This window comes from Bombina bombina, chromosome 9, assembly GCF_027579735.1.
Source record: "Bombina bombina isolate aBomBom1 chromosome 9, aBomBom1.pri, whole genome shotgun sequence".
In the NCBI taxonomy this organism is placed as follows: Eukaryota; Metazoa; Chordata; class Amphibia; order Anura; family Bombinatoridae; genus Bombina; species Bombina bombina.
In genome coordinates, this window is record NC_069507.1 from 284535652 (window position 1) to 284650271 (window position 114620).

At 43.7% G+C, this 114620-nt stretch overlaps 1 protein-coding gene across 1 annotated transcript; it reads right to left on the reverse strand.

Annotated features, from left to right (window-relative positions):
• Positions 1-55074: 55074 nt before the first annotated feature.
• LOC128640346 (prolyl 3-hydroxylase 3) lies at positions 55075-111852 on the reverse strand. Its single transcript, XM_053692843.1, has 8 exons — positions 111676-111852; positions 111424-111590; positions 101964-102053; positions 100813-100865; positions 100349-100380; positions 100027-100151; positions 58974-59063; positions 55075-55311 (listed from the first exon to the last, which is right to left on the reverse strand). The coding sequence occupies exons 3-8, from the start codon at positions 101994-101996 to the stop codon at positions 55090-55092; spliced, it is 555 nt and encodes a 184-aa protein (XP_053548818.1). The 5' UTR covers positions 101997-102053; positions 111424-111590; positions 111676-111852; the 3' UTR covers positions 55075-55089.
• Positions 111853-114620: the final 2768 nt, after the last annotated feature.

Genomic DNA, 114620 nt, shown 5'->3' on the forward strand with positions numbered 1-114620 from the left:
TGATACCAGTCGCTTTTACTGCATTTAAGGCTATACCAACATTACAGTGTTATCACCAATGTACGTTAAAAAATGATTAAACATGCCAGCAAACGTTTTAAAACACATTTTTATAAGAGTATGTATCTCTATTAATAAGCCTGATACCAGTCGCTATCGCTGCATTTAAGGCTTTACTTACATTACTTCGGTATCAGCAGTATTTTCTTAGTCAATTCCATTCCTAGAAAAATATTTTACTGCACATACCTTATCTGCAGGAAAACCTGCACGCCATTCCCCCTCTGAAGTACCTCACTCCTCAGAATGTGTGAGAACAGCAAATGGATCTTAGTTACGTCTGCTAAGATCATAGAAAAACGCAGGCAGATTCTTCTTCCAAATACTGCCTGAGATAAACAGCACACTCCGGTGCCATTTAAAAATAACAAACTTTTGATTGAAGAATAAACTAAGTATAAAACACCACAGACTCTCACGACCTCCTATCTATGTTGAGGCTTGCAAGAGAATGACTGAATATGGCAGTTAGGGGAGGAGCTATATAGCAGCTTTGCTGTGGGTGGACTCTTGCAACTTCCTGTTGGGAAGGAGAATATATTCCATAAGTAATGGATGATCCGGGGACTGGATACACTTAACAAGAGAAATGATTAGCATGTTGAAGCAAACAAACAATGCTAGACAAATCAGGATCTGTTTCCTGTTGCGCTAGGCTATCCAACCAAAAGGTTGATGCAGCCGCAACATCAGCCATAGAAATGGCAGGCCTGAGAAGATAGCCAGAATATAAATAAGCTTTCCTTAGATAAGATTCAAGTTTCTTATCTAAAGGATCTTTAAAAGAAGTACTGTCTTCCATAGGAATAGTAGTACGTTTGGCAAGAGTAGAAATAGCCCCATCAACTTTGGAGACTTTTTCCCAAAACTCTAATCTAGCCGATGGCAAAGGTTACAACCTTTTAAACCTAGAAGAAGAAATGAAAGAAGTACCAGGCTTAATCCATTCCTTAGCAATCACATCAGAAATAGCATCAGGAACTGGAAAAACCTCAGAGGTAACCACAGGAGGTTTATAAACATAATTTAAACATTTACTAGTTTTGATATCAAGAGGACTAGACTCCTCAATATCCAAAGTAACCAACACTTCTTTTAACAAGGAACGAATATACTCAATCTTGAAAAGATAAGTAGATTTGTCAGTGTCAATGTCTGAGGTAGGATCTTCTGAATCAGAGAGACCCTCATCAGAGGACGATATTTCAGTATATTGTCGGTCATTACAAATTTCATCAGTAGTATGAGAAGTTTTAAAAGACCTTTTACGTTTATTAGAAGACGGAATAGCAGACAAAGCCTTCTGTATCGCATCAGCAATATCATTGTTCATATCAACAGGGATATCATGTACATTAGATGTTGAAGGAACAACAGAAACTGTACTAGTACTGATGGAAACATTTTCTGCGTGCAAAAGCTTATCATGACAACTGTTACATACTACAGCTGGAGATATAATCTCAGCTAACTTACAACAGATACATTTAGCTTTGGTAGAACTGATCAGGCAGCAGGGTTCCAACAGTTGCTTCTGAGACAGGATCAGATTGAGACATCTTGCAAAATGTAAAAGACAAAACTACATTAAAGCAAATTTGACAATTTCCTTATATGGCAGTTTCACGAATGGGAAAAATGCAAACAGCATAGCCCTCTGAGCATATAAAAGGCAAGAGGCATATAGGAAGTGGGGTGAAAAATAAACTAAATTTTTTGGCACCAAGAATGACGCACAACGCAAAAGGAAGTTACAAATGTATTTTCCGCCAACAACATCTGGAAATGACGCAACTCGCGTCATAACAGACCCAACCTTGTTCAAGGAAACCGAGCGTCGACTAAGACGCCGGAAATGATGAACTTGCGTCAAAGAAAAACAGCCCCAAAGCATGATGTTGCCAACCCCATGCTTCACAGTAGGTATGGTGTTCTTTGGTTGCAACTCAGCATTCTATCTCCTCCAAACACGACAAGTTGTGTTTCTACCAAACAGTTCTACTTTGGTTTCATCTGACCATATGACATTCTCCCAATCCGCTTCTGGATCATCCAAATGCTCTCTAGCATACTTCAGACGGGCCCGGACATGTACTGGTTTAAAGCAGGGGGACACGTCTGGCACTGCAGGATCTGAGTCCCTGGCGGCGTAGTGTGTTACTGATGGTAGCCTTTGTTACGTTGGTCCCAGCTCTCTGCAGATCATTCACTAGGTCCCCCCGTGTGGTTCTGGGATGTTTGCTCACCGTTCTTGTGATCATTTAGACCCCACGGGGTGAGATCTTGAATGGAGCCCCAGATCGAGGGAGATTATCAGTGGTCTTGTATGCTCCCACAGTTAATTTCTTTACACCAAGCTGCTTGCCTATTGCAGATTCAGTCTTCCCAGTCTGGTGCAGGTCTACAATTTTGTTTCTGGTGTCCTTCGACAGCTCTTTGGTCTTCACCATAGTGGAGTTTGGAGTGTGACTGTTTGAGGTTGTGGACAGGTGTCTTTTATACTGATAACAAGTTCAAACAGGTGCAATTAATACAGGTAATGAGTGGAGGACAGAGGAGCCCCTTAAAGAAGAAGATACAGGTCTGTGAGAGTCAGAAATCTTGCTTGTTTGTAGGTGACCAAATACTTATTTTCCACCATAATTTGCAAATAAATTCTTTCCAAATCAGACAATGTGATTGTCTGGATTTGTTTCCACATTTTGTCTCTCATAGTTGAGGTATAACTATGATGAAAATGACAGGCCTCTCTCATCTTCTTAAGTGGGAGAACGTGCACAATTGGTGGCTGACTAAATAAATTTTTCCCCACTGTATAGCAGACAGCCAAACCAGTACTGAAAAAGTATCAGCAGAGGTAATGGTATAAGAGTATATCGTCGATCTGAAAAAGGAAATTTATGCTTACCTGATAAATTTATTTATTTTACGATATATCGAGTCCACGAGTTTCATTCTTTACTTGTGGCATATATTCCTCCTGCTAACAGGAAGTGGCAAAGAGCACCACAGCAGAGCTGCTATATAGCTCCTCCCCTAACTCCTCCTCCCCCAGTCATTCGACCGAAGGTATAGGAAGAGAAAGAACTAACAAGGTGCAGAGGTGACTGAAGTTTATAAAAAAATAAATCCTGTCCCAAAATGACAGGGCGGGCCGTGGACTCGGTATATCATAAAATAAATTAATTTATCAGGTAAGCATAAATTTCCTTTTCTATTACAAGATATACTGAGTCCATGGGTTTCATCCTTTACTTGTGGGATACCAATACCAAAGCTTTAGGACACGGATGAAAGGGAGGGACAAGACAGGAACCTAAATGGAAGGCATCACTGCTTGAAGCACCTTTCTCCCAAAGATAGCCTCAGAAGAAGCAAAAGTATCAAACTTGTAAAATTTGGAAAAAGTATGAAGGGAGGACCAAGTCGCAGCCTTACAAATCTGTTCAACAGAAGCATCGTTCTTAAAAGCCCAAGTGGAAGCCACAGCTCTAGTGGAATGAGCCGTAATCCTTTCAGGGGGCTGCTGTCCAGCAGTCTCATATGCCAAGCGGATGATGCTTCTCAGCCAAAAAGAGAGAGAGAGGTAGCCGTAGCTTTTTGACCCCTACGCTTCCCAGAATAAACAACAAACAGTGTTTCTGTTTTACCCATTGGTGTTTATGTGTGTGTGTGTGTGTGTGTGTGTGTGTATGTATGTACAGGGAGTGCAGAATTATTAGGCAAGTTGTATTTTTGAGGATTAATTTTATTATTGAACAACAACCATGTTCTCAATGAACCCAAAAAACTCATTTATATCAAAGCTGAATAGTTTTGGAAGTAGTTTTTAGTTTGTTTTTAGTTATAGCTATTTTAGGGGGATATCTGTGTGTGCAGGTGACTATTACTGTGCATAATTATTAGGCAACTTAACAAAAAACAAATATATACTGTACCCATTTCAATTATTTATTTTTACCAGTGAAACCAATATAAAATCTCAACATTCACAAATATACATTTCTGACAAAACAAAAACAAATCAGTGACCAATATAGCCACCTTTCTTTGCAAGGACACTCAAAAGCCTGCCATCCATGGATTCTGTCAGTGTTTTGATCTGTTCACCATCAACATTGCATGCAGCAGCAACCACAGCCTCCCAGACACTGTTCAGAGAGGTGTACTGTTTTCCCTCCTTGTAAATCTCACATTTGATGATGGACCACAGGTTCTCAATGGGGTTCAGATCAGGTGAACAAGGAGGCCATGTCATTAGATTTTCTTCTTTTATACCCTTTCTTGCCAGCCACGCTGTGGAGTACTTGGACGCGTGTGATGGAGCATTGTCCTGCATGAAAATCATGTTTTTCTTAAAGGATGCAGACTTCTTCCTGTACCACTGCTTGAAGAAGGTGTCTTCCAGAAACTGGCAGTAGGACTGGGAGTTGAGCTTGACTCCATCCTCAACCCGAAAAAGGCCCCACAAGCTCATCTTTGATGATACCAGCCCAAACCAGTACTCCACCTCCATCTTGCTGGCGTCTGAGTCGGACTGGAGCTCTCTGCCCTTTACCAATCCAGCCACGGGCCCATCATCTTGAGATATTTCTTGGCCCAGTCTTGATGTTTCAGCTTGTGTGTCTTGTTCAGTGGTGGTCGTCTTTCAGCCTTTCTTACCTTGGCCATGTCTCTGAGTATTGCACACCTTGTGCTTTTGGGCACTCCAGTGATGTTGCAGCTCTGAAATATGGCCAAACTGGTGGCAAGTGGCATCTTGGCAGCTGCATGCTTGACTTTTCTCAGTTCATGGGCAGTTATTTTGCGCCTTGGTTTTTCCACACGCTTCTTGCGACCCTGTTGACTATTTTGAATGAAATGCTTGATTGTTCGATGATCACGCTTCAGAAGCTTTTCAATTTTAAGAGTGCTGCATCCCTCTGCAAGATATCTCACTATTTTTGACTTTTCTGAGCCTGTCAATTCCTTCTGACCCATTTTGCCAAAGGAAAGGAAGTTGCCTAATAATTATGCACACCTGATATAGGGTGTTGATGTCATTAGACCACACCCCTTCTCATTACAGAGATGCACATCACCTAATATGCTTAATTGGTAGTAGGCTTTCGAGCCTATACAGCTTGGAGTAAGACAACATGCATAAAGAGGATGATGTGGTCAAAATACTAATTTGCCTAATAATTCTGCACTCCCTATATGTATGTATGTATGTATGTATGTATGTGTGTGTGTGTGTGTGTATATGTGTATGTATGTATCTGTGTGTGAATGTTTGTGGAACCAGCAAATTACAGACCTTGTTATTACAGCATGGGGGGTCAGGGGGTAAACAGTGTCAGTCTATACAGTACGGGGGGCTGGACCATGTCACAGACTACTGTGGTCACTTTATAAAGTACTGGGGCGGGTAGGGTCAGGCCAGCCATCTCACCGACAGATTACAGACTGTGTCACTGACTCACTATATACAGTACTGGTGGGTTACACAGTGTCACTATATACAGTAATAGGGGTCAGACCATCTCACAGACTGTGGGCACAGAGTACCTCCTTTTGCAGACATGTAATCTGATTCACATTTTTTTCTGTGTTAAAAGTAAAAAAATAAAAAATATGTATCAAATTCACTTTTTTTTGGGTGGAGGGGGGCCCTTCTTAGATTCTTGCACCTGGGCCCTGTGGTTTCTAGTTACGCCTCTGCCTTCAAGGAACTAGTTGATAATCCCTTTTCCAATCCTTCTTGGAGAAAAGACAAAATCCTAGGAATCCTAATCTTACTCCATGAGTAACCCTTGGATTCGCACCAAGAAAGATATTTACGCCATATCTTATGGTAAATTTTTCTAGTGACCAGCTTGCGAGCCTGAATCAAGGTACCAATGACCGGCTCAGAGAAACCCCGCTTAGATAAAATCAAGCGTTCAATCTCCAAGCAGTCAGCTGCAGAGAAGTGAGATTTGGATGCTGGAAAGGACCTTGAATGAGAAGGTCCTTTCTCAATGGCAGTCTCCACGGTGGCAGAGACGAAATATCCACTAGATCTGCATACCAGGCGCTATTAGAATTACTGAAGCCCTCTCCTGTTTGATTCTGGCAATCACACGAGGAAGGAGAGGAAACGGTGGAAACACATAAGCCAGGTTGAACGACCAAGGTACTGCTAGAGCATCTATTAGTACAGCCTGGGGATCCCTTGACCTGGACCCGTAGCGTGGAAGTTTGGCATTCTGTTGAGATGCCATCAGATCCAATTCCGGTGTGCCCCATTGATGAGTCAAGGCTGCAAACACCTCCGGATGGAGTTCCCACTCCCCCGGATGAAAAGTCTGATGACTTAGAAAATCCGCTTCCCAGTATTCTACTCCTGGGATATAGATCGCAGACAGATGGCAAGAGTGAGCCTCCGCCCATCGAATTATCTTTGATACTTCTATCATCGCTAGAGAACTCCTTGTTCCCCCCTGATGATTGATATATGCCACAGTCGTGATATTGTCCGACTGGAATCTTATGAATTTGGCCAAAGCCAACTGAGGCCACGCTAGCAGCGTGTTGGATATCGCTCTCATTTCCAGAATATTGATTGGCAATTGAGACTCCGCCTGAGTCCACACACCCTGAGCCTTCAGGGAATTCCAGACTGCACCCCAGCCCAGAAGACTGGCGTCCGTCGTTACTATTACCCAAGATGGCCTGCGGAAGCACATCCCTTGGGACAGATTGTCCTGCGACAACCACCACCGAAGAGAGTCTCTGGTCTCTTGGTCCAGATTTATCTGAGGAGATAAATTTTTGCATAATCCCCATTCCACTGACTGAGCATGCACAGTTGTAGTGGTCTGAGATGAAAGCGAGCAAACGGGATGATATCCATTGCTGCTACCATTAGTCCGATTACTTCCATACACTGAGCCACTGATGGCCGATGAACGGACTGCAGAGCCCGGCAAGTATTTATAATCTTTGATTTTCTGACTTCTGTCAGAAATATTTTTATGTCTACCGAGTCGATCAGAGTTCCCAGGAATGGAACTCTTGTCTGTGGAACTAGTGAACTCTTTCCTACATTCACTTTCCAACCGTGAGTTCTCAGAAATGACAACACGATGTCCGTGTGAGATTTGGACAGATGATAGGCTGACGCCTGGATCAAGATATCATCCAGATAGGGCGCCAGCGCTATGCCTCGCGGCCTGAGAACTGCTAGAAGAGACCCTAGAACCTTCGTGAAGATCCTGGGAGCCGTGGCCAACCCGAAGGGAAGGGCCACAAACTGATAATGTTTGTCCTGAAATGCAAATCGCAGGAACGGATGATGATCCTTGTGGATAGGAAAGTGAAGGTACGCATCCTTCAGGTCCACCGTGGTCATGTATTGACCCTCCTGGATCATTGGCAAAATTGTACGAATAGTCTCCATCTTGAACGATGGGACTCTGAGAAACTTGTTTAGACATTTGAGATCTAAAATCAGTCTGAAGGTTCCCTCTTTTTTGGGAACCACGAATAGATTTGAATAGAACCCCTGCTCCTGTTCCCGATCTGGAACTGGGCAAATTACACCCATGGTGTAGAGGTCTTTTACACAGGGTAAGAACGCCTCTCTTTTTGTCTGGTCTACAGACAATCGTGAAAGATGAAATCTTCCCCTTGGGGGGAAGTCCTTGAATTCCAACTGATACCCCTGGGTCACAATTTCCAATGCCCAGGGATCCTGTACATCCCTTGCCCAAGCCTGAGCAAAGAAAGAGAGTCTGCCCCCTACTAGATCCGGTCCCGGGTCGGGGGCTGCCCCTTCATGCTGTCTTGGTAGCAGCAGCGGTCCTTTTGACTTGTTTTCCTTTATTCCGGGCCTGGTTAGGTCTCCGGACCGCCTTGGATTGAGCAATGTTCCCTTCCTGCTTAGTGGAGGAAGAGGAAGCAGAGGATGTTCCTTTAAAATTTCGAAAGGAACGAAAATTATTTTGTTTACTCCTCATCTTGAGGGGCTTGTCCTGAGGTAGGGTGTGACCCTTACCCCAGTAATGTCAGAGATTATTTCCTTCAACTCCGGCCTGAATAGGGTCTTACCTTTGAAGGAAATAGATAAAAGCTGAGATTTAGATGATACATCAGCCGACCATGACTTTAGCCATAACGCTCTACGCGCTACAATGGCAAAGCCTGCGTTTTTCGCTGCTAATTTTGCAAGTTGAAAAGCAGCATCAGTCATAAAAGAATTTGCTAGTTTAAGAGCCTTAATTCTTTTTTTTTATATCCTTTATTTATATGTCCAACAACAGACACAAACGCATACATTTTCACCTTTGTGCACCACGCAGGGTCAGGTGTAAATAAACAAGAAACAGTAACATAAGGTTTATAAAGATCTCTTCTTATATACATCATTTTATGGGGCAAGAAAAAAATAACAAGATCTTCTCATATAATCCGTTTGTACATGTTGTTGGGATTTTCAGACGTAATAACCAATTAACCCAATCATACTACCTTGCAAACATAGAAAAAGAGGGGAAAAAAAAAAAAAGTAAAAGTAAAAAGGGGGCTCACCTACAATATTCTCACGGAGCCTGATTCTTTCGTTCTTTCTTTTAGTCACTTCCCCTCTCGTATTTTAACTGCTTTGACTTTCTTATCTGAATACTTTACTTTTCCTCTCATCCTCTCTTAACACTAATTATCTTTGTCCCTCCTTAAACTACTCTATAACCAGTTATCCATGCATGTGGGAAAAGATCCAGAGCTACTAAATCCATGAAGGAGTTTGAGGAGAGAAATGGTGCCAGAATGGCTTTTTGTATAGCTACAGGATAAGATTGAATAATTGGTAGCCAACTGACTAAGAAGGATTTTATTCTTCCTTCAGAGGCACTTTTTAAATGAAATGATTCAAAAATAATTTGATTTTGGATCTGTTGCAATATCTGGGATAATCCCAGAGCTGCATTAGATTGCCAATGTTTAACAATCTGCTGTCTAACAGCTAGAATAATAGTATTTAAAATGTTTGCTTGAAAGCCCTTATTACTAGGGACTTCTAACCAAATTATCTCCTTGGGTGAGAAAATGACAGTTGTCTTATATAATACATTAAACCAGTATTCTAACTTCCGCCATAATTGAATAATCTTTGGACAGTACCAAAACATGTGTAAGGTGTCTTGCAGCGGGGACAAACCCCTTCATTAGTCGGATATAATTTCGCCATTCTTGCAGGGGATAAATAATAGTTATTAATAAGCTTTAAATGGGATTCTCTCCAACTCCGTGGAATTTCACATTTCTTTAAGTTAATCATACTTTGTTTAATTTTCCCAGAGTCTAGTGCCGGAAAAAAGGGGGTCCAAATTGATATTAACTTATCTTGAAGGATTAATGTTTGTTTGGAGAGCATAATATCATACATAAGAGATATGGAGGAATTACCAATCAAAAATTTTTGAAAACATACATTGAGATCCGACCATGCACCAAATCCACTCCTGTCCCATTTTCGAGTATGAATAAGATGGCGCAGCTGAAGATATGCAAAAAAATTAGATCTGGCTAGATGAAAATGTTGGGAGAGCATTTCAAAAGAAATTATTTGCCCTTCTTGTGAAAGAATCTGACAAACATATTTAAGGTCTTTCCCGGCCCACTCTCTAAATACTGCCTGCTTAATACCCGGTGAAAATTGTGGATTCCCCATGATCGGCATGAATGTTGAAAATGTGAAATCCACTTTAAGTAATGTACAACACTTCTGCCAGGCCGTGACTACGTTTCTAATAGACATGAGTGCAGTTATATTATTTGGTAAAGATTGTAGGGGACAATGCAAGATTGCTTTTAAAGAAAGAGGAGAGACTATGTGATTCTCAATCTCTAAGGATGAAACCAGCTCCTTTTCTAAAATCCAGTCCACAGCTGTTTTACTTAGACAGACCCAATTGTATAGCTTAAGATTGGGGAGAGCAAGACCAGCTGCTTCAAATTTCTGCATGAATCTCTCCAAAGATATACACGGTTTCCTGCCGCACCAAATAAATTTGGAGAAGCAGGAATACAATTTACGTAAATCCTTACTAAGGATGAACAAGGGAAGATTCTGAAGAGGGTAAAGTAATCGCGGGAAAATAATTGTCTTGATTAAATTAATACGGGCTGTAATAGAAAGTTGAAATACCTTCCACAGATCCAGATCAGCTTTAACCTTCTGAAACAGTGGTAAAAGATTAAGACGATACCAATTCCTCGGATTTTTATGTAATATTATGCCTAGATATGTAATTGCTTCAACCTCTTTAAATGGGTGTTCTTTCAGACTATTTCTTAATTTAATAATCCACATAAGTTCGCTTTTGTTGAAATTGATTTTATATCCCGCAAAAGAGCTGAACTCTTCTAGACATTGCAAAGCGGTTGGTATTGAGAAAGATGACTTCTTTAAAAATAATACTAGATCATCGGCATATAAAAGGGTCCTGAGAGAATAGGAACCCATATTGATTGCTTCTAACATACTTCGTAACCGAATAGCTAAAGGTTCTAGGGCCAGGTTAAACAAGAGGGGCGATAACGGGCACCCCTGTCTCGTTCCCCTTCCCAAGATGATCTTTTGCGAGAGAACACCATTTACAATAAGGTACGAAATTGGATTTCTATATATTTTCCGGATAAATTGGAAGAATTGATTCTTGAAGCCAAATTCCTCTAGAACTTTAAAAAGGTGGTCCCAATCTATAGCATCGAACGCCTTTTCGGCATCTAACGAGAGAATAGCAAAATCCTCAATAAAGTTATTTTTTTCCCTTTCTTTTAAGTAATTAAAATAGTCAAGGCAAGTCACTATCCTGTGAATATTTTTCATGGAAGTCCTAGATTTCATAAAGCCCACTTGATCTGTGTGGATGATATTACCCAGAAATGAAGAGAGTCTATCTGCTAGGATCGCCATCAGTATTTTATAATCTGTGTTCAAAACAGATATAGGTCTATAAGAGGCCGGATCCTCCGGTTTTTTACCTTTCTTGAGAATTAGCGTGATGTTTGCAGCAGAGAAGTAAGGAGAGATGGAATTATCTGAGCCGTAATAACTATTAAATAGCTTTTCCAGGGTAGGAATAATTTCCGGTGCAAGTAGTCTATAGAATTCTGCTGGGAGACAATCTGGGCCGGGAGCCTTATTCAACCGCATCTTGTCTATCATTACCCCAATTTCCTCTGCTCTAATTGGAGCATTAAGGGAAGATAAGTCATCTTCTTGTATTCGCGGGAGCTTTATATTAGACCAAAATCTGCCTTGCTTATAAGTATTGCTAGCCTGCCTAGAGTATAACTTTTGGTAGAATGAAAACAGCACTCTACTAATCTCCCTGGAGTCTGTATATGAGTTATCGTTTTCTTTAATAACCGGGATATAGTTCTTCCTGTTTCTATTTTTGATTAATTTTGCCAAATGTTTCGTGGAGTCCCCGTAAAGACCTCTAAATTGAACATTAATTTTAATCTCTTCCTTTTGGGCTCTCTGTTCTAAGAAAACATCTCTCTCTCTTCTAGCCTCCTGGTACTTTTTCCAATTAATCGAGGAACGATCCTCAGCAAATCTTCGATAGGCGTTTCTAACTCTATTGGATAATTGTATTTCTAGGGCCCGCAATTTCTTTTTGCTACTTATTAAGTAACTCTTTATATCGCCTCTTAGGACAGCCTTGGCTGCTTCCCAAAAGGTCTCAATTCTGTTAAAGTAAGAAATATTATATGTACAATAATCCCTCCATCTTTGCCTAAGCCAATTAGCAAATCTAGGGTTATTCAATAAGTATCGTGGAAAAAAGAGAGATTGGCTTTTATCTGTATGATTAATTACTGGGGGCAGAGTAAGATATAATAGTGCATGATCAGATATCAGTATGTCTTCAATTCCAGTATCCACTTGTACAATTGACAAGGATTCGGATAATAAAAAGAGATCAATCCTGGAGAAGGTTCTGTGAGCTTTAGATTCACAAGTAAAAGTTAGAGCGTCGGGATTTTTGATTCTCCAGACATCTACCAATTTAAGCTGTGAACAGAAGATTCTAAAATATTTCGCGGTTTGTTTATGTTCTTTTGCATTTGTATTATTAAATCTGTCTAATTCTGGCACTAATGTCATATTAAAATCACCCGCTAAGATGAGATTCTCACCTATAAAGGGGAAAAACATAATTTATGTAAGAACTTACCTGATAAATTCATTTCTTTCATATTAGCAAGAGTCCATGAGCTAGTGACGTATGGGATATACATTCCTACCAGGAGGGGCAAAGTTTCCCAAACCTTAAAATGCCTATAAATACACCCCTCACCACACCCACAATTCAGTTTAACGAATAGCCAAGAAGTGGGGTGATAAGAAAAAAGTGCGAAAGCATAAAAAAATAAGGAATTGGAATAATTGTGCTTTATACAAAAAAATCATAACCACCACAAAAAAGGGCGGGCCTCATGGACTCTTGCTAATATGAAAGAAATGAATTTATCAGGTAAGTTCTTACATAAATTATGTTTTCTTTCATGTAATTAGCAAGAGTCCATGAGCTAGTGACGTATGGGATAATGACTACCCAAGATGTGGATCTTTCCACACAAGAGTCACTAGAGAGGGAGGGATAAAATAAAGACAGCCAATTCCACACCCAAAATAAAGTTTAATGAAAAACATAAGCAGAAGATTCAAACTGAAACCGCTGCCTGAAGTACTTTTCTACCAAAAACTGCTTCAGAAGAAGAAAATACATCAAAATGGTAGAATTTGGTAAAAGTATGCAAAGAGGACCAAGTTGCCGCTTTGCAAATCTGATCAACCGAAGCTTCATTCCTAAACGCCCAGGAAGTAGAAACTGACCTAGTAGAATGAGCTGTAATCCTCTGAGGCGGAGTTTTACCCGACTCAACATAGGCAAGATGAATTAAAGATTTCAACCAAGATGCCAAAGAAATGGCAGAAGTTTTCTGGCCTTTCTAGAACCGGAAAAGATAACAAATAAACTAGAAGTCTTTCGGAAAGACTTAGTAGCTTCAACATAATATTTCAAAGCTCTAACAATATCCAAAGAATGCAACGATTTCTCCTTAGAATTCTTAGGATTAGGACATAATGAAGGAACCACAATGTCTCTACTAATGTTGTTGGAATTCACAACTTAGGTAAAAATTCAAAAGAAGTTCGCAACACCGCCTTATCCTGATGAAAAATCAGAAAAGGAGACTCACAAGAAAGAGCAGATAATTCAGAAACTCTTCTGGCAGAAGAGATGGCCAAAAGGAACAAAACTTTCCAAGAAAGTAATTTAATGTCCAATGAATGCATAGGTTCAAATGGAGGAGCTTGAAGAGCCCCCAGAACCAAATTCAAACTCCAAGGAGGAGAAATTGACTTAATGACAGGCTTCATATGAACCAAAGCTTGTACAAAACAATGAATATCAGGAAGAATAGCAATCTTTCTGTGAAAAAGAACAGAAAGAGCAGAGATTTGTCCTTTCAAGGAACTTGCGGAAAAACCCTTATCTAAACCATCCTGCAGAAACTGTAATATTCTCGGTATTCTAAAAGAATGCCAAGAAAAATGATGAGAAAGACACCAAGAAATATAAGTCTTCCAGACTCTATAATATATCTCTCTGGATACAGATTTACGAGCCTGAAACATAGTATTAATCACAGAGTCAGAGAAACCTCTTTGACCAAGAATCAAGCGTTCAATCTCCATACCTTTAAATTTAAGGATTTCAGATCCTGATGGAAAAAAGGACCTTGAGACAGAAGGTCTGGTCTTAACGGAAGAGTCCACGGTTGGCAAGAGGCCATCCGGACAAGATCCGCATACCAAAACCTGTGAGGCCATGCCGGAGCTACCAGCAGAACAAACGAGCATTCCTTCAGAATCTTGGAGATTACTCTTGGAAGAAGAACTAGAGGCGGAAAGATATAGGCAGGATGATACTTCCAAGGAAGTGATAATGCATCCACTGCCTCCGCCTGAGGATCCCGGGATCTGGACAGATACCTGGGAAGTTTCTTGTTTAGATGAGAAGCCATCAGATCTATTTCTGGAAGTTCCCACATTTGAATAATCTGAAGAAATACCTCTGGGTGAAGAGACCATTCGCCCGGATGCAACGTTTGGCGACTGAGATAATCCGCTTTCCAATTGTCCATACCTGGGATATGAACCGCAGAGATTAGACAGGAGCTGGATTCCGCCCAAACCAAAATTCGAGATACTTCTTTCATAGCCAGAGGACTGTGAGTCCCTCCTTGATGATTGATGTATGCCACAGTTGTGACATTGTCTATCTGAAAACAAATGAACAACTCTCTCTTCAGAAGAGGCCAAGACTGAAGAGCTCTGAAAATTGCACGGAGTTCCAAAATATTGATCGTAAATCTCACCTCCTGAGATTCCATAACCCCTTGTGCCGTCAGATACCCCCACACAGCTCCCCAACCTGTAAGACTTGCATCTGTTGAGATTATAGTCCAGGTCGGAAGAACAAGAAGCCCCCTGAACTAAACGATGGTGATCTGTCCACCATGTCAGAGAGTGTCGTAAAATCGGTTTAAAGATATTAATTGAGATATCTTTGAGTAATCCCTGCACCATTGGTTCAGCATACAGAGCTGAAGAGGTCGCATGTGAAAACGAGCAAAGGAGATCGCATCTGATGCGGCAGTCCTAAGACCCAACATTTCCATGCATAAGGCTACCAAAGGGAATGATTGTGACTGAAGGTTTTGACAAGCTGATATCAATGTTAAACTTCTCTTGTCTGACAAGGACAGAGTCATAGACACTGAATCTATCTAGAAACCTAAAAAGGTTACCCTTGTCTGAGGAATCAATAAATTGATTGGTAAATTGATCCTCCAACCATGAACTTGAAGAAACAACACAAGTCGATTCGTATGAGATTCTTCGAAAATGAGAAGACTGAGCAAGTACCAAGATATCGTCCAAATAAGGAAATACCAAAACCCTGTTCTCTGACTACAGAAAGAAGGGCACCGAGAACCTTTGAAAAAAATTCTTGGAACTGAGGCTAGGCCAAACGGTAGAGCCAAAAAACTGGTAATGCTTGTCTAAAAAGAGAATCTCAGACACTAAAAGTGATCTGGATGAATCGGAATATGCAGATACACATCCTGTAAATCTATTGTAGACATATAATGCCCTTGCTAAACAAAAAGGCAGGATAGTCCTACAGTAACCATCTTGAATGTTGGTATCCTAACATAACGATTCAATAATGATAGATCCGGAACTGGTCTGAAGGAATTGACCTTCTTTGGTACAATGAAGAGATAAAATAAAACCCCAGCCCCTGTTCCAGAACTGGAACTGGCATAAATACTCCAGCCAACTCTAGATCTGAAACACATTTCAGAAATGCTGAGCCTTTGCTGTGTTAACTGGGACACGGGAAAGAAAAAAATCTCTTAGCAGGAGGCCTTAACTTGAAGCCAATTCTGTACCTTTCTGAAACAATGTTCTGAAACCAGAGATTGAGAACGGAATTGATCCAAATTTCTTTGAAGAAAACGTAATCTGCCCCATACCAGCTGAGCTGGAATAAGGGCCGCACATTCATAGGTACTTAGGAGCTGGCTATAGGTTTCTATAAGGCTTGGATATATTCCAAACTGGAAATAGTTACCAAACTGATACCGCTCCTGAGGATGAAGGATCAGGCTTTTGTTCCTTGTTGTGAGGAAAGGAACGAAAATGATTATTTACCCTGGAAAGAAAGGGAAAGCAAAGTTGACTTAGAAGACATATCAGCATTCCAAGTTTAATCCATAAAGCTTTTCTAGCTAAAATAGCTAGAGACATATACCTGACATCAACTCTAATGATATCAAAAGATGGTATCACCAATAAAATTATTAGCATGTTATAGAATAATAATAATGCTATAAAATTATGATCTGTTACTTGTTGCGCTAAAGCTTCTAACCAAAAAGTTGAAGCTGCAGCAACATCCGCTAAAAATATAGCAGGTCTAAGAAGATTACCTGAACATAAGTAAGCTTTTCTTAGAAAGGATTCAATTTTCCTATCTAAAGGATCCTTAAATGAAGTACTATCTGCCGTAGGAATAGTAGTACATTAGCAGGAGTAGAGACAGCCCCATAACCTTAGGGATTTTTGTCCCAAAAAACTCTAATCTGTCAGATGGCACAGGATATAATTGCTTAAACGTCTAGAAGGAGTAAATAAATTACCCAAATTATTCCATTCCCTGGAAATTACTTCAGAAATAGCATCAGGGAGATAAAACACTTCTGGAATAACTACAGGAGATTTAAAAACCTTATTTAAACGTTTACATTTAGTATCAAGAGGACCAGAATCCTCTATTTCTAATGCAAATAATACTTCTTTAAGTAAAGAACGAATAAATTCCATCTTGAACAAATACAAAGATTTATCAGCATCAACCTCTGAGACAGAAACCTCTGAACCAGAAGAACCATTATCAGTATCAGAATGATGATGTTCATTTAAAAATTCATCTGAAAAAAGAGAAGTTTTAAAAGACTTTTATGTATACTAGAAGGAGAAATAACAGACATAGCCTTCTTAATGGATTTAAAAAATAAAATCTCTTATGTTATCAGGAACACTCTGAAAATTAGATGTTGACGGAACAGCAACAGGTAATGTAACAGTACTAAAGGAAATTTTATCTGCATTAATAAGTTTGACATGACATGCAATACAAACAACAGCTGGAGAAACAGATACCAAAAGTTTATAGCAGATACACTTAGCTTGGTAGCTCCAGCACTGGGCAGTGATTTTCCTGAAGTATCTTCTGACTCAGTTGCAACGTGAGACATCTTGCAATATGTAAAAGAAAAAAACAACATATAAAGCAAAATTGATCAAATTCCTTAAATGACAGTTTCAGGAATGGGAAAAAAATGCCAGTGAACAAGCTTCTAGCAACCAGAAGCAATAAATAATGAGACTTAAATAATGTGGAGACAAAAGTGACGCCCATATTTTTTAGCGCCAAAAAAGACGCCCACATTATTTGGCGCCTAAATGCTTTTGGCGCCAAAAATGACGCCACATCCGGAACGCCGACATTTTTGACGCAAAAAAACGTCAAAAAATGACGCAACTTCCGGCGACACGTATGACGCCGGAAACAGAAAAAAATGTTTGCGCCAAAAAAGTCCGCGCCAAGAATGACGCAATAAAATGAAGCATTTTCTGCCCCCGCGAGTCTAACAGCCCACAGGGAAAAAGTCAAATTTTTTAAGGTAAGAAAAAATGATTGAAACAAATGCATTTATCCCAAATATGAAACTGACTGTCTGAAAAATAAGGAATGTTGAACATTCTGAGTCAAGGCAAATAAATGTTTGAATACATATATTTAGAACTTTATAAATAAAGTGCCCAACCATAGCTTAGAGTGTCACAGAAAATAAGATTTACTTACCCCAGGACACTCATCTACATGTTTGTAGAAAGCCAAACCAGTACTGAAACGAGAATCAGCAGAGGTAATGGTATATATAAGAGTATATCGTCGATCTGAAAAGGGAGGTAAGAGATGAATCTCTACGACCGATAACAGAGAACCTATGAAATAGACCCCGTAGAAGGAGATCACTGCATTCAAATAGGCAATACTCTCCTCACATCCCTCTGACATTCACTGCACGCTGAGAGGAAAACCGGGCTCCAACTTGCTGCGGAGCGCATATCAACGTAGAATCTAGCACAAACTTACTTCACCACCTCCATCGGAGGCAAAGTTTGTAAAACTGAATTGTGGGTGTGGTGAGGGGTGTATTTATAGGCATTTTAAGGTTTGGGAAACTTTGCCCCTCCTGGTAGGAATGTATATCCCATACGTCACTAGCTCATGGACTCTTGCTAATTACATGAAAGAAATCTTACTTTTAATGTTTTCCCAGAAGTCTCTGCTATTTTTATTTGGACCATATACATTACAAAGCACATAAACAACCTGGTTAATCTGGATCTGAAGTATGATATATCTGGCCTGTGGATCTTTATCAATATACAAAATTTTATAATCTAGGTCTTTATGGAGTAAAATCGCCACTCCACATTTCCTATTTGTACTTGAAGAGGCTACTACTTCGCCCACCCATTTAATTTTAAGTTTAGCTACTTCTAATTCATTGAGATGGGTTTCTTGAATGTATGCAATATCTGGCCTTTTTTTTGCAAGAGTTTTAATTATGAGTTTTCTCTTCATGGGAGAGGTTATTCCTCCAACATTCCACGATAATATATTTACTCCAGCCATTTAGTGAAGAGACATGCCTTAAAATTAAAGATTTGCTCGATTACACCTCTCCCCCTTTCTTGTCCTCTATCCATAATATAGCAAAAAGAATCTGTTAGTAATTCTAAGAAAAAAAAAAAAAACTATAATTAAAATAAGACCACACACATACCACATTCATCCACGTCTGAGCTGGAGACCTAACAATCATTAACCTCAAAAACATGAGAAAGAGAACAGGATAAAAATAAAATTATAATTTCTCAAACTTCAATTTGCCAATTTTGATTTGACATATTCTTTTATATCTGGGATTTCCTGGAATGTAAGTACTGAGCCCCTATCCTCCACTATAACTTTAGCCGGGTAGACCATTCGGGCTTTAACTCCATTATTTATCAGCTGTGAACAGTATGGGGCCATTAACTTTCTCTTCGTGGATGTCTCAGTAGAGAAATCCTGAAAGAGGAGGATTTTGTTATTACCTAGCATTATCGGACCATTCTTCCTAAAAAGTTTCATTATTTCGATTTTGTCCTGGAATTTAAGAACTTTAAATATACACATTCTGCTCTTAGCTACCTTATCTGCTAGGGATCTCTTTGGCCCTACTCTGTGTGCTCTCTCTATAATCAGGGGCAAATATTATGCTGCCATTCCTAACGCTTGGGGAAGGCCTAGTGAAGTAAATTTCATCAGGTCTTCATATTCTGCTGTCTCAGGGAGGCCCACAATACGTATGTTATTGCGCCTGGAGCGGTCCTCCATGTCCTCCAGGCGCAATTGCATGTTTTGAATTATGGTGTCTTGTTTCTGGATGGTCACTTCTTGTGCATTTACCCGGTCCTCCAAGTCCGAGATTCTCTCCTCAGCTTCACCAATTCGGGCAGAAAACTGCCTGAATTCGGCGGAGAGAGTAGATAGTTCGGAGGCCATACCAGAAATTTCTTTTTTAAGCATTTCAAAGTGAGGTGCGAATACGGCAGACAGTTGTACTGTCAGGGCCTGTATATCAAAAGAAGGAATAGGTAAATCACTTAATGTAGTGGCAAGGCTGGTATCACTTAATTTAGATTTTTTATCCTTAGGTTTGGCAGGCATTATAGGTGAATTTTTCTTCGCCTGTGTGACGAATTTTTCCATTAATTAAAAGTGAGAAAAAGAAAAAAAAAGACTAAGTGTAAAAAAAACGTGGGCAAAATTACTGGGGCCGCGTCAGGGCGGGGCCTGGTTAGTGAGGAGAGAGAATAATTATGTGAATAGTTTTTTTTTTTTTTTTAATGAAGATATTGTGTCTAAATTATATATATATGTGTATAGGTGATGGTGTAAATAAATAAAAAACAAGGAAGTGAAGTGGACCCTATACCTAGGGTAAGAGCAAAAAGGTGAAAATAGGCCTGTCAAATTAAGGAGTTTGATCTGAAGTAAAAAAAAAATAAATAAAAAAGAAAAGTTCCCTCTTTTCAGTTTCTTTTCCCTTTTCCTTTTTTTTTCCCCTTTCTTTTTTTCTTTCCTTTCCCTCTAGATATTTAACAGTAAATGGCAGAATATAATCAGACAACACAAGAAAATTCTATAGTAGTATGATTATCTGATTTACATAGACACAACCATGGCTCTTTAGAGAAGTAGTAACTGGTAATTCAAAACTAAGAAATCAGCTATATTCTTACTCCCTGAGTAGAGGGGTACCGGGAAAGCATACTCCAGTTATATAATTGTTTAAAATTCCGCTAGAGATTAATTAGCAGATCCTGTTGGTACAGAGCAAGCCGGGCTGCTGAATATTATCAATAAGAGCCAGACAGCTAAACCCTTCTGTAATTTGGCTAAACAATCAGCCTAGATGGGATAATGAAGATTTATAAGGGTGGCCATTAACAAATGAATATTTCTATCATAAACATGTTAATCACTGCAGATTTTTTTTTCAATGCACCCCTAGAATTAGCTTCCTTAAGGGGTTTAGATTCAGGATATAATGCTTACTTAATAGACAGAAAGAAGGCACCTAGTATAGCTAAATATACACATACAATTTACTGCCTCAGGGAGAAAAAGCCCCTGGAGTCCTTTACATTACAAGCAGGTAAATTAAAGGAAATATCAGCGGCTCTCCTCTGTTTCTTCCTAACAGGAATATCCTTCTGCTGGACAACTGCAAATGTCACAATCAGGCAAACAAAAAACTTAGGGCAAGGTTTTATCTCCAAACGCTTTGTTCAGATGTATAAAGTTCAAGGACCACATACAAATTTTACAGTTATTAGGAACAGATGTGGTATATTCTCTTTTGCAGGAATAGATCTTGCTATGTCCCTTCTTAGTAAATAAGCAAATAAGCCAAGCGTCTCACCTATTTAGGCTTTTCAAGCTCACTCCCCCTAAGTAACCACATAAAACACCAAGAGGCGAAAAAGCAGGAACAGCAGGGGAAATAAGTAAGAAGGCTTGTACTTGCAGTTGGAACTGTTTTCTTCGGGTCCGGCAAAGCGGCGATGTAAGGGATCTTTACCGCAAGGAGGGCACTTCACCCCTGGTAACGGGCTGCAAAAGGCTGGTTCTTAGCTTGAGAAAGCTGTATCGGGCTGTCCAGGGGCCCTCCGCACAACAGCGACTCCAGCTCACCGGTGATAGCGTTACGCCGGCTTCCTGTCACATGTTCCCGGAAGCTGGCCCTGGTACGCCTGGTCTCCTCCTCCGTATGGGAAACCTCTCCTATTGTAGCGGTACCGGAGACACTGGAACTTGATGGCCGCACAGGAGGTAGATGTTACTATCCCTTGGGGATAATATTTGCAGGCTCTCTTTAATTGTCAGGTACTCCAAAACAGACCTCCACTCCAGAAAAAGGGTAGACTTCCAGCCGGCAGCCTGGTAATAAGGCTGGGTGCACCATCACACACAACACCCGTTTGCGAACCCCGGGTTGGATGGTGAAACGGCTTGGGTAGGTTTTCCAGCGGTGCTCAGTCACCGCACACAGGGAGCATGCTTGTTTAGGCTCCACCCCAAACGGAAGTCCCAGTTCACCAAGAGCCTTAATTCTGTCTGAAATGTCCTCTAAAGGTGTCTCAACCTTCAGAGACTCTTCCAGGGCGTCAAACCAAAAGGCAGCTGCAGTAGTTACTGGAACCATGCAAGATATAGGCTGTAAGAGGAAACCCTGGTGAACAAATATTTTCTTTAGAAGACCCTCTAATTTTTTATCCATAGGGTCTTTAAAAGCACAACTTTCCTCAATGGGTATAGTTGTACGTTTAGCTAAAGTAGATATAGCTCCCTCCACCTTGGGAATCAATTGCCAGAAGTCCTGCATGGTGTCAGATATGGGAAACATTTTCTTAAAACTAGGAGGGGGAGAAAACGGTATACCTGGTCTATCCCATTCCTTCTTAACAATTTCCGAAATTCTCTTAGGAACCAGAAAAACATCCGTGTAAGTAGGTACTTCCAAATATTTGTCCATTTTAGACAATTTTTCTGGGGGAATCGTGATCGGGTCACAATCATCCAGCGTTGCCAGAACCTCCCTGAGCAATAAGCGGAGGTGTTCTAATTTGAATTTAAAGAACACAAAGTCTGAATCTGTCTGAGGTAATAAATTTCCTGTCCTATGGCGTTTACCCTGCAAACCTGTCAGTTTAGATAATACCTCTGTAAGGGTAGTAGACATAAGTGCAGCCATATCTTGCAAAGGAAAAGAAGTAGACGCACTAGAAGTACTTGGCGTCGCTTGTGTGGGCGTTAAAAGTTGTGACACTTGGGGAGAATTAGATGGCATATCCTGATTCTCTGCAGACTGAGAACCATCCTGAGGCCCACTTTCTTTATTTAAAATGTGATCCTTACAGTGTAAGGCCCTTTCAGTACAAGAAGGGCACAATGTAAGAGGGGGGTTCCACCATGGCTTCTAAACACATAAAACACTGAGTTCCCATGTCAGACATGTTATACAGACTAGTAATAACAGCACAAGTCGTTCCCAATCTTTATTATATGTGAAAAAAACAATTCAGTGCAAAAACGGTTACTGCGCCTTTAAGTATAAAAAGTGTACACTGTTTTGCAAAGTCGTTAAAACGATATTCAAAATGAATAATTTTGTTGATATGAGAGCCTAATGTGCTATCGGATATTGCACCACAAGTAATAGGCAAAAAAAAGATCTGCAGACAATTTTCACTTAATGGATTTTGCACCTCGCCACAGTTCCGCTGTGGCGCCTACCTGCCCCCAAGACCTGTCAAAACGATCCGGTCCCACTCCAAAATACAGCCTCACAGTCTGGTCCCAACAGGAGCTAATGGCTGCTACCTCTCCAGAAACTAACTGCGCACTGAAGCACAAAATTAGGCCCCGTCCATCAAGTCTGATGAACCGACAACTTGAGAAAACCGCATGGGAAGCGTTTCAACAATAAAAATATGCACACACTGCTTTTTTGTAATGAACATGCCATGTGAACCCCACAGAAAAATTAAACTCAGCCTCAATAAACCCCATAATCGTAACATTAGGTGTTTCCTAGGCTGCCCCAGTGTCTAAAACCAGCCCTTAAGTATCCCATGTTATCTTGAATGGGATAATAATACACAGGTTACTACAGTACCACCCTTTGTTTTATATAAGGAATACTGCTTACCCTTTCCCCGCATGGGAAATATGTCAGCCAAATTCTGATATATCAGGTCTCCTCAGAATGTAAATGACTGCACATACCTTGATACTGCTTGCAGCAAGAAAACGTTCCCCCATACTGAAGATTTCTCCTGTACTTCCTCAGTAAAACTTGAGAGAACGAACATGGATCTTAGTTACTACTGTTAAGATCATCAGACTCAAGGCATGATTCTTCTTCTATGTCATGCCAGAGTAAAAACAGTACTCACCGGTACCATTTAAAATAAAAAATTCCTGATTGAAGAAAAAACATAATTTATGCTTACCTGATAAATTCCTTTCTCCTGTAGTGTAGTCAGTCCACGGGTCATCATTACTTATGGGATATTAACTCCTCCCCAACAGGAAGTGCAAGAGGATCACCCAAGCAGAGCTGCTATATAGCTCCTCCCCTCTACGTCACACCCAGTCATTCGACCAGGAACCAAACGAGAAAGGAGAAACTATAGGGTGCAGTGGTGACTGGAGTATAATTAAAAAATTTAGACCTGCCTTAAAAAACAGGGCGGGCCGTGGACTGACTACACTACAGGAGAAAGGAATTTATCAGGTAAGCATAAATTATGTTTTCTCCTGTTAAGTGTAGTCAGTCCACGGGTCATCATTACTTATGGGATACCAATACCAAAGCTAAGTACACGGATGACGGGAGGGACAGGCAGGATCTCTATACGGAAGGAACCACTGCCTGAAGAACCTTTCTCCCAAAAACAGCCTCCGAAGAAGCAAAAGTGTCAAATTTGTAAAATTTGGAAAAAGTATGAAGAGAAGACCAAGTTGCAGCCTTGCAAATCTGTTCAACAGAGGCCTCGTTCTTAAAGGCCCAAGTGGAAGCCACAGCTCTAGTAGAATGAGCTGTAATCCTTTCAGGAGGTTGCTGTCCAGCAGTCTCATAGGCTAAACGTATTATGCTAAGAAGCCAAAAGGATAGAGAGGTAGTAGATGCTTTTTGACCTCTCCTCTGTCCAGAATAAACGACAAACAGGGAAGAAGTTTGTCGAAAATCTTCAGTTGCCTGTAAATAAAATTTCAGGGCACGGACTACATCTAGATTGTGCAGAAGTCGTTCCTTCTTTGAGGAAGGGTTAGGACACAATGATGGAACAACAATCTCTTGATTGATATTCTTGTTAGTGACTACCTTAGGTAAGAACCCAGGTTTAGTACGCAGAACTACCTTATCTGAATGAAAAATCAGATACAGAGAATCACAATGTAAGGCTGATAATTCAGAGACTCTACGAGCCGAGGAAATAGCCATTAAAAACAGAACTTTCCAAGATAACAGCTTGATATCAATGGAGTGAAGGGGTTCAAACGGAACACCCTGTAAAACGTTAAGAACTAAGTTTAAGCTCCACGGCGGAGCAACAGATTTAAACACAGGCTTAATCCTGGCCAAAGCCTGACAAAAAGCCTGAACGTCTGGAACTTCTGACGGATGGACAGAGCTGAGATCTGTCCCTTTAACGAACTAGCAGATAAACCCTTTTCTAAACCTTCTTGTAGAAAAGACAATATCCTAGGAATCCTAACCTTACTCCATGAGTAACCCTTGGATTCGCACCAGTGTAAGTATTTACGCCATATCTTATGGTAAATTTTCCTGGTAACAGGTTTCCTAGCCTGTATTAAGGTATCAATTACTGGCTCTGAAAATCCACGCTTTGATAAAATTAAGCGTTCAATTTCCATGCAGTCAGCTTCAGAGAAATTAGGTTTTGATGTTTGAAAGGACCCTGAATTAGAAGGTCCTGTCTCAGAGGCAGAGACCAAGGTGGACAGGATGACATGTCCACTAGATCTGCATACCAGGTCCTGCGTGGCCATGCAGGCGCTATTAGAATCACTGATGCTTTCTCCTGTTTGATCCTTGCAATCAAACGAGGAAGCATCGGGAATGGTGGAAACACATAAGCCATCCTGAAGGTCCAAGGTGCTGTCAAGGCATCTATCAGGACCGCTCCCGGGTCCCTGGACCTGGACCCGTAACGAGGAAGCTTGGCGTTCTGGCGAGACGCCATGAGATCCATATCTGGTTTGCCCCAACGTCGAAGTATTTGGGCAAAGACCTCCGGATGAAGTTCCCACTCCCCCGGATGAAAAGTCTGGCGATTTAGGAAATCCGCCTCCCAGTTGTCCACTCCTGGGATGTGGATCGCTGACAGGTGGCAAGAGTGAGACTCTGCCCAGCGAATTATCTTTGATACTTCCATCATCGCTAGGGAACTTCTTGTCCCTCCCTGATGGTTGATGTAAGCCACAGTCGTGATGTTGTCCGACTGAAACCTGATAAACCTCAGAGTTGCTAACTGAGACCAAGCCAGTAGGGCATTGAGAACTGCTCTCAATTCCAGAATGTTTATTGGAAGGAGACTCTCCTCTTGAGTCCATGATCCCTGAGCCTTCAGGGAATTCCAGACAGCGCCCCAACCTAGAAGGCTGGCGTCTGTAGTTACAATTGTCCAGTCTGGTCTGCTGAAGGGCATCCCCCTGGACAGATGCGGCCGAGAAAGCCACCATAGAAGAGAATCTCTGGTCTCCTGATCCAGATTCAGCGTAGGGGACAAATCTGAGTAATCCCCATTCCACTGACTTAGCATGCACAATTGCAGCGGTCTGAGGTGTAGGCGTGCAAAAGGAACTATGTCCATTGCCGCTACCATTAAGCCGATTACCTCCATGCATTGAGCCACTGACGGGTGTTGAATGGAATGAAGGACACGGCAAGCATTTAGAAGCTTTGTTAACCTGTCCACTGTCAGGTAAATTTTCATTTCTACAGAATCTATAAGAGTCCCCAAGAAGGGAACTCTTGTGAGTGGTAAGAGAGAACTCTTCTCCTCGTTCACTTTCCACCCATGCGACCTTAGAAAAGCCAGTACTAACTCTGTATGAGACTTGGCAGTTTGAAAGCTTGACGCTTGTATCAGAATGTCGTCTAGGTACGGAGCTACCGAAATTCCTCGCGGTCTTAGTACCGCCAGAAGAGAGCCCAGAACCTTTGTAAAGATTCTTGGAGCCGTAGCCAACCCGAAGGGAAGAGCTACAAACTGGTAATGCCTGTCTAGGAAGGCAAACCTTAGATACCGGTAATGTTCTCTGTGAATCGGTATGTGAAGGTAAGCATCCTTTAAATCCACTGTGGTCATGTACTGACCTCTTTGGATCATGGGTAAGATTGTCCGAATAGTTTCCATCTTGAACGATGGAACTCTTAGGAATTTGTTTTGGATCTTTAAATCCAATATTGGTCTGAAGGTTCCCTCTTTTTTGGGAACCACAAACAGATTTGAGTAAAACCCTTGTCCGTGTTCCGACCGCGGAACTGGGTGGATCACTCCCATTAGTAAAAGGTCTTGTACACAGCGTAGCAACGCCTCTTTCTTTATCTGGTTTGTTGACAACCTTGAAAGGTGAAATCTCCCTTGTGGAGGAGAAGCTTTGAAGTCCAGAAGATATCCCTGAGATATGATCTCCAACGCCCAGGGATCCTGGACATCTCTTGCCCAAGCCTGGGCGAAGAGAGAGAGTCTGCCCCCCACTAGATCCGCTTCCGGATCGGGGGCCCTCACTTCATGCTGTCTTAGGGGCAGCAGCAGGTTTTCTGGCCTGCTTGCCCTTGTTCCAGGTCTGATTAGGTTTCCAGCCTTGTCTGTAGCGAGCAACAGCTCCTTCCTGTTTTGGAGCAGAGGAAGTTGATGCTGCTCCTGCCTTGAAGTTACGAAAGGCACGAAAATTAGACTGTCTAGCCCTAGGTTTGGCTCTGTCTTGAGGCAGGGCATGGCCTTTACTTCCCGTAATATCAGCGATAATTTCTTTCAAACCGGGCCCGAATAAAGTCTGCCCCTTGAAAGGTATGTTAAGTAATTTCGATTTAGAAGTTACATCAGCTGACCAGGATTTTAGCCACAGCGCTCTGCGTGCCTGAATGGCGAATCCGGAATTCTTAGCCGTAAGATTAATTAAATGTACTACGGCATCAGAAATAAATGAATTAGCTAGCTTAAGGGTTTTAAGCTTAAGTGAAATCTCATCTAATGTCGCTGAGTCAAGGGTGTCTTCCAGAGACTCAAACCAAAATGCAGCCGCAGCCGTGACAGGCGCAATGCATGCAAGGGGTTGTAATATAAAACCTTGTTGAACAAACATTTTCTTAAGGTAACCCTCTAACTTTTTATCCATTGGATCTGAAAAAGCACAGCTATCCTCCACCGGGATAGTGGTACGCTTAGCTAAAGTAGAAACTGCTCCCTCCACCTTAGGGACCGTTTGCCATAAGTCCCGTGTGGTGGCGTCTATTGGAAACATTTTTCTGAATATAGGAGGGGGTGAGAAAGGCACACCGGGTCTGTCCCACTCCTTAGTAATAATTTCAGTAAGTCTCTTAGGTATAGGAAAAACGTCAGTACTCGTCGGTACCGCAAAATATTTATCCAACCTACACATTTTCTCTGGGATTGCAACTGTGTTACAATCATTCAGAGCCGCTAACACCTCCCCTAGCAAAACACGGAGGTTTTCCAGCTTAAACTTAAAATTTGAAATGTCTGAATCCAATTTATTTGGATCAGATCCGTCACCCGCAGAATGAAGCTCTCCGTCCTCATGCTCTGCATATTGTGACGCAGTATCAGACATGGCCCTAGCATTATCAGTATACTCTGTTCTCATCCCAGAGTGATCTCGTTTACCTCTAAGTTCTGGCAATTTAGACAAAACTTCAGTCATAACATTAGCCATGTCTTGTAAAGTGATTTGTAATGGCCGTCCTGATGTACTTGGCGTTACAATATCACGCACCTCCTGAGCGGGAGATGCAGGTACTGACACGTGAGGCAAGTTAGTCGGCATAACTTCCCTCTCGTTGTCTGGTGAATGTTGCTTAACATGTACAGATTGACTTTTATTTAAAGTAGCATCAATGCAATTAGTACATAAATTTCTATTGGGCTCCACCTCGGCTTTTGAACATATTGCACAAAGAGTTTCCTCTGTGTCAGACATGTTTAAACAAACTAGCAATTAGACTAGCAAGCTTGGAAATACTTTTCAACTAAATTTACAAGCAATATGTAAAAACGTTACTGTGCCTTTAAGAAGCACACAAAAACTGTCACAGTTGAATAACAATGAACCGGATTAGTTATATAAGCAAAAATTAGCAAAGGATTGCACACATTAGCAATGGATGATTAACCCTTAATATCAGAAAAAAACGTATAACAATTGACAATATAAACGTTTTTATCACAGTCAAGCACAGTCTCACAGGTCTGCTGTGAGTGATTACCTCCCTCAAAACTAGTTTTGAAGACCCCTGAGCTCTGTGGAGACGTCCTGGATCATGCAGGGAGAAAAAGACAGACTGTGACTGAATTTCTGATGCGTAGTAAAAGCGCCAAAATAGGCCCCTCCCACTCACACTACAACAGTGAGGGGAGCTCAGTAAACTGTTTTAATTTAAAACAACAACAGCCATGTGGAAAATAAAGCCCAAAACAATTTTCACCAAGTACCTCAGATAATTAAACGATTTAACATGCCAGCAAACGTTTAAAATCTAATATATGAAATGTCTTTAAAAAGCCTGCTGCTAGTCGCTCCCACTGCAAGTTAGGCTAAAAGATATATGCATACAGTATTTTCCCAGTGAAGTGCCATTCCCCAGAAATACTTAAGTGTTAACATATATACATGTCAGCCTGATACCAGTTGCTACTACTGCATTTAAGGCTGTACTTACATTATATCGGTATTAGCAGTATTTTCAAAGTCAATTCCATTCCTTAGAAAATAATATACTGCAACATACCTCTTTGCAGGTGAACCTGCCCGCTGTCCCCTGATCTGAAGTTACCTTACTCCTCAGAATGGCCGAGAACAGCAAACGGATCTTAGTTACGTCCGCTAAGATCATATACAAAAACTCAGGTAGATTCTTCTTCAAATTCTGCCTGAGAAGGAAACAACACACTCCGGTGCCGTTTAAAATAACAAACTTTTGATTGAAGATATAAAAAACTAAGTTTAATCACCACAGTCCTCTCACACATCCTATCTATTAGTTGGGTGCAAGAGAATGACTGGGTGTGACGTAGAGGGGAGGAGCTATATAGCAGCTCTGCTTGGGTGATCCTCTTGCACTTCCTGTTGGGGAGGAGTTAATATCCCATAAGTAATGATGACCCGTGGACTGACTACACTTAACAGGAGAAACTAAACTATCTTTTTATCACCACATAAACTTTACCCTTCCTATTGCTAGCATAGGCAAAGAGAATGACTGGGGGGAGGAGTTAGGGGAGGAGCTATATAGCAGCTCTGCTGTGGTGCTCTTTGCCACTTCCTGTTAGCAGGAGGAATATATCCCACAAGTAAAGGATGAAACCCGTGGACTCAGTATATCTTGTAAAAGAAATTTCCCTTGAGGAAAATCATAGAATCAATAGGCGATACTCTCTTCACATCCCTCTGACAAACACTGTACTCTGAGAGGAATTGTGCTTCAGAATGCTTAGAAGCGCTTATCATAGATCATAGAAATCAAGCACAAACTTACTTCACCACCTCCATAGGAGGCAAAGTTTGTAAAACCGAATTGTGGGTGTGGTGAGGGGTGTATTTATAGGCATTTTGAGGTTTGGGAAACTTTTCCCCTCCTGGTAGGATTGTATATCCTATACGTCACTAGCTCATGGACTCTTGCCAATTACATGAAAGAAAGAGAATTTAGATTTGATGACAAAATAAAAAAGCTAGTTGTAAACATTTTAATACCCTTCAACAGGTTAATTACATCACGTACACACACACAGTGATACCCACACGCACACAAACCTACACAGTGATACCCACGCACACACAGTGATACACACACATACAGTGATACCCACGCACACACACAGTGATACCCACGCACACACACACAGTGATAGCCACACACACACAGTGATACCCACGCACACAGTGATACACACACACACACACACACAGTGATACCCACACGCACACAAACCTACACAGTGATACCCACGCAAACACAGTGATACCCACGCAAACACAGTGATACACACACTGTGGCAAACCTAGCCACTTCTGGACTATAACGTAAGAAAGGTTGTCTATAGGCTGTATATTGTGCTATGTAGATGTGACAGACCCTTCTGTCAGCACTGAAAGAGTTAACTGTGTTCAGCTTTAGCCTCAGCTATTGTGCACTGTCATTAATGTTATTGATACACAGTCCATTGTTTAATCAACCTCAGAGAGCAGACCCTAGATGATAAGGAAAGCCAAGTGTGTGTCTGTGTTTAAATTGTTATCAGCTTGAGCAAGGTATTCTATTGTATCATGTAAAAGGGCGTGTTCCCTCCATCTAATGTACAACATTCTTTCAACCCCCCTTCTGGGGGGGGTCAGACCTGCATAAATACTGAGCCTTAATAAAACTCATTCTGTTTAAACCTGAAAACTGGCTGGGTTGTGAATTGCTGATTCCCTATGCAGGACATTGTTCCCTGGTGTCTTCCCTTGGTATACTGTTGGTACCGTTACAATTGGTGGCAAGCGACGGAATGAACCTTATCGCCCAGAAGAGCAACTACACAAGCCAGTAACCTCAGGAAGAGGGGGATTACTACAATACTGACTAAGATGGAAGGAGTACCAGGGACCGAAGTGAATGGAGATGGATTATTCTAAACTAAAGAGACAAACGTAAAAGGAACTGCTAGAAGCCAGGGGAAAGATAGGCAGCAGCAAACCCAAGGCTATATTAATTGCTGAGCTGATGGAGGGAGACAGAGCTCGCAGCGCTACGCCTCCAGCAGCCATGGAGGAGACCCTATACCAGAGGGAAATGAGGACCAGGCTGGAATTTTTACCCCAACCTGTACCACGGGATATGCTATCCGTGGTAATGGCAGATGTGCAGGAGTACGTGATGGCACACAGTCCGCGGAATGCATCCTCCCGAGCAGAATCCATTTTGGACGCACTCAGCAACCCAGTAAGACCCAAAATCCCATACCATGCATTTAAAATGTTTTGTGAGGAGAAGGATGAGATTGATGGGTATTTACAGGATTTTGAGAGACTGTGCGAGTTACATGATTTGGAGCAGTCCGTATGGGTGCCGGTGCTAGCAGGCAAGCTAGCCGGTAGGGCAGTGGAAGCGTATCGCGCTGTACCCAGGGAGGACAGCAAGGATTACGCTAAAGTGAAGAGAGCGATCTTGGAAAGATATGCCATTACCTCAGAGGCATACCGGCGCAAGTTTAGAGGCCTGCGCAAGCCAGAAAGAGATTCCCATGCAGAGTGGGCCCACAAGCTGGATCAAGCATCTCAGGGGTGGATACAGGCCAGCCAAGCTACCACCATGGAAGAATTGCGACAACTGATGCTGTTGGAGCAATTCTTTAACGGCTTGTCCCCAGAAGCCCAAGAATGGGTGAGAGATCGAAAACCCCTCACCTTAACCGAAGCAGCCAGATTAGCAGACCAGCATTTTGATGCCAGGAGGCACCATGGACTACAGCCTAACAACGGACGGGCTAATATACAATGCCACACCTGCAAGCAGTGGGGACATATGGCACGTGAGTGCACCCAAAATCGGAGCAGACAAGCTTGGAACCAGGTCAGACAGAACCTGGCCCCAAGGGCGGCTGCTCACCATTACCAAACGGAGCCAGCCGCTCATGAGGTGTTGAGCACCCAAGCTGAGGAACCCCTGGGAATTCTGCATGAGGTGATGTCGGTCCAGGGACTTCGGGATTCGGGAGCTACTTTAACCCTGATAGCTCCCCATTTGGTGCCGGATACAGCACCCACTGGCGGATCCGTGGCAGTACGAGGGGCAGGGGGAGCAGTATACCGATTGCCCACTGCTAGAGTGGAGTACAGACCCCCAGTCACCCCAGCAGCGGCCAGTTACCAACCCCCGGCGCACCGCTATACCACACGGCCTCCGGCCACGAACTACCCTCAGAGAGCCCGGTTCAATTCGCGGGGCTACTCACAACCTATTCGGTGCTTTGGATGTAAGCAACTAGGGCACAAAAGACCAGAGTGTCCCCTAAACGCAGCGAATCAAGCACAGTCCTGGAGAAGACCCGCTGGCGGAATCCCACATAATCCTCAGCCTGTGGCCCGCTACGTAGAGGCGCCAGAATGCTGGGGCAGCCTACATGAAGCAGACCCCGTGCAAGCTGCCCACCGGAATAACCGGCAACGGGTTAAAGTGAATGGGAAGGAGGTCAGTTGTCTACGGGATACTGGTGCTACCATGACCTTGCTTCAAGAGAACTTGGTGCCTGAGAAACAGCACACTGGAGACACTGTGGCTGTGAGGGTAGCAGGGGGCACTGTGTTCCGCCTACCTGTTGCCAGGGTACATTTGGATTGGGGAGTGGGCGCTAGACTTGTGAATGTGGGGGTCAAGAAGGACTTACCTGCTGATGTTCTCCTTGGAAATGACTTGGCCCCCCTTGTTTCTGCCTATGCTCCCATGGATCCCGCTGATGTTAACCCTGTGACTACCCAAGCCCAGTCCCTCCGGAAGAGACGCTTCCATGTTTGGGGTGGGGGCAGTACTGAGCCAAGTTGGAGCAGATGGCGGAGAACACCCCGTAGCTTACTTGAGCCGAAAGTTGTTGCCCCGGACATCCCCAAGCCGATCCGTTGGGATCAGACTGTGTATGCCGGCTTGGTTCTGGGGGAGCATTGTGGCAAACCTAGCCACTTCTGGACTATAACGTAAGAAAGGTTGTCTATAGGCTGTATATTGTGCTATGTAGATGTGACAGACCCTTCTGTCAGCACTGAAAGAGTTAACTGTGTTCAGCTTTAGCCTCAGCTATTGTGCACTGTCATTAATGTTATTGATACACAGTCCATTGTTTAATCAACCTCAGAGAGCAGACCCTAGATGATAAGGAAAGCCAAGTGTGTGTCTGTGTTTAAATTGTTATCAGCTTGAGCAAGGTATTCTATTCTATCATGTAAAAGGGCGTGTTCCCTCCATCTAATGTACAACATTCTTTCAACCCCCCTTCTGGGGGGGGTCAGACCTGCATAAATACTGGGCATATGAGCCTTAATAAAACTCATTCTGTTTAAACCTGAAAACTGGCTGGGTTGTGAATTGCTGATTCCCTATGCAGGACATTGTTCCCTGGTGTCTTCCCTTGGTATACTGTTGGTACCGTTACACACACATACAGTGATACCCGCGCACACACACAGTGACACCCACGCACACACACAGTGATACCCACACACAGTGATACCCACACACAGTGATACCCACACACACAGTGATACCCACACACAGTGATACCCACACACACAGTGATACCCACACACAGTGATACCCACACACACAGTGATACCCACACACACAGTGATACCCACACACACACACAGTGATACCCACACACACACACAGTGATACCCACGCACACACAGTAATACACACACATACACAGTGATACCCACGCACACACAGTAATACACACACACAGTATTTTAATACCCTTCAACAGGTTAATTACATCACGTACACACTCACACACAGTGATACCCACACACACACACAGTGATACCCACGCACACACACAGTGATACCCACACACACACAGTGATACCCACACACACACACACAGTGATACCCACGCACACACACAGTGATACCCACGCACACACACATTGATACCCACACACACAGTGATACCCACACACACAGTGATACCCACACACACAGAAACCTACACAGTGATACACATACATACAGTGATACCCACACACACAGAAACCTACACAGTGATACCCACACACACACACAGTGATACCCACACACACAGAAACCTACACAGTGATACACATACATACAGTGATACCCACGCTCACACAGTAATACACACACACACACAGAAACCTACACAGTGATACACATACATACAGTGATACCCACACACACAGAAACCTACACAGTGATACCCACACACACACACAGTGATACCCACACACACAGAAACCTACACAGTGATACACATACATACAGTGATACCCACGCTCACACAGTAATACACACACACACACAGTGATACCCACACACACAGAAACCTACACAGTGATACACATACATACAGTGATACCCACGCACACACAGTAATACACACACATACAGTGATACCCACGCACACAGTGATACCCACGCACAGACATACACAATGATACCCACGCACAGTGATACCCACGCATAGTAATACCCTCGCACACACCGTGATACCCACACACACAGTGATACCCACACACAGTGATACCCCCACACACAGTGATACCCACACAATGATACCCACGCACAGTGAAACCCACAAACACACATACACACAGTGATACACAAACACACACAGTGATACCCACACTGATACACACACACTGATACACAGTGATGCACACACACCGTGATACCCATGCACACACATACAGTGATACACACACACACACACAGACAGTCACAATGATACCCACGCACAGACATACACGATACCCACGCACACACAGTGATACACACACACAGTGATACCCACACACACATAGATACCCACACACACATAGATACCCCTCCCCACACACATAGATACCCCTCCCCACACACAGTGATACCCACGCACACACAGTGATACCCACGCACACACAGTGATACCCACGCACAAGCATACACAATGATACCCACGCACACACACATACACAGTGATACCCTCACACACACAGTGATACCCGCACAGTAATACACAGTCACACAGTGATATACACACACACACACATACAGTGATACCCACGCACAGACATACACAGATACCCTCACACACACTGTGATACCCACGCACACACTGTGATACCCACGCACACACTGTGATACCCACGCAAACACTGTGATACCCACGCACACACTGTGATACCCACGCACACACTGTGATACCCACGCGCACACACGGATACCCACGCGCACACACGGATACCCACGCGCACACACAGTGATACCCACGCGCACACACAGTGATACCCACGCGCACACACAGTGATACCCACGCGCGCACACACAGTGATACCCACGCGCGCACACACAGTGATACCCACGCGCGCACACACAGTGATACCCACGCGCGCACACACAGTGATACCCACGCGCGCACACACAGTGATACCCACGCGCGCACACACAGTGATACCCACGCGCGCACACACAGTGATACCCACGCGCGCACACACAGTGATACCCACGCGCGCACACACAGTGATACCCACGCGCGCACACAGTGATACCCACGCGCGCACACAGTGATACCCACGCGCGCACACAGTGATACCCACGCGCGCACACAGTGATACCCACGCGCGCACACAGTGATACCCACGCGCGCACACAGTGATACCCACGCGCGCACACAGTGATACCCACGCGCGCACACAGTGATACCCACGCGCGCACACAGTGATACCCACGCGCGCACACAGTGATACCCACGCGCGCACACAGTGATACCCACGCGCGCACACAGTGATACCCACGCGCGCACACAGTGATACCCACGCGCGCACACGGATACCCACGCACACACACGGATACCCACGCACACACATGGATACCCACGCACACACATGGATACCCACGCACACACAATGATACCCACGCACACACACAGTGATACCCACGCGCACACAGTGATACCCACACGCACACACAGCAAACATTAACTCTTTATATGAAAGATGCACTTGCAACTTCTAAATGTAAACTGGCACTTTATTTACTGCATGACATAGCAAGGTGCTCCTGTAGATTTGCACACAGTAATATGGATATTTACACATATATAGTCCTTTATAATGAATGGCTGCTGCACTCCTTATATTAGCAGTCCTGTACACTGTGTATGCAGCACTATAGTAATCCAGGGTAACTGATAACTGTATAACTGTTAACTGTATAACTGCAATATAACTTATAATGTGTAACTGACAGTTCTTACTCTTCCTGACTGGCTGATGCTGTATCCTCTGCAGTGATCTGTAGCTGACATTACATTTATTAGTATCAGCAATTGTCAAAGCTCAGGTTTAATCCTTGTACTTTATAACTGCATCACAAACTGTCACAAGATGGCTTCTCTGAACTGTACTGATTCTAAGCACAGCCCACTTGATGACATCATCTTTGTATGGAAGCCTCAATGTGCCCTTTGACCAAACCAGGAAGTAAGCACAACACTACATCTCCTTTCCTACTTATTATTTTTTTTTTTAAATAAACTTAACTGCACAACAACAACCGTAAGATAAATCAGTCTTCTCCAGCATCCTCTTGTATTGTGGACGTGAAAGCTGCTTCTTGTTTCTTACGTTGACAAAAGTTTCTCTGATATGTTGCATGTTGTCTCCGGCGAGTGTCTCTGAGATTAACTTCAGGAGACCAACGAACAACAGATGTTCGTTGCCTGGGAGTATGAGCACGACTATTGTGGTCCTGGATAGAATTTCTTGACTCATCATTACAAGGTTCTTCTACTGAGGCTGGTATTTCTGAGTCATCTTCTGTAGTTGAGTCGGAGCCTGTGTTTGGATCATGCCAAACACCACGCCAGATATCAAAGTCATTGTCTGATTGCATTTTATGTTATGGTCCTCACCAGCCTGTTCTCTCCTCTCTAGCCGTGGTAGTAGTTGGTTCACATGGCAGCGACACACACCTGATGGAGTGGTTATAACATACATCTTTGGGCCCTCAACCTGGGCAACAACACCTGGTGCCCATTTTTCCTCTGTATGGTACACCCTATACCAAACCAAGTCTCCTTCTGTATAGGTCCGTGAAGGTTTTCCCACTCTCATTTTATCTTGCATGATGCGGACTGTTTCTGCTACATCTGGTGTGATTAAATCCAGCTTTGTACGGATCTGCCAAATAATAGTTGAGCTGGGGCAACTCCCGTGGTGGGGTGTTGAGTAACCCTATATTGTTGCAAAAATTGTAAAATGTTTTTAGTATCAACCTGCTTCTCTGCTTTTGCGCTTTCAGTGCCCTTTTAAAGGTTTGGACAAATCTCTCTGCTTGCCCGTTGGTGGCTGGGTGATATGGTGCCGTCCGATGATGGTGAATTCCATTCGTATGTAAAAAAATTCTGGAAGTCTTGTGACACAAACTGGGGACCATTGTCTGTGACCAGTTTTCTTGGCAACCCAAATACTGAAAACAGTCTTTCTAATGCTGATATGACTTCAGTAGTTGTAGTCCTTGTCATTGGAATTACTTCTGGCCACTTAGAGTGTGCATCAATTATGATTAAGTATGAGATTCCATCAATAGGACCGGCAAAGTCCAAATGTAGTCTCTCCCAAGGAGTAGTAGGCCAGTCCCATGGTTGTACAGCTCCTCGTGGAAGCTGTCCTTGAGCTTGAACACACCCTTTGCATGCCATAACATAGTTCTCAATGTCCTTATCAATGGCCGGCCACCAAACATGACCCCTAGCCTTCTGTTTCATTCTGACAATGCCTGGGTTTCCTTCATAAAGGAGTTTGAACGTAGCTTGCTGTAGCCCATTAGGAACCAGAACTCTCTCACCCCATAAAATACATCCATTTCTGAGTGTGAGTTCTTTCGCTCGTAGTATGTATGTTCACTGCACATCACAGACAGTTCTTGGCCAGCCATCTCTCAAATACTTTGCCAGAAGTTGTAATTCAGTATCACAAGCTGTCTCCTTTGCAATTTGTTTGGCATGTACTATACCCGTAAAACACACACTTGGAAGGCTTTCTTGAACAACTGGTAAGGAATTCATTAGTGGAAGCCTGGACATGGCATCAGCATTGCCATGGAAATTATGGGCCCGGTATTTGATGCAGTAATGATATGCCCCCAAAGTTAGAGCATACCTTTGCAATCTAGCCGCTGTAGTGGTTGAAATTCCTTTCCTTGGATTAAAGATGGTCAGCAGTGGTTTATGGTCAGTTAAAAGAGTAAATTGTCTCCCATAAATATAGTTATGGAACTTCTTAACAGCCCATACAATGGCCAATGATTCCTTGACTAATTGGGAATAGTTCTTCTCTGCCGTCGTTAGAGAACGGGAAGCAAAGGCTACCGGTCGGTCTGTCCCATCTGGCATTGTGTGTGACAATACAGCCCCTAAACCATAAGGCGAAGCATCACATGCTATCATGAGTGGTTTCTGAAGATCATAGTGCATTAACATGCGGGAACACAGGAGTAGGTTCTTGGATTCCTGGAAGGCTTTATTGCATTCACTGCTCCACAACCAGGATCGATTTGTCTCAAGAAGCTGATGTAGTGGGTGTAACTTATGGGCTAGCTGGGGAAGAAAACGGTGGTAATAGTTAAGGAGACCAAGGTATGATCGTAGTTGTGATGCATTCTGTGGTATAGGAGCTTCTTGCAAGGCCTTGACTTTGTCATCAGCAGTGTGTAGACCATGACAATCTATAACATGGCCACAAAATTCTAATTTGTCACGCATGAAAGCACACTTCTCCAAGTTGACCTTCAACCCGTAGGTCATTAGCCGCTGCAGTACCCTCTCTACATTGTGTCGATGTTCTTCCTCTGTCCTGCCCGTGATTAACATGTCATCTAAAAGGCATTGGACATAGGGTAGTCCATTTAACAGTTCTTCCATGGTGCGTTGCCAGATGGCTGGTGCAGGAGCAATGCTAAAGACCATACGATTATATTGAAATAAACCAGGGTGAGTATTGATGGTGAGTAACCTGCGAGAATCTGGATGTACTTCAAGTTGAAGGTAAGCATTTTTTAAATCAATCTTTGTGAAATGTTGTCCCCCAGCTAAGTTAGCAAAAATATCTTCTGTTCTGGGTAATGGATACTTATCCACTGCTAACTGTTCATTCAACACCATCCTAAAGTCTCCACATATTCGGATCTGTCCATCTTTCTTTCTTACCGGTACAATAGGAGAAGCCCACTCACTACGATGCACTGGGGTTATAATCTTTAACTCTTCTAACCTCCTCAGTTCAGCATCAACTCCTGCCCTTAAAGCGAATGGCACAGTTCGTGCTTTGAAAAACTTTGGCCTTGCTCCAGGTTTTAACTGTAACCGTACCCTTTTGTTCTTAACTTTTCCCAGAACACTTTCAAACACCGGGGCATATTTGGTCTTAATGTTCTGAATCCACTGGGCACGATCAACTCCAATATGATGAACTTCACTGTTTTTGAGGCTCTCAGGCATGCCAAGGGCCCGTATCCAGTCCCTTCCATAAAGAGGTGGGCCACCTGATTTTAGTATATATAGTGTAAGATTGGCAGTTTTACTGTTTGTACACACAGATACAGATGCACACCCCAGTGGCGTCAAGACTTCTCTGGAGTATGTTTGTAGCTTCAAGGTAGTGGGCTGCAGCAATACTGAAATTTTCAGCTGTTTCCAATCTTTAATTGTCATAACTGAAACTGCAGCCCCAGTATCTAAGTCCATGGTCAAATCTTTTCCTTCAATATTAACATGAACGGTCAAAGGCTCAGACCCTGCTGTCATGGTGTATACAGTCAAACTCTGAACAGTTATTTCTTCTTCTGAATCTGATGTGGCTCCCTTATAAGCCATGTGGTAATTTCCCTTCTTATGAGTTTTGCTTGAGACACTCTGCTGAGATCCTCTGCAAGCCTTCTTTAAGTGTCCTATTTTACCACAGCCATGACAACGAGCATTTTTAAATCTGCATTCAGAAGCTACATGATTCTGTGCTCCACATCTGTAACAGTTAATAGGCGATGCTGCTTTTGCTGAATATTTACTGGCTGGTTTAGTCTGTTGCTTCACATTAGAGAAAAATACCTGTTCTTCCTTAGTGTGAGAATGCGTCTGCAGTAAACTAGTGTCTCGTGTGGCCTGTTCCAAAACAGAAGCAATCTCTAGTGCTTTATGGAAGGTCAGGCTCTGCTCTGTCAAAAGTCGCCTTTGAATAGATTCTGTACTGATACCCATAACAAACTGATCTCTAAGGGCAATATTCAGATACTCCCCAAAAGCACAGGTGCTAGCCAATTTCTTTAAACTGATTGCAAATGTAGATACAGTCTGTTACAGAAGCATTAGTTATTTTGTTGTGAAGAGCTTATTTCCCAGCAGCAATGCCTGAACCAGCAAGCCAGCGCCTAAGAAGGGCTCCAAGAAAACCGTAACAAGTATCATTTCATAAAGAGTTAACTCTTTTTTTTCAGCTTTTAGAAACTATTGCCAAAATACACATTTTTGCAGGCCTTAGCTCTAAGTTTAGGGATAACCAATCCCATTGTCTAATCACCTCTGGAGCCAGACTGCTAATTGATAAGATGAACTTGTAAACTTGTTATCTTAAGTACTGTAATCCTATTGTGGCCTGTCAAAGGACAGTGCTCTCTATCTAAATGTGTGATGGGGGATTTTGTGCTTCCCCCCCCTCTCCCCCTGGGAGTGCCCTGTGTGCATGTAACCTTAATAAAAAGCAGGCTGGGCATCCCAGTGCTGAGTTCTTGTTTGACCCTCAATCGCAGCGTTGACTCGTTTTTGTGGGCAGAAGGGTATCCTAGCTGTACTACAGCTAAGGGAGATTATTCTATATTTGCGAGACTCATATAGAATACTATGGAAAGCAGCTTCTCCCCTCTTTAGCAATAGGGATCCAGGCTACTAAGCGGTCCATCTCTCAGCGAGACTAAGGGTAACCGTAACATTTGGCGGCAGCGGCTGGATTTTCCTGGATTTCCTAGGAGAGGTACAGAACGGATGGAGAGCGCTTACGAAAAATTGAAGCGTACAACCCTAAAGGATTTACTTGAAAGCAGAGGGGGGTACGCCAGCAACCGGCCGTGGAGAGAGCTGATCGCAGAATTGAACGAACTGGATCAGAGCTTCACAATGGCGGAAACACCGACCACGATTAGTGACGAAAAAACCAGGATTGTTCGGGAAAGGCTCTCATTATACGGGCCGAACCCCTCAATGGAATTGGTACAGCAGTTGATGGCGGAGGCGGACGAGGATATACGAGAGACTCGAGCCCACAAACTCAACCTAGCGAACGCACACCGCAATGCTGTAGCCCCGCAGGTAATCATCCCTGTCGAAAATGCTGGGAGGCCCAAGATACCCTATACGGCATTTCGACCCTTTCTAGAGAGCGAGACAGGGATTGATGAATATTTGGCGGACTTCGAAAGGCAATGTGCCCTGCACCAGATTCCCAACAGAGAGTGGCCCACGATATTGTCTGGGAAACTATCCGGGCGAGCCCTGGAAGCCTTTCGTACTCTGGGTGCTAAGGAAGTGACACAGTATGAGCTAGTTAAGGAGACACTGTTGCGACGGTACGCTGTAACTCCGGACACGTATCGCCGACAGTTTCGGGGCACGGAAAAGAAGCCTAACGATACCCATATGGAATGGGCGCACCGAATGCGGAGAGCGGCAAATCACTGGCTGAGCGGAAGTAAAGCGGTGACTGGGGAGGAAATTTTACAATTGTTTCTCTTAGAACATTTTTATAATGGCATGGAACAGCAAGGGAAGGAATGGCTGCGAGACAGGCGGCCTTCTACCTTAGAAGAAGCAGCCAAATTGGCCGATGAACATTATGACTCCCGTCTTCACGAACCCATGAACTACCGAGCTCCAGCACGGGTCGAACCCAGAGAGGTTTACCGTGCACCCCCTCGTGCTGAATTCCGAGCCCCGGTGCCCACAGGGCCCGTCCGACACTCAGGACCACCCAATAACAGCTCTGAGCGTCACAGACCGACTTGCCACCGATGCAAGCAACCAGGGCATTTCATGGCTAGCTGCCCCCTTAATACGCACCAGACACCCAGGAATTACAATTACCCCTCTGGGTCCTATCGTCCGGCCCGGGCCCTCTGTGTTAACCAAGAGGCCCCTATGGAGGGATATGTGGGGCCGCTTCACGAGGCAGACCCTGTATATGCTGCCTCAGATAACCGCCAGCACCATCGGCAGAGGGTATGGCTCGAGGGGCGATCTACCGAGGGATTGCGAGACACAGGGGCTACTATCACGCTGGTACAGAGTCATTTGGTGCCAGAGCACAAGCGATCCGGACAGACTGTGGCCGTTAGAGTGGCGGGGGGGGATGTGTACAAAATTCCAACAGCTAAAGTGCATCTTGATTGGGGAGCGGGAAAGGGGGCTGTGAACGTGGGCCTAATGGATAATTTACCTGCCGAAGTACTACTGGGCAACGATTTGGGCCCCATGACTTCTGCCTATGCTCCAGTATGCAACAACGAGGCGGACCCAGTGACTACACGGGCCCAAGCCCGGACGGAGCGAGAGCTCTCACCAGTGCGGGAGACACAGGTAAGACCTACCCCGACCTTGCCTGACAGGTTAGGCCCCATACCCTGGGACACCCCAGATGCTTTCGAGGCAGAGTCTAAGACTGACCCGACCTTACAAAAGTACCGGGAACGAGCAGAGACCGGAGGGGGCGGGGCAGATAACGAAACATTCTTATGGGAAAAAGGGAAACTATACCGCTGGACAGAGAAAAGGGGACAGCGTAGGCGACAGCTGGTAGTGCCCCACAAATACCGTCAAGAAATCCTCAAAATAGGCCACGACATCCCCTTAGCAGGCCACCTAGCCGTTACCCGTACCCTACACCGCATTACTCACACGTTCTTTTGGCCAGGGGTGCACGCTGACGTTAGAACTTACTGTAACACCTGCGATGTGTGTCAACGAGTAGGAAGGCGAGGCGATCACCCTAAAGCCCAGCTAGTAAATATGCCCATTGTAGAGGAACCCTTCAGCCGGGTTGCTATTGACCTAGTGGGACCACTGGCTACCCCTAGTCCCTCCGGTAAGCGCTACATTCTTACCGTAGTGGACTACGCTACCAGGTACCCAGAGGCTGTCGCCCTATCCAACATACAAGAGGATACGGTAGCGAATGCACTAGTACAGGTGTTCTGCCGGGTAGGATTTCCAAAAGAAATCCTATCTGACCGAGGCACCCAATTTACGGCTGAATTAACCCAACAACTCTGGCAGGTTTGCAAAATTAAGTCCCTCCTGAGCTCCCCATACCACCCCCAGACGAACGGGCTGTGTGAGAGGTTCAATGGGACCCTCAAGCAAATGCTCAAGACGTTCACTCAGGAATACCGAGACTGGGAACGCTTCCTGCCGCACCTCCTATTTGCTTATCGGGAGGTGCCCCAGGAAACGACAGGGTTCTCTCCCTTCGAGTTGCTCTACGGAAGAAAGGTACGGGGACCCCTAAACCTGATCCGGGAGCACTGGGAGGGAGAGATGGAGGCTGACGGTGTCCCCATTGTGCCATACGTGCTGGAACTCAGGGACCGAATGGAGCAATTAGCCAAATCCGTGCGGGCTAATCTCCAGTTGGCCCAGAGAAGACAGAAAGTATGGTACGATCGGGGGGCCCGAAAGAGAATCTTCACCATAGGACAAAAGGTGTTAGTACTTAAGCCGGTGAAGACAGACAAATTGCAGGCGTCCTGGCAGGGTCCCTACCAGATCGTAGAGAAAAGGGGAGACACCACTTATGTGATAGCTAGCTGCCATGACAACAATCTTAGAAAGACATTCCATGTAAACATGCTCAAGGAATATTTTGAGCGACCAGAGAACGTGACGGCCGTATGTTGTTCCCCTCAGGAAGACCCCGACAGTTTACCCATTCCAGACCTATTAGAAAAGAGTCTCCCCACAGGTATAGTGGCGCAGGTTCAGATAGGGGACCGACTTAGCCCCACTGAAAGGGAGCAGCTCAACCAACTCCTCCAGTCCAAACACCTCACCTTCTCCCCGAAGCCAGGGTACACTACTTTAACCACCCACCAGGTAGATACTCCGGGACAAGCTCCCTTGCGCCAGGCTCCGTACCGAATCCCAGAAGCAGTTAGGACAGGAATGAAGAAGGAGATCGATGAGATGCTCCAGCTCAGGGTAATTGAGCCCTCCGATAGTCCATGGGCCTCCCCAGTTGTCTTGGTGCCCAAGAAAGATGGGACCACCCGGTTCTGTGTAGACTATCGGAGGCTCAATGAAAATACTGTGACGGACGCTTACCCTATGCCCAGGGTAGACGAGCTACTCGATCGTATAGCCAGGGGAAATTACCTGACCACTATTGACCTCTGCAAAGGTTACTGGCAGATTCCCCTGGCCCCGGAGGCTATCCCCAAGTCGGCATTCGTCACCCCATTCGGCTTATATCAGTTTAGGGTAATGCCGTTTGGGATGAAGAATGCCCCAGCTACATTCCAGCGCTTGGTGGATAGGCTCCTGGATGGCTTCCAGAGTTTTGCTTGCGCCTACCTGGACGACATAGCGATCCACAGTGAGTCCTGGGAGGACCACTTAGCTCATGTGGGAATGGTTCTGGATCAGATCCGGGCTGCTGGCCTGACTCTGAAGCCAGAAAAATGCCACTTTGGGATGGCCGAGGTACAGTACCTGGGTCACCGGGTGGGGTGTGGAAAGCAGCGACCAGAGCCGGCCAAAATAGAAGCTGTCGCCAATTGGCCCACCCCCATCACTAAGACTCAGGTCCTAGCCTTCCTGGGCACGGCAGGGTACTATAGACGGTTCGTACCAGACTACAGCACACTTGCCAAACCCCTGACTGACTTGACCAAGAAGAACTTACCTCGACAGGTCCTGTGGTCTCCCCACTGTGAAACGGCTTTCCAGGCTCTCAAAAATGCTCTAATTAACGCTCCTGTCTTGGCGGCCCCAGCCCTTAACAAACGTTTTATCGTCCATACAGACGCTTCCATGTTCGGGCTGGGAGCTGTCCTTAGCCAAGTAGGCGAAGATGGAGGGGAGCATCCAGTTGCCTACATCAGCCGGAAGCTCCTGCCCCGCGAAGTCAGCTATGCAGCGGTCGAAAAGGAGTGTTTGGCTTTGGTGTGGGCATTAAAGAAATTGACTCCCTATTTATATGGTCAGGAGTTCACTCTGGTCACCGACCATAACCCGTTGGTGTGGCTGAACCGGGTCTCTGGAGATAACGGCAGGCTATTACGTTGGAGCTTATCGTTGCAACCCTTCAATTTCACCATTACTTACAGACCTGGGAAACAGAATGGCAACGCCGACGGGTTGTCCAGACAAACAGACCTCAGCCCCGCATAACCAGCGGTCTGGACAGCCTTAGTCTGCCCCGAAAAGGGGTCAGACCGTGTCTGCCAGAGTGTTCCACAGAAAGGGAGCACTGTTACAGAAGCATTAGTTATTTTGTTGTGAAGAGCTTATTTCCCAGCAGCAATGCCTGAACCAGCAAGCCAGCGCCTAAGAAGGGCTCCAAGAAAACCGTAACAAGTATCATTTCATAAAGAGTTAACTCTTTTTTTTCAGCTTTTAGAAACTATTGCCAAAATACACATTTTTGCAGGCCTTAGCTCTAAGTTTAGGGATAACCAATCCCATTGTCTAATCACCTCTGGAGCCAGACTGCTAATTGATAAGATGAACTTGTAAACTTGTTATCTTAAGTACTGTAATCCTATTGTGGCCTGTCAAAGGACAGTGCTCTCTATCTAAATGTGTGATGGGGGATTTTGTGCTTCCCCCCCCTCTCCCCCTGGGAGTGCCCTGTGTGCATGTAACCTTAATAAAAAGCAGGCTGGGCATCCCAGTGCTGAGTTCTTGTTTGACCCTCAATCGCAGCGTTGACTCGTTTTTGTGGGCAGAAGGGTATCCTAGCTGTACTACAGCTAAGGGAGATTATTCTATATTTGCGAGACTCATATAGAATACTATGGAAAGCAGCTTCTCCCCTCTTTAGCAATAGGGATCCAGGCTACTAAGCGGTCCATCTCTCAGCGAGACTAAGGGTAACCGTAACACAGTCTCTTGTACCCCTTGGAGCCTGCTATAAAACTTGAACCACTCAGCAATCTCTAATGGCCGTGGTTGGAAATGTTGTGTTAAGATCTGTATTATTTCAGACAAAGACTTGGTGGCTGGTTTTCTGGGTGTAGCAGATCTTTTAGAATCTCATATGTTTTAGCACCAATAGTTGTCAGACAGACAGCAACAGACTTAGTATCTCCAATGTTATTGGCAAGTAAATACTGCTGTAGCCTTTCAGTCCAGGAAACCCAGTTATCTGTGTCAGGGTCAAATTCTTTCAATGCTCCAAATACAGCCATTATAGCGTGAGTTTGTGGTAGTATACTCGTCGCCAGATGTAATGTCCTTACATAGTAAACATTAGCTCTTTATATGAATGATGCACTTGCAACTTCTAAATGTAAACTGGCACTTTATTTACTGCATGACATAGCAAGGTGCTCCTGTAGATTTGCACACAGTAATATGGATATTTACACGTATATAGTCCTTTATAATGAATGGCTGCTGCACTCCTTATATTAGCAGTCCTGTACACTGTGTATGCAGCACTATAGTAATCCAGGGTAACTGATAACTGTATAACTGCAATATAACTTATAATGTGTAACTGACAGTTCTTACTCTTCCTGACTGGCTGATGCTGTATCCTCTGCAGTGATCTGTAGCTGACATTACATTTATTAGTATCAGCAATTGTCAGAGCTCAGGTTCAATCCTAGTACTTTATAACTGCATCACAAACTGTCACAAGATGGCTTCTCTGAACTGTACTGATTCTAAGCACAGCCCACTTGATGACATCATCTTTGTATGGAAGCCTCAATGTGCCCTTTGACCAAACCAGGAAGTAAGCACAACACTACAATACCCACGCACACACAGTGATACCCATGCACACACAGTGATACCCACGCACAGTGATATACACACACACACCAGTGATACCCACACACAGTGAAACCCACGAACACACATACACACAGTGATACACACACACACACACACACAGTGATACCCACACTGATACACACACACACACACAGTGATGCACACACACCGTGATACCCACGCACACACATACAGTGATACACACGCACAGACATACACGATACCCACGCACACACAGCGATACACACACACACACAGTGATACCCGCACAGTGATACACTGTTATATACACACACACACACACACAGTGATGCTTTTGCCAGACTCATCTTCCTTACACGTCACTCTACATCTGCTGCACCTCTCTGCCAATCCCTTCACTGGCTCCCTCTTGCCTCTAGGATCAAACACAAAATTCTCATTCTGACATACAAAGCCCTCAACTGCACTGCTCCCCCCTATATCTCAGACCTTGTCTCCAGATACTCTCCCTTCCGTCCCTTTTGCTCTGCTCACGACACACACACACACACAGTGATACCCACACACACACAGTGATACCCACGCACATAGTGATACCTACTCACACACAGTGATACCAAAGCACACACAGTGATACCCACGCACAAGCATACACAATGATACCCTCACACACACAGTGATACCCACACACAGACATACACAATGATACCCTCACACACACAGTGATACCCGCACAGTGATACACAGTCACACAGTGATATACACACACACAGTGATACCCACGCACAGACATACACAGTGATACCCTCACACAGTGATATACACACACATACATGGATACCCACACACACACACAGTGATACACACACACACAGTGATACCCACGCACATACATGGATACCCATGCACAGTGATACCCACACACAGACATACACTGATACCCACGCACACACACACAGTAATACCCATGCACAGACAGTGATACCCACACAGTGATACACAGTCACACAGTGATACACACACACACAGTGATACCCGCACAGTGATACACAGTCACACAGTGATATACACACACACAGTGATACCCACGCACAGACATACACAGTGATACCCTCACACAGTGATATACACACACATACATGGATACCCACACACACACACAGTGATACACACACACACAGTGATACCCACGCACATACATGGATACCCATGCACAGTGATACCCACACACAGACATACACTGATACCCACGCACACACACACAGTAATACCCATGCACAGACAGTGATACCCACACACAGCGATACCCACACACACAGCGATACCCACACACACAGCGATACCCACACACACACAGTGATACCCACACACACACAGTGATACCCACACACACAGTGATACCCATGCACAGACATACACAGTGATACCCACACACACACAGTGATACCCGCACAGTGATACAGTCACACAGTGATATACACACACACACACACACACACACCAGTGATACCCACACACAGTGAAACCCACAAACACACATACACACAGTGATACCCACACACTGATACACACACACCGTGATACCCATGCACACACATACAGTGATACACACACACACACACAGTCACAATGATACCCACGCACAGACAGTGATACCCACGCACAGACATACACGATACCCACGCACAGACAGTGATACAAACACACAGTGATACCCGCACAGTGATACATACACACACACACACACACACACACAGTGATGCCTTTGCCAGACTCATCTTCCTTACACGTCGCTCTTCATCTGCTGTACCTCTCTGCCAATTCCTTCACTGGCTTCCTCTTGCCTCTAGGATCAAACACAAAATTCTCACTCTGACATACAAAGCCCTCAACTGCACTGCTCCCCCCTATATCTCAGATCTTGTCTCCAGATACTCTCCCTCCCGTCCCCTTCGCTCTGCTCACGACCTCCTACTCTCCTCCTCTCTTGTCACCTCATCACACTCCGGTTTATAGGACTTCTCCAGACTGGCTCCCATCTTGTGGAACTCTCTGCCTCGCTCCACAAGACTCTCTTCTAGTTTTAAAAGCTTCAAGTGCTCCCTAAAGACTCTACTGTTCAGGGACGCATACAACCTACGCTGACCTTTCTTTATACCAGTTCCTCTCCTCCATTGCTATCCCCTGAACCCCCTTAGCCTGTAAGCCTAAGAGTCCAGCTGTTTGTAGATCACCTTCTTAAGAGCTGACTACAACAGTGCAACTCTTGGCAGGGCCCTCTACCCTGTAATTGTTTTGTTGTACTCCCCCTTTGTTTATAGCGCTGCGGAATCTGTTGGCGCTCTACAAATAAGCGATAATAATAAAATAATAATAAAGTGATACCCACGCGCGCACACATACACACAGTGATACCAACACACATACAGTGATACCCACGCACAGTGATACCCAACCCACACACAGACATACACTGATACCCACGCACACAAACACAGGGATACACACACAGACACACACAGTGATACCCACGCACACAAACACAGGGATACACACACAGACATACACAATGATACCCACGCACATAGTGATACCCACGCACACACAGTGATACCCACGCACAGACATACACAGTGAAACCCATGCATACACACAGTGATACCCTCACACACACACACAGTGATACCCACACACAAAAATACACAATGATACCCTCACACAGTGATACCCACGCACACACACACAGTGATACCCACACACACAGTGATACCCATGCACACAGTGATACCCATGCACACAGTGATACCCACGCACAGTGATACCCACACACAGACATACATTGATACCCACGCACACACACACAGACAGTGATACCCATGCACAGACATACACAATGATACCCACGGACAGACATACACAATGATACCCACGGACAGACATACACAATGATACCCACGGACAGACATACACAATGATACCCACGCACAGTGATACCCACACACAGACATACATTGATACCCACGCACACACACACAGACAGTGATACCCATGCACAGACATACACAATGATACCCACACACAGACATACATTGATACCCACGCACACACACACAGACAGTGATACCCATGCACAGACATACACAATGATACCCACGGACAGACATACACAATGATACCCACGGACAGACATACACAATGATACCCACGGACAGACATACACAATGATACCCACGCACAGACATACACAATGATACCCACGCACAGTGATACCCACACACAGACATACACTGATACCCACGCACACACACACAGACAGTGATACCCATGCACAGACATACACAATGATACCCACGCACAGACATACACAATGATACCCACGGACAGACATACACAATGATACCCACGCACACACACAATGATACCCACGCACAGTGATACCCACACACAGACATACAGTGATACCCACGCACACACACAATGATACCCACGCACAGTGATACCCACACACACACAGACAGTGATACCCATGCACAGACATACACAATGATACCCACGCACAGTGATACCCACACACAGACATACAGTGATACCCACGCACACACACACACAGACAGTGATACCCATGCACAGACATACACAATGATACCCACGCACAGACATACACAATGATACCCACGCACAGTGATACCCAAACACAGACATACACTGATACCCACGCACACACACACACAGTGATACACACACACAGACAGTGATACCCATGCACACAGTGATACCCACGCAGACATACACAATGATACCCACACACAGACATACAGTGATACCCACGTACACACACAGACAGTGATACCCAAACACAGACATACACTGATACCCACGCACACACACACACAGTGATACACACACACAGACAGTGATACCCATGCACACAGTGATACCCATGCACACAGTGATACCCACGCAGACATACACAATGATACCCACACACAGACATACAGTGATACCCACGTACACACACAGACAATGATACCCACGCACAGACATACACAATGATACCCACGCACAGACATGCACAGTGATACCCAAACACAGACATACACTGATACCCACACACAAACATACACAATGATACCCTCACACAGTGATACCCACGCACACACACACAGTGAAACCCATGCATACACACAGTGATACCCTCACAAACACACAGTGATACCCACACACAAACATACACAATGATACCCTCACACAGTGATACCCACGCACACACACACAGTGATACCCACACACACAGTGATACCCACGCACAGACATACACAATGATACCCACGCACAGACATACACAATGATACCCACGCACAGTGATACCCACACACACACACACAGACAGTGATACCCATGCACAGACAGTGATACCCACACACAGACATACACAATGATACCCACGGACAGACATACACAATGATACCCACGCACAGACATACACAATGATACCCACGCACAGACATACACAATGATACCCACGGACAGACATACACAATGATACCCACGCACAGTGATACCCACACACAGACATACATTGATACCCACGCACACACACACAGACAGTGATACCCATGCACAGACATACACAATGATACCCATGCACAGACATACACAATGATACCCACGCACAGACATACACAGTGATACCCAAACACAGACATACACAATGATACCCACGCACACACATACACAATGATACACTCACACAGTGATACCCACTCACACACACACAGTGATACCCACGCATACACACAGTGATACCCTCACACACACACAGTGATATCCACGCACAGACATACACAGTGAAACCCATGCATACACACAGTGATACCCTCACACACACACACACACACACAGTGATACCCACACACAAACATACACAATGATACCCTCACACAGTGATACCCACGCACACACACACAGTGATACCCACACACACAGTGATACCCACGCACACAGTGATACCCATGCACACAGTGATACCCACGCACAGACATACACAATGATACCCACGCACAGTGATACCCACACACAGACATACATTGATACCCACGCACACACACACACAGACAGTGATACCCATGCACAGACATACACAATGATACCCACGCACAGACATACACAATGATACCCATGCACAGACATACACAATGATACCCACGCACAGTGATACCCACACACAGACATACATTGATACCCACGCACACACACACACAGACAGTGATACCCATGCACAGACATGCACAATGATACCCACGCAAAGACATACACAATGATACCCACGCACAGTGATACCCACACACAGACATACACTGATACCCACGCACACACACACACAGACAGTGATACCCACACACAGACATACACTGATACCCACGCACACACACACACACACAGTGATACCCACGCACAGACATACACAGTGATACTCTCACACACACAGTGATACACACACACAGTGATACCCGCACAGTGATACACAGTCACACAGTGATATACACACACACACAATTGATACCCACGAACACACATATACATTGATACCCACACGCAAAGTGATACCCAATCTCAGTGATACCCACACACAGACATACACAGAGTGATACACACGCACACGTACAGAGTGATACACACGCACACGTACACAGTGATACACACGCACACAGTGATACACACGAACACGTACAGAGTGACACACGTACACAGTGATACCCACGCACACAGTGATACACAAAAACACTGAAATGTACACACACAGAGAAACTAAAACACAGACGTGATACACAATCCCCTACATAATGCAACACGCACACAGATATACACAGTGATATGCACGTACAAAGTAATACACAGACACAATGATACCCTCACACACACAATGATACCCACGCACAGTGATACCCACACACAGACATACACTGATACCCACGCACACACACACACGATACCCACGCACAGTGATACCCACGCACACACACACACAGACAGTGATACCCACGCACACACACACACAGACAGTGATACCCATGCACAGACATACACAATGATACCCACGCACAGTGATACCCACACACAGACATACAGTGATACCCACGCACACACACACACACACACAATGATACCCACGCACAGTGATACCCACGCACACACACACACAGACAGTGATACCCACGCACAGACATACACAATGATACCCACGCACAGACATACACAATGATACCCACGCACAGACATACACAATGATACCCACGCACAGTGATACCCACACACAGACATACACTGATACCCACGCACACACACACACAGTGATACACACACACACAGTGATACCCACGCACAGACATACACAGTGATACTCTCACACACACAGTGATACCCGCACAGTGATACACAGTCACACAGTGATATACACACACACACACCATTGATACCCACGAACACACATATACATTGATACCCACACGCAAAGTGATACCCACTCTCAGTGATACCCACACACAGACATACACAGAGTGATACACACGCACACGTACAGAGTGATACACACGCACACGTACACAGTGATACACACGCACACAGTGATACACACGAACACGTACAGAGTGACACACACGTACACAGTGATACACAAAAACACTGAAATGTACACACACAGAGAAACTAAAACACAGACAACGTGATACACAATCCCCTACACAATGCAACACGCACACAGATATACACAGTGATATGCACGTACAAAGTAATACACAGACACAATGATACCCTCACACACACAGTGATACCCACGCACACAGTGATACCCACGCACAGACATACACAATGATACCCACGCACAGTGATACCCACACACAGACATACACTGATACCACGCACACACAGCGATACACACACACACAGACAGTGATACCCACGCACAGACATACACAATGATACCCACGGACAGACATACACAATGATACCCACACACAGTGATACCCACACACAGACATACACTGATACCCACACACACAGTGATACCCACGCACAGACATACACAATGATACCCACGCACAGACATACACAATGATACCCACGCACAGTGATACCCACACACAGACATACACTGATACCCACGCACACACACACACACCGCGATACCCACACACACAGACAGTGATACCCACGCACAGACATACACAATGATACCCACGCACAGTGATACCCACACACAGACATACACTGATACCCTCACACACACAGTGATACACACACACACACCAGTGGTACACACACACAGTGATACCCGCACAGTGATACACAGTCACACAGTGATATACACACACACACAAACACACACCATTGATACCCACGAACACACATACACAGTGATACCCACATGCAAAGTGATACCCACACACAGACATACACTGAGTGATACATACACAGTGATACACACACACGTACAAAGTGATACACACACGCACACAGTGATACACACGCACACGTACACAGTGATACACATGAACACGTACAGAGTGACACACATGTACAGTGATACACACGCACACGTACAGAGTGATACACACACATACACAGTGATACACACACACACGTACACAGTGATACACACACACACAGTGATACATACGCACACGTACACAGTGATACACACGCACACGTACACAGTGATACACACGCACACGTACAGAGTGATACACACACATACACAGTGATACACACGCACATGTACACAGTGATACACACGAACACGTACAGAGTGACACACACGTACACAGTGATACCCACGCACACAGTGATACACAAAAACACTGAAATGTACACACACAGAGAAACTAAAACACAGACAACGTGATACACAATCCCCTACATAATGCAACACGCACACAGATATACACAGTGATATGCACGTACAAAGTAATACACATACACGTATAGTGATACACACACCCCTACATAATGAACCATGCCCACAGTAATACATAGATACACATTCACATACACAGGCACAGTTATACACAAGCACACATACACGTGCACAGTTATAAACACACAGTGATACACGCAGACATGTATACAGAGATACACACACAGTTATACATACATGCACATAGTGATACACACACAATCATGGAATGATGCACACTTAAACAACCATACTTACATACACACAGTCCTAGACACGCACACATTCACTCACACATACCAACACACAGGTGTGCAATAAAAAAAAATTGTTTAACTACACAAATGATAATGCTTGTACCTTCAATAGCTGAACGACACACAAGTTGTGCATATGAGAAGTGCAGCCTCGGCGTGCCAAAGTAAGACTGCGCCAGAACACGTGATCTCTCACTGGCGTGATAATACAGCTGTGCGTGTGATGGATCCACTGCTCCTAAAGCAGCCAACTGCACAAAAAATACCACAATAAGACCCTGGTGGAAAAAACACCTGTTCTGCCTGTGAATGGGTTGATAATGAGCTTACAGCTTACTGACGTCTGAGAGGGAAACCTCTTACTTAGGAGGAACTTACTGCACTTGTGATCCTCAAATATAGTGATGACATACTGCAAAGGCGTGTTTAGTGAGCCGTTAGTGCCAGTAGGGCAGTGTGTTTAGTGAGCCGTTAGTGCCAGTAGGGCAGTGTGTTTAGTGAGCCGTTAGTGCCAGTAGGGCAGTGTGTTTAGTGAGCCGTTAGTGCCAGTAGGGCAGTGTGTTTAGTGAGCCGTTAGTGCCAGGTGATAATATGACGTGCCAGTAGGGCAGTGTGTTTAGTGAGCCGTTAGTGCCAGGTGATAATATGCCGTGCCAGTAGGGCAGTGTGTTTAGTGAGCCGTTAGTGCCAGGTGATATCCCGTGCCAGTAGGGCAGTGTGTTTAGTGAGCTGTTAGTGCCAGGTGATAATATCCCGTGCCAGTAGGGCAGTGTGTTTAGTGAGCCGTTAGTGCCAGGTTATATGCCGTGCCAGTAGGGCAGTGTGTTTAGTGAGCTGTTAGTGCCAGGTGATAATATGCCGTGCCAGTAGGGCAGTGTGTTTAGTGAGCCGTTAGTGCCAGGTGATATCCCGTGCCAGTAGGGCAGTGTGTTTAGTGAGCTGTTAGTGCCAGGTAATAATATGCCGTGCCAGTAGGGCAGTGTGTTTAGTGAGCCGTTAGTGCCAGGTGATAATATCCCGTGCCAGTAGGGCAGTGTGTTTAGTGAGCTGTTAGTGCCAGGTGATATCCCGTGCCAGTAGGGCAGTGTGTTTAGTGAGCTGTTAGTGCCAGGTGATAATATGCCGTGCCAGTAGGGCAGTGTGTTTAGTGAGCCGTTAGTGCCAGGTGATAATATGCCGTGCCAGTAGGGCAATGTGTTTAGTGAGCCGTTAGTGCCAGGTGATAATATGCCGTGCCAGTAGGGCAGTGTGTTTAGTGAGCCGTTAGTGCCAGGTGATAATATGCCATGCCAGTAGGGCACTGTGTTTAGTGAGCCGTTAGTGCCAGGTGATAATATGCCGTGCCAGTAGGGCAGTGTGTTTAGTGAGCCGTTAGTGCCAGGTGATAATATGCCGTGCCAGTAGGGCAGTGTGTTTAGTGAGCCGTTAGTGCCAGGTGATAATATCCCGTGCCAGTAGGGCAGTGTGTTTAGTGAGCCGTTAGTGCCAGGTGATAATATGCCGTGCCAGTAGGGCAGTGTGTTTAGTGAGCTGTTAGTGCCAGGTGATAATATGCTGTGCCAGTAGGGCAGTGTGTTTAGTGAGCCGTTAGTGCCAGGTGATAATATGCCGTGCCAGTAGGGCAGTGTGTTTAGTGAGCCGTTAGTGCCAGGTGATAATATGTCGTGCCAGTAGGGCAGTGTGTTTAGTGAGCCGTTAGTGCCAGGTGATATCCCGTGCCAGTAGGGCAGTGTGTTTAGTGAGCTGTTAGTGCCAGGTGATAATATGCCGTGCCAGTAGGGCAGTGTGTTTAGTGAGCCGTTAGTGCCAGTAGGGCAATGTGTTTAGTGAGCTGTTAGTGCCAGGTGATAATATGCCGTGCCAGTAGGGCAGTGTGTTTAGTGAGCCGTTAGTGCCAGGTGATATCCCGTGCCAGTAGGGCAGTGTGTTTAGTGAGCCGTTAGTGCCAGGTGATAATATGCCTTGCCAGTAGGGCAGTGTGTTTAGTGAGCCGTTAGTGCCAGGTGATATCCCGTGCCAGTAGTGCAGTGTGTTTAGTGAGCCGTTAGTGCCAGGTGATAATATGCAGTGCCAGTAGGGCAGTGTGTTTAGTGAGACGTTAGTGCCAGGTGATATCCCGTGCCAGTAGTGCAGTGTGTTTAGTGAGCCGTTAGTGCCAGGTGATAATATGCCGTGCCAGTAGGGCAGTGTGTTTAGTGAGCCGTTAGTGCCAGGTGATAATATGCCGTGCCAGTAGGGCAGTGTGTTTAGTGAGCCGTTAGTGCCAGGTGATAATATGCCGTGCCAGTAGGGCAGTGTCTTTAGTGAGCTGTTAGTGCCAGGTGATAATATGCCGTGCCAGTAGGGCAGTGTGTTTAGTGAGCCGTTAGTGCCAGGTGATAATATGCCTTGCCAGTAGGGCAGTGTGTTTAGTGAGCCGTTAGTGCCAGGTGATATCCCGTGCCAGTAGGGCAGTGTGTTTAGTGAGCTGTTAGTGCCAGGTGATAATATGCCGTGCCAGTAGGGCAGTGTGTTTAGTGAGCCGTTAGTGCCAGTAGGGCAGTGTGTTTAGTGAGCCGTTAGTGCCAGGTGATAATATGCCGTGCCAGTAGGGCAGTGTGTTTAGTGAGCCGTTAGTGCCAGGAGGGCAGTGTGTTTAGTGAGCCGTTAGTGCCAGGTGATAATATGCCGTGCCAGTAGGGCAGTGTGTTTAGTGAGCCGTTAGTGCCAGTAGGGCAGTGTGTTTAGTGAGCTGTTAGTGCCAGGTGATATCCCGTGCCAGTAGGGCAGTGTGTTTAGTGAGCCGTTAGTGCCAGTAGGGCAGTGTGTTTAGTGAGCCGTTAGTGCCAGGTGATAATATCCCGTGCCAGTAGGGCAGTGTGTTTAGTGAGCCGTTAGTGCCAGGTTATATGCCGTGCCAGTAGGGCAGTGTGTTTAGTGAGCTGTTAGTGCCAGGTGATAATATGCAGTGCCAGTAGGGTAGTGTGTTTAGTGAGCCGTTAGTGCCAGGTGATAATATGCCGTGCCAGTAGGGCAGTGTGCTTAGTGAGCCGTTAGTGCCAGGTGATAATATGCCGTGCCAGTAGGGCAGTGTGTTTAGTGAGCCGTTAGTTCCAGGTGATAATATGCCGTGCCAGTAGGGCAGTGTGTTTAGTGAGCTGTTAGTGCCAGGTGATATCCCGTGCCAGTAGGGCAGTGTGTTTAGTGAGCTGTTAGTGCCAGGTGATAATATGCCGTGCCAGTAGGGCAGTGTGTTTAGTGAGCTGTTAGTGCCAGGTGATATGCCGTGCCAGTAGGGCAGTGTGTTTAGTGAGACGTTAGTGCCAGGTGATATGCCATACAGTAGTGTACAGGTGTGCGTGGTGCTATGTATTAGTAGTGTATAGGTGTGCCTGGTGCTGTGTACAGTTGTGTGTGGTGCTATGTATTAGTAGTGCATAGGTGTGCCAGGTGCGGTGTACAGGTTTGCCTGGTGCTGTGTATTAGTAGTGTATAGGTGTGCCTGGTGCTGTGTATTAGTAGTGTATAGGTGTGCCTGGTGCTGTGTATTAGTAGTGTATAGATGTGCCTGGTGCGGTGTACAGGTGTGCCTGGTGCTGTGTATAGGTGTGCCTGGTGCTGTGTATTAATAGTGTATAGGTGTGTCTGGTGCGGTGTACAGGTGTGCCTGGTGCTGTGTATAGGTGTGCCTGGTGCTGTGTATTAATAGTGTATAGGTGTGTCTGGTGCGGTGTACAGGTGTGCCTGGTGCTGTGTATAGGTGTGCCTGGTGCTGTGTACAGGTGTGCCTGGTGCTGTGTACAGGTGTGCCTGGTGCTGTGTACAGGTGTGCCTGGTGCTGTGTACAGGTGTGCCTGGTGCTGTGTACAGGTGTGCCTGGTGCTGTGTACAGGTGTGCCTGGTGCTATGTACAGGTGTGCCTGGTGCTGTGTACCTTTAGTGACTGCAGTACACTCAGGCTCTGCATCCTCTCGTGGGGAGTGTGAGATGAACGTCTTGCCTTGAACCCAGATCCTTCGGCCATCTAGAGAGGGGACAAGTGAGAAAGACAAGTTGTCACACACTTCAGGCTCTCTCCCCCTGTATTACTGGTCTACATCCCCTAACTCACATAAACCCCCTGGTCCCCACAGACTTTACAAGTGAAAAAAATGTATCTAAAACAAACTAGAGGCACCAAAAAACTAACTAAAAACAAAATTTATGCTTACCTGATAAATGTATTTCTTTTTTGACACGATGAGTCCACGGATCATCTTAATTACTAATGGGATATTCACCTCCTGGTCAGCAGGAGACGGCAAAGAGCACCACAGCAGAGCTGTTAAATAGCTTCTCCCTTCCCTCCCACTCCAGTCATTAGACCGAAGTTAAGGAAAGAAAGGAAAAGCCAAGGTGCAGAGGTGTCTGAAGTTTATAATAACCAACAACCTGTCTTGCAAGAACAGGGCGGGCCGTGGACTCATCGTGTCAATAAAGAAATAAATTTATCATCAGGTAAGCATAAATTTTGTTTTCTTTTTTAAGACACAATGAGTCCACGGATCATCTTAATTACTATTGGGAATCAATACCCAAGCTAGAGTACACAGATGATACGGGAGGGACAAGACAGGAACCTAAACGGAAGGCACCACTGCTTGAAGAACCTTTCTCCCAAAAGCAGCCTCAGCCGAGGCAAAAGTGTCAAATTTGTAAAACTTTGAAAAAGTGTGAAGTGAGGACCAAGTTGCAGCCTTGCAAATCTGTTCTACAGAAGCTTCATTTTTGAATGCCCATGAGGAAGCAACAGCCCTAGTGGAATGAGCTGTAACTCTCTCTGGAGATTGCTGTCCAGCAGTTTCATAGGCAAAACGTATGATACTCTTCAGCCAAAAAGAAAGGGAAGTAGCCGTAGCTTTCTGACCCTTACGTTTTCCCAAGAAAACTACAAACAAAGCAGACGACTGACTAAAATCCTTAGTCGCCTGCAGGTAAAACTTTAAAGCACGAACTACGTCCAAATTGTGCAAAAGACGTTCCTTCTGAGAAGTAGGATTAGGACACAAGGAAGGAACAACAATCTCTTGATTAATGTTCCTATCAGAAACAACCTTAGGAAGGAACCCTAGTGTAGTACATAAAACAACCTTATCTGAATGAAAAATAAGATAAGAATACTGCAATGCCAAGAGTTCCGAGACTCTACGAGCAGAGGAGATAGCAAAAAAGAAATAAAACTTTTCATGATAACAACTTAAATCTAAGGAATGCATAGGCTCAAATGGAGGCCGCTGCAGAACGTTGATAACTAAATTCAGACTCCATGGACGAGTAACTGGTTTGAACACAGGCTTGATCCTGACAAAATGATTGTACATCTGGGACATCCGCCAGACGTTTGTGTAACAAAATAGATAAGGCCGAGATCTGACCCTTTAGTGAACTCGTCGATAAACCTTTCTCCAAATTCTAGGAATCCTATCTCTACTCCATGAGTAGCCTTTAGATTCACACCAATAGAGATATTTATGCCAAATCTTATGGTAAATTCTTCTAGTAACAGGCTTACGAGCCTGAATCATAGTCTCTATAACAGAATCAGAAAATCCTCGCTTGGATAAAATTAAGCGTTCAATCTCCAAGCAGTCAGCTTCAGAGAAACTAGATTTGGGTGAAGGAAGGGCCCCTGAATCAGAAGGTCCTTCCTCAACGGAAGTCTCCAAGGTGGAAGAGATGTCATCTCCACCAGATCTGCATACCAAATCCTGCGAGGCCAGGCCAGTGCTATGAGGATCACTGAGGCCCTTTCCTGTTTGATTTGAGCAATTACTCAAGGAAGAAGAGCAAACGGAGGAAACAGGTATGCTAGATTGAAGGTCCAAGGGGCCGCCAAAGCATCTATCAGTTCCGCCTGGGGGTCCCTGGATCTTGACCCGTACCTCTGGAGCTTGACATTCTGTCAAGATGCCATGAGATCTAATTCCGGCTGACCCCACTTGAGAATCAGGCTGGCAAATACTTCCGGATGGAGTTCCCACTCCACCGGATGAAAGGTCTGTCTGCTCAGGAAGTCCGACTCCCAGTTGTCCTCCGCCCACTGAATTATTCTGGTTACCTCTGTCATCGCAAATGAACTCCTCGTTCCTCCCTGATGCAGGTATGCATGTGGCGCCCTCTTTCTACTCTTTATATTTTAACAGTTGTTCCACACTCTCTGGGATCAAGAGGAGCAGCCTGACTCACCATACCTATTAGGAGGATATCTTTATCCCTTCAATTTACCATCAACTTATGGACATTATACAGGACTAATACGGTAGACCTGATCTACTATATTTAAAGTTTATTACCTTGTTTTATATTGAATATTGTTTTCTTACTTTTAACATCAGCGCTCTTTTATATCCCTTTATTGGGATACGTTCATTTTTTCTTTGGCTGAAAAAAAAACAAAAACAAAAAAGCAGTGTTCAGCTCCTAACGCAGCCCCATTGTTTCCTATGGGGAAATAAAAGTTATGTCTACACCTAACACGAACCCCGAGTTTAAACACCCCTAACCTTACACTTATTAACCCCTAATCTGCCGCCCCCACTATCGCTGACACCTACATTATATTATTAACCCCTAATCTGCCGCTCCGGACATCGCCGCCACCTACATTATACTTATGAACCCCTAATCTACTGCCCCCAAGATCGCCGACACCTACATTATATTTATTAACCCCTAATCTGCCCCCCAACATCGCCGCAACTATATTACATTTATTAACCCCTAATCTTCCGACCCCAATGTCGCCGCTACTATATTAAATTTATTTACCCCTAAACCTAAGTCTAACCCTAAGTCTAACCCCCCCCTAACTTAAATATAATTTAAATTAAACAAAATAAATTTAACATAATTAAAAAAATTAATCCTATTTAAAACTAAATACTTACCGATAAAATAAACCCTAAGCTAGCTACAATATAACTAATAGTTACATTGTAGCTAGTTTAGGATTTATATTTATTTTACAGGCAACTTTGTATTCATTTTAAATAGGTACAATAGTTATTAAATAGTTATTAACTATTTAATAACTACCTAGCTAAAATAAGTACAAAATTACCTGTAAAATAAACCCTAACCTAAGTTACAATTACACCTAACACTGCACTATAATTTAACTAATTACCTAAACTACCTACAATTAATTACAATTAAATTAAATAAACTAAATTACGACCCCCCCCCCCACTAAATTACAGAAAAAAAAAACACTACCCCCTTGAAGATCACCCTACCTTGAGCCGTCTTCACCCAGCCGGGCACAAGTGGTCCTCCAGAGGGTCCGAAGTCTTCATCCTATCCGGCCAGAAGAGGACATCCAGACCGGCAGAAGGCTTCATCCAGGCGGCATCTTCTATCTTCATCCTTCCGGAGCGGAGCGGGTCCATCTTCAAGACATCAGACACGGAGCATCCTCTTCATCCGACGACTGAATGACTGGTCCTTTAAATGACATCATCCAAGATGGCGTCCCTTGAATTCCGATTGGCTGATAGAATCCTATCAGCCAATCGGAATTAAGGTAGGAAAAATCCTATTGGCTGATGCAATCAGCCAATAAGATTGAACTTGCATTCTATTGGCTGATTGGAACAGCCAATAGAATGCGAGCTCAATCCTATTGGCTGATTGGATCAGTCAATAGGATTTTTCCTACCTTAATTCCGATTGGATAATAGGATTCTATCAGCCAATCGGAATTCAAGGGACGCCATCTTGGATGATGTCATTTAAAGGACCAGTCATTCAGTCGTCGGCCGTCGGGTGAAGAGGATGCTCCGCGTCGGTTGTCTTGAAGATGGACCCACTCCGCTCCGGAAGGATGAAGATAGAAGATGCCGCATGGATGAAGCCTTCTGCCGGTCTGGATGTCCTCTTCTGGCCGGATAGGATGAAGACTTCGGACCTTCTGGAGGACCACTTGTGCCCGGCTGGGTGAAAACGGCTCAAGGTAAGGTGATCTTCAAGGGGGTAGTGTAAGGTTTTTTTAAGGGGGGATTGGGTGGGTTTTAGAGTAGGGTTGGGTGTGTGGGTGGTGGGTTTTAATGTTGGGGGGTATTGTATTTTTTTTACAGGTGAAAGAGCTGATTACTTTGGGGCAATGCCCCGCAAAAGGCCCTTTTAAGGGCTATTTGTAATTTAGTATAGGGTAGGGAATTTTATTATTTTGGGGGGCTTTTTTATTTTATTAGGGGGATTAGATTAGGTGTAATTAGTTTAAAATTCTTGTAATTCTTTTTTTTCTGTAATTTAGTGTCCCCCCCCCCCCCCCGTAATTTAGTTTATTTAATTTAATTGTAATTAATTGTAGGTAGTTTAGGTAATTAGTTTAATTATAGTGTAGTGTTAGGTGTAATTGTAACTTAGGTTAGGGTTTATTTTACAGGTAATTTTGTACTTATTTCAGCTAGGTAGTTATTAAATAGTTAATAACTATTTAGTAACTATTCTACCTAGTTAAAATAAATACAAAGTTGCCTGTAAAATAAATATAAATCCTAAGCTAGCTACAATGTAACTATTAGTTATATTGTAGCTAGCTTAGGGTTTATTTTATCGGTAAGTATTTAGTTTTAAATAGGATTAATTTATTTAATTATGTTAAATTTATTTAGTTTAATTTAAATTACATTTAAGTTAGGGGGGGTTAGACCTAGGGTTAGACTTAGGTTTAGGGGCTAATAAATTTAATATAGTAGCGGCGACGTTGGGGTCGGAAGATTAGGGGTTAATAAATGTAGGTAGGTGTCGGCGTTGTTAGGGACGGCAGATTAGGGGTTAATAAAATTTAACTAGTGTTTGCGAGGGGGGAGTGCGGCGCTTTAGGGGTTAATATATTTATTAAAGTGACAGCGATGTCCGGTCGGCAGATTAGGGGTTAAACATTTTAGTTAAGTGTTTCCAATGTGGGGGGGGGGGGGAGCCTCGGTTTAGGGGTTAATAGGTAGCTTATGGGTGTTAGTGTACTTTTAGCACTTTAGTTAAGAGTTTTATGTTCCGGCGTTAGCCCATAAAACTCTTAACTACTGACTTTTAAATGCGGTAGGAGTCTGGACAGGAGAGGGTCTACCGCTCACTTTTTCTGGCGATCGTAATACCGGCGTTAGGAAAATCCCATTAAAAAGATAGGATACACAATTGACGTAAGGGGATTTGCGGTAAACTAAAATCGCGGAAGACCCTTTCCTGCCTGACTCGTAATACCAGCGGGCGTTAAAAAGCAGCGTTGGGAACCCTCAACGCTGCTTTTTAAGGCTAACGCAAGACTCGTAATCTCGCCGTATGTCTTTTAAAGTAACTCCAGCGGGTGCTAGAGCAGAAGTGCAGGGCACTGCTTGTGCGGGCGGTAAACCTTGGGACGCTTGGGGAGAAAGCTGCGGCATAACTTGACCCTCGTCATTAGACCCTTGGGCAGCATCCGCCTTAGAAAACTTTTGCTCAGAAAAAATCTTTTCCCTATAATTTAAAGTCCTCTGAATACATGTGGGACAGAAAGGGATTGGTGGTTCCACATTAGCTTCAAAACACAAGGAGCAAGAACCATCTTGCAAGGCCCCTTGGTCCATAGTTGTTCAGAATTGGTCTTTTTATAGAATAAAAATTTAAACTCAAAAAAAAGTTACTGTCTCTTTAAATTCAGAGACAAACTTTTTTACTTTAATGTATGTAACGTTAAATTTTGCTACTAAATTATTCCCAAAGTAGAAAAAAAAACACCTCTGCACCCCAGCAACCGTGCTGAGGTGCTCCTACCTGACCGGAAAAAAAAAACGGGTGCTTGTGTATCCGTTCAGTGCAGCATTCAATACACAGTCTGTTGCGCTGCAGAACAAGCCTCAATCCGGAGCGTCACAGTACAGACTTCCCAACCGATGTTAGAAACGCATGCTCTACACGGACCATGTGTTTCAACACAGCACCTCAGAAAATGTGATCTGAATAACTTCCTGACCGAGGCGCAAGTGAAATGGCGTGAAGTCGGAAGCTCCGCCCATCGTGGGCATATCACATCAAAAGGAAAAACTCTGTTCTGTAAAAGCATTTATTCTGAGCAAAAGACCTATGAATAAAGTAAAAAACCACCAGAGCAATAATCCCCAGCCCCAGTGCCTGCACCTAATGCTGTCCCAATATAAGTGCCCTTCTTTTTGCACTTAATAAAAATAACGGTGTGCTAACTCCTTCCTGGGTCCCCCCAGAAAAAAAAAAAAAAAATTATGCTTACCTGATAAATTTATTTCTCTTGTGGTGTATCCAGTCCACGGATCATTCATTACTTGTGGGATATTCTCCTTCCCAACAGGAAGCTGCAAGAGGATCACCCACAGCAGAGCTGTCTATATAGCTCCTCCCCTAACCCCCACCTCCAGTCATTCGACTGAAGACAAGCAAGAGAAAGGAGAAACTATAGGGTGCAGTGGTGACTGTAGTTTAAAAATAAATAAAAAACACCTGCTTTAAAATGACAGGGCGGGCCGTGGACTGGATACACCACAAGAGAAATACATTTATCAGGTAAGCATACATTTTGTTTTCTCTTGTAAGGTGTATCCAGTCCACGGATCATCCATTACTTGTGGGATACCAATACCAAAGCTATAGGACACGGATGAAGGGAGGGACAAGGCAGGCGCTTAAACGGAAGGCACCACTGCCTGTAAGACCTTTCTCCCAAAAATAGCCTCCGAAGAAGCAAAAGTATCAAATTTGTAGAATTTAGAAAAAGTATGAAGCGAAGACCAAGTCGCTGCCTTACAAATCTGTTCAACAGAAGCCTCATTCTTAAAAGCCCATGTGGAAGCTACCGCTCTAATAGAATGAGCTGTAATTCTTTCTAAGCGGATTATACTTCTTAGCCAAAAAGAAAGAGAAGTTGCCGAAGCCTTTTGGCCTCTCCTCTGTCCAGAGTAGACGACAAACAATGCAGATGTTTGACGAAAATCTTTAGTAGCTTGTAAATAAAACTTTAAAGCACGAACCACGTCAAGATTGTGTAATAGACGTTCCTTCTTTGAAGAAGGATTAGGACACAGTGACGGAACAACAATCTCTTGATTGATATTCTTATTAGATACCACCTTAGGTAGAAAACCAGGTTTGGTACGTAACACTACCTTATCTGCATGGAAAACGAGATAAGGGGAATCACATTGTAAAAGATAACTCCGAAACTCTTCGAGCCGAGGAGATAGCTACTAAAAACAGAACTTTCCAAGATAAGAGCTTAATATCTATGGAATGCAAATGTTCAAACGGAACCCCTTGAAGAACTTCAGCAGGCCCATTTATCAAGCTCCGTACGGAGCTTGAAGGGCCGTGTTTCTGGCGAGTCTTCAGACTCGCCAGAAACACAACTTATGAAGCAGCGGTCTAAAGACCGCTGCTTCATAACCCTGTCCGCCTGCTCTGAGCAGGCGGACAGGAATCGCCGGAAATCAACCCGATCGAATACGATCGGGTTGATTGACAGCTCCCTGCTGGCGGCCAATTGGCCGCGAGTCAGCAGGGGGCGGCGTTGCACCAGCAGCTCTTGTGAGCTGCTGGTGCAATGTTAAATGTGGAGAGCGTATTGCTCTCCGCATTTAGCGAGGTCTTGCGGACCTGATCCGTAGTGACGGATCAGGTCCGCAAGCCCTTTGATAAATGGGCCCCTAAGAACTAAATTTAAACTCTATGGCGGAGCAACAGGTTTAAATACAGGCTTGATTCTAACCAAAGCCTGACAGAACGCCTGAACATCTGGAACCTCAGCCAGACGTTTGTGCAAAAGAATAGACAGAGCAGAAATCTGTCCCTTTAAGGAACTAGCTGACAAACCCTTCTCCAATCCTTCTTGGAGAAAGGATAATATCCTAGGAATCCTGACCTTACTCCATGAGTAACCCTTGGATTCACACCAATGAAGATATTTACACCATATCTTATAATAGATTTTCCTGGTGACAGGCTTTCGCGCCTGTATTAAGGTATCAATGACCGATTCGGAGAAACCACGCTTTGATAAAATCAAGCGTTCAATCTCCAAGCAGTCAGCCACAGAGAAATTAGATTTGGATAGTTGAAAGGACCCCGAATAGAAGGTCCTGTCTCAGCGGCAGAGTCCATGGTGGAAAGGATGACATGTCCACCAGATCTGCATTCCAAGTCCTGCGTGGCCACGCAGGTGCTATCAAAATCACCAAAGCTCTCTCCTGCTTGATCTTGGCAATCAGACGAGGGAGCAGAGGAAACGGTGGAAACACATAAGCCAGGTTGAAGGACCAAGGCGCTGCTAGAGCATCTATCAGTGCTGCCTTGGGATCCCTGGACCTGGATCCGTAACAAGGAAGCTTGGCGTTCTGACGAGACGCCATGAGATCCAGTTCTGGTTTGCCCCAAAGTTGAACCAACTGCACAAACACCTCCAGATGGAGTTCCCACTCCCCCGGATGAAAAGTCTGTCGACTTAGAAAATCCGCCTCCCAGTTCTCTACTCCTGGGATATGGATAGCTGATAGATGGCAAGAGTGAACCTCTGCCCATAGAATTATCTTTGAAACTTCCAACATTGCTAGGGAACTCCTTGTTCCCCCTTGATGGTTGATGTAAGCTACAGTCGTGATGTTGTCCGACTGAAATCTGATGAACCTGACCGCAGCAAGCTGAGGCCAAGCGAGTGCCTCCTCCTGAGTCCACGAGCCCTGAGCCTTCAGGGAGTTCCAGACTGCACCCCAGCCCAAAAGGCTGGCATCTGTAGTTACTATTGTCCAATCTGGCCTGCGGAAGGTCAAACCCTTGGACAGATTGACTCGAGATAGCCACCAGAGAAGAGAATCCCTGGTCTCTTGATCCAGATTTAGTAGAGGGGACAAATCTGTGTAATCCCCATTCCACTGACCGAGCATGCAGAGTTGCAGCGGTCTGAGATGTAGGCGGGCAAATGGCACTATGTCCATTGCCGCTACCATTAAGCCGATTACTTCCATACACTGAGCCACTGAAGGGCGAGAAGTAGAATAAAGAACACGGCAGGAATTTAGAAGTTTTGACAACCTAGCCTCTGTCAGGTAAATCTTAATTTCTACAGAATCTATTAGAGTTCCTAGGAAGGAAACTCTTGTGAGAGGGGATAGAGAACTCTTTTCTTCGTTCACTTTCCACCCATGAGACCTCAGGAATGCCAGAACAATGTCCGTATGGGACCTGGCGATTTGAAAATTTGACGCCTGTATCAGAATGTCGTCTAGGTAAGGGGCTACTGCTATACCCTGCGGCCTTAGGACCGCCAGGAGCAACCCCAGAACCTTCGTAAAGATTCTTGGTGCCGTAGCTAACCCAAAGGGAAGAGCCACAAACTGGTAATGCCTGTCTAGGAAGGCGAACCTGAGAAACCGATGATGATCTCTGTTTATCGGAATATGAAGATAAGCATCCTTTAAGTCCACGGTAGTCATATATTGACCCTCCTGGATCATAGGTAGGATGGTTCGAATAGTCTCCATCTTGAAGGATGGGACCCTGAGAAATTTGTTTAGGATCTTGAGATCTAAGATTGGTCTGAAGGTTCCCTCTTTCTTGGGAACTACAAACAGATTTGAATAGAAGCCTTGCCCCTGTTCCTCCTTTGGAACTGGGTGCATCACTCCCATAACTAGGAGGTCTTGAACACAATGTAAGAATGCCTCTCTCTTTATCTGGTTTGCAGATAATTGTGAGAGATGAAATCTTCCTTTTGGGAAGTCCAGAAGATATCCCTAGGACACAATTTCCAATGCCCAGGGATCCTGGACATCTCTTGCCCAAGCCTGGGCGAAGAGAGAAAGTCTGCCCCCAACTAGATCCGTTACCGGATCGGGGGCTGATCTTTCATGCTGTCTTAGAGGCAGCAGCAGGTTTTTTGGCCTGCTTTCCGTTGCTCCAAGCCTGGTTAGGTCTCCAGACCTGCTTGGACTGGGCAAAATTTCCCTCTTGTTTTGTGTTAGAGGAAGTTGAAGCTGCGCCACTCTTGAAGTTTCGAAAGGCACGAAAATGAGTCTGTTTGGTCCTTAATTTGTTGGACCTATCCTGAGGAAGGGCGTGACCTTTTCCTCCAGTAATATCAGAAATGATCTCCTTCAGTCCAGACCGAATAGGGTCTGCCCCTTGAAGGGAATGTTGAGAAGCTTAGACTTTGAAGTAACGTCAGCTGACCAGGATTTAAGCCATAACGCCCTACGCACCTGAATAGCAAAACCTGAGTTCTTAGCCGTTAGTTTGGTTAAATGAACAACGGCGTCAGAAACAAATGAATTGGCTAGCTTAAGAGCTTTAAGCTTGTCAAGGATATCATCCAATGGGGTTTCTACCTGTAGAGCCTCTTCTAGAGACTCAAACCAGAAGGCCGCAGCAGCAACAGGGGCAATGCATGCAAAGGGCTGGAGAATAAAACCTTGTTGAATAAACATTTTCTTTAGGTAACCCTCTAATTTTTTATCCATTGGATCTAGAAAAGCACAACTGTCCTCGACGGGATAGTTGTACGCTTAGCTAGGGTAGAAACTGCTCCCTCCATCTTAGGGACCGTTTGCCACAAGTCCCGTGTAGCGGCATCTATGGGAAACATCTTTTTAAAAACAGGAGGGGGAGAGAACGGTACACCTGGTCTATCCCATTCCTTAGTAATAATTTCTGAAAACCTCTTAGGTATTGGAAAAACATCAGTGTAAACAGGCACTGCATAGTATTTATCCAATCTACACAATTTCTCCGGGACTATAATGGTGTCACAGTCATCCAGAGTAGCTAAAACCTCCCTGAGCAACACACGGAGGTGTTCAAGCTTAAATTTAAATGTAGACATATCAGAATCAGGTTGAAGTGTCTTCAGTGAGTCAGAAAAATCACCCACAGATAGAAGCTCTCCTGCCTCAGCTTCTGCATATTGTGTGGGTGTATCAGACATAGCTACTAAAGCGTCAGAGAGCTCTGTATTTTTCTTAGCCCCAGAGCTGTCTCGCTTTCCTTGTAACCCTGGAAAATACCGCTGTAAGGGTATGATCCATAACTGCCGCCATGTCTTGTAAGGTAAACGCTATGGGCGCGGTAGATGTACTTGGCGTCCCTTGAGCGGGAGTTATAGGCTCTGACATGTGGGGAGAGTTAGTCGGCATAACTTCCCCCTTGTCAATTTCCTCTGGTGATAAATCTTTTAAAGCCAGAATATGGTCTTCATAACTTATAGTAAGATCAGTGCATTTGGTACACATTCTAAGAGGGGGTTCCACAATGGCTTCAAAACATAATGAACAAGGAGTTTCCTCTATGTCAGACATGTTTAACAGACTAGTAATGAGACCAGCAAGCTTTGAAAACACTTTAATTAATGTGAAAAAGCAAAATATAAAAAACGGTACTGCGCCTTTAAGGGAAAAAAACAAACACAAAAACTGCAAAACAGTGAAAAAAGCAGTTATATTTATGAAATTTTTACAGTGTGTATAACAGACTAAAATAGCATTGCACCCACTTGCAAATGGATGATTAACCCCTCAGGCTCAAAAACGAGCAAAAAAAACGGTAAAAACGTTATAACAGTCACAAGCAAACTGCCACAGCTCTACTGTGGCTCCTACCTTCCCATAAAACGACTTTTGTAGGCACAAAAACCCCTTACAGAGGTCCAATATGTCAGGGGACTCCTTCAGGGAAGCTGGATGTCTCAGAATGTAAAAACTACTGCGCAATTAGAGCGCGAAAATAGGCCCCTCCCACCATGCACTCAAAGTCAGAGGGCCTTAAAAAACTATTCCTAGGAGTAAAATCACAGCCATGTGGAAAACTAGGCCCCAAATAAAGATTTATCACCCTTAGTAAAAACGTTGTTTATAAATCTTGTAAACGTTTAACATACTAAGCCATAAGAGTAAGTAACATGAATATTACCCTTTACTACAAGCATGATGCCAGTCGTTGTTAATTCACTGCAATCAGGCTTACCTTAAATATATCAGGCACTGTCAGCATTTTCTAGACTTCTTAACATCTCTCTAGAAAAAAATATACTGAACATACCTCAGGGCAGTTAATTCTGCAGGCCGTTCTCCCAGCTGAAGTTTTCCGATACTCTTCAGTTATGTTTGAGAACAGCAGTGGATCTTAGTTACAACCTGCTAAGATCATCGAAAACCTCAGGCAAAACTCTTCTTCTAATTTCTGCCTGAGGTAAAAACAGTACAACGCCGGTACCGTTTAAAAATAAACTTTTGATTGAAGATAAACTACACTAAGTCACCACACATCTCTAGCTACTTCCCTTGTCGAGAGCTGCAAGAGAATGACTGAAGGTGGCAGTTGGGGGAGGAGCTATATAGACAGCTCTGCTGTGGGTGATCCTCTTGCAGCTTCCTGTTGGGAAGGAGAATATCCCACAAGTAATGGATGATCCGTGGACTGGATACACCTTACAAGAAAGAGAAATAAAGTAGCACTAACCTTAACTTCTGCCTAACAGCTAGGTAGCTCACAGGCTTAAGAGGACCTCTCCCTCCCATTGACCTGTGGAAAAAAGGCATGCCGAGTAATCCTTTCCTCAGACTAAGGCATACAGAGCAGCAAAAAAAAAATACTATGGTAAGCGCAGTGAGAATTATGTCCCACAAGTTCCCATTGCTCTAAAGCCACCAATGCTCTACTGAAGAGACTGATATGGACTACGGCTACACCCTAGAACAAAGCAGCACAATCTTGTACTACTTTAAAAATAATAAACTCTTGATAGAAGAATCTAATCTAACACCTCCCTTTACCTCTTCCTATCACTAATGTAGGCAAAGAGAATGACTGGGGTGGGAGGGAAGGGAGGAGCTATTTAACAGCTCTGCTGTGGTGCTCTTTGCCGCCTCCTGCTGACCAGGAGGTGAATATCCCATTAGTAATTAAGATGATCCGTGGACTCATTGTGTCTTAAAAAAAAAAAAAAAATGGATTATATACAGCACACTGCAGAAAATGTCACCGGTGTCTCTTTAAATATCAGTCAGTCTGAGATACACACAAATGGAAACGGATCGGTCATTTTATACACAGAACTAAAATCTTACAATTTGTACCAATTTAATACTAACCTTTCATGTGTAAATGGTTGGGAAAAAGGATACAAAAATGAGTAAGATTGGGGGGTATAATGATTATGCCAGATTATTCTAATGCCCCGGTAATCGTCTCACTTTATTAACAGAGAATACAGCTAATTCTCTTGGTTCGTTTATTCACCCTTTGTAGTATAAATTGTATTCACACCTGCACAAAGGATACAGACTAGTTATAGAGAATACAGCTAATTCTCTAGGTCAGCTTATTCATTTGTGTGTTTAACCCTTTGTAGTATACGTTGTATTCTCACTTGCACAAAGGATACAGACTAGTTATAGAGAACACAGCTAATTCTCTAGTTAGTTTATTCATTTGTGTGTTTAACCCTTTGTAGTATACGTTGTATTCTCACCTGCACAAAGGATACAGACTAGTTATAGAGAATACAGCTAATTCTCTAGGTCAGTTTATTCATTTGTGTGTTTAACCCTTTGTAGTATAAGTTGTATTCTCACCTGCACAAAGGATACAAACTACTTATAGAGAATACAGCTAATTCTCTAGGTCAGCTTATTCATTTGTGTGTTTAACCCTTTGTAGTATAAGTTGTATTCTCACCTGCACAAAGGATACAAACTACTTATAGAGAACACAGCTAATTCTCTAGTTAGTTTATTCATTTGTGTGTTTAACCCTTTGTAGTATAAGTTGTATTCTCACCTGCACAAAGGATACAAACTACTTATAGAGAACACAGCTAATTCTCTAGTTAGTTTATTCATTTGTGTGTTTAACTCTTTATAGTATAAGTTGTATTCTCACCTGCACAAAGGATACCAACTATTTATAGAGAATACAGCTAATTCTCTAGGTTAGTTTATTCATTTGTGTGTTTAACCCTTTGTAGTATAAGTTGTATTCTCACCTGCACAAAGGATACAAAGGGTTAAACACACAAATGAATAAGCTGACCTAGAGAATTAGCTGTATTCTCTATAAGTAGTTTGTATCCTTTGTGCAGGTGAGAATACAACTTATACTACAAAGGGTTAAACACACAAATGAATAAACTGACCTAGAGAATTAGCTGTATTCTCTATAAGTAGTTTGTATCCTTTGTGCAGGTGAGAATACAACGTATACTACAAACTACTTATAGAGAATACAGCTAATTCTCTAGGTTAGTTTATAATTTATGTGTTTAACCCTTTGTAGTATAAGTTGTATTCTCACCTGCACAAAGGATACAAACTACTTATAGAGAATACAGCTAATTCTCTAGGTCAGCTTATTCATTTGTGTGTTTAACCCTTTGTAGTATAAGTTGTATTCTCACCTGCACAAAGGATACAAACTACTTATAGAGAATACAGCTAATTCTCTAGTTAGTTTATTCATTTGTGTGTTTAACCCTTTGTAGTATAAGTTGTATTGTCACTTGCACAAAGGATACAAACTACTTATAGAGAATACAGCTAATTATCTTGGTTAGTTTATTCATTTGTGTGTTTAACCCTTTGTAGTATAAGTTGTATTCTCACCTGCACAAAGGATACAAACTACTTATAGAGAACACAGCTAATTCTCTAGTTAGTTTATTCATTTGTGTGTTTAACCCTTTGTAGTATAAGTTGTATTCTCACCTGCACAAAGGATACAAACTACTTATAGAGAACACAGCTAATTCTCTGTCAGTTTATTCATTTGTGTGTTTAACCCTTTGTAGTATAAGTTGTATTCTCACCTGCACAAAGGATACAGAGTACTTAAAGGGACAGTAAACACCAAAAATATTATGGTTTAAAAAGATAGATAATCCCTTTATTTACCATTCCCCAGTTTTGCATAACCAACACAGTTATATTAATATACTTTTTCCCTCTGTGATTACCTTGTATATAAGCCTCTGCAGCCTGCTCCTTATCTCAGTTATATTAATATACTTTTTACCTCTGTGATTACCCTGTATCTAAGCCTCTGCAGACTGCCCCTTATCTCAGTTATATTAATATACTTTTTACCTCTGTGATTACCCTGTATCTAAGCCTCTGCAGACTGCCCCTTATCTCAGTTATATTAATATACTTGTTACCTCTGTGATTACCCTGTATCTAAGCCTCTGCAGACTGCTCCTTATCTCAGTTATATTAATATACTTTTTACCTCTGTGATTACCTTGTATCTAACCCTCTGCAGACTGCCCCTTATCTCAGTTATATCAATATACTTTTTACCTATGTGATTACCCTGTATCTAAGCCTCTGCAGACTGCCCCTTATCTCAGTTACATTAATACACTTTTTACCTGTGATTACCCTGTATCTAAGCCTCTGCAGACTGCTCCTTATCTCAGTTATATTAATATACTTTTTACCTCTGTGATTAACTTGTATTTAAGCCTCTGCAGACTGCTCCTTATCTCAGTTATATTAATATACATTTTGCCTCTGTGATTACCCTGTATCTAAGCCTCTGCAGACTGCTCCTTATTTCAGTTATATTAATATACTTTTTACCTCTGTGATTACTTTGTATCTAAGCCTCTGCAGACTGCTCCTTATCTCAGTTATATTAATATACTTTTTACCTCTGTGATTACCTTGTATCTAAGCCTCTGCAGACTGCTCCTTATCTCAGTTATATTAATAAGGTAATTTATGCTTACCTGATAAATTTATTTCTTTTACGATATGACGAGTCCACGGATTTCATCCTTACTTATGGGATATCGCCTCCTGGTCAGAAGGAGGAGGCAAAGAGCACCACAGCAGAGCTGTATATATAGCTCCTCCCTTCCCTCCCACTCCAGTCATTCGACCGAAGTTAGGAAGAGAAAGGAAAAGCCAAGGTGCAGAGGTGACTGAAGATTAACAAAAATAAAGACCTGTCTTAGAAAATGACAGGGTGGGCCGTGGACTCGTCATATCGTAAAAGAAATAAATTTATCAGGTAAGCATAAATTTCGTTTTCTTTTACAAGATACAACGAGTCCACGGATTTCATCCTTACTTATGGGATACAATACCAAAGCTATAGGACACGGATGAAAGGGAGGGACAAGACAGGAACCTAAACGGAAGGCACCACTGCTTGAAGAACCTTTCTCCCAAAAACAGCCTCAGATGAAGCAAAAGTATCAAATTTGTAAAATTTGTAAAAAGTATGAAGAGACGACCAAGTTGCAGCCTTGCACATCTGTTCAACAGAAGCATCATTTTTAAATGCCCATGAGGAAGCCACAGCCCTAGTTGAATGAGCCGTAAATCTTTCAGGAGGCTGCTGTCCAGCAGTCTCATATGCAAAACGGATGATACTCTTCAGCCAAAAAGAAAGAGAGGTAGCCGTAGCTTTCTGGCCCCTACGTCTTCCAGAAAAAACAACAAATAATGAAGATGATTGACGAAAATCTTTAGTCGCCTGCAAGTAAAACTTCAGGGCACAGACTACGTCTAAATTATGTAACAGACGCTCCTTCTTAGAAGAAGTATTAGGACACAATGAAGGAACAAAAATTTTCTGATTAATATTTTTGTTGGAAACAACCTTAGGAAGAAAAACAGGTTTGGTAGGTAACACTACCTTATCGGAATGAAAAATAAGATAAGGAGAATCACATTGTAATGCTGAAAGCTTAGAAACTCTGCAAGCAGAAGAAATAGCAAACAAAAATAAAACTTTCCAAGATAACAACTTAATATCTATGGAATGCATAGGTTCAAACGGAACCCCTTTGTTATGGTATAAACCGGATACCAAGGGTTAATACCTGATGAAAGATGCCCTGAACGTGGGATCAGCAACACACACAAACCCAGCTAATTCCCCCCAAACATGAGACCAGGCTCCATCTTGAAGGTAAAAACAGAATGTACTTTATTGAGGGCTATATGCCCAGTATTTATGCAGGTCTGAGACCAGATGGGGGGTTGGAAGAGTATTTTACATTAGATAGAGGGAAGACGCCCTTTGACATGATACAATAGAATTACATTACTTAACCAAATAAACAATTTAAACACAAGAAAACAATGGAGTCCTTCTTATCACTTGGAAGTCTGCTCTCTGGAGGTGATTAAACAATGTGAATGCTTATCACATAAACCTAATTACAGTACACAATAGATGCTGCCAGAAAACCTGTCTTTAGAAAATAGCTTCTCAAAGCTGAACAAAGTTAACCCTTCCAGTACTGACAGAGGGGTCTGTCACACGGCTCCCTCCTGGTGGGACACTCTGGCAGACCCGGCTTGACCCTTTGGCGGGTCAACTTGGGGATGACCTGACTAGGAGGTGGTAGGCATGTCAGGTTGCCGGGACAATCCATCTGTATTCCCGTTATGAGAGAGAATTCCTGTCCGTATAAATAAGGGTTCAACTTCTTCAGTGCCCAGACTAGGGCTAAACAGTCCTTCAAAATCTCATCGGCTTCTTTACGAGTTTTTTTGTACCTGCTCTTTATAGGTATCCACAAGCCCTTCATGCTGACGTAGGTTGCCCTTGAGCTGCTGCACCTCACTATGAGCCAGCGTCAGCTTCTCCTCCAGTGTCGCTAAGTTTGTCTTTAATGTTTCATGTTCCACTCTGAAGCTGGTGTTTTCTGCGGTCTGTCGGTGCAGCTTGTCTAGCAGAGATTCCCGTTCTAAACGCGCTTTTTCCTCTGCGCTCCTCTTCTCTCCCGGTAGCACTGTTATGTGATTGTTTAACGTGACCATTTCATCCTCTACTTGACTCTTCTCCTTCATCAGCGCATTGTAAAGGGACTTCCACGTATCAATAGCGGATAGAGATTTACTGAGCTCAGCGTCCTGGGGCTCAGCAGCAGGTAGGTCAGTCTCTGCGGCACGGATCTGGGCACTGGTAGTCACAGGGTTAACATCGGTGGGACCCATGGAGCGTAGGCAGAAACAAGGGGGGCCAAGTTATTTCCAAGGAGAACATCAGCAGGTAAGTCCTTCATGACCCCCACATTCACAGGTCTAGCGCCCACTCCCCAATCCAAATGTACCTGGGCAACAGGTAGGAGGAACACAGCACCCCCTGCTACCCTCACAGCCAGTGTCTCCGGTGTGCTGGTTCTCAGACACCAAGTTCTTTTGGAGCAAGGTCATGGTAGCACCAGTATCCCGTAGACCACTGACCTCCTTCCCATTCACTTTAACCAGTTGCCGGTTATCCCGGTGGGCAGCTTGCACAGGGTCTGTTTCATGTAGGATGCCTCAGCATTTTTGCTCCTGTAGGTAGTGGGCCGCAGGCCGGGGGTTACGGCGGGTCTCCTCCAGGACTGTGCTTGGTTCGCTGTGTTTAGGGGACACTCTGGTCTTTTGTGCCCTAGTTTCTTACATCCAAAGCACCAAATAGGCTGTGAGTAGTCCCGTGAGTTGAACCGGGCTGTCTGAGGATAGTTCGTGACTGGAGGCCGTGTGGTAGAGCGGTGCGCCGGGGGTTGGTAACTGGTAGCTGCTGGGGTGACTTTGGGTCTGTACTCCACTCTGGCAGGGGGCTTAGTGGTAGCAGTGTCCAGTTTGCGGGCATCCGTATACTCATCTGCCAGACGAGCAGCTTCATGCAGGGTGGAGGGTTTACAGTCCCAAACCCACTCTCTAACTCCTGCGGATAACTTGTCGAAGCAATGTTCCAACAGGAATAGCTGCAGCACCTCTTCCCCGGATACGGCTTGGCACCCCGCCATCCAGTGAGCTGCTGTGCGGTGCACCTTACATACCCACTCAACGTAGGAATCTCCAGCTAGTTTAACAGTGTCTCTGAACCGTCTCCTGTATGCCTCCGGTGTAATCACATACCTGGAGAGCAGAGCCGCTTTTACAGCATTATAATCCCCGACTTCCTCATCTGGAATGGCCCGAAAAGCCTCGCTGGCCCGGCCAGATAATTTTCCGGATAATATCATGACCCAGTCCTCTGCGGGTACCTTGTGTAGGGCACATTTCCTCTCAAAATCCGCAAGGTACCCATCAATCTCTCCTTCTGTTTCCAGGAAGTTTTTAAAAGCTGCAAAATGTACTTTTCCCTTTTCCACTGGGGTTGCTGTGACTTGGGCGGCTGCAGCGCCTATTTGGCGAAGTAGGTTGGCCTCCACAGCTGCTATGACCCGGTCGATAATTTCTGTAGTCGGGTTGGGGCTATAATGTGCCAGTCTTATTTTAACCGCCCGGTCAAAGCTTGCTTCTTCGGGGGTTCTGTCTGATATGCTGAGCCCATTGGTTCCTTCGGTCCCTGGTACTCCGTCCATCTCGGTCAGTATTGTAATAATCTCCCTCTTCCTGAGGTTACTGGCTTGTCAGCCCCGTTGTTCTAGCAGGTCTTTAAGGGTAGCTCTTTTCAGCCTTTCATTCGGTACTCCCATTAGGTCTGGATGTGTAGTTGCTCTTCTGGGCGATGAGGATCATCCCGTCGCTTGCCACCAATTGTTATGATACCAAGGGTTAATACCTGATGAAAGATGCCCTGAATGTGGGATCAGCAACACACACAAACTAATTCCCCCCAAACATGAGACCAGGCTCCATCTTGAAGGTAAAAACAGAATTACTTTATTGAGGGCTATATGCCCAGTATTTATGCAGGTCTGAGACCAGATAGGGGGTTGGAAGAGTATTTTACATTAGATAGAGGGAAGACGCCCTTTGACATGATACAATAAAATTACATTACTTAACCAAATAAACAATTTAAACACAAGAAAACAATGGAGTCCTTCTTATCACTTGGAAGTCTGTTCTCTGGAGGTGATTAAACAATGTGAATACTTATCACATAAACCTAATTACAGTACACAATATGCTAGGAAACCTGTCTTTAGAAAATAGCTTCTCAAAGCTGAACAAAGTTAACCCTTCCAGTACTTTGAAGAACCTTAAGGACTAAATTCAAACTCCAAGGAGGAGCAATAGGTCTAAACACAGGCCTGATTCTAGTCAGAGCCTGACAAAAAGATTGAACATCTGGAATATCTGCCAGACGTTTATGTAGCAAAATAGATAAAGCAGAAATCTGTCCCTTTAAGGAACTTGCTGATAACCCTTTCTCCAAATTTTCTTGGAGAAAAGATAAAATCCTAGGAATCCTAATCTTACTCCATGAGTAGGCGCGATGAGAATCGCAGAAGCCCTCTTCTGTTTGATCCGAGAAATCATACGGGAAAGGAGAGCAAACGGTGGAAACACATAAGCTAGGTTGAACGACCAAGGCACTGCCAAGGCATCTATCAGTTCGGCCTGAGGATCCCTGGACCTGAATCCGTATCTCGGGAGCTTGGCATTCTGAAAAGATGCCATAAGATCCAGCTCCGGTCTGCCCCATCTGAGAATCAGGGTGGCAAAGACCTTCGGATGGAGTTCCCATTCCCCCAATGAAATGTCTGTCTGCTCAAAAAATCCGCTTCCCAGTTGTCCACTCCTGGGATGTAGATTGCTGACAGATAACAAGAGTGAGCTTCCGCCCACCAAATTATCTTGGATACTTCTGTCATCGCTAAGGAACTCCTTGTTCCTCCCTGATGATTGATGTAAGTCACAGTCGTGATGTTGTCCGACTGAAATCGGATTAATTCGGCCGAAGTCAACTGAGGCCAAGCCTGAAGCGCATTGAATATTGCTCTCAACTCCAGGATATTGATGGGAAGTAGAGACTCCGACCGAGTCCACACACCCTGAGCCTTCAGGGAATTCCAGACTGCACCCCATCCAAGTAGACTGGCGTCCGTTGTTACTATTACCCATGAGTCTCTGCGGAAGCACGTCCCTTGGGACAGATGATCCGGCAACAACCACCAAAGAAGAGAGTCCCTTGTCTCCTGATCCAGATCTATCTGAGGAGACAAATTTGCATAATCTCCATTCCACTGTCTGAGCGTGCTCAGTTGTAGAGGTCTGAGATGAAAACGAGCAAACAGAATGATGTCCATTGCCGCCACCATCCATCCAATTACCTCCATGCACTGAGCCACTGATGGCCGAGGATTGGACTGAAGGGATCGGCATGTATTCAGAATCTTTAACTTTGCGACTTCCGGCAAAAAGATTTTCATGGATATAGAGTCTATTAGAGTTCCCAGGAAAGGAACCCTTGTCTGTGGAATTAGTGAACTCTTTTCTAGATTCACCTTCCACCCATGAGTCCTTAGAAAGGATAGAACAATGTTGGTATGAGACTGTCAGCTGATAAGACGACGCCTGGATCAGAATATCGTCCAGATAAGGCGCCACTGCAATGCCCCGCGGCCTGAGAACCGCCAGCAGAGACGCTAGAACCTTCGTGAAGATCCTGGGTGTCGTGGCCAATCCGAATGGAAGGGCCACAAACTGAAAAGGTTTGTCCAGAAAGACAAACCTCAGGAACTGGTGATGATCTCTGTGGATAAGAATATGAAGATATGCATCCTTTAAGTCCACGTTAGTCATATATTGACCCTCCTGGATCAATGGAAGAATTGTCCGAATAGTCTCCATCTTGAAGGATGGAACCCTGAGAAACTTGTTTAGATCTAAAATGGGTCGGAACGTTCCCTCTTTTTTGGGAACCACGAAAAGATTTGAGTAAAACCCCTGCCCCTGTTCCTGTATTGGAACGGGACAAATTACTCCCATAGTGGAGAGGTCTTTTACACAACGTAAGAACGCCTCTCTTTTTATCTGGTCTACAGACAATCGTGAAAGAAGGAACCTTCCCCTTGGGAAGGAATTTTTGAACTCCAACTGATACCCCTGAGACACGATTTCTAGTGTCCAGGGATCCTGAACGTTTCTTATCCAAGCCTGGACAAAGAGAGAAAGTCTGCCCCCTACTAGATCCGGTCCCGGATCGGGAGCCGCCCCTTCAAGCTGTTTTGGGAGCAGCAGCAGGCTTCTTGGGTTGTTTACCCTTGTTCCAAGCCTGGTTGGGTCTCCAGGTGAGCTTGGCTTGAGGATAATTCCCTTCCTGTTTAGCGGAAGAGGAAGGGGGGGACTCCTTTGAAATTACGAAAGAAACGAAAATTACTCTGTCGTCCCCTTTGCTTAGATGTTTTGTCTTGAGGGAGGAGATGACCCTTGCCTCCCGTAATATCAGAAATGATCTCTTTCAAATCAGGCCCGAATAGGGTCTTTCCCTTTAAAGGAATAGCCAAAAGTTTGGATTCAGAGTACACATCCGCAGACTAAGATTTTAACCATAAAGCTCTTTGTGCTAAGATGGAGAATCCCGAACTCTTAGCCGCTAATTTGGTGATCTGAAAGGAAGCATCCGTAATAAAAGAATTAGCCAGCTTAAGGGCCTTAATTCTGTCCTGTATTTCCTCTAAAGAGGTCTCAGTTTTAAGAGACTCTTCTAGAGCGTCAAACCAAAAAGAAGCCGCAGTCGTGACTGTTACAATGCAGGCCGCCCGTTGCAATAAAAACCCCTGATGAATATATAGTTTTTTGAGAAGACCCTCCAACTTCTTATCCATGGGGTCTTTGAAAGCACAACTGTCCTCGATAGGAGATAGTTCCCTCCACCTTAGGGACAGTCTGCCAAGAGTCCCAAACAAAGTCAGCTATCGGGTACATTTTCTTAAAAATAGGGGAAGGGGAGAACGGGATACCCGGTCTTTCCCATTCCCTTGTAATAATTTCCGAAATTCTCTTAGGAACCGGAAAAACATAAGAATAAGAAGGGACCTCTAAGTATTTGTCCATCTTACTCAATTTCTCTGGTGGGACCACAATAGAGTCAGTGTCGTCCAGAGTTACCAAAACCTCTCGCAGCAAAAGGCGGAGGTGTTCAAGTTTAAATCTGAAGAACATGACGTCCGAATCTGTCGGGGGTAATGCACTTCCTGAGTCAGACAGTTCCCCCTCAGACAGGGCCTCCCTACCCCCCAATTCAGAGCCCTGGGAAGGTATATCGGAGATAGCCATTAAAACATCAGAAGTCGCAGGGACTACATGGGCTTTTGCGTTTGCCTTGTAACACTGGCAACTTAGATAAAACTTCTGTAAGAGTGGATGACATAACTGCAGCCATATGCTGCAGAGTGAATGAAGTGGACACAGTTGAAGAACACAGCGTTGCTTGGGCGGGCGTTAAAGGTTGTGACGCATGGGGAGAAAGTTGCGGCATACCCTGAGTCTCATCAGTCTGAGAAGCATCCTTAGACATACTTGCATTAAAGAAAATTTGTTCTTTAAATTGTAAAGCCCTCTCAGTACATGAGGGACGAAAAGGGGGTTCCACATTGGCATCTAAACACATAGAACACGTACTTTCCTGAAGTTCAGCCATGACAAACAACCAGCAATAGCAATATTGATCGTCTTTTACTTAGTAAATTTTACTCTATCTGCCCAGATTAGCTATGCGTAAGGTCTTAACAAACTTTAGCACTTGCACCTCGCCACAGCTCTGCTGCGGCGCCTACCTGCCCCCACGAGACACTGAATACTCCGTGAGCGGCGCTGCTAAGCCTGTTTGTGAAAGTTGTAGACACAAACTGATTTAGGCCCCACCGGAGCCCAGACACCTGCTGCCGATCGAGGATCCGGATAACAACTGCGCGGCTAAGCGCGCGAAGCTAAGCCCCGCCCATCGTGGGCGTAAACTAAGTCCCCAGCAAAGGAAACCGCATGGGAATGAAAAATGTCGGTTTAACCACATAAACCATAATAAAGTGAACCGCCAATGTGCCCCTCAATAAACAATACAGTCCCCTGTCCTGTCATAAGTTTCATCACAGTTAACGTTAGAACACTTGTGGAACCCGCAATCTCCCAGCGTCAAGCCCACAAACATAAAATACCCACCGGGTTAAGCACACATTAGGGTACTGAAAAAAACAGTTGATTTCACCCAATAGAGAGGGGAACCCCAGGCACACCATTCATGACCTCTGTGCAAACTGATTACCCCTTCCCGGTATAGGTAATAAATGTCAGTCTTTTCTGAGATATCTCAGTCTCCCCAGAAGCAAATGACTGCACATACCTTAATGCTGAGCGCAGCATGACGTGGTCCCACACAACGAAGATGCTCTTTTCACCACCTTCAGACGATCTGTGGGAACAAGCAGGGTCTTAGATAATGTTTGCTAAGGCCATCATCATCAGGGCAGCAAATAATATGGGAGTCACTGAATGAAGATTTCCCCGGTTGCCGTCTACCCTGAGAAAAATAGTACTCACTGGTACCATTTAAAATAATAAACTCTTGATTGAAGAATCTAAACTTATGCCTCACTTTACCTCTTCCTATCACTAACACAGGCAAAGAAAATGACTGGAGTGGGAGGGAAGGGAGGAGCTATATATACAGCTCTGCTGTGGTGCTCTTTGCCTCCTCCTGCTGACCAGGAGGCGATATCCCATAAGTAAGGATGAAATCCGTGGACTCGTCATATCTTGTAAAAGAAATACTTTTCTTTCATGTAATTAGCAAGAGTCCATGAGCTAGTGACGTATGGGATATACATTCCTACCAGGAGGGGCAAAGTTTCCCAAACATCAAAATGCCTATAAATACACCCCTCACCACACCCACAATTCAGTTTTACAAACTTTGCCTCCCATGGAGGTGGTGAAGTAAGTTTGTGCTAGATTCTACGTTGATATGCGCTTCGCAGCAGGCTGAAGCCCGGTTTTCCTCTCAGAGTGCAGTGAATGTCAGAGGGATGTGAAGAGAGTATTGCCTATTTGAATACAATGGTCTTCCTCTAGGGGATCTATTTCATAGGTCGTAGAGATTTCTTCTCCTACCTCCCTTTTCAGATCGACGATATACTCCTATATACCATTACCTCTACTGATTCTCGTTTCAGTACTGGTTTGGCTATCTACTATATGTAGATGAGTGTCTTAGGGTAAGTAAGTCTTATTTTATTCATGACACTCTAAGCTATGGTTGGGCACTTTATATGTAAAGTTCTAAATATATGTTTTAAACTATATTTGCCATGATTCAGGATATTCAGTATTCCTTCTTTCAGACTGTCAGTTTCTTTTTTTGGGAAAATGCTTATGAATTAATATTTTTTCTTACATTAAAAATATTCAAATTGACTTTTTTCCTTGCGGGCTGTTAGGCTCGCAGGGGCAGAAAATGCTTTAATTTATTGCGTCAATTTTGGCACAAACTTTTTTGGCGCAAATTTTTTGTCATTTCCGGCGCCATAGTTGACGCCGGAAGTGTGTTTGTGGTTGCGTTCATTTCTTTGACGCATGTGTGTTACAGACGTTTTTTTGCGCCAAAAAATGTGGGCGTCTTCTTGGCGCCCAAAAAAAAATGTGGGCGTTATACTTGGCGCCAAAAAATGTGGGCGTTATACTTGGCGCCACTTTTTTTCACATTATTTAAGTCTCATATTTTTGCTGCTTCTGGTTGCTAGAGGCTTGTTTGTTTTGCATTTTTCTCCCATTCCTGAAACTGTCATTTAAGGAATTTGATAATTTTGCTTTATATGTTGTTTTTTTCTATTACATATTGCAAGATATTTCACATACTGTTCCTGAATCAGAAAATGCTGACGGATTCCTGTTGACTGATATCAGTCCTACCAAAGCTAAGTTCATTTATTTTAATGTTATGAATGTTTATCTTTAGCTACGGTTTGTAATAAGTTATCATGATAAACTTTTACATGCAGAATCCATTAGTATTTATGCTTCATATATTGCTATTCTTTTTACATCTTATGTACAAGATATACTTAGAAATTTATAAGAATATTTTTCTGAATCTATGTTAAAGGCTTTGAGGCCTAGTTATCAACGTGTCTACTTTACCTGCCTTCGCCGGTTCAATACGCCCGCCTAAGCTCGCCTACCTTCGCCGCCGCGGACCTGCAAAATTTCGCCTAAGTTATCAATAAAGCTGTCAAAAAGCCGCGCACCAAATACGGGGCGATGAGCAGCGGACTGTGAGAGTTATCACTCATCCGATCTCGCTGCTCTTCGGCTTTTTTACAGCTTTATTGCTAGCCTGTCACTAAGCACCCACACTAAACTACACTGTTCTACCCCCTATACCGGCGCCCCTGGAGCCTCCCGCAAGTAAATAAAGTTAGTAACCCCTAAATCGCCGGTCCTAGACCCCGCCGCAACTCTTATAAATGTATTAACCCCTAAACCGCCGCTCCAGGACACCGCCGCAACATACATTATACCTAGTAACCCCTATCCTGCCCCCCCTATACCGTCTCCCGCTGATCCCGCACCTCGCCGCAACTAAATAGTTTAACCTCTAAACCGCCGCGCCCGGACCCGCCGCAACCTATATTAAACTTATTAACCCCTAATCTGCCCCCCCTACACCGTCGCCACCTATAATACATTTATTAACCCCTATCCTGCCCCCCTACACCACCGCCACTGTAATAAATTTATTAACCCCTAAACCTAAGTCTAACACTAACCCTAAAACCCCCCTAACTTAAATATTAATTAAATAAATCTAAATAATATTTCTATTATTAACTAAATTAATCCTATTTAAAACTAAATACTTACCTGTAAAATAAACCCTAAGATAGCTACAATATAATTAATAATTACATTGTAGCTATTTTAGGATTTATATTTATTTTACAGGTAACTTTGTATTTATTTTAGCTAGTTAGAATAGTTATTAAATAGTTATTAACTATTTAATAACTACCTAGCTAAAAGAAATACAAAATTACCTGTAAAATAAATCCTAACCTAAGTTACAATTACACCTAACACTACACTATCATTACATTAATTAAATTAATTAACTACAAATAACTACAATTAAATACAATTACATAAACTAACTAAAAGTACAAAAAATAAAAAAAGCTAAGTTACAAAAAATAAAAAAAATAAGTTACAAACATTAAAAAAATATTACAACAATTTTAAGCTAATTACACCTAATCTAAGCCCCCTAATAAAATAACAAAGCCCCCCAAAATAAAAAAATTCCCTACCCTATTCTAAATTAAAAAAGTTCAAAGCTCTTTTACCTTACCAGCCCTTAAAAGGGCCTTTTGCGGGGCATGCCCCAAAGAAAACTGCTCTTTTGCCTGTAAAAGAAAAATACAACCCCCCCCAACATTAAAACCCACCACCCACATACCCCTAATCTAACCCAAACCCCCCTTAAATAAACCTAACACTACCCCCCCTGAAGATCATTCTACCTTGAGTTGTCTTCAGCCAGCCGACCCACCGATGGAACCGAAGAGGAGATCCGGAGCGGCAGAAGTGATCCTCCAAGGGGCGCTGAAGAAGTCTTCCATCCGATGAAGTGATCCTCCAGGCGGCGCTGAAGAAGTCTTCCATCCGGGCTCCGGGCGATGTCATCTTCCAAGCGGAGCTGAAGAAGTCTTCCATCCGGGCGATGTCATCTTCCAAGCGGGGTCTTCAATCTTCTTTCTTCAGGATCCATCTTCATCCCGCCGACGCGGAACATCCTTCTTTCCCGACGGACTACCGACAAAATGAAGGCTCCTTTAAGGGACGTCATCCAAGATGGCGTCCCTTCAATTCCGATTGGCTGATAGGATTCTATCAGCCAATCGGAATTAAGGTAGGACAAATCTGATTGGCTGATTGAATCAGCCAATCAGATTGAAGTTCAATCAATCAGATTGAGCTCGCATTCTATTGGCTGTTCCGATCAGCCAATCAGATTTTTCCTACCTTAATTCTGATTGGCTGATAGAATCCTATCAGCCAATCGGAATTGAAGGGACACCATCTTGTATGACGTCCCTTAAAGGAGCCTTCATTCGTCGGTAGTCCGTCGGGTGAAGAAGGATGTTCCGCGTCGGCGGGATGAAGATGGATCCTGAAGAAAGAAGATTGAAGACCTCGCTTGGAAGATGACATCGCCCGGATGGAAGACCTCTTCAGCGCCGCCTGGAGGATCACTTCATTGGATGGAAGACTTCTTCAGCACCCCTTGGAGGATCACTTCTGCTGCTCCGGATCTCCTCTTCGGTTCCATCGGTGGGTCGGCTGGCTGAAGACAACTCAAGGTAGGATGATCTTCAGGGGGTAGTGTTAGGTTTATTTAAGGGGGGTATGGGTTAGATTAGGGGTATGTGGGTGGTGGGTTTTAATGTTGGGGGGGGTTGTATTTTTCTTTTACAGACAAAAGAGCAGTTTTCTTTGGGGCATGCCCCGCAAAAGGCCCTTTTAAGGGCTGGTAAGGTAAAAGAGCTTTGAACTTTTTTAATTTAGAATAAAGCAGGGACATTTTTTATTTTGGGGGGCTTTGTTATTTTATTAGGGGGCTTAGATTAGGTGTAATTAACTTAAAATTGTTGTAATATTTTTTTAATGTTTGTAACTTTAATTTTTTTAATCAGCCAATCAGATTGAGCTCGCATTCTATTGGCTGTTCCGATCAGCCAATAGAATGCAAGCTCAATCTTATTGGCTGATCGGATCGGCCAATCGGATTGAACTTGATTCTGATTGGCTGATTCCATCAGCCAATCAGAATTTTCCTACCTTAATTCCGATTGGCTGATAGAATCCTATCAGCAAATCGGAATTCGAGGGACGCCATCTTGGATGACGTCCCTTAAAGGAGCCTTCATTCGTCGGTAGTCCGTTGGGCCAGCAGGATGTTCCGCGTCGGAGGTCTGCAAGATGGATCCGGAAGAAAGAAGATTGAAGATCCCGTTGATAGAAGACTTCAGCCGGATCGTGGACCTCTTCAGCTCCCGCTTGGATGATGACTTCAGCCTGATCATGGACCTCTTCAGCTCCCGCTTGGATGATGACTTCAGCCGGATCATGGACCTCTTCAGCCCCCTGCTTGGGCTTGGATCAGGACATCGGAGGAGCTCTTCTGGATCGATCGGTGAACCTGGTATGGTGAAGATAAGGTAGGAAGATCTTCAGGGGCTTAGTGTTAGGTTTATTTAAGGGGGGTTTGGGTTAGATTAGGGGTATGTGGGTGGTGGGTTGTAATGTTGGGGGGGGGTATTGTATGTTTTTTTTTACAGGCAAAAGAGCAGAATTTCTTTGGGCATGCCCCGCAAAGGGCCCTGTTCAGGGCTGGTAAGGTAAAAGAGCTTTGAACTTTTGTAATTTAGAATAGGGTAGAGCATTTTTTATTTTGGGGGGCTTTGCTATTTTATTAGGGGGCTTAGAGTAGGTGTAATTAGTTTAAAATTGTTGTAATATTTTGTTATGTTTGTAAATATTTTTTTATTTTTTGTAACTTAGTTCTTTTTTATTTTTTGTACTTTAGTTAGTTTATTTCATTGTATTTATTTGTAGATATTGTATTTAATTAATTTATTGATAGTGTAGTGTTAGGTTTAATTGTAGGTAATTGTTGGTATTTTATTTAATTAATTTATTGATAGTGTAGTGTTAGGTTTAATTGTAACTTAGGTTAGGATTTATTTTACAGGTAATTTTGTAATTATTTTAACTATTTTAGCTATTAAATAGTTCTTAACTATTTAATAGCTATTGTACCTGGTTAAAATAATTACAAAGTTACCTGTAAAATAAATATTAATCCTAAAATAGCTATAATATAATTATAATTTATATTGTAGCTATATTAGGATTTATTTTACAGGTAAGTATTTAGCTTTAAATAGGAATAATTTATTTAATAAGAGTTAATTTATTTCGTTAGATTTAAATTATATTTAACTTAGGGGGGTGTTAGTGTTAGGGTTAGACTTAGCTTTAGGGGTTAATCCATTTATTAGAATAGCGGCGAGATTCGGTCGGCAAATTAGGGGTTAATAATTGAAGTTAGGTGTCGGCGATGTTAGGGAGGGCAGATTAGGGGTTAATACTATTTATTATAGGGTTAGTGAGGCGGATTAGGGGTTAATAAGTGTAGGCAGGTGGAGGCGACGTTGAGGGGGGCAGGTTAGGGGTTAATAAATATAATATAGGGGTCGGCGGTGTTAGGGGCAGCAGATTAGGGGTACATAGCTATAATGTAGCTGGCGGCGGCGTGCGGACGGCAGATTAGGGGTTAATAAGTGTAGGTAGCTGGCGGCGACGTTGAGGGGGGCAGGTTAGGGGTTAATAAATATAATATAGGGGTCGGCGGTGTTAGGGGGAGCAGATTAGGGGTACATAAGGATAACGTAGGTGGCGGTCGGCAGATTAGGGGTTAAAAAAATTCAATCGAGCGGTCGGCTATGTTGGGGGACCTCGGTTTAGGGGTACATAGGTAGTTTATGGGTGTTAGTGTACTTTAGAGCACAGTAGTTAAGAGCTTTATGAACCGGCGTTAGCCCAGAAAGCTCTTAACTACTGACTTTTTTCTGCGGCTGGAGTTTTGTCGTTAGAGTTCTAACGCTCACTTCAGACACGACTCTAAATACCGGAGTTAGGAAGATCCCATTGAAAAGATAGGATACGCAATTGACGTAAGAGGATCTGCGGTATGGAAAAGTCGCGGCTGAAAAGTGAGCGTTAGACCCTTTCCTGACTGACTCTAAATACCGGCGGTAGCCTAAAACCAGCGTTAGGAGCCTCTAACGCTGGTTTTTACGGCTACCGCCAAACTCAAAATCTAGGCCTAAGATAGCTACTATGTAATTATTAATTACATTGTAGCTATCTTAGGGTTTATTTTACAGGTAAGTATTTAGTTTTAAATAGGAATAATTTATTAAAGTATAGTGTAGTGTTAGGTGTAATTGTAACTTAGGTTAGTTTTTATTTTACAGGTAAATTTCTCTTTATTTTAGCTAGGTAGCTATTAAATAGTTAATAACTATTTAATAGCTATTGTACCAAGTTAAAATAAATTGAAAGTTACCTGTAAAATAAATATAAATCCTAAGATAGCTACAATATAATTATTATTTATATTGTAGCTATATTAGGGTTTATTTTAAAGGTAAGTATTTAGTTTTAAATAGGATTAATTTAGTTAATAATAGAAATATTATTTAGATTTATTTAATTAATATTTAAGTTGGGGGGTGTTAGGGTTAGTGTTAGACTTAGGTTTAGGGGTTAATAAATTTATTACAGTGGCGGCGGTGTAGGGGGGGCAGGATAGGGGTTAATAAGTTTAATATAGGTTGCGGCGGGGTCCTGGAGCGGCGGTTTAGGGGTTAAACTATTTAGTTGCGGCGAGGTGCGGGATCAGCAGGATAGGGGTTAATAACTTTATTATAGAGGGCGGCGGTATAGGGGGGCAGGATAGGGGTTAATAGGTATCATGTAGGTGGCGGAGGGGTCTGGGAGCGGCGGATTAGGGGTTAATACATATATTATAGTTGCGGCGGGTCAGGGTGTGGCGGTTTAGGGGTTAATATGTATAGAGTAGCTTGCGGTAGGCTCCGGGAGCGGCGGTTTAGGGGGTAATAACTTTATTTAATTGCGGCGGTGTAGGGGGGACAGATTAGTGGTGTTTAGACTCGGGGTACATGTTAGGGTGTTAGGTGCAGACATCTCCCATAGGAATCAATGGGATGTCTGGCAGCAGCGAACTTGTATTTTCGCTATGGTCAGACTCCCATTGATTCCTATGGGATCCGCCGCCTCCAGGGCGGCGGATTGAAAACCAGGTACGCTGGGCCGGAAAAGTACCGAGCGTACCTGCAAGTTTTTTGATAACTAGCAAAAGTAGTCAGATTGTGCCGCACTTGTGTGCGGAACATCTGGAGTGACGTAAGAATCGATCTGTGTCGGACTGAGTCCGGCGGATCGAAGCTTACGTCACAAAATTCTACTTTTGCCGGTGTCTAGCCTTTGATAACTAAGGCGAATCAGCCTCGCCACAAATACGCTGCAGAATTCCAGCGTATTTGAGGTTGACGGCTTGATAACTACCCCCCTTTGTCTGACATCCCGCCTTCTAATAAAATTTTTAGGTCTTTTTCAAACTTCTCATTTAGTTGAAGAAGTTTCAAATGACCAACAACATACTGAATTATCCTTCTCTGATGATGTTTTTTCTCATTCAGAATTTTCTTCATCAGATATTGACACTAACAAATCTACTTTTTTATTTTTATTAGAGTACATTTGTTCTTTGTTGAAAAGGTGTTGATTATTTTGGATATTGAGGTAACTAGTTCTTTTTCAAGACTAGCTAACATTTTATTTCTGCTTATTAATCTTCTGTGTTTTCAGAGGTTTTTTTCCAGTTCCTGATACTAGGGAATGGAATAGGCTGAGAATTTTCTTTTATTCCTTCTTCAAGGTTTTTAAATTATATTCTTTGCCGGCAGTTAGTTTTCAGTTTTGAGGGTTCCTCAAATTAATGGGGCTATCTCTACTCCTGCTAAATATGCTATTGTTTCTATAGCAAAATAGTATTTATTTTTTTCCTTCAGATGGTTGTATCTTATTTAAGGAAAATTATTTATTTTCAGGTACTTTTCTTGGACCTGTAATTTATTTGGATGATGTTGCAATTGCTTCATTTTTCTGTTTGGATACTTTAAGATCAAGTATCGGATTATGATTTGTTTAGCTTTGTTAAAGGGACAAAATCTACTAGTCATTTGAAGTTCAGACTAAGTGCTGTTGCATTGTCTTGTTGTCTTGCATTTGTTGATTATGCAAGTCCAGTGTGTTGACTGGTCCTTTAACTTGATTAACATGCTAATAATTTCATTTGTGTCTTCATTTTATTGAATATTTTCGCAAATGAGGTTTAATCTATGTCTTTAGCTGTTTTAGCTAGAAGAATTTTGTGATTTCTAAAAATCCATATTTCTTTTTTTTTTCCAAGATAATCAATTATTTGGTTCATAATTGGATTCAATTCTTAACTGTTACTCTGGGCTTCAAGATTGAGTTCTAAGACTAAAACTTTAAGCTTATATTAGTTTTTTTGTTCTTACTAAGGAACGAAATGCTAAATTCTTACCCAAGTAACATGTTTTTAATTGGAAGTTTTTTTCAGTTCAAAGTCAGCTCCCTAAATTTGCGTGTATGTGCCGTATTCCAGCTTGGCTGGTAAGGGGCAGGTTAAGACTTTTTTGAAATTTGTTTGGTTCTATTCGGTCCAAATTTCTTAGATTTTGGGTACAGAATAAGATTCAGAGTAAAACCGTCTGTGAGAAGTCTTTTTTTCTCTATTATATTCCAGCTATTCCAGTAAGGCCAACACTTTCCTTAAGTGTGTTTCAGACCTATATATTTTGGGTATTGGTGAAGCGCGGCTGGTCACCCGTTGGGGCTCAAGCGCTGTTCAGACCTGGAGTTTTCTGGGGTATTTATTCCAGTTCCATTTTTAGGAACTGGGTTTTGGGGTTTTATTCAAGACTAAACATTGTTCTAAAGATAGAAAATCTTTTTGAATTGTCATATAAGTATACCATCTTTTAGAATGGTGTTTTTATGGTCTATTTTGCCTTTTTTGGTCAGTGATGCATTATTTGTTTACAATAGATGCATATCTTCTGTTTTCATTTCAGATTATTTTTATTTTCTGAGATTCTCTTTTTTGACAAGCATTACCAATTTGTTGCTTTTCCTTCTGGTCTAGCAACAGTTCTAAGAATCTTTTCAAGGTTCTCAGTGTTCCTTATTTGGACGGTCTCGTGGTACTGGCTCAGTCTTTTCGTTCTGCGGAATCTCATACGATTCAACTTTGTTTTTTCTTCAAGTCATGGTTAGAGGATCTTTTTATCAAAAGCTCCTTGATTCCTCTCACACAAGGGTCACCTTTTTTTAGGTTTCCAGATAGATTGTGTCAATGTCTTTGTCTCTAACAGACAAGTGACAATTTTATTGGGTTCCGTTTGTCGGAATCTTCAGTCTCTATTATTTCCTTCAGTTGCTATATATGCATGGAAGTTTTAGGTCTCATGGCTGCAGCATTGGATTCGATTGCCTTTGCTCATTTTCATAGGAAACCTTTCCAGTTTTTTTATGCTGAATAATGGTGCAGGGATTCTAGGATATTCACTTTTTATATCTTTGAATCCTAATGTTTAACTATCTTTGATCGGTGGTTAAGTTCATCATCATTTAGTTCTACGGGTCTCTTCGGTTCTTTCAACCTAGACCATGATCTTTACAGATGCGAGTCTTTCAGGTTGGGAGGCTGTCTGAGGATCTCTGTCAGCACAAGGGGTTTGGAAATCTCAGGAGGCGAGATTACCAATCAACATTTTGGAACTCCGTGCGATTTTCAGAGCTCTTCAGTTCTGGCTTCTTCTAAAGAGAGAATCGTTTATTTGTTTTCAGACAGACAATGTCACAACCGTGGCGTATGTCAATCATCAAGGGGGGACTCACAGTCCTCAGGCTATGAAAGATGTATCCCGGATACTTCTATGGGCGGAATCCAGCTCCTAATTTCTGTGGTTCATATCCCAGGTATAGACAATTGGAAAGCGGATTATCTCAGTCGCCAGACGTTACATCCGGGCGAATGGTCTCTTCACCAGAGGTATTTCTTCAGATTGTTCAAATCTGGGGACTTCCAGAAATAGATCTGATGGCCTCTCATCTAAACAAGAAACTTCCCAGGTATCTGTCCAGATCCAGGGATCCTCAGGCGGAAGCAGTGGACACGTTGTCGCTTCCTTGGAATTATCAGCCTGCTTATATTTTTCCACCTCTAGTTCTTCTTCCAAAAGTGATTTCCAAAATCCTAATGGAGCGGTCGTTTGTACTGCTGGTGGCTCCAGCATGGCCTCTCAGGTTTTGGTATGCGGATCTCGTTCGGATGGCCAGTTGCCAACCTTGGACATTTCCGTTAAGGCCAGACCTCTGTCTCAAGGCCCATTTTTCCATCAGGATTTCAAATCATTAAATTTGAAGGTATGGAAATTGAACGCTTAATTCTTAGTCATAGAGGTTTCTCTGACTCAGTAATTAATACTATGTTACAGGCTCGTAAATTTGTGTCTAGGAAGATCTATTACTGAGTCTGGAAGACTTACATTTCTTGGTGTTCTTCACAAATTCTCTTGGCTTTCTTTTAGAATTCCTAGAATTTTTCAATTTCTTCAAGATGGTTTGGATAAGGGTTTGTCTGCAAGTTCCTTGAAAGGACAAATCTCTGCTCTTTCTGTTCTTTTTCACATAAAGATTGCTAATCATCCTGATATTCATTGTTTTGTACAGGCTTTGGTTCGTATCAAGCCTGTCATTAAGTCAATCTCTCCTCCTTGGAGTCTCAATTTGGTTCTGAGGGCTTTACAAGCTCCTCCGTTTGAACCTATGCATTCTCTGGACATTAAATGACTTTCTTGGAAAGTATTGTTCCTTTTGGCCATCTCTTCTGCTAGAAGAGTTTCTGAGTTATCTGCTCTTTCTTGTGAATCTCCTTTTCTGATTTTTCATCAGGATAAGGCAGTGTAACGGACTTCATAAATTTCTACCTAAGGTTGTGAATTCTAACAACATTAGTAGAGAAATTGTTGTCCCTTCATTGTGTCCAAATCCTAAGATTTCTCTAGAGAGGTCTTTGCATTCTTTGGATGTAGAGTTTTGAAATATTATGTTGAAACTACTAAAGATTTCAGAAAGACTTCTAGTCTATTTGTTATCTTTTCTGGTTCTAGGAAAGGTCAGAAGGCTTCTGCCATTTCTTTGGCGTCCTGGTTTAGATCTTCGATTCATCATGCTTATGTGGAATCGGGTAAAACCCCGCCTCAAAGGATTAAGGCTCATTCTACTAGGTCAGTTTCTACTTCCTGGGCGTTTAGGAATGAAGCTTCTGTTGATCAGATTTGCAAAGCAGCAACTTGGTCTTCTTTGCTTATTTTTACTAAATTCTACCATTTTGATATGATCTTCTTCTGAAGCAGTTTTTGGTAGAAAAGTACTTCAGGCAGCTGTTTCAGTTTGATTCTTCTGCTTAGGATTTCAGTTTTTTTTCTTTGTAAGATTAAAACTTTTTGATTTGGGTTGTGGATTATTTTTTCAGCGGAATTGGCTGACTTTATTTTATCCCTCCCTCTCTAGTGACTCTTGCGTGGAGTTCCACATCTTGGGTATCTGCTATCCCATACGTCACTAGCTCATGGACTCTTGCTAATTACATGAAAGAAAACATAATTTATGTAAGAACTTACCTGATAAATTCATTTCTTTCATATTAGCAAGAGTCCATGAGGCCCACCCTTTTTTGTGGTGGTTATGATTTTCGTATAAAGCACAACTATTCCAATTCCTTATTTTATATGCTTTCGCACTTTTTTCTTATCACCCCACTTCTTGGCTATTCGTTAAACTGAATTGTGGGTGTGGTGAGGGGTGTATTTATAGGCATTTTGAGGTTTGGGAAACTTTGCCCCTCCTGGTAGGAATGTATATCCCATACGTCACTAGCTCATGGACTCTTGCTAATATGAAAGAAATTAATTTATCAGTTAAGTTCTTACATAAATTATGTTTTTACCTCTGTGATTACCTTGTATCTAAGCCTCTGCAGACTGCTCCTTATCTCAGTTACATTAATATAAATTTTACCTCTGTGATTACCTTGTATCTAAGCCTCTGCAGACTGCTCCTTATCTCAGTTATATTAATATACTTTTTACCTCTGTGATTACCTTGTATCTAAGCCTCTGTAGACTGCCCCTTATCTCAGTTATATTAATATACTTTTTTACCTCTGTGATTACCTTGTATCTAAGCCTCTGCAGACTGCTCCTTATCTCAGTTATATTAATATACTTTTTACCTCTGTGATTACCTTGGATTTAACCCTCTGCAGACTGCCCCTTATCTCAGTTCTATTAATATACTTTTTACCTCTGTAATTACCTTGTATCTAAGCTTCTGATGACTGCTCCTTATCTCAGTTACATTAATATACTTTTTACCTCTGTGATCACCCTGTATCTAAGCCTCTGCAGATTGCTCCTTATCTCAGTTATATTAATATACTTTTTACCTCTGTGATTACCTTGTATCTAAGCCTCTGCAGACTGCTCCTTATCTCAGTTATATTAATATACTTTTTACCTCTGTGATTACCCTGTATCTAAGCCTCTGCAGATTGCTCCTTATCTCACTTATATTAATATACTTTTTACCTCTGTGATTACCTTGTATCTAAGCTTCTGCAGACTGCCTCCTTATCTCAGATCTTTTGACAGACAGAGACGAATGGATACCGGGGATAAAATACAGGTCACGGCTTTTGTGCACATTTACAATGTTTAAATTGTTAAAGTTGGGTATGCTAGTTGATAATATTTGTAATGTAATCTGTGTGCCTGTTTGCATGCGTGAATCCCTAATGGCGATGTATTGTGTATCACATTGGAGGAAGGGCCACTACGTCATTATGACGTTGGGGTTTTCACGCATGTGCACTGACATAAGAGACACTAACTTTTTTTTTATAAAGATTGGATAATGTATCTGTACAGTTACTCACCTGATGAAACCGTAAGACCAAAAAACGTGTTGTGTTTTTTATTGCGTTTATTACTTTAATAAAAAAAACAGAATTTATGTTTACCTGATAAATTTCTTTCTCCAACGGTGTGTCCGGTCCACGGCGTCATCCTTACTTGTGGGATATTCTCTTCCCCAACAGGAAATGGCAAAGAGCCCAGCAAAGCTGGTCACATGATCCCTCCTAGGCTCCGCCTACCCCAGTCATTCGACCGACGTTAAGGAGGAATAATAGCATAGGAGAAACCATATGGTACCGTGGTGACTGTAGTTAAAGAAAATAAATTATCAGACCTGATTAAAAAACCAGGGCGGGCCGTGGACCGGACACACCGTTGGAGAAAGAAATTTATCAGGTAAACATAAATTCTGTTTTCTCCAACATAGGTGTGTCCGGTCCACGGCGTCATCCTTACTTGTGGGAACCAATACCAAAGCTTTAGGACACGGATGAAGGGAGGGAGCAAATCAGGTCACCTAAATGGAAGGCACCACGGCTTGCAAAACCTTTCTCCCAAAAATAGCCTCCGAAGAAGCAAAAGTATCAAACTTGTAAAATTTGGTAAAAGTGTGCAGTGAAGACCCAGTCGCTGCCCTACATATCTGATCAACAGAAGCCTCGTTCTTGAAGGCCCATGTGGAAGCCACAGCCCTAGTGGAATGAGCTGTGATTCTTTCGGGAGGCTGCCGTCCGGCAGTCTCGTAAGCCAATCTGATGATGCTTTTAATCCAAAAAGAGAGAGAGGTAGAAGTCGCTTTTTGACCTCTCCTTTTACCTGAATAAACAACAAACAGGGAAGATGTTTGTCTAAAATCCTTTGTAGCATCTAAATAGAATTTTAGAGCGCGAACAACATCCAAATTGTGCAACAAGCGTTCCTTCTTTGAAACTGGTTTCGGACACAGAGAAGGTACGATAATCTCCTGGTTAATGTTTTTGTTAGAAACAACTTTTGGAAGAAAACCAGGTTTAGTACGTAAAACCACCTTATCTGCATGGAACACCAGATAAGGAGGAGAACACTGCAGAGCAGATAATTCTGAAACTCTTCTAGCAGAAGAAATTGCAACTAAAAACAAAACTTTCCAAGATAATAACTTAATATCAACGGAATGTAAGGGTTCAAACGGAACCCCCTGAAGAACTGAAAGAACTAAATTGAGACTCCAAGGAGGAGTCAAAGGTTTGTAAACAGGCTTGATTCTAACCAGAGCCTGAACAAAGGCTTGAACATCTGGCACAGCTGCCAGTTTTTTGTGAAGTAACACCGACAAGGCAGAAATCTGTCCCTTCAGGGAACTTGCCGATAATCCTTTTTCCAATCCTTCTTGAAGGAAGGATAGAATCCTAGGAATCTTAACCTTGTCCCAAGGGAATCCTTTAGATTCACACCAACAGATATATTTTTTCCAAATTTTGTGGTAAATCTTTCTAGTTACAGGCTTTCTGGCCTGAACAAGAGTATCGATAACAGAATCTGAGAAACCTCGCTTCGATAAAATCAAGCGTTCAATCTCCAAGCAGTCAGCTGGAGTGAAACCAGATTCGGATGTTCGAACGGACCCTGAACAAGAAGGTCTCGTCTCAAAGGTAGCTTCCAAGGTGGAGCCGATGACATATTCACCAGATCTGCATACCAAGTCCTGCGTGGCCACGCAGGAGCTATCAAGATCACCGACGCCCTCTCCTGATTGATCCTGGCTACCAGCCTGGGGATGAGAGGAAACGGCGGGAACACATAAGCTAGTTTGAAGGTCCAAGGTGCTACTAGTGCATCCACTAGAGCCGCCTTGGGATCCCTGGATCTGGACCCGTAGCAAGGAACTTTGAAGTTCTGACGAGAGGCCATCAGATCCATGTCTGGAATGCCCCAAAGTTGAGTGACTTGGGCAAAGATTTCCGGATGGAGTTCCCACTCCCCCGGATGCAATGTCTGACGACTCAGAAAATCCGCTTCCCAATTTTCCACTCCCGGGATGTGGATAGCAGACAGGTGGCAGGAGTGAGACTCCGCCCATAGAATGATCTTGGTCACTTCTTCCATCGCTAGGGAACTCCTTGTTCCCCCCTGATGGTTGATGTACGCAACAGTCGTCATGTTGTCTGATTGAAACCGTATGAACTTGGACCTCGCTAGCTGAGGCCAAGCCTTGAGAGCATTGAATATCGCTCTCAGTTCCAGAATATTTATCGGTAGAAGAGATTCTTCCCGAGACCAAAGACCCTGAGCTTTCAGGGATCCCCAGACCGCGCCCCAGCCCATCAGACTGGCGTCGGTCGTGACAATGACCCACTCTGGTCTGTGGAATGTCATCCCTCGTGACAGGTTGTCCAGGGACAGCCACCAACGGAGTGAGTCTCTGGTCCTCTGATTTACTTGTATCTTTGGAGACAAGTCTGTATAGTCCCCATTCCACTGACTGAGCATGCACAGTTGTAACGGTCTTAGATGAATGCGCGCAAAAGGAACTATGTCCATTGCCGCTACCATCAACCCGATCACTTCCATGCACTGAGCTACGGAAGGAAGAGGAACGGAATGAAGTATTCGACAAGAGTCCAGAAGCTTTGTCTTTCTGGCCTCTGTTAGAAAAATCCTCATTTCTGAGGAGTCTATAATTGTTCCCAAGAAGGGAACCCTTGTTGACGGGGATAGAGAACTCTTTTCCACGTTCACTTTCCAGCCGTGCGATCTGAGAAAGGCCAGGACGATGTCCGTGTGAGCCTTTGCTCGAGGGAGGGACGACGCTTGAATCAGAATGTCGTCCAGGTAAGGTACTACTGCAATGCCCCTTGGTCTTAGTACAGCTAGAAGGGACCCTAGTACCTTTGTGAAAATCCTTGGAGCAGTGGCTAATCCGAAAGGAAGCGCCACGAACTGGTAATGTTTGTCCAGGAATGCAAACCTTAGGAACCGATGATGTTCCTTGTGGATAGGAATATGTAGATACGCATCCTTTAAATCCACCGTGGTCATGAATTGAATAATGAAAAACTACAGTTAAACACTAAAAAACTCTAAGCCATCTCCGTGGAGATGTTGCCTGTACAACGGCAAAGAGAATGACTGGGGTAGGCGGAGCCTAGGAGGGATCATGTGACCAGCTTTGCTGGGCTCTTTGCCATTTCCTGTTGGGGAAGAGAATATCCCACAAGTAAGGATGACGCCGTGGACCGGACACACCTATGTTGGAGAAAATACTTTATTTTCAGGTACAATCTGAGCTTTGTTTGCAGACTGCTTATTTAATTATCAAGACTGTGCAGCCGTCTTTCTACAGCATTTTAGGTTTAGGGGCAAACTTAATCATAACAAGATTTTCAGCACAAGAATCGAGTAGACACAGTTGTCAACACCAGAGTGTCAGTGATCTGGACGACTCCTAATAGTGCAGTATGTGATTAGAGCACTTTGTGAGTACCATACTTTGATATTTGGAGGCTATTGGGGCGTCTGATTCCATTTTTGTGTATCTCAGACTGTTATTATTTCCAGTCCTCGCTAATTATCCGCTAACCCCTTGTCCTGTTTTCCCTCCTTCATACGATTTAACTAACTCTCCTGTTTTGTGACTTTATTATTTCAGACTAACCTGCGCCATAATGAGAAGCCCCTGACAATCTTCCTCACTAATCACCCCATCCAGAGCGACTCTCCGTGTTCCATTCATCTGTGCCGGGGTCATTGTTACAGACACCCCGTCATAGGGCAAATCACCTGCAAGGTACAGCATAACGGAATAGCACTGAAACCAAACCAGTATAGGCATTCTGATACCCCACCTGGCCTCTCTTATCGCCCCCTTGATAATCAGTTATGTGTAAGTACCCCAATGCCAACTGTTGTCACTGCACAGCTAGCAAAGTATCTAAATGATCACTTACCGTCAGCCCCAGGGCTTTTTATAGACTTACCCCTGCTCTGTGCTCTTGCCTCTCTCTCCATCCTGTGTGGTGGGTAAAGAAAATATTGTTAGGGGCAGTACAGAGGTGGGGGATTGGGTCTATTTTACCTCTAGCGGGCAGTACAGAGGGGCAATATATCTAATTGTACCTCTAGCGGGCAGTACAGAGGGGTAATATATCAAATTGTACCTCTAGGTGTTAGTACAGAGGGGTAATATATCTAATTGTACCTCTAGGTGTTAGTACAGAGGGGTAATATATCTCTACCTTGGGGGGGCAGTACAGAGGGGTAATATATCTATTTTATCTCTACGGGGCAGTACAGAGGGCTATTATCTCTATTTTATCGGCAGTAGGAAGGGGTAATATGTCGGGGGCAATACAAAAGGTAATGGACAATTTCTAGTTCTTGGGGCAAAACAGAGGGGGTACAGCCGCAGCCATGTTCTAGAATGGTACAAAAGTGCTATTACCGGACTCGCTCTTTAATACTCTCAGGAATTATCTCATCAGGAGTCCAGGAATCCTGAACAAAAAGAAAAACACTTCAAAATGATTTATGCACAGTGACACACGGTGACAGAGTGACATACACACAGACAGACACAGGCTAGAAGACACTCACAGGCAGGCACAGGCTAGAAGACACTCACAGAAAGGCACAGGCTAGAAGACACTCACAGACAGGCACAGGCAAGACACTCACAGACAGACACAGGCTAGACACTCACAGACAGGCACAGGCTAGACACTCACAGACAGGCACAGGCTAGACACTCACAGACAGGCACAGGCTAGACGACACTCACAGACAGGCACAGGCTAGACGACACTCACAGGCAGGCACAGGCTAGACACTCACAGGCAGGCACAGGCTAGACACTCACAGGCAGGCACAGGCTAGACACTCACAGGCAGGCACAGGCTAGACACTCACAGGCAGGCACAGGCTAGACACTCACAGGCAGGCACAGGCTAGACACTCACAGGCAGGCACAGGCTAGACACTCACAGGCAGGCACAGGCTAGACACTCACAGGAAGGCACAGGCTAGACACTCACAGGCAGGCACAGGCTAGACACTCACAGGCAGGCACAGGCTAGACACTCACAGGCAGGCACAGGCTAGACACTCACAGGCAGGCACAGGCTAGACACTCACAGACAGGCACAGGCTAGACACTCACAGGCAGGCACAGGCTAGACACTCACAGACAGGCACAGGCTAGACACTCACAGGCAGGCACAGGCTAGACACTCACAGGCAGGCACAGGCTAGACACTCACAGGCAGGCACAGGCTAGACACTCACAGACAGGCACAGGCTAGACACTCACAGGCAGACACAGGCTAGACACTCACAGCCAGGCACAGGCTAGACACTCACAGGCAGGCACAGGCTAGACACTCACAGACAGGCACAGGCTAGACACTCACAGGCAGGCACAGGCTAGACACTCACAGGCAGGCACAGGCTAGACACTCACAGGCAGGCACAGGCTAGACACTCACAGGCAGGCACAGGCTAGACACTCACAGGCAGGCACAGGCTAGACACTCACAGGCAGGCACAGGCTAGACACTCACAGGCAGGCACAGGCTAGACACTCAAAATGAGACTAACCGGATCATGAAATGAGATGCCCAGATTCTCCATGGAATAATAAAGTAGCTTCTTCTCTGCCAGGGCCCGTCGGATGTATGAGGCGATATTCTATGATGGGAGAAAACTTTCAGGAAAAGGAAATAGAAGTTTCAGACAAATCCAGAGCTGGAGAGGGGGTATATATGTTGGAATATACAGAAATGGAAGGTGAATAGTTTTTAGCTATAGTATAATCCTGCACAAATGTGGGAGGGGTGTAGTTAACTAGAAAGTTTTACTTAGATAACGAAGTCAAAAAGAGCTTGACAAAAGAAAGTTGTGTACACCTTTTATATTTAAAGAGTATAGCTAAATGATATTATCACTAACAGTAAAACATAGCTTTTATTGGCACTTATTAAAAGAAAATATTAGCTATTATCTATCTGTAAACTACAAACCACTGCTAAGTATCAGGTTATAGGCTGTTAGACAAGCAATCTAAAACATGTAGATAAACCCTGTTAGAGGCTCCCCTGACGCGCATTTCACCAATGCTTCTTCAGAGGGGGGCTTTTTTTCTTGTTATCTGTGTGGTTCGCCTGAAAGTCCTATTAGTACTTATCTTGTTAAAGGGGGGGGGGGGGGCAGGGTGCCTACAGTTGAGTAAAGGATATCAAAGGACACCCTGTTTATAATAAAATTACAACAGTGGGATGGTTCAAGGGGGGGATAGAGAGAGGGGGAGGGTTACAAAATTAAGAATGGGGAATAAGAGGGGGAATGAGAAGGAAAGGGGAAAAAGGAGGAAGTGGTCTGGTCCCGGTCAGCCCGCGCCCCCAGTGCCCATGTCCAGCATGTTTATTTTTATCTTAAAACTCCCATGGCCAGTATTTGTTGGTTCAAGACTATAGTTTATTTAAGTTTTGTGTTGAACATAATAGGTCCAGAGATGTGTGAACTCTGCGTAAGAATCCATTTTGTCATATTTGAGGTGGTAGTATTCTTATAATTCAAGGATATCTGTAACTTTTTGGATCCACATATCTATGGTGGGGGTGTCCCTACTTCTCCAGTTTTGTGCTATCAGAGTTTTAATTCCATTGATCATAATGTTTAAAAGGCGGGAGTAAGGTTTATATTTAATTGTGAGGAAGGGCTTGTGTAGCAGCCACATCAAAGGGTCAAGTGGCAATTGGGTTTCTAGTATGATCTCTATCTCGTTAATCACAGCCCTCCAAAAGTAATGGATGGCATTACACCACCACCAAATGTGGGCTGTGTCGCTATTTACATGGCCACAGCGTCAACATTTATTACTCTGGGAACGAAATAGGCGATGTAACTTTCTTGGCGTAAGATGCCATCTGTGTAGTAGTTTGTAGTTGATTTCCATAATAGAGGAGGAGACTGAGGATCTCATCATGGCTCGAAACATCGATATACTTGTTTGGGGCAATATGATGACCCCTAAATCCCTCTCCCAACTTTCTAGGAATGGTGGTATATAACCGGGTGTCGTGTGTGTCAGAAATTTGTATACGGATGATAATGTATGTCTTAGGGGCGGTGTTTGAAGGCAGAGGGATTCGAAGTTGGTTAGTGGTCTGATCATATTTCCGTAACCTGAGTGAGTGGTAATGTAGTGTATTGTTTGTTGGTAGGTAAACCAATTAGCAAAACAGTCGTGTCCTTCTGAGAGTAACTCGGATCTTGGGAGTATTGATTCATTGTTAGGTCAGCGTGTGGATGATAAAATCCCTATTTGGGGTGTCCACTATAGATTTAGTGGTGAAGGGTCTCCCCACAAATTCGCCGTTCTCTATCAGGGAAGTCAATGGGGAGGGTATTGACGAAATGAAGTGTGATGTGTTGACAGTGTATCCCCATATATAAGTCTTTTGTATCATTGGGTTGTCTGTTTTAATTTTTTAAAAAAGGTTTGGATTACTCCAGCACAGTCTCCCCAGGTGTCGTCTACCTGTTAGGAGGTGTTCAAGCAGGACCTATCTTTTGTGTTCGTAGTAGATGTTCCAGTCTATCAGTCTCTGCAGGAATATGGCCTGTCGATATGTACTAAGGTTCGGTACCCCCATACCTCCCTGGGCTCTAGACGTTTGCATTATGAGGCTGTTGATTCTGGGCGGTTTCCTATGCCATATAAAGTTGCTAAACGCTTTTTGTAAGGATGGGAGAAATGACTTAGGTAGGGGGATCGGTAAGGTTTGGAGAAGATAAAGAATTTGTGGGAATACATTCATTTTGATGACTTCAATGCGTCCTAGCCATGACAGTTTTTTGGAACCCCATGATGAGAGGTCTCGTACTATGGTGTGTTTGAGGGGCGTGTAGTTCAGATGGAATATGTCATCTAGTGAGGGTGAAAGATGGATCCCTAGATATTTCAGTGAGTGGGGACACCACGCGAATGGAGTGACTTTTTGGGTAGCAGCTAAGGATGGGCCTGACATGTTTATATTTAAAGGGACAGTAAACCTTAAAAATAATGTTATATAATTCTGCACATAGTGCAGAATTATATAACATTATTTAAGTGCTATAGTTCTAAAACCCTTTTTTACCTTTTAAAATGTAAAAATGACAGCGCTTTTACAGACCCGCTCTCTGCTGAGCGGGTCTGTAATATTTAGTCAGCGCATCGGGCCAGCTGTATAGTCACAGCCCGGCCCGACCGCGCCATAGCACTAAGTGCAGCTCGCTCCTGTGACAGGAGCGAGCTGCACTTAGTCTTATGGCGCGATCGGGCCGGGCTGTGACTATACAGCTGGCCCGATGCGCTGACTAAATATTACAGACCCGCTCAGCAGAGAGCGGGTCTGTAAAAGCGCTGTCATTTTTACATTTTAAAAGGTAAAAAAGGGTTTTAGAACTATAGCACTTAAATAATGTTATATAATTCTGCACTATGTGCAGAATTATATAACATTATTTTTAAGGTTTACTGTCCCTTTAATATTTCTGACTTTGTCATGTTGACAGCGAAATTTGATAAGGTTTGGCAAGTGCGGAATTCGTCTAGGAGGTTTGGAATTGAAGTTTCTAAGTTGGTAAGGGTAAAAAGCAGGTCTGCGAACAGGGACAGCACATATTTCTGTTCTTCTATGGCGATTCCTGTTATCTGGGGGTTCTGCCTAATTTTGGTCGCTAATGTTTCGATGACACATGCGAATAGGAGTGGGGACAGGGGACATCCCTGACGTGTCCCGTTGGTGATGGGGAAGGGGGGTGACAAGGTACCATTGACTAGTATTTTCGCGGTGGGTTTAGAATAGAGCGAGAAGATTCTAATAAGGATCTTTGTCCCCAGTCCCATATGGGTTAGGGTGGCTTTCATGTAATCCCAGGCAACACGGTCAAAGGCCTTCTACGTGTCCGTGGACAGGAGAATAGAGGGGATGTTTTTGGCTTTAGCATAATAAATCAAATTTAAGGCCCTGACCGTGCTGTCCTTCGCCTCTCTCCCAGGTACGAATCCGACCTGGTCGAGGTGAATTAGGTCTGGTAATACTTTGTTAAGTCTGCTCGCCAGTATCCTAGCGTATAGTTTAATGTCGGTGTTTAACAGCGATATTGGGTGATAATTGCTAGGGATATCTTGGGGTTTGTTAGGTTTGGGTATTAATATTATGTGAGCTTCTAATGCACTAGGGGGAAAGGCCTCGCATTCGTCTATGGAGTGGAAGTAATTCAACATATATGGGTTTAAAATGTCCTGAAAAGTGGTATAGTATTTATGGCTGAAGCCATCAGGTCCTGGCGCCTTTCCGGTGGGTAGGTTCTTTAGGGCTAATTTTAATTCACCTAGAGATATGGGGTTCTCCAGTTGTTCTTTTTGTGACTCTGTTATGTGTGGTAGGTGGAGTTTTCTAAGATAGTCTTCAATCAGTTGTGTTCTGTGTTCAATGTGGTTCGGGTTGTCTGTGCTCAAGTTTCGGATATTGTACAGTTTTTGGAAGAATGATACGAAAGTGTGCAAGATTTGTTTAGTTGAGTTCTGAGGGATGCCGTTGTGGTCCTTGATTTGCATGATATATTTTTTGTTCGCTTTTTGCTTGAGGTATCTAGCTAGGGATCTGCCCGATTTGTTGCTGCCTTCGTAGTGCTTTTGGTGGGTGTATAGAGTCTGCCTTTTATGTATTTTATTAAGATGTGTGGCTAATGATTGTCTTTCTTGATTGAGCTTGCTAAGTAAGTCCTTGTTAGTTGGTGAGTTCTTATGTAGGGATTCTAGGTGTTGTATATTTGTAAGTAGCGAGGTGGTTAATTGCCTTTTAGATTTATTTACTTGTGCTTTGATAGCTATCAATTCCCCTCTGATGACGCTCTTGTGAGCCTCCCATAGTATGTGTTGTGCGGTGTCAGGTTTGGAATTATGTTCAAAGTACTCTAGGAGTGCTTTAGTGATTCGGGGGGTCACCAAAGGGTCGGCCAGTAGTTGTTCGCCTAGTCTCCAAATATAATCTTTTAGGGGCTTTGAGGGCCATGTCATAGTGCAAAGCACTGAAGCGTGATCCGACCAAGTGATTGTGAGATTTTTGCTGAATTAAATAGTGAGAGCCCTCTGTGAACACATAGTCTATACGGGTATATACTTTGTGAGGGTATGAATAAAACGTGTAGTCCCTTAGTTGGGGATGCAGTGTTCTCCAGACGTCTTGTGCTACTATGTTTTTGAGGTAAGATTTAATTTTTGATGTACTTGTGGTCGGTATGGAGGATCGCTGGGAAGAGCGATCTAGGTCAGGGTCAAGTGTCACGTTAAGGTCTCCGCCCATGAGAGTCCCTTTTTTTGGTGTTCCAAAACTAGATTAGTTATTCTTTTCATAAATGAATGTTGTGCAGTGTTGGGGGCGTATATTGAAGCCAGTGTTACTGGTCTACCATATAGGAGTCCAACAAGGATAAGGTATCTCTCATCTCTGTCTCTAACAGTCTGTATTACTGTAAAGGGGATGTCTTTCTTAATCAAGATCCCCACTCCATGTTTTTTGCTACGAGGGTATGAAGCCCAGTAGCAGGTGCCGTATGTACGAGTGAATGTGTTTGGTTCCTTACCTTTACGAATGTGGGTCTCCTGTAAAAATACCAGGTCAGCCTTGTGTCTATGAAAGTCTTTGGATGCTATTGTTCTTTTACATGGTATGTTCAAGCCTTTTGCATTGACTGAGTATATGTTGATGTGGTTACTGGCATGAGAGCTATGATTTAGGTTAGCCATTGTCTATATGGTGGAAGTTAAGAATATATCTTAAGTTTTGGGTCTTAAATATAATTATTTCAGAATAACTAGGCACTGGGGCGCTGAGCGGACCGGGAACATTTTCACATATCCACATTTGGCAGTGTGTACGAAACAAATTAGCAAAAGTCATAAGAAAAACAATTAGGGGGAAAAATAAAATAAAAAAAACTAAAAGAACTAAGTAACACCAACATTAACTTCATGTTGGCTATGGAGGTAGCATATTCCTAATATCAACCATGCCCCTGACGTATACAAATAAAAACAGCATCGGGGGAGCTATATAATGATAGTTGTAACAAATTAAATACATTGAACCCCATGGGCCTCACAACTGAGGACCCAGTCTTCTTATTTATAGGGCAGCAATAATCTGTTCTGTTTTGACAGTCAAACTTTGGTTATGAAAATCTTGAGTACGGGGGGCCATATCACCCACCACCTTTTGCGATTAGCTATTTTGGGGCTATTCGCTATGTTGACTAGTTAGGAATACCTTTGGATAGAGCGGGCCTAATTCCCATGTCTCCTTATGAGCGCCGGGACTTTATTTTATATAAAATGTGTGAAAGCTCTGAGGAATTATCACTTCCGGTCACTTGTGCAAAGTAAGCTGGACATTGTGTAACTGACATCAACAGTCTAATATGCATTAACAGTGTAGTTGGTTTTCTGGCTAACCATGGTTGTGCTTGGGTGGGTAGACATGGTATCCACCAATCTCACCCTAATATCTGGGCCGCATTATAAGATAGCATAAGGGGAAGCGAAAATCTGCCCTTATTAATTTAAATTTACTGGTCATGTGGGTCTTAGTTGCTGTGTTCTTTCCTTTAGTTATTAGCCCGTTTATGCTTATTACCATACTGGTGGGCAGTGGGTGTGATAGGGTAAATTGAACAAAATACCTCTCGGAATTTTATAGGTACTAGTTCCCTGTTATTAGGGGACATGTGGGTGTGGGGAGGCCCTGTTATTTATAGCCATCTACTGAAGGTAAATGGTTCCGTGTACGACTACTATTATCAATCTATTATATTACATGCTAATGCGTACACGCTACGCTAACTGGTTGTAAATATAGTTAGGTGGGTTGTCGTAGCATCAGCTACTCCTAGCCTAATGTCTATGCAGTGTTAGTAAGGGTGCAAATAAACTGGGGAAATAAGGGAACTTGACATCACAGCCCCACATCACACAATAGGGGTAGACAAAAAAGATTACATTTCAGCATAACAATCACCATTTAACATTGTCATAATATACTTATCAGATTCTAGGAGTACGGGTATTGTCCATTCCTTATTCTCTTAAATCATGGTGGTATCATAGGGCAGTAACTAGGTATCAACAATGTGTCCAGCGTGTTGTATTCCTTAGTCATAAGTTGACCTGGGGTCATTCCGTGTTGTAATAGTACCAGTGTGGCGTTGTTGCCCCTTCTTAGTTCGTGGAAGGTCTGGCTCCAAGGGCAGGGGGGTCAAACTTTTTCCTCTTGTTGGCCAGAGTCCACTGTGGTCTTTGGGATTTGGGTGCATTGTCGACTTGCTGTGTAGTTGATTCTGATGTATTTGAAGTAGGCGAGGGGAAGGAGATGTTGAGGGCCTTAGAGAATTGCTCAAGATCATCCGGTTCTTTATAGATGTGGGTCCTACCTTCTTTTTGGACGATAAGACAGAAGGGAAAGCCCCAGAGGTATTTCACCTTCCTCTCCTGCAAGACTTGAGTAATATATCTGACTTCTCTGCCGCCTTTCAATAGTGGCGGGGCTTATGTCTTGGAACACTTGTATACTGTATGTCTGGAATCTGATCTCCCGTTGTAGTCCAACCTGTTTCCATATGGCTTCCTTGTCTAGGTAACTTGAGAATTTGATGATAATATCTCTTGGAGGATTTGGGAGTTTCGGAATAGGTCTTAGCGCCCTTTGCGCACGTTCTATGGAGGTTTCTGAGAGCTTTAGTGATGGTATTATATATTCAAACAGCTGTAGCAAGTAGGATGTGAGGGAGTCTTGTGTTACCTCTTCAGGTACCCCCCGAATTCTTAAGTTACTCCTTCGGCCTCTATTATCGAGGTCTTCGACTTTCAGCTGGAGTGATTGTACCATGGACTCATGTCTCGTTAGTTGATGGTTAGAATCAGATACCATTGTGTTTAGAGCATCCTGCCCCTCCTCCAGACACTCTATTCTCGAACCCAGTTCATTTATGCTTTTCCTTAGCGATGTAATTTCTGATTTTATAAATGACTTTAAGTCAGCAAGATCTGACTTAGAGGGCAGCTGGGTGATGGTTGTTTGTATTTGATCAAGTTGTGAGGCATGGGAGGAAGCCATGTGGTCGTGTATAGCCTGTGTATCTGGCGGCAAGGGGTCACTGGTCTCTGTTTCACAGTCCTGTTTTTGGAAGTATGAGTTCATGGTGGCAGAGGGTGTTGCGGGTGTTCTCTTGTCAGCCTTAAGTTTTTGTCTAGATGCCATTGAAAGAGATGCTGTGTGGATTCAAGCGTAGCTTGTAATAGTATAAAGACTCTACTTCAGTGTAAAGCTTGCCTGCTGTTTTTTTACAGATGCCTATATGTTCAATCGATCTGGTCAAGCAATACAAGGTGGTCACAGCGGGTGTCCAGCAATATAGGGGGGAGGGTAATAGTAATAGGCCCTTTTCTAGAAAGTACTGTCCCAATAAATAGAGGTATTTTTGTGTGCGGGGGGGGGGGGGGGGCCGCAATGAATATGGTTGAGATCAAAGTTTTGGGAGTCTCCCCACCCGTCGATTGCCCCAGTCTGTAGTGCGGTGAGTCCCTATATGAACAGATTCGTTCAGGAGTTCGTTGGAACGATGTTTGCGGTCGGTTTACAGTTTATAAATGCACCTGGTGTCTACAGCGCTTCAAGTCTCTGTGTTACATTAAGGCCTGGCATGCCACTTGGGAGTTCTGATGGCGTCTCACTTAATTTAAGTAGTCTGGCTTACCGGATTCCAAGTTCTCATTCCGGCTCATTCAGGCCAACAACAGGTGGTGTGTCCTCAATGTCGGGTATGTTGCTCGGTCACACGGGAGGGCCTAAAGTTAGGCGGAGTAGAGTGCGGTCCGAGCTTGGTCCGGTGCAGCTCACACGAAAACTGCCGCTAGTGACAGGGTTCTCAGCAACGACTTCTCCGGGTGGTTCTCTAGTGAGTTCCAGGAGGCTTTAGGTATATTTTTGCCCCATTTATCTCTAGTTAGGGACAGGTTGTAAAGAACATGCTACGGAGCTAAGTCAGTGTGCAGCCATGTCCCTGCACGGCTACGCTCCGCCTCCCAGAGGGGGGGCTTTTTAATATGGTTTGAATGGCAATTGTGTTTATGAATTGTAATGACTATCACCTCATTTTCTTTTAATAAGTGCCAATAAAAGCTATGTTTTACTGTTGGAGATAATATAATTTAGCTATACTCTTTAAATATAAAGATGTACAAAACTTTCTTTTGTCATGCTCTTTTTGACTTATCTAAGGATAAAGGAATATGTCGGATGCATGCAGTCACCAATTGCAGGAGGGCGAGACAGGGGCCCGTGTGCAGGAGGGCGAGACAGGGGCCCGTGTGCAGATATATAATGAATAATTAATTTATAAACTAAAAATAGACTTAAGTTTCTGGTTTTAGGACAGTGTTCTGTTTCTGTGCAGGATATAGTATAGGATACAGGTGATATGTAAGCGTAAAGATGAGAGTAGTATATAGAAAAGTATTATCTCATGCAGATATGGCTTAAAGGGACATGAAACCCAACATTTTTCTTTCATGATTCAGACAGAGAATATCATTTTAAACAACTTTCTAATTTACTTCTATTATTTAATTTGTTTAATTCTTGTGCTATCATTTGTTGAAGGAGCAGCAATACACTAATGGTTTCTAACTGAACACATTGGTAAGCCAATCACAATCAATATATACATGCATTCACCAATTAACAGCTAGAACCTAGGTTCTCTGCTGCTCCTGAGCTTGCCTAGATAAACCTTTCAGCAAAAGGATAACAAGAGAAGGAAGCAAATTAAATAATAGAAGTAAATTGGAAAGTTCTTTGAAATTGTATTCTCTATCTGAATCATGGAAGAAAAATTTTGGGTTTCATGTTCCTTTAACTCGAATGACTGACACTCCCTATACAACCTGTTACTAATTAATCACCAGTTACAGCATAGGGAGGAAATGGGGACACCGGAGCAAATAGCTGTCTACCTTCTGCAGTTTTCCAACAAACTTCTGCGGTTCCTCTGTGTTCCCCTGTGGTTCCTCTGTGTTCCCCTGCGGTTCCTCTATGTTCCCCTGTGGTTCCTCTGTTTTGCTCAACTGGTGGAAGAGTTGCAGCAAGTGGGCAGCAAGAGCCGCAGACTCCAGGTCCCCAACTAGAGTAGAAATATCCCATGACAGTTAAGTTACACAAAACGCAAAGAGCACAAGATCTTCTTGCATTCTGGGCAGCTCACTTACGTTTGGTATACGCCTCTTCGAGCAAGGAAAGCTGTGACACAATGACATCCTGTGCTGGATGCTCTGGCCCCAGCCTTACCGAATCGTCTAGGACACAATGTTGTTTACACTGCAGTACTTGCACATAGTACTCTGAGAACGAGAGCAATAAGTAGAATGGCAGGTGATTGGCGAGGAAGATGGCACATCAATAGTGACAGGTATAAAGTATGGTGAAATAAGCTGATGGGGGGGAGATGGCACAGCAATAGTGACAGGTATAAAGTATGGTGAAATAAGCTGATGGGGGGGAGATGGCACAGCAATAGTGACAGGTATAAAGTATGGTGAAATAAGCTGATGGGGGAGAGATGGCACAGCAATAGTGACAGGTATAAAGTATGGTGAAATAAGCTGATGGGGGGGGAGATGGTACAGCAATAGTGACAGGTATAAAGTACGGTGAAATAAGCTGATGGGGGGGGGAGATGGCACAGCAATAGTGACAGGTATAAAGTACGGTGAAATAAGCTGATGGGGGGGAGATGGCACAGCAATAGTGACAGGTATAAAGTACGGTGAAATAAGCTGATGGGGGGGGAGATGGCACAGAAATAGTGACAGGTATAAAGTACGGTGAAATAAGCTGATGGGGGGGAGATGGCACAGAAATAGTGACAGGTATAAAGTACGGTGAAATAAGCTGATGGGGGGAGATGGCACATCAATAGTGACAAGTATAAAGTATGGTGAAATAAGCAAATGGGGGAGAGATGGCACAGCAATAGTAACAGGTATAATGTATGGTAAAATAAGCTGATGGGGGGGGGATGGCACAGCAATAGTGACAGGTATAAAGTATGGTAAAATAAGCTGATGGGGGGGGGATGGCACAGAAATAGTGACAGGTATAATGTATGGTGAAATAAGCTGATGGGGGGCAGATGGCACAGCAATAGTGACAGGTATAAAGTACGGTGAAATAAGCTGATGGGGGGCAGATGGCACAGCAATAGTGACAGGTATAAAGTATGGTGAAATAAGCTGATGGGGGGGGATGGCACAGCAATAGTGACATGTATAAAGTACAGTGAAATAAGCTGATGGGGGGGGGGGAGATGGCACAGCAATAGTGACATGTATAAAGTATGGTGAAATAAGCTGATGGGGGGGAGATGGCACAGAAATAGTGACAGGTATAAAGTATGGTGAAATAAGCTGATGGGGGGAGATGACACAGCAATAGTGACAGGTATAAAGTATGGTGAAATAAGCTGATGGGGGGGAGATGGCACAGCAATAGTGACAGGTATAAAGTATGGTGAAATAAGCTGATGGGGGGGGAGATGGCACAGCAATAGTGACAGGTATAAAGTATGGTGAAATAAGCTGATGGGGGGGAGATGGCACAGCAATAGTGACAGGTATAAAGTATGGTGAAATAAGCTGATGGGGGGGAGATGGCACAGCAATAGTGACAGGTATAATGTATGGTAAAATAAGCTGATGGGGGGGGAGATGGCACAGCAATAGTGACAGGTATAATGTATGGTAAAATAAGCTGATGGGGGAGAGATGGCACATCAATAGTGACAGGTACAAAGTATTGTGAAATAAGCTGATGAGGGGGAGATGGCACAGCAATAGTGACAGGTATAAAGTATTGTGAAATAAGCTGATGGGGGGAGATGGCACAGCAATAGTGACAGGTATAAAGTATGGTGAAATAAGCTGATGGGGGGGGGGGGAGACGGCACAGCAATAGTGACAGGTATAAAGTACGGTGAAATAAGCTGATGGGGGGGAGAAGACACAGCAATAGTGACAGGTATAATGTATGGTAAAATAAGCTGATGGGGGGGGGGAGATGGCACAGCAATAGTGACAGGTATAAAGTACGGTAAAATAAGCTGATGGGGGAGAGATGGCACAGCAATAGTGACAGGTATAAAGTATTGTGAAATAAGCTGATGGGGGGGAGATGGCACAGCAATAGTGACAGGTATAAAGTACGGTGAAATAAGCTGATGAGGGGGAGATGGCACAGCAATAGTGACAGGTATAAAGTACGGTGAAATAAGCTGATGGGGGGGAGATGGCACATAAATAGTGACAGGTATAAAGTATGGTGAAATAAGCTGATGGGGGGGGAGACGGCACAGCAATAGTGACAGGTATAAAGTATGGTGAAATAAGCTGATGGGGGGGAGATGGCACAGCAATAGTGACAGGTATAAAGTACGGTGAAATAAGCTGATGGGGGAGAGATGGCACAGCAATAGTGACAGGTATAAAGTATGGTGAAATAAGCTGATGGGGGGAGATGGCACAGCAATAGTGACAGGTATAAAGTACGGTGAAATAAGCTGATGGGGGGGCAGATGGCACAGCAATAGTGACAGGTATAATGTATGGTGAAATAAGCTGATGGGGGGGTAGATGGCACAGCAATAGTGACAGGTATAAAGTACGGTGAAATAAGCTGATGGGGGGGGCAGATGGCACAGCAATAGTGACAGGTATAAAGTACGGTGAAATAAGCTGATGGGGGGAGATGGCACAGCAATAGTGACAGGTATAAAGTATGGTGAAATAAGCTGATGGGGGGGAGATGGCACATCAATAGTGACAGGTATAAAGTACGGTGAAATAAGCTGATGGGGGGAGATGACACAGCAATAGTGACAGGTATAAAGTATGGTAAAATAAGCTGATGGGGGAGAGATGACACAGCAATAGTGACAGGTATAATGTATGGTGAAATAAGCTGATGGGGGGGAGATGGCACAGCAATAGTGACAGGTATAAAGTACGGTAAAATAAGCTGATGGGGGAGAGATGGCACAGCAATAGTGACAGGTATAAAGTACGGTAAAATAAGCTGATGGGGGAGAGATGGCACAGCAGTAGTGACAGGTATAAAGTATGGTGAAATAAGCTGATGGGGGGGGAGATGGCACAGCAAT

Excerpts from the sequence above, each read along its gene's own strand:
- LOC128640346 (XM_053692843.1), bottom strand. The coding sequence starts at position 101,996 with ATGGAGAATCTGGGCATCTCATTTCATGATCCG. Across the intron at positions 100,866-101,963 it reads GCATCTCATTTCATGATCCG|GATTCCTGGACTCCTGATGA; the intron begins GTTAGTCTCATT and ends CTTTTTGTTCAG. Across the intron at positions 100,152-100,348 it reads GGCAAGAGCACAGAGCAGGG|GTGATTTGCCCTATGACGGG; the intron begins GTAAGTCTATAA and ends TGTACCTTGCAG.